A 137,232-nucleotide genomic window follows, 5' to 3' on the forward strand; every position below is an offset into this window, starting at 1 on the left:
AATTAATGTAATTAATGAGGGGGGATTAATGGGGGTTAATTAATGTAATTAATGAGGGGGGATTAATGGGGGTTAATTAATGTAATTAATGAGGGGGATTAATGGGGGTTAATTAATGTAATTAATGAGGGGGATTAATGGGGGTTAATTAATGTAATTAATGAGGGGGAATTAATGGGGGTTAATTAATGTAATTAATGAGGGGGAATTAATTAATTAATGTAATTAATGAGGGGGAATTAATGGGGGAATTAATGGGGATTAATGAGGGGGCAATTAATGAAGGGGATTTATTAATGCAATTAATGAGGGGGGAATTAATGAGGGGGGAATTAATGAGGGGGTTAATTAACGGGATTAATGAGGGGGAATTAATGGGGGTTAATTAATGAGAGGGTTAATGAGGGAGTAATTAATGAGGGGGTGAATGAGGGGTTTAATTAATGGGGGATTAATGAGGGGTAATTAATGAGGGGGAATTAATGAGGGGGATTAATTAATGTAATTAATGAGGGGGAATTAATGAGGGGGTTAATTAATGGGGGTAATTAATGAGGGGTTAATGGGGGATTCAGGAGGGGGTTAATGGGGGTTAATTAATGAGGGGGATTAATTAATGGGGGATTAATAATGGGTAATTAATAGGGGGTTAATTAATAGGGGGTTAATTAATGAAGTATATTAATGAGGGGATTAATTAATGAAGTATATTAATTAATGAGGGGGATTAATTAATGAGGGAGGTTAATTAATGAGGGGGGTTAAGGAGGGGGTTAAGGAGGGAATTAATGAGGGGGTTAATTAATGGGGGTTAATTAATGGGGTTAATTAATGGGGTAATTAATGGGGGTTAATTAATGGGGGATTCGGGGGGGTTAATGAATGAGGGAGATTAATGGGGGATTAATGATGGCTAATTAATAGGGGGTTAATTAATAGGGGTTAATTAATGAAGGACATTAATTAATGAGGGGGAACTAATGAGGGGGAATTAATGAGGGGGAATTAATGAGGGGGATTAATGGGGGATTAACGAGGGGTAATTAATAGGGGTTAATTAATGAGGGGGTTAATTAATGAGGGGGATTAATGAGGGGGTTAATGGGGATTAATAGGGGATTAATAAGGGGGTAATTAATAGGGGGTTAATTAATGAGGACGTTAATTAACGAGCACAATTTTTTCAGGGAAACGGCAAATTTGGGGGGAAATTGTGAAGTTCAGGGGTAAACGAAAAATTGGGGGGAATTGAAAACTTTGGGGGAAATTGAAAATTTTGGGGGAAATTGAAAATTTTGGGGGAAAATTTCGGGGGAAACCTGCAAATTTGGGGGGAATTTCGGGGTTTGGGGAGAAAATCGCAAATTTGGGGGGGGGGAAATTGTAAAGTTCAGGGGTAAATGAAAAATTTGGGGGGAAATTGTAAATTTGGGGGAAATTGCAAATTTGGGGGGAAATTGCAAATTTGGGGGGAATCACAAATTTTGGGGGGAAACTGCAAATTCGGGGGGGAGGGACCCACAAATTTGGAAGGGAAATTCCAAATTTTGGGGTGAAATCACAGAGTTTGGGATGAAACTGCAAATTTTTTGTGGGGGGGAATCTCAGGTTTTGGGGGGGAAGTCGCAAATTTTGGGGGGCAGGTCGCAAAATTTGGGTGGGCAATCGCAAATTTTGGGGTGGAAATTGCAAATTTGGGGGGAAATAGCAAATTTTGGGAGGAAATTGCAAAATTTGGGTGGGAAATGGCAAATTTTGGGGGGAAATTGCAAAATTTGGGGGAAATTGCAAAATTTGGGTGGGAAATCTCAAATGTTGGCTGGGAAGTGGGATATGTTGGGTGGGAAATGGCAAATGTTGGGTGGGAAATGGCAAATTTGGGGGCAAATCACTAAATTTGGGTGGGAAATGTCAGATTTGGGGGGAAATTGCAAATTTTGGGTGGGAAATTGCAAAATTTGGGTGGGAAATCACAAATTTGGGTGGGAAATCGCAAATTTGGGGGGCAAATCTCAAATTTTGGCTGGGAAATGGTAAATTTGGGGTGGGAAATGGCAAATTTGGGGGGAAATTGCAAAATTTGGGTGGGAAATCGCAAATTTGGGGGGCAAATCTCAAATTTCGGCTGGGAGATGGCAAATTTGGGGGAGGAAATTGCAAAATTTGGGGGCGAATCGCAAATTTGGGGGGCGAATCGCAAGTCGGCAATTCAAGGGGATGAAGGGGAATTCATTACCGCCCCTCCCCCCCACCCCCCTCCCCCCTTCCACAAAAAACCCAAAATTCCTCTCCATTTCGCCACCTTTTATTAAAAAAAAAAACCCCGCGCCCCTCCCCCCCGCCCCCGCCCCTCCCCCCGCGCCCCTCCCCCCTCCCCCTCCCCCCGCGCCCCTCCCCCACCCCTTTTTTTGTTTTTTTTTAACTTTTTTTGCCTTTTTTATGACACAAGACATTTTACATATTTATATAAATATCGGGGGGGGAGGGGTGAAGGGGGGAGGGGCGCCCCTCCCCCCCCATCAGTCGGAGTCGGAGGTGGGGGGCAGCATGGGGTCGGCCAGGAGGGGGAAGGGCGCCCCTTCCTCTTCCTCCTCCTCTTCCTCTTCCTCTTCCGGGAGGGGGAGGGGAGGGCGGAAGGGAGGCGGGGGGAGGGGAGGGGGGGAGGGAAAGGCGGCGCCCCTCCCCCGCCCCCCATCAGGGCCACCATCTTGGAGAGGTCCAGGCCGGCGGGGGGGGAGGGGGGAGGGGAGGAAGGGCTGGGGGGGGGAGGGGAAGGGGGGGAAAGAAAGAAGAGGGGGAGGGGTGAGGGGGGTGCACCCCCACCCCTCCCCTCCCCCCACCCAAAACCCTCGGGGGGGGGGGGGGGGGGGCGGGGCAAGCTCCCAAATTGCGGGGGGGAGGGGCCCAAAAGTTGAAGGGTGGGGGGTGAATTGGGGGGAGGGGCCCAAAATGAGGGGGAAGGGGCCCTAATGGGGGGGGGAAGGGCCCTAATGGGGGGGAGGGGAGCCCAAAAGCTGGGGGGGGGGTAGGGGGAAATGGGGGGGAGGGGCCTGAATGAAGGGGGGAGGGGCCCAAATGAGGGGGTGAAGGGGGAGGGGCCCAAATGAGGGGGGGGAGGGGCCCAATTTAAGGGGGGAGGGGCCCAAATGAGGGGGAGGGACCCAAATGAGGGGGAGGGACCCAAATGAGGGGGGAGGGGCCCGAATGGGGGGGAGGGGCCCGAGGGGGGGAGGGGCCCCAAAACCCAGGGGAGGGCCCCCAAAAAACCGGGTGGGGGAGGGGCCCCAGGGAAAACCCCCACCCCCCACCCCCCAAAACCAGCGAAAATGCCCCAAAATTCTGAGGCGGGGGAGGGGTCAGGGCACCCCGAAACCCGCGGGGGGGAGGGGCGGGGGGGGCCCCAAGTGGGGGGTGGGGGTGCCCCTCCCCCCCCCCGTTACCTTCTTGCGGTGCCACTTGTGCTGCTCCCGGCGCGGCTCCACAAACTGGGGGGGGGGGGGGGGAGGGGAGGAATTTTGGGGTGAAAAAGGGGGGTTTTGGGGTGGGGGGGGGGTGGGGTGCGGGGGGGGGGGTTTTGGGGTGAAAAGAGGGGATTTTGGGGGCTCACCGGCAAGAAGCGGGGGTCGACGGCGAAGTCGGGGCGCAGCTGGGGCTCCCCGCTCTGGCGGCCGGCGGCGGCGGGGGAGGGGAGGCGAGATTCGGGGTCCCCCCCCGGGTCCCGGAGCCCCTCCAGGCAGCGCAGCTCCAGCTGGGGAGGGCGGAGCCCCGAATCCGGGGGCGGAGACAAAATGGGGGGGATTGCAAATTTAGGGGGGAAATTGGAAATTTGGCGGGAAAATTGGAAATTTGGGGGGAAATCGGAAATTCTGGGGGAAATGGGAAATTTTCGGGGAAATTGCAAATTTGGGGGAATTGGAAATTTGGAAGGAAAATTGGAAATTTTTGGGGGGAAACTGGAAATTTTGGGGGGAAATTGGAAATTTTTGGGGGGAATTGGAAATTTGGGGGGAATTGGAAATTTCTGGGGGGAAATTAGAGATTTTTTGGGGGAAATTGCAAATTTGGGGGGAATCACAAAGTTGGGGGGGAACTGCAAATTTGGGGGGAGACAAAATTTGGGGGGATAATCGCAAATTTAGGGGGAAATTGCAAATTTAGGGGGAAACTGCAAAGTTGGGGGGAAACTGCAAAGTTGGGGGAAACACAAATTTGGGGGAATTGCAAATTTGGGGGGGCAATCACAAAGTTTGGAGAGAAATCGTAAATTTTGAAGGAAAACTTTCAAATTTTGGGGAGGAAATTGCAAATTTTTAAGGGAAATTGCCAATTTTGGGGAGGGGAATTGCAGATTTTTAAGGGAAATTGCCCATTTTGGGGAGGAAATTGCAAATTTTTAAGGGAAGTCCCCAATTTTGGGGAGGAAATTGCAAATTTTTCAGGGAAATCGCCAATTTTGGGGAGGAAATTGCCAATTTTGAAGGGAAGTCCCCAATTTTGGGGAGGAAATTGCCAATTTTTTGGGGAAATCGCCAATTTTGGGGAGGAAATTGCCAATTTTTCAGGGAAATCGCCAATTTTGGGGAGGAAATTGCCAATTTTGAAGGGAAGTCCCCAATTTTGGGGAGGAAATTGCCAATTTTTCGGGGAAATCGCCAATTTTGGGGAGGAAATTGCCAATTTTTCGGGGAAATCGCCCATTTTGGGGAGGAAATTGCAAATTTTTGAGGGAAGTCCCCAATTTTGGGGGGGAATTGCAAATTTTTAAGGGAAGTCCCTAATTTTGGGGGGGGGATTGCAAATTTTTAAGGGAAATTGCGCATTTTGGGGAGGAAATTGCCAATTTTTCAGGGAAATTGCGCATTTTGGGGAGGAAATTGCCAATTTTTGAGGGAAATTGCCCATTTTGGGGAGGAAATTGCCAATTTTTCGGGGAAATCGCCAATTTTGGGGAGGAAATTGCCAATTTTGAAGGGAAGTCCCCAATTTTGGGGAGGAAATTGCCAATTTTTCGGGGAAATCGCCCATTTTGGGGAGGAAATTGCCAATTTTTCGGGGAAATCGCCCATTTTGGGGAGGAAATTGCCAATTTTTCGGGGAAATCGCCAAATCTGGGGGGTAGGATGCTTTAAATCCCTTGGGGGGGGGGGGGGGGGGGGGGGGGGTGGATCCCAGGACCCCCAAATCTTTTTCTGGGGGTCCCGCCCCCCCCCCCCCCCCCCAAATTCATAAAAAAAAGGGGGCTACCATTTTTTTCACCCCGTTGCCCCCCCCCCCGAAACAACTCACCTCCACCAACTTCTTACTGTTCTTCTTATGGGGGGGCTCCCGAATCGCCCCGTTGGGCACCAACCGATGTTTTTGGAAAGTCAACTTCAGCCCTTCCTCCTGCGGGGGGGGGGGGGGGGGGAAGGACGGGACCCCCCAAAAAAATCAGTAGCCCCCTCCCCAAATCCGTTAGCCCCCCCCCCCTCAAATTTAAAGGGGGGGGACACCCCAAAAATCCCCGCCGGGGACTCACGTCTTTGATCTGGACGGTGAACTCCTTCTCCTCGTGGCGCAGGCGGGGGTAGGGGGGGGGGTCGGCGGCGGCGGGGGGCGGCGGGGGGGCGGGGGAGGGGTCGGGGTACCCCCCCGCGGGGCCACCAAAATCGTCGGTGGGCCACTTGCCCGACAGCACCGCTTGGCACACCAGGTCCAGCCGGCGGATCAGGGCTCGGTCCTTCCGTTTGGGGGGGGGGAGGGGACAGAGAAAAATTAGGGGGGGGGGGGGGGAAATTGGGGGGAGGGGCGGGGGGTTTTGGGGGTCGCCCCCGAAATTTGGGGGGTCCCAAAGGTGCCCCCTCCCCCCCCCCCCCAGGTTTGGGCTCACCTTGGGCCACTCGTGGAGGTGTCGGGGGGCCGGGGGGCCCCGGGGGGGGGGCCCTGGGGACCCCCCTCACCGGAGGGGGGGCGACTCCTCTTCCTCCTCCTCCTCCTCTTCCTCCTCCTCCTCCTCCTCCTCTTCCTCTTCCTCCTCCTCCTCGCAGGGGGGCTCCGCACCTGGGGTGGGGGGAGGGGGTTTTGGGGACCCCCCCGGGGAGGAGGGAGACGGGGGGGGGGGGGGGCAAAGGAGGGGGGCAAAAAGGGGGGTGGGGTGGTCCCCAAAAAGGGGGCGGCCCCAAAAGGGAGGGGGAGGGGCAAAAAGGGAGGGGGGAGGGGCAAAGGAGGAGGAATTTTGGGGTCCCACCAGGATTTTGGGGTCCCACCAGGATTTGGGGGGGTTCCTACATGGATTTTGGGGTCCCACCAGGATTTGGGGGGGTTCCTACATGGATTTTGGGGTCCCTCCAGGATTTTGGGGGGGTTCCTACATGGATTTTGGGGTCCCACCAGGATTTTGGGGTCCCACCAGGATTTTGGGGGGGTTCCTACATGGATTTTGGGGTCCCACCAGGATTTTGGGGTCCCTCCAGGATTTTGGGGGGGTTCCTACATGGATTTTGGGGTCCCACCAGGATTTTGGGGGGGTTCCTACATGGATTTTGGGGTCCCACCAGGATTTTGGGGTCCCACCAGGATTTGGGGGGGTTCCTACATGGATTTTGGGGTCCCACCAGGATTTTGGGGTCCCACCAGGATTTGGGTGGGGTTCCTACATGGATTTTGGGGTCCCACCAGGATTTGGGGGGGTTCCTACATGGATTTTGGGGTCCCACCAGGATTTGGGTGGGGTTCCTACATGGATTTTGGGGTCCCACCAGGATTTTGGGGTCCCACCAGGATTTGGGGGGGTTCCTACATGGATTTTGGGGTCCCACCAGGATTTGGGGGGGTTCCTACATGGATTTTGGGGTCCCACCAGGATTTTGGGGTCCCACCAGGATTTGGGGGGGTTCCTACATGGATTTTGGGGTCCCACCAGGATTTTGGGGTCCCACCAGGATTTTGGGGGGGTTCCTACATGGATTTTGGGGTCCCACCAGGATTTGGGTGGGGTTCCTACATGGATTTTGGGGTCCCACCAGGATTTGGGGGTCCCACCAGGATTGGGGTTCCTACATGGATTTTGGGGTCCCACCAGGATTTGGGGGGGTTCCTACATGGATTTTGGGGTCCCACCAGGATTTGGGGGGTTCCTACATGGATTTTGGGGTCCCACCAGGATTTTGGGGTCCCTCCAGGATTTTGGGGGGGTTCCTACATGGATTTTGGGGTCCCACCAGGATTTGGGGGGGTTCCTACATGGATTTTGGGGTCCCACCAGGATTTGGGGGGGTTCCTACATGGATTTTGGGGTCCCACCAGGATTTGGGGGTCCCACCAGGATTTGGGGGGGTTCCTACATGGATTTTGGGGTCCCTCCAGGATTTTGGGGGGGTTCCTACATGGATTTTGGGGTCCCACCAGGATTTTGGGGTCCCTCCAGGATTTTGGGGGGGTTCCTACATGGATTTTGGGGTCCCACCAGGATTTGGGTGGGGTTCCTACATGGATTTTGGGGTCCCACCAGGATTTGGGGGTCCCACCAGGATCTGGGGGAGGTTCCTACATGGATTTTGGGGTCCCTCCAGGATTTTGGGGGGGTTCCTACATGGATTTTGGGTCCCACCAGGATTTTGGGGTCCCACCAGGATTTGGGGGGGTCCTCTCCTCACCCCTGTCCTCGTCGCTGTCCTCCTCGCAAGACGACGACTCGGAAGCGGACGCCGACAACTTCTCCAGCTCCGAGTCCTCCTCCTCCACCACCGGTGGTGGCGGTGGGGTGGGACGGCCCAGGAGGTTCTGGGGCGGCGGCGGCGTCCCCCCCGCCTCGGCGCGAGCGCGGAGGTAACGACAGCGCGCCGTCGCGAAGGAAAACTCGGGGTCCCCCAAAATGGCGGTTTCGGGGTGAGCCAACCCGTGACGGGCGGCGCCCCGGAGAAGTTCTCCATCGTGGTGGCCCCGTTCCCACCACGGGGGGAGGTCGGGGCCCGGGGGGGGACACAGGGCCAAGCGGGCGGGGAGGAGGGGGTGACGCAGGACCTGCTCGCGGAGAAGACGGAGGAGGGACAAGCGGCGAAGACCTCGAGAAGCTCGGACGGCCGAGATGGGCGAGACGGGGATGGAAGGGTCGGGAGGTTCTGGAGAAGGTGGGGGAGAAGAAGGTTGGGGTGATGGACACCACCCTTGGGTTGGTCACCACCACCGCTGAGGTGATGGACACCCTTGGGTTGGTCACCACCACCCTTGGGTTGGTCACCACCACCCTTGGGTTGATGGTCACCACCACCGTTGGGGTGATGGACACCCTTGGGTTGATGGTCACCACCACCGTTGAGGTGATGGACACCACCCTTGGGTTGGTCACCACCACCCTTGGAGTGGTCACCACCACCGTTGGGGTGATGGACACCACCGTTGGGCTGGTCAACACCACCGCTGAGGTGATGGACACCTTTGGGGTGATGGTCACCACCCTTGGGTTGATGGTCACCACCACCGTTGGGGTGATGGACACCCTTGGGTTGGTCACCACCACCGTTGGGGTGATGGACACCACCCTTGGGTTGGTCACCACCACCAATGTTGACCCCATTGAGCTCCCCATAGGGAGCTTCAAACCCCATGGAGATGTCCTCAACCCCAAAAGGAGCTCCGTATCTCCATGGAGATGTCCCCAAACCCCATGGAGATGTCCCCAAACCCCATGGAGACGTCCCCAAACCCCACGGAGATGCCCTCAACCCCATAGGGAGCTCCATGTCTCCATGGAGATGTCCCCAAACCCCATGGAGACGTCCCCAAACCCCACAGAGATGCCCTCACCCCCATAGGGAGCTCCATATCTCCACAGAGATGTCCCCAAACCCCATGGAGACGTCCCCAAACCCCATGGAGACGTCCCCAAACCCCACAGAGATGCCCTCACCCCCATAGGGAGCTCCATATCTCCATAGAGATGTCTCCAAACCCCACGGAGATGTCCCCAAACCCCATGGAGACGTCCCCAAACCCCACAGAGATGCCCTCAACCCCACAGGAATCTCCTTATCTCCATGGAGATGTCTCCAAACCCCACGAAGATGTCCCCAAACCCCATGGAGATGTCCCCAAACCCCATGGTGACGTCCCCAAACCCCATAGGGAGCTCCATATCTCCATGGAGATGTCTCCAAACCCCATAGAGATGCCCTCACCCCCATAGTGAGCTCCATATCTCCATAGAGATGTCTCCAAACCCCACGGAGATGCCTCCAAACCCCACGAGGAGCTCCTCAACTCCATTGGGAGCCCCCCACCCGATAGCGGGGTGTCCCCTGCCCCCCCTCCCCCAATATCGGGGTCCCCCCACCCTACCGTCTCCGGGAGCGGGCGGCAGGCGGCAAACCTGCCGGCACATGGCGACGAAACCGTGGAAGAACTTGGTGAGGTTCTCGTCCGTCTTCTTCTCCAACCTGGCCAAAGCGCGGAAACGACCCCACCGGAACCGACCTCCCTCGGGATCGAACTCCACCCCGAAGGTGGAGGCCACCCGATAAAAATCCGCCTGTTCCCGCCGGGTCCACCTGCACCCCCCAAAAAAAAAAAAAAAAGAGAGGTCTCCCTTGGGGGTGCCGCACCCCAAAAATGCATGGGGGACATCTCAGCACCCCAAAAGTCCATGGGTGAGGAAGAGGAAGCCATGAGATCTTGGGCGTGGGGTTCCTGGAGGCCAAAAAGCTCGAGATGGGGGTTCCTGCACCCCAAAAATACGAATTACGGGGTCCCTGCACCCCAAAAATACGAGTTATGGGGTCTACGCACCCAAAAAAAACAAGTTATGGGGTCCTGGCACCCCAAAAATCCATGGGTGAGGGCTCTGCACCCCAAAAATCCAGGGGAGAGGGCCCTGAAGCCATGAGATCTTGGGCGTGGGGTTCCTGGAGGCCAAAAAGCTCGAGATGGGGGTTCCTGCACCCCAAAAATACGAATTACGGGGTCCCTGCACCCCAAAAATACGAGTTATGGGGTCTACGCACCCAAAAAAAACAAGTTATGGGGTCCTGGCACCCCAAAAATCCATGGGTGAGGGCTCTGCACCCCAAAAATCCAGGGGAGAGGGCCCTGAAGCCATGAGATCTTGGGCGTGGGGTTCCTGGAGGCCAAAAAGCCCGAGATGGGGGTTCCTGCACCCCAAAAATACGAATTACGGGGTCCCTGCACCCCAAAAATACGAGTTATGGGGTCGTGGCACCCCAAAAACCCAGGGGGGAGGGCTTTGCACCCCAAAATCACTGAGAACAGGGTCCCTGCACCCCAAAACCTCCCTGCATGAGCTCCCAGCACCCCAAAACTCACCTGCCCAGGCACCCAGCCCCCCAAAACAGACTCGTTGCCCCCCAAACCCCCCCTGCACAGGCTCCCAGCACCCCAAAACTCACCTGCCCAGGCTCCTGGCCCCCCAAAACCCCCCTGCAGAGGCTCCCAGCACCCCAACACCCCCCTACAGAGGCGCCCAGCACCCCAAAATCCCCTTGCAGAGGCTCCCAGCCCCCCAAAACAGGATCCTGATCCCCCAACCCCCCTGCCCAAGCTCCCGGCACCCCAAATCTCCTTGCAGAGGCTCCTGGGCCCCCAAAATCCCCCTGCCCAGGCACCCAGCCCCCCAAAACAGGCTCCTGACCCCCCAACCCCCCCCTGCCCAGGCTCCTGGCACCCCAATATCCCCTTGCATGAGGTCCCAGCACCCCATAACCCCCCTGTACAAGCTCCCAGCACCCCCAAACCCCCCTGCCCAGGCTCCCAGCACCCCAAAATCCCCCTGCAGAGGCTCCCAGCACCCCAAAAACCCCCTACACGGGCTTTTGGTACCCCAAAACCCCCCTGCCCAGGCTCCCAGCACCCCAAAATCCCCTTGCACAAGCTACCAGCACCCCAAAATCCCCCTGCAGAGGCTCCCAGCACCCCAAAATCCCCCCTATAGAGGCTCCCAGCACCCCAAAAACCCCCTACACGGGCTTTTGGTACCCCAAAACCCCCCTGCCCAGGCTCCCAGCACCCCAAAATCCCCCGTACAGACTCCCAGCACCCCAAACCCCCCCTGCCCAGGCACCCAGCCCCCCAAAACAGGCTCCTGACCCCCCAACCCCCCTGCCCAGGCTCCTGGCACCCCAATATCCCCTTGCATGAGGTCCCAGCACCCCATAACCCCCCTGTACAAGCTACCAGCACCCCAAAATCCCCCTGCAGAGGCTCCCAGCACCCCAAAATCCCCCCTATAGAGGCTCCCAGCACCCCAAAAACCCCCTACATGGGCTTTTGGTACCCCAAAACCCCCCTGCCCAGGCTCCCAGCACCCCAAAATCCCCTTGCAGAGGCTCCCAGCCCCCCAAAACCCCCCGTACAGACTCCCAGCACCCCAAACCCCCCTGCATGAGGTCTCAGCACCCCAAACCCCCCTGCCCAGGCACCCAGCCCCCCAAAACAGGCTCCTGATCCCCCAACCCCCCCTGCCCAGGCTCCCGGCCCCCCCCAACCCCCCCTTACCTCTGCTGCTTCTCCCTCCTGGCCATCTCCTTCAGCTTGCAGGCGGCTTCGCAGCGCCGCCGCCGCCGGTCCCCCCGCTCGGCCGCCTCCACCCGCAGCTGCTCCCGCTGGTAGGAACGCTGGCAGGCGGTGATCAGCCGGCGCAACCGGGCCGTCAGCACCGAACCCGGCGGCCAGGGGGGCTGGCCCGGCTGGGGGGGCTGCCCTGGGGGGGGAGAGAGGGTCAGGAGGCGCCATAGGGATCTCCCCGGGGCCCTATGGATCCCCTCGGGGCCCTATGGATCTCACTGGGGTCCTATGGATCTCCCTGGGGCCCTATGGATCTCCCCGATGCCCTATGGATCTCTTGGGGCCCTAAGGATCCCCTCAGGGCCCTATGGATCCGCTCAGGGCCCTATGGATCTTCTCAGGGCCTTATGGATCTCCCTGGGGTCCTATGGATCTCCCCGATGCCCTATGGATCTCTTCGGGGCCCTATGGATCCCCTCAGGGCCCTATGGATCTTCTCAGGGCCTTATGGATCTCCCTGGAGTCCTATGGATCTCCCCGATGCCCTATGGATCTCTTCGGGGCCCTATGGATCCCCTCAGGGCCCTATGGATCTTCTCAGGGCCTTATGGATCTCCCTGGAGTCCTATGGATCTCCCCGATGCCCTATGGATCTCTTCGGGGCCCTATGGATCTTCTCAGGGCCTTATGGATCTCCCTGGGGTCCTATGGATCTCCCCGATGCCCTATGGATCTCTTCGGGGCCCTAAGGATCCCCTCAGGGCCCTATGGATCCGCTCAGGGCCCTATGGACCTCACTGGGGCCCTATGGATCTCCCCGATGCCCTATGGATCTCTTCGGGGCCCTATGTATCCCCTCGGGGCCCTATGGATCCCCTCAGGGCCCTATGGATCTTCTCAGGGCCTTATGGACCTCACTGGGGCCCTATGGATCTCCCCGATGCCCTATGGATCTCTTCGGGGCCCTATGGATCTCACTGGGGCCCTATGGATCCCCTCAGGGCCTTATGGACCTCACTGGGGCCCTATGGATCTCCCCAATGCCCTATGGATCTCTTCGGGGCCCTATGTATCCCCTCGGGGCCCTATGGATCCGCTCAGGGCCCTACGGATCTCCCTGGGGTCCTATGGATCCCCTCGGGGCCCTATGGATCTCCCTGGGGTCCTATGGATCTCCCCGATGCCCTATGGATCTCCCTGGGGCCCTAAGGATCCCCTCCGGGCCCTATGGATCCGCTCGGGGCCCTATGGACCTTCTCAGGGCCTTATGGATCTGCTCGGGGCTCTATGGATCTCCCTGGAGTCCTATGGATCCTATGGATCCCGTCGGGGATCTCAGCAGACAGGGATATAGGAAGCGCTATAGGGATATAGGAGCTCCTATAGGGAATCCTATAGAGCTGGGGGAGCCCCAATAGAGCTGGGAGGGGAGCCCTATAGAGCTGGGGGGGGCCCTATAGGTCTGGGGGGGCTATAGAACTGGGGGGGCCCTATAGAGCTGGGGGGGCCTATAGAGCTGGGGGGGCTATAGAAGTGGGGGGCCCCCTATAGAGCTGGGGGGCCCTATAGAGCTGGGGGGGCCTATAGAGCTGGGGGGGCCTATAGAGCTGGGGGGGCCTATAGAGCTGGGGGGGGGGCTATAGAAGTGGGGGGCCCCCTATAGAGCTGGGGGGGCCCTATAGAGCTGGGGGGGCCCTATAGAGCTGGGGGGGCCTATAGAACTGGGGAGGGGCCTATAGAAGTGGGGGGCCCCCTATAGAGCTGGGGGGGGCCCTATAGAATTGGGGAGGGGCCTATAAAGCTGGAGGGGGCCCTACAGAGCTGGAGGGGGCCCTATAGAAGTGGGGGCCCCCTATAGAGCTGGGGGGGCCTATAGAGCTGGGGGGCTTATAGAGCTGGAGGGGGACCTATAGAGCTGGGGGGGCCTATAGAAGTAGGGGGCCCCCTATAGAGCTGGGGGGGCCCTATAGAACTGGGGGGGCCCTATAGAGCTGGGGGGGCTATAGAAGTAGGGGGCCCCCTATAGAGCTGGGGGGGCCCTATAGAACTGGGGGGGCCCTATAGAGCTGGGGGGGCCCTATAGAACTGGGGGGCCCTATAGAAGTAGGGGGGCCCTATAGAGCTGGGGGGGCCCTATAGAACTGGGGGGGCCCTATAGAGCTGGGGGGGCCTATAGAAGTAGGGGGCCCCCTATAGAGCTGGGGGGGCCCTATAGAAGTAGGGGGGCCCTATAGAGCTGGGGGGCCTATAGAAGTAGGGGGCCCCCTATAGAGCTGGGGGGGCCCTATAGAACTGGGGGGCCCTATAGAACTGGGGGGGGCCTATAGAAGTAGGAGGCCTCCTATAGAGCTGGGGGGGGCCCTATAGAGCTGGAGGGTCCCTATAGAGCTGGGGGGGCCTATAGAAGTGGGGGGCCCCCTATAGAGCGCCCCCCCTTACCTTCGTCCCCGTCCACCACCGAGATCTCCTCGTCCAGCAGCATCAGGGGGTCGGTCTGGGGGGGGGGGGGGGGGGCATTAGGGTCCCCCCCATCCCCCCCCCAAATGTTTGGGGGGGTAAATTGGGGGGGGAGGGGGAAAGGAGGGGGGAGGGGTAGATTTGGGGGGGGGGGGGAGGGAGGGGGTGGCCCCCCCCCGTTTTTGTCACCTCGTCGTCCACCTCCTTGGCCGCCCCCGGGAGGGGTTTGTACTCGGGGTCCTCGCAGTCCTTCTCGAAATCCACGCTGCGAGGGGGGAACCCCAAAAATGAACACCCCCAAAAACCCAACCCCCCCAAACCCCCCGCAACCCCCAAAACCCCTCCCCCACCCCCGGAAAACCCCGCCGACACCCCAAAAATCGATGCCCCCCCCCCCCAGGGTGCCCCAGTTTGTAGGGGTTGAACTCAGCCCGGCCTGCAGCCGGTCGGTATTAGCATGGCGTGGTCATCATCGGCACCCCCAAAAACGGGGGGGGGGTCCCCCCAAAATGGGGGGGTCCCCGAAAGCGCAGGGGGTCCCCGAAAAGAAAGGCGGGGGGTGGGGGGGTCCCCTGAAAACGAGGGGGCCCCGAAAGTGGAAGGGGTAAAATGGGGTTGGGGGATGGGGGTAGAGCCCAAAATGGGGCTGGGGGACCCCAAAAGGAGGCGGGGGGACCCTGAAACCCCCCATCGTGGGGTCAGGGCACCCCAAAATGGGGCTGGGGGGGGGGTTGGGGTACCCCAAAAGGGGCTGGGGGACCCCAAAATGAGGCTGAAACACCCCAAAATGGGGCTGGGGGGGGTTGGGGTACCCCAAAAGGGGCTGGGGGACCCCAAAATGAGGCTGAAACACCCCAAAATGGGGCTGGGGCACCCCAAAACCCCTCAGAAAGGAGTTGAGGGACCCTAAAAAGGGGCTGGAGCCCCCCAAAATGGGGCTGGGGCACCCTAAAACACCCCAGAAAGGGGCTGGGGCACCCTAAAATGGGGCTGGGGCACCCTGAAGCCCCCAAGAGTGGGGTCAGGGCACCCCAAAATGGGGCTGGGGGACCCCAAAATGAGGCTGGAGAACCCCAAAACCCCCCGGAAAGGGGCTGGGGGACCCCAAAAAGGGGCTGGGGCACCCCAAAACCCCTCAGAAAGGAGCTGGGGGACCCCAAAATGGGGCTGGGGGACCCCAAAATGGGGCTGGGGCACCCTGAAGCCCCCAATAGTGGGGTCAGGACACCCCAAAAAAGGGCTGGAGCCCCCCAAAATGGGGCTGGGGGACCCCAAAATGAGGCTGGAGAACCCCAAAACCCCCCGGAAAGGGGCTGGGGGACCCCAAAAAGGGGCTGGGGGACCCCAAAACCCCTCAGAAAGGAGCTGGGGGACCCCAAAATGGGGCTGGGGCACCCTGAAGCCCCCAATAGTGGGGTCAGGACACCCCAAAAAAGGGCTGGAGCCCCCCAAAATGGGGCTGGGGGACCCCAAAATGGGGCTGGGGGACCCCAAAACCCCCCTGAAAGGGGCTGGGGGACCCCAAAAAGGGGCTGGGGGACCCCAAAACCCCTCAGAAAGGAGCTGGGGGACCCCAAAATGGGGCTGGGGGACCCCAAAACCCCTCAGAAAGGAGCTGGGGGACCCCAAAATGGGGCTGGGGGACCCCAAAATGGGGCTGGGGGACCCCAAAACCCCCCCGAAAGGGGCTGGGGGACCCCAAAATGGGGCTGGAGCCCCCCAAAATGGGGCTGGGGCACCCCAAAACCCCTCAGAAAGGGGCTGGGGGACCCCAAAATGGGGCTGGGGGACCGCAAAACCCCTCAGAAAAGAGCTGGGGACCCCAAAATGGGGCTGAAACACCCCAAAATGGGGCTGGGGCACCCCAAAGCCTCCCCAGAAAGCGACCGGAGCACCCCAGACCCCCCCAAATTAGGCCTAAAACATCCCCAAAAAGCTCCAAAACGCCCCAAATTTATTTTTTTTTTTTGGGGGGGGGGGGGGGGTGTCTGTCCCCCCCAAACTCACCCTTCCCCGACGTCCAAGCGCTGCTCGGCAGCGATAGCCTTCTCGTCGGGGCGGCCGGCTTTCTCCAAGAAGCAGAGCGCGGGGTCGGCGCGCATGGTGTTGTATTTCTCGTAGCCTGCTCCCCGAAAAAAAGGGGGGGGACGCCCTGTCACGACCCCCAATTCTGCCGCTTTTCACCCCAAAACTGCCCCCCCCCCCCACGTCAACGTACCGTGTTTGAAGACCCCGATGAGGAGGGATTTGTCGGCTTCGGCGTCCCACCAAGCGGTCGGGACCTCCAGCTGCTCCACCAGCGGGAACCAGATGTCGATCTCGCTGTTAGGGGGGGAAATGGGGGGATTGGCGGGTGGGGGGGAGGGCAGGGTACCTCAAAAAGGGGCTGGGGCACCCCAAAATAGGTCTGGAGCTCCTCAAACCACCCCAGAAAGGGTCTGGAGCACCCCAAAACACCCCAAAGTTGGGCTGGAGCACCCCAAGATGTGGTGGAGCACCTCAAAGAGGTTCTGGAGGACCTCAAACCACCCCAGAAAGGGTGAGGAAGACACCAAGACACCCCAAAGTTGGGCTGGAGCACCTCAAACACGTTCTGGAGGACATCAAACCACCTCACAGTGGGGTTGGAGCACCCCAAAGAGACCCTGGAGCACCTCGAGGAGGGTCTGGAGGACCTCAAACCACCCCAGAAAGGGTCTGGAACACCCCAAAGAGACCCTGGAGCACCTCAAGGAGGGTCTGGAGGACCTCAAACCACCCCAGAAAGGGTCTGGAGCACCCCAAAACACCCCAAAGTTGGGCTGGAGCACCTCAAAGAGGGTCTGGAGGACCTCAAAACACCTCACAGTGGGGTTGGAGCACCCCAAGACACCCCAAAGTTGGGCTGGAGCACCCCAAGATGGGCTGGAGCACCCCAAAGAGGGTCTGGAGAACCTGAAACCACCTCACAGTGGGGTTGGAGCACCCCAAAGAGACCCTGGAGCACCTCAAGGAGGGTCTGGAGGACCTCAAACCACCCCAGAAAGGGTCTGGAGCACCCCAAAGAGACCCTGGAGCACCTCAAGGAGGGTCTGGAGGACATCAAACCACCCCAGAAAGGGTCTGGAGCACCCCAAATTGACCCTGGAGCACCTCAAGGAGGGTCCGGAGGACCTCAAACCACCCCAGAAAGGGTCTGGAGCACCCCAAAACACCCCAAAGTTGGGCTGGAGCACCCCAAAGAGGGTCTGGAGGACCTCAAAACACCTCACAGTGGGGTTGGAGCACCCCAAGACACCCCAAAGTTGGGCTGGAGCACCCCAAAGAGGGTCTGGAGGACCTCAAAACACCTCACAGTGGGGTTGGAGCACCCCAAGACACCCCAAAGTTGGGCTGGAGCACCCCAAGATGGGCTGGAGCACCCCAAAGAGACCCTGGAGCATCTCAAGGAGGGTCCGGAGGACCTCAAACCACCCCAGAAAGGGTCTGGAACACCCCAAAGAGACCCTGGAGCACCTCAAGGAGGGTCTGGAGGACCTCAAACCACCCCAGAAAGGGTCTGGAGCACCCCAAAGAGACCCTGGAGCACCTCAAGGAGGGTCCAGAGGACCTCAAAACACCCCAGAAAGGGTCTGGAGCACCCCAAAGAGACCCTGGAGCACCTCAAGGAGGGTCCAGAGGACCTCAAAACACCCCAGAAAGGGTCTGGAGCACCCCAAAGAGACCCTGGAGCACCTCAAGGAGGGTCTGGAGGACCTCAAACCACCCCAGAAAGGGTCTGGAGCACCCCAAAACACCCCAAAGTTGGGCTGGAGCACCTCAAAGAGGGTCTGGAGGACCTCAAAACACCTCACAGTGGGGTTGGAGCACCCCAAGACACCCCAAAGTTGGGCTGGAGCACCCCAAGATGGGCTGGAGCACCCCAAAGAGGGTCTGGAGAACCTGAAACCACCTCACAGTGGGGTTGGAGCACCCCAAAGAGACCCTGGAGCATCTCAAGGAGGGTCCGGAGGACCTCAAACCACCCCAGAAAGGGTCTGGAACACCCCAAAGAGACCCTGGAGCACCTCAAGGAGGGTCCGGAGGACCTCAAACCACCCCAGAAAGGGTCTGGAGCACCCCAAAGAGACCCTGGAGCACCTCAAGGAGGGTCTGGAGGACCTCAAACCACCCCAGAAAGGGTCTGGAACACCCCAAAAGACCCCAAAGTTGGGCTGGAGCACCTCAAAGAGGGTCTGGAGGACCTCAAAACACCTCACAGTGGGGTTGGAGCACCCCAAGACACCCCAAAGTTGGGCTGGAGCACCCCAAGATGGGCTGGAGCACCCCAAAGAGACCCTGGAGCATCTCAAGGAGGGTCCGGAGGACCTCAAACCACCTCACAGTGGGGTTGGAGCACCCCAAAGAGACCCTGGAGCACCTCAAGGAGGGTCTGGAGGACCTCAAACCACCCCAGAAAGGGTCTGGAACACCCCAAATTGACCCTGGAGCACCTCAAGGAGGGTCCGGAGGACCTCAAACCACCCCAGAAAGGGTCTGGAACACCCCAAAGAGACCCTGGAGCACCTCAAGGAGGGTCTGGAGGACCTCAAACCACCCCAGAAAGGGTCTGGAGCACCCCAAAACACCCCAAAGTTGGGCTGGAGCACCCCAAAGAGGGTCTGGAGGACCTCAAAACACCTCACAGTGGGGTTGGAGCACCCCAAGACACCCCAAAGTTGGGCTGGAGCACCCCAAAGAGGGTCTGGAGGACCTCAAACCACCTCACAGTGGGGTTGGAGCACCCCAAAGAGACCCTGGAGCACCTCAAGGAGGGTCTGGAGGACCTCAAACCACCCCAGAAAGGGTCTGGAGCACCCCAAGGAAGGTCTCGTGGACTCACCTGGCCACCGCCCCCGCCAACACCTTCTCCGCCTGGTCCCCGATCACCTCCTGTCGCAGGTAGTAGAGCATCCGTACCCTCAGCAGAACCCTGGGAAGCGGTGGGATGGGACGGTCAACCAAAAAGAAAGCAGGGTGGGGGACGTTTGGGGAGAAGAAGACCTCCAAGAAGACCTCAACCCACTTGTTGCATTGATGCTTGAGGTGCTTCTTGTAGCTCTCGTCTTGGAAGAGGGTGTCGGGGTTGTACTTGCGGATCCACTCGGCTTTGTGGACATCAAAGGTGCTTTGGGATTTGACCTTCTTCCCCTTCCGACCTCGAGGAACCGGGATGGAAAGACCTGGAGAAAACCAACGGAAGAAGGAGAAGAAAAAAAAAGGTCAAGGTGGGACCTCGAGAGGTCCTCGGTTGTCCCTCAAGTCCTGTAGACCCTCACCCGAGTGGTTTTGGAGCTCCTTGGCCTTGCCGTTCTCGGTGGGGCTGATGAGGTCCCAGATGAAGCCTTTGATGTTCTCGTCACCGCGATAGTGGAGAAGACAGTAGACCAAGATGGCCCGGCAGATGGTCTCCACGTCTCGTTCCGAAAGACGTCGCTTGAAGCGTCCGTGGGAGAGGATCTCCCGCCATCGGCCCCAGCTGGCGGTGGAGAAGGCGGTCAGCGGCCGGGGAGGTCCCTGGCTGGCGTTTCCCCACCTCCCAGCATCCATCTCCACCGAGGATCTCCTTGGGGTTGCCACCAGAGAAGTGGTGGACTTGGTCTTGGTCTAATCTCTCCCCCAACCATCTGCTGGTGGTTGCCACCACAGCAGAGGTGGACCTGGACCTGTTCTGCTCTCCCACCCAACTATCTGCTCATGGTTGCCACCAGAGAAGACCTGCTCTCCTCTCTCCCCCAACCATCTGCTCATGGTTGCCACCAGAGCAGAGCTGGACCTTCTCTGCTCTCCTCATGCTTGCCACCACGAGAGAGTTCACCTTGGACTTGAGCTGCTCTCTCCACCAAGTATCTGCTCATGGTTGCCACCAGAGCAGAGCTGGAGCTTCTCCGTTCTCCTCCAAGCATCTCCTCCTGGTTGCCACCAGACCACGCCTGGACCTCAGCTGCTCCCTCCACCAAGAACCTCCTCCTGGTTGCCACCACAGCACGCCTGGACCTCAGCTGCTCCCTCCACCAAGAACCTCCTCCTGGTTGCCACCACAGCACACCTGGACCTCAGCTGCTCCCACCAAGAACCTCCTCTGGTTGCCACCAGACCACACCTGGACCTCAGCTGCTCCCTCCACCAAGAACCTCCTCCTGGTTGCCACCAGAGCACGCCTGGACCTCAGCTGCTCCCACCAAGAACCTCCTCCTGGTTGCCACCAGACCACACCTGGACCTCAGCTGCTCCCTCCACCAAGAACCTCCTCCTGGTTGCCACCAGACCACACCTGGACCTCAGCTGCTCCCTCCACCAAGAACCTCCTCCTGGTTGCCACCAGACCACACCTGGACCTCAGCTGCTCCCTCCACCAAGAACCTCTTCCTGGTTGCCACCAGAGCACGCCTGGACCTCAGCTGCTCCCACCAAGAACCTCCTCCTGGTTGCCACCAGACCACACCTGGACCTCAGCTGCTCCCTCCACCAAGAACCTCCTCCTGGTTGCCACCACAGCACACCTGGACCTCAGCTGCTCCCTCCACCAAGAACCTCCTCCTGGTTGCCACCAGACCACACCTGGACCTCAGCTGCTCCCACCAAGAACCTCCTCCTGGTTGCCACCAGACCACACCTGGACCTCAGCTGCTCCCTCCACCAAGAACCTCCTCCTGGTTGCCACCAGACCACACCTGGACCTCAGCTGCTCCCTCCACCAAGAACCTCTTCCTGGTTGCCACCAGAGCACGCCTGGACCTCAGCTGCTCCCACCAAGAACCTCCTCCTGGTTGCCACCAGACCACACCTGGACCTCAGCTGCTCCCTCCACCAAGAACCTCCTCCTGGTTGCCACCAGAGCACGCCTGGACCTCAGCTGCTCCCTCCACCAAGAACCTCCTCCTGGTTGCCACCAGACCACACCTGGACCCAAGCCCGTCCTCACCCATAGACCAGGAGGTGCTTCTCCACGCGGAAGCAGTCGGTGCGACCGTAGGCGTGGTGCAAGGCGTGGTGGTGCCGGTCGTGACGACGGGACCGAGGTCTCTCCTCATCTTCGCTCTCCAGGTCCGAGAACTCCACCAGGTCATCGTCCCGAAGCGTGCTGAAGTGTCGCGTCTGCTTCCGCACCCGCGGCGTGTCGATCACCAGGTTGTTCTGGAAACCGGGATGGAAGCAAACCAATCAGGCGCCGCCCCGCCTCCGTCCTACCACCGCCCCACCACCGCGGTTGTCTTCTCCGACCTTGCTGTTCAGCAGGTCCAGGTCAAGGTCGGCTTTCTTGGCCCACTTCTGCCAGAAGTTGGGGTCATCCAAAGCGATGTCGGTGCGGTTTTCGGAAGCCACGAAGCTCGCCTGGGGTGGGATGAAGAATTGGAGATGTTCACGGACACTTCCGAGGTGGGACATGTCCCCCTCGACGGTGGGAAGAGGACTCGGAGGTACCTTGGCGAAGGTGGAACCCTTCCCCTCGCTCTCGATGGTGATGGTGGTGGTGCGACGCAGCAGGATCTGGTCTATGTCCTCCTCGCAGAACTTGGAACCTTCGTCGTCCTCTTCCATGATGGCGGCGTAGGCCCCCTTGCGCAACAGGTCCTCGATCTCCTTTTTGGAGAACTGCTGGATCTGCCGGGAGGGTGGAGAAGAGGATTGAGGGCGGGGCGATCCCGCAGGGCTCCAGGCCCCACCCCAAACCACCCCCAAGCCCCACGTCCCTCGAGATTAAGGTCTTCACAACCTGTTGCCCTTGGAGGACCTCAGCCTTGAGGCCTTCAGACCACGTTTCTCTTGGAGGACACCATCCCCGTGGTCTTCACACCCCGTTTCCCTTGGAGAACCCCTTCCTTAAGGTCTTCACACCCCGTTTCCCTTGGAAGACCTCATCCCCAAGATCTCCACGCCCCGTTTCCCTTGGAGAACCCCATCCCCGTGGTCTTCACACCCCATTCCCCTTGGAAGATCCCCATCTCCATGGTCTTCACACCCTGTTTCTCTTGGTGAACCCCTTCCTCAAGATCTCCACGCCCCGTTTCCCTTGGAGAACCCCATCCCCACGGTCTTCACACCCCGTTTCCCTTGGAAGATCCCATCTCCAAGATCTCCACGCCCAATTTCCCTTGGAGAACCCCATCCCCGCGGTCTTCACACCCCGTTTCCCTTGGAAGATCCCCATCTCCATGGTCTTCACACCCCGTTTCCCTTGGAAGACCTCATCCCCAAGATCTCCACGCCCCGTTTCCCTTGGAGAACCCCATCCCCGCGGTCTTCACACCCCGTTTCCCTTGGAAGATCCCATCTCCATGGTCTTCACACCCCGTTTCCCTTGGAAGACCTCATCCCCAAGATCTCCACGCCCCGTTTCCCTTGGAGAACCCCATCCCCGCGGTCTTCACACCCCATTTCCCTTGGAAGATCCCCATCTCCATGGTCTTCACACCCTGTTTCTCTTGGTGAACCCCTTCCTCAAGATCTCCACGCCCCGTTTCCCTTGGAGAACCCCATCCCCACGGTCTTCACACCCCGTTTCCCTTGGAAGATCCCATCTCCATGGTCTTCACACCCCGTTTCCCTTGGAAGACCTCATCCCCAAGATCTCCACGCCCCGTTTCCCTTGGAGAACCCCATCCCCGCGGTCTTCACACCCCGTTTCCCTTGGAAGATCCCCATCTCCATGGTCTTCACACCCCGTTTCCCTTGGAAGATCCCCATCTCCATGGTCTTCACACCCCGTTTCCCTTGGAAGACCTCATCCCCAAGATCTCCACACCCCGTTTCCCTTGGAAGACCCAATCCCCGTGGTCTTCACGCCCCGTTTCCCTTGGAGAACCCCATCCCCAAGATCTCCACACCCCGTTTCCCTCCGAAGTCCCCTTTTTACCCCGGCGATGTTGCCCTCCCGTCCGCTCATGGACTGCAGCACCGCTTTGTCGAGCCCCAACTTGAGGCTGGCCTTATCGAACATCTCCCGCTCGTAGGAATTCCGCGTGATGAGGCGATAGACCTTCACCGCCTTGCTCTGCCCGATCCGGTGACACCGCGCTTGAGCCTGGAGGAAGACGTTGATAGGTCAAGCCCGGTTGAAGACAACGCGACGCCGAAGCGGCGGGGTGGACCTGGTGGTCACCTGGAGGTCGTTTTGGGGGTTCCAATCGGAATCGAAGATGATGCAGGTGTCGGCGGCGGTGAGGTTGATGCCCAACCCCCCCGCCCGCGTGCAGAGGAGGAAGACGAAACGATCCGAGTCGGGTTTGCTGAAGCGATCGATGGCGGCTTGGCGGAGGTTACCCCGTACCCGTCCATCGATCCGCTCGTAGAGGTACCTACGGAGAGGGGTCACCAGAACCGCGGGTCCAGGAGGCCACCGAGGTCCTCCCCCGGCCCCACCCGTCGTCCCTTTCGTCCCACCTCTCACCTCTTCTGGATGAGGTAGTCCTCCAAAATGTCGAGGCAGCGCACCATCTGGGAGAAGATGAGCACCTTGTGGCCGCCGGCCTTCAGCTTGGGCAGCAGCTTGTCGATGAGCACCAGCTTGCCGGCCGAGCGGACCATGGCCTGGAGATGGAAGTCGTGGGGGACGTGGTGGTGGCAAGATTCCCGAAATTCGGCCAAGATCTTCTCCTCCGCGCCTGTCGGGTGAAGACGGGACCATCAGTGGGGTGGGGAGACCTTCTCGGGAGACACCCCACCTAAAGCAAGACTTGAGGAGCGTCAAAGCCCAACTAGATGAGCTTGGAGGACCTCCTCCACCATGACACCGAGCCCAACAGACGGCTCTACGGAGGCCAGGAGAAGCAGGGACAGGACGGCGTTGACCCCTGAGGTTGTCCACCGGTGGTGGGAGGACGAGGGACACCCCGCCACGCCCTTGCCCACCCCCGGGCTCCTCACCGTTGATGAGGTAGGGGTGGTTGCAACACTTGCGCAGTTCCATCATGGTGTTGAGGAGGTTGGGCATGTTGGTGTGACCGGCGCCTTTGGAGAGGAAGGAGAAGTTCTTCTCCAGGATGGCCCGGTAGTATTTCTTCTGAATATTGGTCAACTCCACCTCAATGATGGTCTCCTGTTTGGGCGCCAAGTTCTTCTCCACGTCCTCCTTCAACCGACGGAGCATCATGGGCTTGAGAATGGCCTGGAGCTTCTGCACCTATGGGTGGGACCGGTGTGGAGAAGTCACCGCAGGCCGGGCAGGACCCAGGTGGCCCAGGGAAGGGTTTGGGGTCCTCGCGATGTCCTCACCTGCTCCTCTGTCTTGAGGTCCCCAAAATCCTTGAGGAATTCTGCTTCAGAAGGGAACTGGGAAGGCTCCAGGAAGTGGAGGAGGCTGAAGAGTTCTTCCACCGTGTTTTGGAGCGGGGTGCCCGTCAAGAGGACTTTGTGTTCCTGAGGACCAGGGGGTGCAGAACGTTAGGGTTTGGGGTGGGACGGGCCCAAACATCTCCAGATGCAACCAAGACCCCACACGCACCTTCAGGACCATCCCATAGGGAGTGGGATGAGCCCAAACATCTCCAGATGCAACCAAGACCCCACACGCACCTTCAGGACCATCCCATGGGGCGTGGGATGAGCCCAAACATCTCCAGATGCAACCAAGACCCCACACGCACCTTCAGGACCAACCCTCGGGGGGTGGAACGGGCCCAAACATCTCCAGATGCAACCAAGACCCCACACGCACCTTCAGGACCAACCCTTGGGGGGTGGAACAGGCCCAAACATCTCCAGATGCAACCAAGACCCCACACGCACCTTCAGGACCATCCCATAGGGAGTGGGATGAGCCCAAACATCTCCAGATGCAACCAAGACCCCACACGCACCTTCAGGACCATCCCATGGGGCGTGGGATGAGCCCAAACATCTCCAGATGCAACCAAGACCCCACACGCACCTTCAGGACCATCCCATAGGGAGTGGGATGAGCCCAAACATCTCCAGATGCAACCAAGACCCCACACGCACCTTCAGGACCAACCCTTGGGGGGTGGGACAGGCCGAAACATCTCCAGATGCAACCAAGACCCCACACGCACCTTCAGGACCAACCCTTGGGGGGTGGAACAGGCCCAAACATCTCCAGATGCAACCAAGACCCCACACGCACCTTCAGGACCATCCCATAGGGAGTGGGATGAGCCCAAACATCTCCAGATGCAACCAAGACCCCACACGCACCTTCAGGACCATCCCATAGGGAGTGGGATGAGCCCAAACATCTCCAGATGCAACCAAGACCCCACACGCACCTTCAGGACCAACCCTTGGGGGTGGGACAGGCCGAAACATCTCCAGATGCAACCAAGACCCCACACGCACCTTCAGGACCAACCCTTGGGGGGTGGAACAGGCCCAAACATCTCCAGATGCAACCAAGACCCCACACGCACCTTCAGGGAACCCCGCTCTGCCCCACGGAGAGGAGTTGGGGTCTCCCCCATCCCCTTCTCCACCCCCACCCCATCTCTCACCAGGTCCATGTGCTTGAGGCTGTCGAGCAGCTTGCAGTTGCGGTTCTTCAGGCGATGGGCCTCGTCGATGATGACGCAACGCCACTCGATCTCCCGTAACTCGGGACAGTCGGAGAGAATCATCTCGAAAGTGGTGATGAGGGCGTCAAACTTGTAGGCTCCGGGGATGAGACGACCCTGGGGTGGGGAGGAAGGTAAGGAGATGGCTTCAAACTGGTTCTCAAAGCTTGGGAAAGGGGTTCATGGGAAGGTCCTGAGGTCAAGAAGAGCCAAAGCCACCCCTACCCGCGAGTCCTTGCAGTACATCTCGTACTGTTGGATCATCTGCCTGGAGGCCAAACTGCCGTGGTAGACGATGCTGTTCATCTCCGTCCAGGTGTTGAACTCCCGTTCCCAGTTGGTGATGGTGGAGAGGGGAGCGATGACCAAGAAAGGACCGCGGATGCCGACGTTGTAGACCTCTTGCAAGAAGGCGATGGATTGGATGGTCTTACCCAAGCCCATCTCGTCGGCCAAGATGCAGTTCTGCCTGCGGGGAGGCGAAGGAGGCGGCCGGTTGGGGGTTGGGAGGCGGTGGCGACGTCCTCCGGTTGTCCCCTCCCACCCTCTTCCACCACTCGCCTGTTGTACCAGTTGAAGAGCAACCAGTTGACCCCTTCCAGTTGGTATTCGCGAAGCTGGTTGTGGTTCTTGTACTCGTGGGAGAGCTCCAGTTTCTTCCAAGAACCGGCTTGGGGACGGGGCTGGGAGAAGAAAGGAGAAGACGTGGAGAGGACATGGGGCCCTGCCGGAATTTGGGACGCGGGGAAGAGGGGGGAGGTGACGCTCACCAAGCGCTTGAGTTCCGGATGCCGGGCTTGGATACGCTTAAATTCTCCGATTTTTCCTTCGTCTACGTCCTCCTTGAGCTCCCAAGTGCTGTCCTCGTAGGGTAGGGAGCACCACTTCACCAAGTAGTAGACCACCGGCTGCAACCAGAAGGGGGTGGGACACAAAAAAGGGGGCGGGACATAAAAAAAGGGGCGTCGGTGATGGGGAACCCCGTTTTTGGGGACGGGGGTGCACCGCCATCCCGTCCTCACCTCCCCGTTGTCCTTATCGACGCTGTGGGACTCGTCCAAGATGCGGTCTACCTCTACGTAGTCGGGGTTGAAGGGTTCTTCGTCCTTTGGAGGAGGTGACGGGGGGCGCGGTGAGTGGTCTCCCCCCAAGCCCCGCCCTCCCCAAACCCCGCCCCCCCCCCCCAAACCCCCCAGCACCTCGTGGAAGAAGTGTCGCATCTGCGTCATCTTCGTCTTGAACCTCTTCAGCTTCTGGTGGATCCTCTTGTCCTTCTCCAACTGGTCGATGGTGGCCCACTCGCAGTGGAGGTAGGAGCTGGGGGCGGGGACAAAACCGGCACGCCCGCGTGACAAAGCCACCCGCCCCGCCCCCGCCGAAGCTTTTTGGGGTCGGCGCAACGGCGGCGCGCAAAAAAATCCCTTCTCGGAGGTCCACCCCGTTGGAGTTGGCCCACCCGCGCCTCCCTCCGTTGGGTTTGTAGAGCTCGACCCAACGTCGTGGTCCAACCAGGAGGCCACCGATGGGCGGTGGGGGCCCGGTGACCTCAGAGGACAACCCCCACCTTGATCCCACCTCATCCGGCCACCTACTAGTTCTTGTATTTGACGAAAAACTCCTCCGATTCAGTGAACTGCCCCGACGGAAGCTGAGGAGAACCAGGTGAGGACGTCAGCGTGGGCAAAACGCCGGCAAAACGCCGGCGAAAGACCTCCCGCCGCCAGCGCCGCGGAGGTTCCTCACCTCTTTTTTCACCACCCTCATGGAGAGGACCTTGTCCACGATGGCCGCGTCCTCCTCGCTGGGGTTTTCCTGGAGGAAAGAGGAAGGTGATGATGGGAAGGGATTGGAGAAAGGAGAGGAAGACCGCGGTGAACGGCACGAAGAGCATCCGAAAACCAAAAGCCTCACCACAAAAAATTGCATGGAGGGCAACGTCTCGCCCTCCGGCTCCGGTTCCGGCGCGGGGGGTTGCGGCACCGGGAGCTGCTCGGTTCGAACCGGTCCCGTCACATCCAACTCTTCGTCCTCCTCATCATCGGTGATCTTGATGTCCAAATCTTCGGTGTATTTCTTCCGCTTGACTTGCCGATTCGACCGTCGCTTCTGGAAGGGGAAAAAAAAAGAGGAACGGGATGCGGCCTTCCCCGTGCCGAAACGGCGCGGACCCCCGCCGACCTCCGCCGGCCAACGGCTCCGTACCTGCACGCTGGTTTCTTCTTCCTCCCGCGGCGACTGCGCCGGCATCACCTCGGCATCCGAGTTGTCGGAGGAGGCATTGCGCTTCCGTTTCTTCCCCACCACCGGCGTGATGGTGCTAAGGGGGCGAGGGGGGGGGTGTCAGGAGGCCCGCGGTCGGGGGGCAACCGAGGATCGCGGTTGGGGGGCAACCACGACCCGTGGTCGGGCGGCAACCAAGAACCATGGTTAAGGGGCAACCACGACTGCGGTTGGGCGGCAACCAAGAACCATGGTTGGGCGGCAACCACAACCCATGGTCAGGGGGCAACCAAGAACCATGGTTAGGAGGCAACCAAGGCCCATGGTTAGGGGGCAACCAATGCTGCGGATGGGGGGCAACCAAGACCCACAGTTGGGGGGCAACCAATACCATGGTTGGGGGGCAACCAAGACCCACGGTTGGGGGGCAACCAAGACCCACGGTTGGGGGGCAACCAAGGCCCGCGGTCAGAAGGCAACCAAGGCCCATGGTCGGGCGGCAACCAAGGCCCATAGTTAGGGGGCAACCAATGCCGCAGATGGGGGGCAACCAAGACCCACAGTTGGGGGGCAACCAATACCATGGTTGGGGGGCAACCAAGACCCACGGTTGGGGGGCAACCATGAGCCACGGTCGGGCGGCAACCAAGAACCATGGTTAGGGGGCAACCAATGCCACAGATGGGGGGCAACCAAGACCCACGGTTGGGGGGCAACCAAGACCCATGGTTGGGGGGCAACCAAGACCCACGGTTGGGCGGCAACCAAGACCCACGGTTGGGGGGCAACCAATGCCGCAGATGGAGGGCAACCAAGACCCACGGTTGGGGGGCAACCAAGACCCACGGTTGGGGGGCAACCATGAGCCACGGTCGGGCGGCAACCAAGAACCATGGTTAGGGGGCAACCAATGCCGCAGATGGGGGGCAACCAAGACCCATGGTTGGGGGGCAACCAAGGCCCACAGTCGGGCGGCAACCAAGGTCCATGGTTGGGCGGCAACCAATGCCGCAGATGGAGGGCAACCAATGCCGCAGATGGAGGGCAACCAAGACCCACGGTTGGGGGGCAACCAAGACCCATGGTTGGGGGGCAACCACGAGCCACGGTCGGGTGGCAACCAAGAACCATGATTAGGGGGCAACCAATGCCGCAGATGGAGGGCAACCAAGACCCACGGTTGGGGGGCAACCAAGGCCGCGGTTCGGGGGCAACCAAGGCCCACGTGGTTTTGGATCTCACCTGGGTTTGCTGCGCCCCTTGCTCTTGCCGGAGCCCCCTTGACCCTTGCCCTTACGCGGCCTCTCCTCCTTGGCTCCCCCGCGTTCGCCGGCGCCTTTGCGCCGCCGTTTGCGTTCGCCCTCCTCCTCGGGCCGGACGCTGGGGAGCTCGTCCTCGTTGAGGACGCGGGGGATGTTCTGCTCGCCCCGGGCGCGGGCGCGGGCGATGGCTTCGGCCACGATGCGGTTGGCTTTCTCTTGTTTCTTTTGGTGTTCCAATTTGCGGCTTTCTTCTGAGGCGCCCCGCGGGCCGGGGCTGGCCAAAGCGGCCACCTCGCTGCTGCTCAGCACCTTCACCACCGATAGGCCAGGAGAACCGCCCTGAGATGAGCCGGCCTGCGGGGAGAGACGGAAAGCGGGGTGGCACCGCGGTTGGGCGCAACGGAGACCGAGGGTGGGTGCAGGACCAAGGGTGGGTGCAGGACCAAGGATGGGGTGCAGGACCAAGGGTTGGGGGCAACGGGACCAAGGGTTGGGTGCAGGACCAAGGGTGGGGTGCAACAGGACCAAGGGTTGGGGGCAATGGGACCAAGAGTTGGGTGCAGGACCAAGGGTGGGGTGCAACAGGACCAAGGGTTGGGGGCAATGGGACCAAGGGTGGGTGCAGGACCAAGGGTTGGGTGCAACGGGACCAAGAGTTGGGTGCAGGACCAAGGGTGGGGTGCAGGACCAAGGGTTGGGTGCAACGGGACCAAGGGTTGGGTGCAACGGGACCAAGGGTTGGGGTTGACGGGACCAAGGTTGGGTGCAGGACCAAGAGTTGGGTGCAACGGGACCAAGGGTTGGGTGCAGGACCAAGGGTTGGGTGCTACGGAGACCAAGGGTGGGTGCAGGACCAAGGGTTGGGTGCAACAGGACCAAGGGTTGGGTGCAACAGGACCAAGGGTGGGTGCAGGACCAAGGGTGGGGTGCAACGGGACCAAGAGTTGGGTGCAGGACCAAGGGTTGGGTGCAACGGGACCAAGGGTTGGGGTTGACGGGACCAAGGTTGGGTGCAGGACCAAGAGTTGGGTGCAACAGGACCAAGGGTGGGTGCAGGACCAAGGGTTGGGTGCAACGGGACCAAGGGTTGGGTGTAGGATCAAGGGTTGGGTGCAGGACCAAGGCTGGGTGCTACGGAGACCAAGGGTGGGTGCAGGACCAAGGGTTGGGTGCAACGGGACCAAGGGTTGGGTGCAGGACCAAGGTTGGGTGCTACGGAGACCAAGGGTGGGTGCAGGACCAAGAGTTGGGTGCAACGGGACCAAGGGTGGGTGCAGGACCAAGGGTTGGGTGCAACGGGACCAAGGGTTGGGTGCAACGGGACCAAGGGTTGGGTGCAAGACCAAGGGTTGGGTGCAATGGGACCAAGGGTTGGGTGCAGGACCAAGGGTTGGGTGCTACGGAGACCAAGGGTGGGTGCAGGACCAAGGGTTGGGTGCAATGGGACCAAGGGTGGGTGCAGGACCAAGGGTGGGGTGCAACGGGACCAAGAGTTGGGTGCAGGACCAAGGGTTGGGTGCAACGGGACCAAGGGTTGGGGTTGACGGGACCAAGGTTGGGTGCAGGACCAAGAGTTGGGTGCAACAGGACCAAGGGTGGGTGCAGGACCAAGGGTTGGGTGCAACGGGACCAAGGGTTGGGTGTAGGATCAAGGGTTGGGTGCAGGACCAAGGCTGGGTGCTACGGAGACCAAGGGTGGGTGCAGGACCAAGGGTTGGGTGCAATGGGACCAAGGGTTGGGTGCAGGACCAAGGTTGGGTGCTACGGAGACCAAGGGTTGGGTGCAGGACCAAGGTTGGGTGCTACGGAGACCAAGGGTGGGTGCAGGACCAAGGGTTGGGTGCAGGACCAAGGGTTGGGTGCAACGGGACCAAGGGTTGGGTGCAGGACCAAGGTTGGGTGCTACGGAGACCAAGGGTGGGTGCAGGACCAAGAGTTGGGTGCAACGGGACCAAGGGTGGGTGCAGGACCAAGGGTTGGGTGCAACGGGACCAAGGGTTGGGTGCAAGACCAAGGGTTGGGTGCAATGGGACCAAGGGTTGGGTGCAGGACCAAGGGTTGGGTGCTACGGAGACCAAGGGTGGGTGCAGGACCAAGGGTTGGGTGCAATGGGACCAAGGGTTGGGTGCAGGACCAAGGTTGGGTGCTACGGAGACCAAGGGTGGGTGCAGGACCAAGGGTTGGGTGCAGGACCAAGGGTTGGGTGCAATGGGACCAAGGGTTGGGTGCAGGACCAAGGTTGGGTGCTACGGAGACCAAGGGTTGGGTGCAGGACCAAGGTTGGGTGCTACGGAGACCAAGGGTGGGTGCAGGACCAAGGGTTGGGTGCAGGACCAAGGGCTGGGTGCTACAGAGACCAAGGGTGGGTGCAGGACCAAGGGTTGGGTGCTACAGAGACCAAGGGTGGGTGCAGGACCAAGGGTTGGGTGCAACAGGACCAAGGGTTGGGTGCAGGACCAAGGGTTGGGTGCAATGGGACCAAGGTTGGGTGCTACGGAGACCAAGGGTTGGGTGCTACGGAGACCAAGGGTTGGGTGCAGGACCAAGGTTGGGTGCTACGGAGACCAAGGGTGGGTGCAGGACCAAGGGTTGGGTGCAACAGGACCAAGGGTTGGGTGCAGGACCAAGGGTGGGGGCAGCACCAAGACCATGGGTTGGGTGCAACAGGGGGGTCAAATTTGGGTGAAAGGGACCCGAAGTTGGGTGAAAGGGACCCAAAACCGGGCGCAACGCCCGGACGAAGCCTCGGGCCCACCCAAACCCAAGCGTTGGGCGCGAGGGTGCCCCGCGCTCGACCGCCGCGCCGGGAGCACCCTCCCCTCCCCCCCCGCCCCCGACGTTCACCTGAGGTTGGAGGACCACCTTCAACGGCACCGTCAACCTCTGCCCGGCTCCGCCCACCACCTGCGGCACGGAGGAGACGGTCACCGGCGCCGTTTGGCCGCCGGCGGGTTGTTGAAGAAGTTGGATCTTCTGAGGAGCGCCCGTTTGACCGGCGGGTGGTTGTTGAACTTGAAGTTGGATGGTGACCACCTTGGCGGGTTGACCCGTTGTCCCTTTGGCTTGTCCGAGAGCGGCCAATTGGTTGCCTTGAAGGACGATTTTGCCCGGCAAACTACCCAATACCACGTGGCGTTGGCCGGGAGGAGCGCCACCGCCCGGCGGTTGTTGTAACACCAAGGTGATGCGTTTCGATTCGCCCTGGGGGGAGAAAAGGGGCGGGGTCAAGGTCGGGAGGAGGAGGTTTGAGGAAGCCAAGAGGTGACCTTGACCCCCAGGAGCTTGGGGACCCCGCTACGGGTTGGTGACCTCAACGCAAAGGATCTCAAGGGCTTTGGGGACCTCGGTGTTGGGAGGTGAACTTGACCCTGAGGACCTCAGGGACCTTGGGGACCCCGGTATTGGGGAGATGACCTTGACCTTTAGAACCTCAACCCCATGGACCCCAACCCCAAGAGATGATCTTGACCTTGGAGACCCCCACCCTCCATCCTGAAGACCCCAACCCCATGGATCCCAACCTCAAGAGATGACCTTGACCTTGGAGACCCCCACCCTCCATCCTGAAGACCCCAACCCCATGGATCCCAACCTCAAGAGATGACCTTGACCTTGGAGACCCCCACCCTCCATCCTGAAGACCCCAACCCCATGGATCCCAACCTCAAGAGATGACCTTGACCTTGGAGACCCCCACCCTCCATCCTGAAGACCCCAACCCCATGGATCCCAACCTCAAGAGATGACCTTGACCTTGGAGACCACCCCCCCCCCCCGAAGACCCCAACCCCATGGACCTTCTGACCCCAGATGACCTTGACCTCGGAGACCCCAACCTCAAGAGATGACCTTGACCTTGGAGGCCACCACCACCCCCTCCTGAAGACCCCAACCCCATGGACCTCCTGACCCCAGATGACCTTGACCTCAGAGACCCCACCCCCGATGACCTTGACCTTGAAGACCCCTCCCCCCCTGAGCCCCTCCCACCCCCGAGATGCCCTTGAAGACCCCTCAACCCCAAAGACCCCAACCTTGACGACCCCGCCCCCCACCGACCCCGCCCCCTTGACCCCTCCCACCAATGGAGCGGCTCCCCACCCCTTTAGCCCCGCCCCCTCCCAAGACACGCCCTTCGTCACCTGCGCCGGCGTCAGGGTGACAGCGGGTTTGAGGGGAGCCCCGCCCCCTCCGGCCTTGACGGGTTGCAGCACCAATTGCTTGACGGGTCTACCGGGTTGAACCAATCGGTGAACGGCGGCGGCGGAGGGGGCGGGGCCTGTCGCCGCGCCAGTGGCGGCGGGCGCCATTTTCCCGGTTAAAACGGCGGCGGCGGCGTTGCCGGTAACGATGGAAACGCCGGGGCGGAGTTGAGGGGAACCGGTGAAAACTTTGGCGAAGGTCAACTTGCCGCCGTTGGGCGTGGCCCCGCTGGCCGAAGGCGGGGCGGCGGGGGATTGGGTGGAAGCGCCAGGCCCCGCCCCTGGGGGCGGGGCTTTGAGGATGACGATTTTGGGGGGTTGAGGACCCCCCGGCGCCGCCGGCGGGGTGGGGGGAAGGGAAGCGGAGACGCCCATGAAGGGATTTCCTTGACTGAGAATTTCCGGTTCGGCAGAAATTTGGGATTGGGAAGAAGAATCGGAATTTGGGGCGGGGGGAGGGGCGGGGCCGGGGGGGTTGGGGGCGGGGTCTAAGGGGGTGGTTAAACCTAAAGCTTCTTCGATTGGGTGGTGAGAGGGCGGGGCGAAGGCGTCGTCCGTCAAAGGGTCGAGGGCGAAGAGGTTGGGGTCGTCGAAGAGATCCATGATGGGGTCGGCCATTTTGTGAGCCGGGGGGGGGGTTGTCCGTCTGTCCGTCCGTCCCCCCCGCCCCCGGCACAAAATGGAGGGCGGCCCCCTCAGATGGCGGGGGAGGGGGTGCTGTGGGGGGAAGAAGAGAAAGGGGATGATGGGAAGGGCGAGGGCGGAGCCTAAGCGCTACGCCCCCCTCCCCCCCCCCGCCCTGCCCCAAAATGGCGGCCGCCCCCCACCCACCCACAAAATGGAGGGCAAAGATCCACCCCCCCCCCCAGAATGGGGGGATGAGAGGGGTACTGGGGGAACTGGGAGCCCCAGTAAGAGGGGAATGAGCTTACTGGAACGCCCAGTAAAGGAGGCAACTGGGGGGTACTGGGACGCCCAGTAACAGGGGGGACGGGGGGAACTGGGACGCCCAGTAAGACGGGAATGGGGGGTACTGGGACACCCAGTAGGATGCGGACTGGGATGCCCAGTAAGGAGGCGACTGGGGGGTACTGGGATGCCCAGTACTAGGGGCATGGGGTTACTGGGATGCCCAGTAAGAGGGGGACTGGGGGGTACTAGGGGGGCCAGTAAGGAAGAAACTGGGGGGTACTGGATGCCCAGTAAGAAGGAGACTGGGGGGCCCATTAAGAGGGGGATGGGGGGGTACTGGGATGCCCAGTTAGAGGGACACTGGGGCAACTGGGAGCCCCAGTAAGAGGGGGACAGGGGCCCAGTAAGAGGGGAACTGGGGAGTAATGGGGGGCCCAGTAAGGAGGCGACTGAGAGGTACTGGGATGCCCAGTAAGAGGGGGACTGGGGGGCCCATTAAGAGGGGGACGGGGGGGGGGGTACTGGCATGCCCAGTTAGACGGACACTGGGGGAACTGGGAGCCCCAGTAAGAGGGGAATGGGGGGTACTGGGACACCCAGTAGGATGTGGACTGGGACGCCCAGTAAGGAGGCAACTGGGGGGCACTGGGACGCCCAGTAAGAGGGGGACTGGGGGAACTGGGACCCCCAGTAATAGGGGAATGGGGGGTACTGGGACGCCCAGTTAGAGGGAAACTGGGGGCACAGTAAGAGAGGGACGGGGGGAACTGGGAGCCCCAGTAATAGGGGAATGGGGTTACTGGGATGGCCAGTAAGAGGGGGACTGGGGGGTACTAGGGGGGCCAGTAAGGAGGCAACTGGGGGGTACTGGATGCCCAGTAAGAAGGGGACTGGGGGGCCCAGTAAGAGGGGGATGGGGGGTACTGGGATGCCCAGTTAGAGGGACACTGGGGCAACTGGGAGCCCCAGTAAGAGGGGGACAGGGGCCCAGTAAGAGGGGAACTGGGGAGTACTGGGGGGCCCAGTAAGGAGGCGACTGAGAGGTACTGGGGTGCCCAGTAAGAGGGGGACTGGGGGGCCCATTAAGAGGGGGACGGGGGGGCGGTACTGGCATGCCCAGTTAGACGGACACTGGGGGAACTGGGAGCCCCAGTAAGAGGGGAATGGGGGTACTGGGACACCCAGTAGGATGTGGACTGGGACGCCCAGTAAGGAGGCAACTGGGGGGCACTGGGACGCCCAGTAAGAGGGGGACTGGGGGAACTGGGACCCCCAGTAATAGGGGAATGGGGGGTACTGGGACGCCCAGTTAGAGGGAAACTGGGGGCACAGTAAGAGAGGGACGGGGGGAACTGGGAGCCCCAGTAATAGGGGAATGGGGTTACTGGGATGGCCAGTAAGAGGGGGACTGGGGGGTACTAGGGGGGCCAGTAAGGAGGCAACTGGGGGGTACTGGATGCCCAGTAAGAAGGGGACTGGGGGGCCCAGTAAGAGGGGGATGGGGGGGTACTGGGATGCCCAGTTAGAGGGACACTGGGGCAACTGGGAGCCCCAGTAAGAGGGGGACAGGGGCCCAGTAAGAGGGGAACTGGGGAGTACTGGGGGGCCCAGTAAGGAGGCGACTGAGAGGTACTGGGATGCCCAGTAAGAGGGGGACTGGGGGGCCCATTAAGAGGGGGACGGGGGGGCGGTACTAGCATGCCCAGTTAGACGGACACTGGGGGAACTGGGAGCCCCAGTAAGAGGGGAATGGGGGTACTGGGACACCCAGTAGGATGTGGACTGGGACGCCCAGTAAGGAGGCAACTGGGGGGCACTGGGACGCCCAGTAAGAGGGGGACTGGGGGAACTGGGACCCCCAGTAATAGGGGAATGGGGGGTACTGGGACGCCCAGTTAGAGGGAAACTGGGGGCACAGTAAGAGAGGGACGGGGGAACTGGGAGCCCCAGTAATAGGGGAATGGGGTTACTGGGATGGCCAGTAAGAGGGGGACTGGGGGGTACTAGGGGGGCCAGTAAGGAGGCAACTGGGGGGTACTGGATGCCCAGTAAGAAGGGGACTGGGGGCCCAGTAAGAGGGGGACTGGGGGGTACTGATGGGCCCAGTAAGGAGGCGACTGGGGGGTACTGGGATACCCAGTTAGAGGGGACTGGGGGGTACTGGAGGGCCCAATAAGAAGGGGACTGGGGGGCCCAGTAAGGAGGCGACTGGGGGGTACTGTGGGGCCCAGTTAGAGGGGGATGGGGGGGTACTGGGGGGCCCAGTTAGAGGGGAACTGGGACTCCAGGTAAGGAGGGGACTGGGGGTACTGGGAGCCGCAGTAAGAGGGGGACGGGGGGAACTGGGAGCCCCAGTAAGAGGGGAATGGGGGGTACCGGGACACCCAGTAAGGAGGCGACTGGGAGGTACTGGGATGCCCAGTAAGAGGGGGACTGGGACGCCCATTAAGAGGGGGACTGGGGGGTACTGGGATGCCCAGTTAGAGGGGGACTGGGATGCCCAGTTAGAGAGGGACTGGGACGCCCAGTAAGGAGGGGACTGGGGGAACTGGGACCCCGAGTAAGAGGGGGACGGGGGGAACTGGGAGTCCCAGTAAGAGGGGAACAGGGGGTACTGGGATGCCCAGTAGCATGGGGACTAGGACGCCCAGTAAGAGGGGGACTGGAGAATACTGGGACGCCCAGTAACAACGGGACTATGGGAACTCCTCCAGTAAGAGGAGGACTGGGGGGTACTGGGGGGCCGAGTAAGGAGACGACTGGGCGGTACTGGGATGCCCACTTAGAGGGGAACTGGGACTCCCAGTAAGGAGGGGACTGGGGGGAATTGGGAGCCCCAGTAAGAGGGGAATGGGGGCCCAGTAAGGAGGGGACTAGGGGGTACTGGGGGGCCCAGTAAGGAAGCAACTGGGGGGGTACTGGGACCCCCAGTAAGAGGGGAATGGGGGGTACTGGGATGCCCAGTAGGATGGAGACTGGGACACCCAGTAAGAGGGGAACTGGGACCCCCAGTAAGAGGGGGACGGGCGGTACTGGGAGCCCCAGTAAGAGGGGGACGGGGGGCCCAGTACAGATGAGACTGGGGGAACTGGGGTGCTACGTTACAGGGGTACTGGGACCCCCAGTAAGAGGGGAACTGGGGTGCTAAGTTAGAGACGAACTGGATCTCCCAGTAAGAGGGGAACTGGACAAACTGGGCCTCCCAGTAAAAGGGAACTGGGGGTACTGGGACCCCCAGAAAGGGTGGAATGGGGGGCACTGGGTTGCTAAGTTAGAACGACCTGGGACACCCAGTAAGAGGGAAACTGGGGGGAACTGGGGGACCCAATTACAGAGGAATTGGCAGAACTAGGGGAAACTGGGATGCCCAGTAAGAGGGGAACTGGGACCCCCAGTAAAAGGGAAACTGGGGGATACTGGGGGCCCAGTTACAGCCAACTGGGCCTCCCAGTATTGTACTGGGGGGGGGGGCCTGGGCCTCCCAGTAAGGGGGGAACTGGGCAAACTGGGCCTCCCAGTATCGTACTGGGGGGGGCTGTCCCTGGGCCTCCCAGTAAGGGGGGAACTGGGCAAACTGGGCCTCCCAGTATCGGCTGGCGGAGGGGGAATGACTGGGCCTCCCAGTAAGAGGGGAACTGGGCAAACTGGGCCTCCCAGTGTCGTACTGGGGGGGGGGCTGTCCCTGGGCCTCCCAGTAAGGGGGGAACTGGGCAAACTGGGCCTCCCAGTATTGTACTGGGGGGGGGGGGGTCCCTCTGGGCCTCCCAGGAAGAGGGGAACTGGGCAAACTGGGCCTCCCAGTATCGGCCGGCGGGGGGGGAATCACTGGGTGTCCCAGGAAGAGGGGAACTGGGCAAACTGGGCCTCCCAGTATCGTACTGGGGGGGGGGGTGTCCCTCTGGGCCTCCCAGTAAGGGGGGAACTGGGCAAACTGGGTCTCCCAGTAAGAGACCCACAGGGGGGTCACTGCACCTCCCAGTACCGTAGTGGGGGGGGTCCCTGGGCCTCCCAGTAAGGGGGGAACTGGGCAAACTGGGCCTCCCAGTAAGAGAGCCATGGTGGGGGTCCCTGGGCCTCCCAGTAAGAGAGGAACTGGACAAACTGGGCCTCCCACTACTGGGGGGGGTGTGTGGGGGGTGTGTCCCTGGGCCTCCCAGTAAGGGGGGAACTGGGCAAACTGGGCCTCCCAGTATCGTACTGGGGGGGGCTGGCCCTGGGCCTCCCAGGAAGGGGGGAACTGGGCAAGCTGGGGCTCCCGGTATCGTACTGGGGGGGGTCCCTCTGGGCCTCCCAGTAAGGGGGAACTGGGCAAACTGGGCCTCCCAGTATCGTACTTGGGGGGGGGGGGGTCCCTCTGGGCCTCCCAGTAAGGGGGGAACTGGGCAAACTGGGCCTCCCAGTATCGTACTGGGGGGGGGGGCTGTCCCTGGGCCTCCCAGGAAGAGGGGAACTGGGCAAACTGGGCCTCCCAGTAAGAGAGCCATGGTGGGGGTCCCTGGGCCTCCCAGTAAGAGAGGAACTGGACAAACTGGGCCTCCCACTACTGGGGGGGGGTGTGTGGGGGGTGTGTCCCTGGGCCTCCCAGTAAGGGGGGGAACTGGGCAAACTGGGCCTCCCAGTATCGTACTTGGGGGGGGGGGGGTCCCTCTGGGCCTCCCAGTAAGGGGGGAACTGGGCAAACTGGGCCTCCCAGTATCGGCTGGCGGAGGGGGAATGACTGGGCCTCCCAGTAAGAGGGGAACTGGGCAAACTGGGCCTCCCAGTGTCGTACTGGGGGGGGGGGGGGTGCCTCTGGGCCTCCCAGTAAGGGGGGAACTGGGCAAACTGGGCCTCCCAGTATCGGCCAGCGGGGGGAATGACTGGGCCTCCCAGTAAGAGGGGACCTGGACAAACTGGGCCTCCCTCCCAGTATCGTACTGGTTGGGGTGGGGGTAACTGGGCCTCCCAGCATCGGCCGGGGGGGGGTGATCACTGGGCCTCCCAGGACGGGACTGGGGGGGGGGGGCCTCCCAGTAACCCCCCTCCCCCCGCCCGGGGGGCGGGGCCAAACCACCCGTGAGGGGATTGCGGGGGGGGGGGAGGCGGCCAGGCCCAACCCCCCCACCCCTTTTATAAAATATATATATATAAATAAAATAAAAGACACCCGGCCGGGCCTTACCTGGTGCTGATGGGGGGAGGGGGAGGGGCGGGAAGGGGGGAGGGGCGGGGCGGTTTCGTCTCCGTCTCCCCCCCCGCGGTTTTTATGGCGGTGGCTTCACCCCCGCGGGCGCCAGAACAAGGCGGGCGCCGCGCAGCGCAACGCAACCGGTTGCCGGAGCCCCCTCCCGAGGGTGGTTGTTTCCCCCTCCCCCTCCCAAACCCCGCCCACTCCCCCCCCTTTCCCCTCACGCTATTGGTCGCCGCGTCGGAAAAGAAGGCGGGGATTGGCTAGCGGGGTTGGTTGAGCCGTGCCTACCCGGAAGTCCCCCCCCCCCCAACCACCACCACACACCATTGGGGTGAGGTGGCCGCGGCGCCGCCTGACGCCTCCAATCAGGCAGCGCCGCGGTCACCCCCGCCGCCATCTTGTGCCGCCGCGGGGGGGGGGGGGGGGGGTCCTCACCCCCCCCTTTTTCCCCGCCATGGCCGCCCCTCAGGGCGCCGCGCCAAGCGCCCGCTTCCCCCAACCCCCCCCAAAATCCCTAAAAAACACCCCAAATCGCTGTATTTCAACCCAAAGCCCGCCTAGAGGCGGTCGCCTCCCCCCGCCCTGTCAGAAAAGGCGGATTGAGGCACAAAATCGCCCTCGCCCGCCCCGAAATTCGCATTGAGAGCCATGAAATAGGCATTAAAACCGTGAAATTGGCATTAAACCCCCCCCCCCAAACTGGCATTCTAGCCCCCAAAATTCACATTAAAGCACCCCAAATTCGCGTGAAGGCCACAAAATTGGCATTAAAGCCCCCCAAATTGGCATTAAAGCCATAAAATTGGGATTAAAACCCTAAAATTGGGATTAAACCCCCCTAAAATTGGCATTAAAGCCCCCTAAAATTCACATTAAAGCCATAAAATTGGGATCAAAACCCTAAAATTGGGATTAAAGCACCCAAAATTCGCATTAAAACCCTAAAATTGGCATTAAAGCCCCCAGAATTGGCATTAAAGCCATAAAATTGGCATTAAAACCCTAAAATTGGGATTAAACCCCCCTAAAATTGGCATTAAAGCCCCCAAAATTGGCATTAAAGCCATAAAATTGGCATTAAAGCCATAAAATTGGCATTAAAGCCCTAAAATTGGGATTAAAACCCTAAAATTGGGATTAAACCCCTAAAATTGGGATTAAACCCCCCTAAAATTGGGATTAAACCCCCCTAAAATTGGGATTAAAGCCCCCAAAATTTGCATTAAAGCCCCCAAAATTCGCATTAAAGCCCCCAAAATTCGCATTAAAGCCCCCAAAATTCGCATTAAAGCCCCCAAAATTCGCATTAAAGCCCCCAAAATTGGAATTAAAACCCCCGAAAATTCTCATTATAGCCCCCCAAATTGGCATTAAAGCCATAAAATTGGGATAAAAACCCTAAAATTGGGATTAAACCCCCCTAAAATTGGCATTAAAACACCCAAAATTCACATTAAAGCCATAAAATTGGGATTAAAACCCTAAAATTGGGATTAAACCCCCCTAAAATTCGCATTAAAGCCATAAAATTGGCATTAAAGCCACAAAATTGGAATTAAAACCCCCCAAAATTCTCATTAAAGCCCCCCAAATTGGCATTAAAGCCATAAAATTGGGATTAAAACCCTAAAATTGGGATTAAAGCACCCAAAATTCACATTAAAGCCATAAAATTGGGATTAAAACCCTAAAATTGGGATTAAAGCACCCAAAATTCGCATTAAAGCCATAAAATTGGCATTAAAGCCACAAAATTGGAATTAAAACCCCCCAAAATTCTCATTAAAGCCCCCTAAAATTGGCATTAAAGCCATAAAATTGGGATTAAAACCCTAAAATTGGGATTAAGCCCCCCCAAATTGGCATTAAAGCACCCAAAATTTGCATTAAAGCCATAAAATTGGCATTAAGCCCCCCAAAATTCGCATTAAAGCCCCCCAAATGGCACGGAATTGCGATTAAAACCACAAAATAGGTGAAAATAGCAACACCCCCCCAAAAAATTGGCTTTTATTTTTGCTAAACGAAAGGGGAAAACGGGCAATTTGCCACCGCTGAGGGAATTGGGGGTGAAATTGTGGCCGAACCCCCTCAAAAAATCAGTTTTAAACCCTAAAATAGCTCAAAACGGCACCAAATCCCCCAAATTCACTTTTTTTTTCCTTCATGAAAAGCATAAAAATTCATAATTAACCGGTTTTGAGGAAATTGGCGTCAAAATTGTGGCAAAACCCTTCAAAAAAACCACTTTTTGCCCTAAAACTCACGCAAAATGATACCCAAATCCCCCCCAAATTGGCTCTTTTCATCAATAAAAAGCAGAAAATTTTAAAATTAACCCCCGAAAAGGAAACGCAGATCCAAATTATTCCCGAAACCTTTAAAAACAAATCACTTTTCAACCCCAAAAATAGCTCAAAGCAGCCCCGCGACCCCCCAAAATTGACTTTTTTGTTACCTAAAGGCCAAAAAATTCACAATTCACCACCCAAAAAGGAAATTCGGGGTCAAAATTGTGGCCGAAAGCCCCAAAGAATCAGATTTAATTCCTCAAATTCCTCAAAATGGGACCAAAAATCCCCCAAATTCCCTTTTTTTAATTAACGCGAGGTGGGGGAAAAAAAAACGTAATTAACCATTCCTGAAGAAATTCGGGTCAAAACCGCGGCCAACCCCAAAAACCACTCAAATCCCCCCCAAAAATTCGCCCAAATTAATGAAAAAACCCCAAATGGGAGATTTTCGGTGAAATTATCATTATTTTTTTCAGCAAAATGATCAAAAAAACCCTTTTTACCTCTTTTTTTACAGCGAACCGAGCGCCGAACCGTACCGTTCTCCCCGTCCTCTTCCAAAAAAACGTACAAAAAACGGGGTGAAAACCCCTTTTCCCCCATTTTTTAAGCTCCAAACTCCCCCAAATCCAAATTATCAATAAATACCGCTTCAAAAACCCCAATTTTAGCGATTTTTAACAAATTTAAAGCTCAAAAACGTCGACTTTGTCAAAGTGAGAAGAACCAAGTGGCGTCTTTTGCCCCAAAATCCTCTTTTTTGGCCTCAAAATCCTTTTTTTTTTCCCCTAAAATCCTCATTTTTGGCCCCAAAAATCCTCTTTTTGGCCTCAAAATCCTCCTTTTTGGCCCCAAAAATCCTCCTTTTTGGCTAAAATCCTCCTTTTTGGCCCTAAAATCCTCTTTTTTCCCCAAAAATCCTCCTTTTTGGCCCAAAAAAACCTCTTTTTTTTGCCCCAAATCCTCCTTTTTTTGTCCCCCCAAAATCCTCTTTTTTGGCCCCAAATCCTCTTTTTCTTGGCCCAAAAATCCTCCCTTTTTCGCCCCCAAATCCTCTTTTTGCCAAAAAAATTCTCTTTTTCCCCCCAAATCCTCTTTTTTTGCCCCCAAATCCCTTTTTCCAAAAAAAAAAAAATTTTTTTTGCCCCGAAATCCTTTTTTTGCCCAAAATCCTCTTTTTTTGCCCCAAAATCGTCACTTTTTGCCCCAAAATATTTTTTCCCCAAAATATTTTCTCCCCCAAATCCTCTTTTGTGCCCCCAAAATCCTCTTTTTTGGGGATAATAAGATTTTTTTCCCCAAAATCCTCTTTTCTGACCAAAAATCTTCTCTTTTTTTGCCAAAAATCCTTTTTTGCCCCCAAAATCCTCTTTTTTTGCTAAAAATCCTCTTTTTTTGCCAAAAATACTCTTTTTGCCCCCCAAATCCTCTTTTTGCCAAAAATCCTCTCTTTCCCCCAAAAATCCCCCCTTTCCCCCCAAAAAAACCCTTTTTTGCCAAAATTCTTCCCTTTTTTTGCCAAAAATCCCCTTTTTTTGCCCCCAAAATCCTCTCTTTTGGGCAAAAGGGGGTGGAAAAAGTAGCAAAAACCTTAAGTTTGGGGGCAAAAAGCCCCCCCAAAACGTGGACGTTTGGATGGGCGGGGCTTGGGGGCGCGGCGCTGCCACCATCTTGGCTCTTGGCCAGGTAACCAACCCCCCACCGGCACCGGCAACGTGGCCGACACCAACGGCTTGGCCAACGCCTTGGGCCCCGGCTTGGCCAACACGTTGGCCAACGTCAACGGCTTGGCCAATGCCAACGTCAACGGCTTGGCCAATGCCAACGTCTTGGGTCAACGTCAACGTCTTTGGCCAACGTCAACGTCTTTGGCCAACGTCAACGTTTTTGGCCAACGTCAACGTCTTTGGCCAACGTCTTTGGCCAACGCCAACGTCTTTGGCCAACGTCTTTGGCCAACGCCAACGTCTTTGGCCAACATCTTGGCCAACGCCAACGTCTTGGGTCAACGTCTTTGGCCAACGTCAACGTCTTTGGCCAACGCCAACGTCTTTGGCCAACGCCAACGTCTTTGGCCAACGCCAACGTCTTGGGTCAACATCTTGGCCAACGCCAACGTCTTGAGTCAACGTCTTTGGCCAACGTCAACGTCTTTGGCCAACGACAACGTCTTTGGCCAACATCTTGGCCAACGCCAACGTCTTGAGTCAACGTCTTTGGCCCACGCCAACGTCTTTGGCCAACGTCTTTGGCCCACGCCAACGAAGAGCGCCCCACCCTCCCCTCCCATCACCGGCGCCCCGAGCCGCCGCCAAATCACAGGGGGAGGAGCAGAGCTGGGGTTTGGGTGGGCTCTTGGCCCCGCCCCCCTCCTTGACCCCCCCCTTGACCCCGCCCCTGCCATCACCTCTCCTTGACGATGACCTCACTGGAGCGGAGGGGGGCGTCTTCCAATGGGGAGGTCTCGTTCCTGCGGGGGGGGGGAGGGGCAATTAGGGGGTGGAGGAGGGGCAAATCGGGGGGGGTTGCCCCAAAAGCTGCCCCGCCCCTTATGTCTCCCTATAGATCCCCCCCATCCCCCTATAGCATCCTCCTGCCTCCTATAGCCCCCCCCCCCCCGGCCCCTATAGACCCCCTATAGCCCCCCACAGACCCCATAGCCCCCCCCCCGGCCCCTATAGACCCCTATAGCCCCCCCCCCGGACCCTATAGACCCCATAGCCCCCCAAAGACCCCCCTATAGCCCCCCCGGCCCCTATAGCCCCCCACAGACCCCATAGCCCCCCCAGCCCCTATAGACCCCTATAGCCCCTCCCCCCGATCCTATAGACCCCATAGCCCCCATATAGCCCCCCCGGCCCCTATAGACCCCTATAGCCCCCCCAGCCCCTATAGACCCCATAGCCCCCCAAAGACCCCCTATAGCCCCCCCGGCCCCTATAGACCCCTATAGCCCCTCCCCCGATCCTATAGACCCCATAGCCCCCATATAGCCCCCCCCCGGCCCCTATAGACCCCTATAGCCCCCCCCCCCCGGCCCCTATAGACCCCATAGCCCCCCAAAGACCCCCTATAGCCCCCCCGGCCCCTATAGACCCCTATAGCCCCTCCCCCCGATCCTATAGACCCCATAGCCCCCATATAGCCCCCCCCAGCCCCTATAGACCCCTATAGCCCCCCCCGGACCCTATAGACCCCATAGCCCCCCATAGACCCCCCTATAGCCCCCCCCGGCCCCTATAGCCCCCCACAGACCCCATAGCCCCCCCGGCCCCTATAGACCCCTATAGCCCCTCCCCCCGATCCTATAGACCCCATAGCCCCCATATAGCCCCCCCCGGCCCCTATAGACCCCTATAGCCCCCCCAGCCCCTATAGACCCCATAGCCCCCCAAAGACCCCCCTATAGCCCCCCCGGCCCCTATAGACCCCTATAGCCCCTCCCCCGATCCTATAGACCCCATAGCCCCCATATAGCCCCCCCCGGCCCCTATAGACCCCTATAGCCCCCCCCGGCCCCTATAGACCCCATAGCCCCCCAAAGACCCCCCTATAGCCCCCCCGGCCCCTATAGACCCCTATAGCCCCTCCCCCCGATCCTATAGACCCCATAGCCCCCATATAGCCCCCCCCAGCCCCTATAGACCCCTATAGCCCCCCCCGGACCCTATAGACCCCATAGCCCCCCATAGACCCCCCTATAGCCCCCCCGGCCCTATAGACCCCATAGAACCCTATAGCCCCCCATATCCCTGCCCAGGCCCCTATAGCCCCCTCCCCGGCCCCTATAGACCCCATATCCCCCCTATAGCCCCCCCGCCCCTATAGCCCCCATACCCCTGCCCAGACCCCTATAGCCTCCTGTAGCCCCCCCCCCCCCAGGCCCCTATAGACCCCCATATCCCCCCCAGGCTCCTATAGCCCCCCCACATCCTCCCTATAGGCCCCTATACCCGCCGTATCCCACCTCTAGGCCCCTATATCCCCCCCATAGGTCCCTCCTGCCCCCATTCCCCCCCCATATCCTCTCTATAGGCTCCTATGACTCCTTACGTCCTGCCCATAGCTCCCTATATGCCCCCTATATCTCCCCATATTGCCCTGCCCCCTATAGGTCTCCATATCCTTCCTATAAGGCTCTGTTCCTCCCCAAATCTCCCCTATATCCCCCCAAAAGCCCTCCAAAGGCCCCTATATCCCCTGTATAGGCTCCTCTACCCCCCCATATTCCTCCTATAGATTCCTATATGCCCTCCAGAGGCCCCTATATCCCTCCACAAGCACCCCTATAGGCCCCCATCCCCTCTATAGGCCCCTACACCTGCCTTAGCCCCCCCATAGCCCCCTATAGGCCCCTATACCCCCCATGTTCCTCCTATAAGCCCCTATATCCCCTCTATAGGCCCCTACACCTGCCTTAGCCCCCCCATAGCCCCCTATAGGCCCCTATACCCCCCATGTTCCTCCTATATGCCCCTAGATCCCCTCTATAGGCCCCACACTCCCCCATAGGCTGCTATATCCCCCCATATTCCTACTACAGGCCTCTATATTCCCCCTATACCCCCCCATATTTCTCCTATAGGCCCCTATATCCACTCTACAGACCCCTAGATCCCCCCTATAGGCCCCTATACCCCCCCATATTCCTCCTACAGGCCCCTAGATCCCCTCTATAGGCTCCTATACCCCGCCTAGGCCCCTATATGACCTCTATAGGCCCCTATACCCCCCCATAGGTCCCTATATCCCCCCCATAGGCCCCTATACCCCCTCTATAGGGCCCTATACCCCCCTATATTCCTCCTATAGGGGCCTATACCCCCTCCATAGGCCCCTATACCCCCCCTATATTCCTCCTATAGGCGCCTATACCCCCTCCATAGGCCCCTATACCCCCTCCATAGGCCCCTATACCCGCCCATATTCCTCCTATAGGCCCCTATATATCCCCCGCATAGGCCCCTATACCGTCTCTATATGCTCCTATACCCCCGCTATAGGCCCCTATATCCCCCCATATCCCCCCATAGGCCCCTATATCCCCCCCACAGGCCCCTATACCCCCTCTATAGGCCCCTATATCCCCCCATAGGCCCCTATACTCCCCCATATCCCCCCCATAGGCCCCTATATCCCCCCCATAGGCCCCTATACAGGCCCCTATACTCCCCCCATATCCCCCCCATAGGCCCCTATACCCCCTCTATAGGCCCCGATGCCCCCTTATATTCCTTCTATAGACCCCTATATTCCTCCTATAGGTCCCTATACTCCCCCATAGGCCCCTATACCCCGCCATAGGCCCCTATATCCCCCCCATAGGCCCCTATACCCCCTCTATACGCCCCGATACCCCCCTTAGGCCCCTATACCCCCTCTATAGGCTCCTATACCCCCTCTATAGGCTCCTATACCCCCCCATAGGCCCCTATAGCCCCTCCATAGGCCCCTATATCCCCCCCATAGGCCCCTATACCCCCCCATAGGCCCCTATAGCCCCTCCATAGGCCCCTATACCCCCTCTATAGGCCCCTATACCCCCCATAGGCCCCTATACCCCCTCTATAGGCCCCTATACCCCCCCATAGGCCCCTATACCCCCTCTATAGGCCCCTATACCCCCCCATAGGCCCCTATACCCCCTCTATAGGCCCCTATACCCCCCATAGGCCCCATACCCCCTCTATAGGCCCCTATACCCCCCCATAGGCCCCGATGCCCCGCTATACCCCCCCATATCCCTTCTATAGGCGCCTATAGGCCCCTCCACCCCCCCAGCACCCCCTATAGGCCCCTCTCTCCCCCCCCCCCCCCCGCGTGTCCCCCCCCCTCCACGCCCCCCCCCCCCCCGCCCCGGGCGTCGCCGCCGATGACGTACCGGACGCGTCCCGCGCGCGGCATGACGCCGTCACCCGCCCAAGGGCCGCTCTGCCCGCCGGCGGACGCCGCCTCTACTCCTCCCGCTTCCGGCGGCGGCCACTCCCCCTCCACTTCCGGCGACGCTCCGCCCCGCCGCCTCTCTGTTGCTCCCCCCCCGCCCCGCTTCCGCCTACGCTCTAGCCCAGACCTCCAACGCCTCTCTCCGCTCCTCCCGCACCCCCCCCGCCGCCGTCCCCCCCCCCAATTTCTCGGGGGGGGGGAAGCCCCCACAACGGAGCCCCCCCCCACCCGTTCCCCTCCCCCCTCCGCTTCCCCCCCCTCCCCCAGTGGCGCCGACCCGCCACTCCGTCTCTATGGTCGCCGGCCGGAAGTGCCCGACCGAAAGGCGGGACTTCCGCTTCCGGGGTCCGGCGGCCCTCTCGCTTCGGCGGCGGAGCCATGGAGGTGAGGGGGAGCGGGGCGATGGGGGGGGGTGGTGGTCGCGGGGGGGCACCCACGGGGGGGGGGGAGGGCGGCACCCACGGGGGGATTTGGGGCTGGGGGGGGGTTGGGGCACCCACGGGGGGGTTGTGCGATGGGGGAGGCACCCACGGGGGGTGGTGGTCACGGCGGGGCACCCACGGGGGGGGGGTTGGGCGATGGGGGAGGCACCCACGGGGGATTTGGGGCTGGGGAGGGGCACCCACGGGGGGTTGGACTGTGGGGGGCACCCGGGGGGGGGGGGTTGGGGCGATGGGAGGGGCACCCACGGGGGGGATTTGAGTCATGGGGGGGTTGGGGCTGGGGGGGGCACCCACGGGGGATTTTGGGTCCCCCAGCCCCCCCCCCCAAATCCCCTCCCCCCCCCCAGTTCCCCGGAGGGAGCGACAACTACCTGGCCATCACCGGCACTGCGCACCCCTTCCTCACCGGCGCCGAGGTAAGAACGCGAGTGGGGGGAGGGGGAACCCCCAAAATCTGGGGGGGGTCGCACCCCCTCGAGGGGTTCAAATCCCCCCCCCGGGGGTGAAAATTTAAAAAAAAAAAAACAAACGGGGAAATTCGGTAAAACGCCGAGCTGGAAATGGGGCGGGGTGGGGGGAAAAGGGGAAAAATGCGATTTTTTTCCCTCCCCCCCGCGGGGAGATTGGGGTAAAATGGTGGGAAAGCGGCGGTTTGAGGCGTAAAGTGGGTTAAAATGGCGGCGGAATTCTCCAAAATAGGTCAAAATAGCGGCGGAATTCCCCAAAATAGGTCAAAATAGCGGCGGAATTCCCCAAAATAGGTCAAAATAGCGGCGGAATTCTCCAAAATAGGTCAAAATAGCGGCGGAATTCTCCAAAATAGGTCAAAATAGCGGCGGAATTCTCCAAAATAGGTCAAAATAGCGGCGGAATTCTCCAAAATAGGTCAAAATGGCGGCGGAATTCTCCAAAATAGGTCAAAATGGCGGCGGAATTCTCCAAAATAGGTCAAAATGGCGGCGGAATTCTCCAAAATCGGTCAAAATGGCGGCGGAATTCTCCAAAATCGGTCAAAATGGCGGCTAAATTCTCCAAAATAGGTCAAAATAGCAGCGAAATACCCCAAAAATAGCACGAAATACTAGCAAAACTTCTCAAATTGGGAGCAAAATTCTCTAAAATTTTCCAAAATGGCAGGAAAATTCCCCAAAATAGCTCAAAACGGCAGCAAACCCCCCCAAAATAGCTAAAAACAGTACGCAAATCCTCTAAAATAGATAAAAACGGCGTCAAAGTTCCCCAAAACAGGTAAAAATGGCACCGAAAATCCCCAAAATACGTAAAAATGGCATCAAAATTGACCAAAATAGGAAAAAAGGCCATCAAAATTCCCAAAAATGGCTCAAAATGGCAGCAAAATCCCCCCAACTAATTCAAAGTGGCACTAAAACCCGCGAAAATAGCTCAAAATGGCAACAAAATTCCCTAAAATTTGCTTTTTTGGGGAATGAAAAGCCAAAAAATCCCGTGATGAGCCACACGAATTGGAAATGGGGCTCAAAATTCTGCCCAAACCCCCAGAAAAATCCGTTTTCAACCCCAAAAATGGCGCAAAAGGGCCCCAAATCCCCCCCAAATTGGCTTTTTTTTTTAACTAAAAAAAGGAAAATTCAATATTTAACCCCCCAGAGGGGAAATTGCGGTCAAAATTGTTCCCAAATCCCTTTAAAAAATCAGTTTTTAAGCCTAAAATCAGCTTAAAAGGGCCCCCACCCCCCCCAAACTGGCTTTTTTTTTAATAAAAAAAGGAAAATTCAATATTTAACCACCCCAAAGGGGAATTTGGGTCAAAATTGTTCCCAAATCCCTTTAAAATTCTATTTTAAACCCCACAATAATTGTAAAACGGCCCACAAATCTCCAAAATGGACTCTTTTTATTAACAACGTGTGGAAATTTTAGTATTTAAGCCCTAGAAGAGAAAACTGGAGGCAAAGTTATTTCAAAATTCCTTAAAAAAAATCCCATTTTTAAGCCCAGAGATATTTGAAAATTGCTCCGAAACGCCCTAAAATTAGCGGAAGGGGAAATTTGACATTTATCATTTATTAAAAGTGTATTAAAAGTTTGTAAAAGTTTGTAAGAGTTTGTAAAAATTATAGAAATATGCAAAATTTAAAAAACATAATTTATAAGTAATTTTAAAATAGGAGAAATTTGAAATTTGTAATTTATAGAAGTTTTATAAAAGCTTTGTAGAACCTTTTTTATATAGAAGTTTTATGAAAGAAATTTATAAAGATTTTATGAAGATACATAGAGATCCATAAAAATTAGTAAACATTTATAAAAAAACTGTAAAAACCTACAGAAATTATTAAAAAATATAAAAAATATTTATAGGTAATTTAATTTGTAAGTAATTTAAAATTAGCAGGAGGAATTTGAAATTTATAAGTTGTAAAATTTTATAAAGGTTTATAAAATCTAGGATTTTATAAATTCTGTAAATATTTATAAAATCATAAAAATTTAAAGATTTTATGAAGATTCCATAAAGAAAAAAGGTTTTATGAAGAAAAAATTTTATGAAGGTTTTAGAAAGGAAAAAATTTATGAAGGTTTTGGAAAGGAAAAAATTTATGAAGGTTTTGGAAAGGAAAAAATTTATGAAGGTTTTGGAAAGGAAAAAATTTATGAAGGTTTTGGAAAGGAAAAAATTTATGAAGGTTTTGGAAAGGAAAAAATTTATGAAGGTTTTGGAAAGGAAAAAATTTATGAAGACTTTATAAAGAAAGGTTTTATAAAGAAAATTTTATAAGGATTTTATGAAGGAAGATTTTGTGAACAAAAGTTTTCTAAAGATTAATATTCTTAAAAATTTGAAAAAATTCATAAAAAACTTTTGAAAATTTATAAAAATCATAGAAAATTGGTGAAAATCATAATTTAGAAATAACTTGAAATTAGGGGGAGGGAAAACATGACGTTTATAATTCGTAAAGCCTCATAAAAAAATCCTAGAAGTCTGTAAAAGTTGATAGAACCGATAAACCGAAAAATTTATACTGTGTGAAAACCGAAGGGAAAACTCTTAAAATTTATAAAAATTCACGAAAACCGTAAGAATTCCTAAAAATTACAGCTCCACGCGAACGGAACGGGAGATTTCAGACCAAAGCGGCCCCCGCCCCCCCCCAAACTCCCCGCAAAACCAGTTTTACCTGCCGACACCGGCCGCGGGGCCCCCCCCCAAACTGGGATTTTGGGGGGGGGGGGGGACGGACACGACACATGACACACACAGAGGGGGCGCCGGCGCTGACCCCTCCCCCTCCCCCCCCCCCCCCCCCCCCCAGACCTTCCACACCCCCAGCCTGGGGGACGAGGAGTTCGAGATCCCCCCCATCGCCCTGGACGCCGACCCCTCGCTGGCCGTCGCCGACGTGGTGGGGCACTTTGAGGATTTGGGGGAGGCGGGGGGGGCCCCCGACCCCCCCTTCCCGCCCCCCCCCTACGTCGGGGTGCAGGGCCTGGAGATGCCGGTGGGGATCGGGCCCGGATTGATGGAGCAGGGCGGAGGGCTGCTGGCGGGGGGGCTGGCCATGGTAAGGGGGGGGGCGACACCCCCCAAATTTGGGGGGGGGGGGGGAGAGGGGGGTTTGAGGGGGGAAATGGGGGGTTTGGGGGGGGGAATGGGGGGAATGGGGGGTTGGGGGGGGAATGGGGGGGAATGGGGGTTTGGGGGGGGGAATGGGGGGAAATGGGGGTTTGGGGGGGAATGGGGGGGTTGGGGGGGAAAATGGGGGGGGGAATGGGGGGGTTGGGGGGGAAAATGGGGGGGGGAATGGGGGGGTTGGGGGGGAAAATGGGGGGGAATGGGGGGTTGGGGGGAAAATGGGGGGAATGGGGGGTTGGGGGGGAAAATGGGGGGTTTGGGGGGAATGGGGGGGAAAAGGGAAAAATGGGGGGGGTGGGGGGAAATGGAGAGGGAATGGGGGAAAGGGGGGGGAATGGGGGGTTTGAGGGGGGAAATGGGGGGAAAATGGGGGGGTTGGGGGGGAAAATGGGGGAATGGGGGGGGAATGGGGGGAAAGGGGGGAAAAATGGGGGGGTGGGGGGAAATGGAGAGGGAATGGGGGAAAAGGGGGGGAATGGGGGGTTTGGGGGGAAATGGGGGGAAAATGGGGGAATGGGGGAAAATGGGGGGGTTGGGGGGGAAAAGGGGGAGAAATGGGGGGGTTGGGGGGAAATGGAGAGGGAATGGGGGGGTTTGGGGGGAAATGGGGGGTTTGGGGGGAAATGGAGGGTTTGAGGGGGGAAATGGGGGGTTTGGGGGGGAAAGAGGGAAAAATGGGGGGTTGGGGGGAAAGGGGGGAAATGGAGAGGGAATGGGGGGGTTTGGGGGGAAATGGGGGAAAATGGGGGTTTTGGGGGGAAAAGGGGGGAAGGGGGGAAATGGGGGGGTTTGGGGGTGAAAACGGGGGTTTGGGGGGGAAATGGGAGTTTGGGAGGAGAACGGGGGGCAAAATGGGGGGTTTGGGGGGGAAATGGGGGGATTTGGGGGGAAGGGGGGTTTGGGGGGAAATGGGTTGGGAGGGGAAATGGGGGTTTGGGGGAAAGAGGATTAAAGGGGTTTTGGGGGGGCGTTAAAGGGGTTTTGGGGGGCGGGGGGTGGCGGTGAAGGTTTTTGGGGGCGCGAGCTGATTTCGGGGTCCCCCTGGTTAGGAGCTGGATCACACGATGGGGGCTCAATACAGCGCCCCTCCCCCCGTCACCATCGACGTCCCCATGGCCGCTCTCAGCCCGGGGACGTTGTTGGGTCCCGGTCAACTCACCACCATCGACCAGTCCGAACTCAGTTCCCAACTGGGATTGAGCCTGGGAGGAGGAGGAGGAGGAGGAGGAGGAGGAAACGGGAACGGAACGGGGAACGGTCAAGGGGGGACCCCAAATTTGAGCGGGGCCCCCCCCTCGGCTCCCTCCCCCGAGGAGCGGCTTTCCCCCACCCCCTCTCCCACCGGATCGCTGCAGGAGGAGGAGGCCGACGATTTTCGGAGGGTGAGGAACCCCCTTTTTTTATTACTAAAGTGACCCCCAACCCCCGCCCCGGAGCACCCAAAATACCCCTAAAACCCAAAACCACCAAAAAATTCCCCCAAAACCACTTTTTTCTGTATCAAAAACCCCGAATTGGTGCTTTTTGGGGTGGTTTGACCCCCCCAAAATCCTATTTAAACCCCAAAAATGGGGTGTTGACCCCCCCAAAGCACACAAAAAAACCTAAAAAATTTAAAAAAAACTCCAAAAGGTGATTTTTTTTCCTGTTTAAAACCCCAAAATTGTCCTCTTTTCCTGTTCAAAACCCCCAAATTGTGGTTTTTTCATGTTTGAAACCCCAAAATTGGCGCTGCTTTGGGTGGTTTAACCCTCCGAAAATCCTATTTAAACCCCAAAAATGGGGTGTTGACCCCCCAAAGCACACAAAAAAACCTCAAAAATTTAAAAAAAACAACAAAAGGTGATTTTTTTTCCTGTTTAAAACTCCCAAATTGTGGTTTTTTCATGTTTAAAATCCCAAAATTGGCGCTGCTTTGGGTGGTTTAATGCCCAAAAAATCCTATTTAAACCCCAAAAATGGGGTGTTGACCCCCCAAAGCACACAAAAAACCTTGAAAATGTAAAAAAAAAAAAGGGGGGGGATTTTTTTTTCCTCTTTAAAACCCCCAAAATGTGTTTTTTTGGTGTTTAAAATCCTAAAATGGCTTTTTTAGGTGTTAAAACCCCCAAAAAAGGGGTTTTTGGAGTGGATTTTTGGTGGTTTAAGCCCCAAAATATCCTATTTAATCCCCAAAAATGGGGTCTTAACCCCCTAAACCACACAAAGAACCTCAAAAATCCAAAAAAAACCCCCAAAGGATTATTTTTTTGGGTGTTTAAAACCCCAAAATTGGCTTTTTTAGGTGTTCAAACCCCAAAATGGTTTTTTTTTGAGTGCTTTAACCCCCCCAAAGTCCTTTTTTAACCCCAAAAAAGGGATTTTAATCCCCCCAAACCATTCGAAGAACATTTTAAATCAAAAAACAGATCAAAAACCCACGAAAAATGGTTTTTAAAAAATGTTTAAATCCAAAAAACGGGGTTTTTTTTGGTGTTTAAACCCAAAAATGGTGAGTTTTGGGTACTTTAACCCCCCAAAATGTCCAATTTTGACCCAAAAAAGGGGGTTTAATCCCCCCCAAACCAGCAAAAAAACTCTCTGAAATTAAAAAACCACCAAAAAAACCCCACAAAAAGGCAATTTGGGGCATCTCAACCCCCAAATTCGGGGGGTTTGGTGCTTTTAAAATTATCTTTTTTTTTTTCCCCACGCGCCCCCCCCCCAAATTTCAATTTTTTGTTTAAACCCCCCAAAAGTGACTTTTTTTGTTCAGCCCCCCCCCCCCCAAATTTCTTTTTCTTGGTCAGCTCCCCCAAAAGCCGTGGGTTTGTTGCCCAACCCCCCCCCCCCCCCAAAAAAAAAATGTTTTTTTTGTTAAAACCCCCAAACCCCTCAGATTTTTTCGTTATTTTTATATTGCGTTATTTAATTTCATTTTATTTTTTTTTATCTTTGTTTCTCCCATTTTTAGTTAATTTTATTATTTAACGTTATTTTCATTGTTTTACATTGTGTTATCTTGTGTATATTATTATTTTCGATTTTATTTTTTTATTTCATGTTTTGTTATGATTTTTTTATTATTTTATTACTTTATCTTTTATTTTGGTTTATTTTACATCGTTTTTATTCTGTTTCATGTATTTTATGTTATTTCACATAGTTTTTTTTTGTTTTAATTTAATTGGCTATTTAATTTTAAACTTACTTTAATTTTTTTTAATTTTTTAATTCCATTTTTATTTCATGTTTAAATTCCATTGAATTTTATTTTTCATTTCTGATTTATTTGTTTTTATTAATTTCTAATTCATTACTTTTATTTTCATTCATGTTCTGTTTCTAAATTTATTAGTATTCCTTTAATTAAATTTCAAATTTTATTTTAAAATGTCTTTAAGTTTTTTGGTTTTTTCCTTATTTATATAGTTTCTTTTAATATTTATTTTCCTTTCAATTCTGTTCTAAGTTTTATTTCTAAATTCCTTTCAATTTTATTTTTTTCAGTTAATATTGTTTAAAGTTCTTTATTAATTCAATTCCAAATTTTATTTTTAAATTGCTTTGAATTTTTTTCATTTTAGCTTTTTAAAATTTATTTTCTTCCCAATTCTAAATTTTATTTCTAAATTTTCAATTTTCTTTTTCCATTCCTTGCTCCTTTTCAAATTTCTTATTTCATTTTCTACCCCTTCCCTTCCCCCTTGCGATTTTTTTTCCCCTTCGCTCCCAAATTGAGCTTCCCCCCCCCCCCAAAAAAATCTCCCAATTCTCACTTCTTCCCCCCTCCCAATTCTCACTTCTTCCCCCCCCCTCCCCCCCAGGCCGCCCCCCCCAAACCCTCCCCGCCCTCCCTGCCGGCCCCGCCCACCCCGGCCCCGCCCCCGGGGGAGGGGCCTCGCCGGGGGAAGCCCCCCAAGAAGCCCAAGAAGAAGAAGGACCCCAACGAGCCCCAGAAGCCTGTCTCCGCCTACGCCCTCTTCTTCCGCGACACCCAGGCGGCCATCAAGGGCCAGAACCCCAATGCCACCTTCGGGGAGGTCTCCAAAATCGTCGCCTCCATGTGGGACAGCCTGGGGGAGGAGCAGAAGCAGGTGAGCCACGGGGACCCCAAAAATTGGAGGGGGCTCCAAAATTGGTGGGGGGACCTCGCAATTTGGGCGGGATTCAGAGGTGGAGGAGGAGGAACGTGGGGGTTGAAGGATCAAGTAGATCATGGAGAACCTTCTGTGGAGAAAAGGGGACAAAAGAGCACCACAACTTGGAGATATGGAGTCGGGGGACCTTAATTTTCGTGGGGGGACCCCAAAAAATGGGTGGGGACTCCAAAATTGGTGGGGGGACCTCGCAATTTGGGCGGGTTCCAGAGATAGACGAGGAGAAACATCAGGGTTGAAGGATCAGGCAGATCATGGAGAACCTTCTGTGGAGAAAAGGGGACGAAAAAGCACCGGAACTTGGAGATACGGACTAAGGGACTTTAATTTTGGTGGGGGGACCCCAAAAATTGATTGGGACTCCAAAAGTGAAGGGGAAGACCCCAAAATTGGTGGGGGATCCCCAAAATTTTGGCAGGATTCAGAGGCAGAGGAGGAGGAACATGGGGGTTGAAGGATTGAGTAGAGAAGAGCGTGGAGACCCCAATTTAGGGAGGAGGACAGCAGAAACCGCCAAGATTTGGAGTTATGGAGTTGGGGGACCCCAAAATTGGTGGGGGGACCCCAAAATTGGTGGGGGGGAGACCCCAAAATTGGTGGGGGAACCCCCAAATTTTGGCGGGATTCTGAGGTGGAGGAGGAGGAACATCGGGGTCGAAGGACCCAGAAGAGCGTGGAGCCCCCATTTTGGGGTGGGTCCCCCCCTGATTTTCCCCTCCGCCTTCAGGGGGTCCCCCCCAAAAAAAAGGGGGTTCACCCCCCCAAATTTAACCGTTTCCCGCCTTTTTTCTTTCAGGTCTACAAGCGCAAGACGGAGGCGGCCAAGAAGGAGTACCTCAAGGCGTTGGCCGCCTATCGCGCCATCCAGGTAGCCCTCACCTCGCGGCGGCGGGTCCCCAAAATTTGAGGGAGGGGGGGGGGGCGCCAAAATTTGGGGGGGGGCCCCCAAAATTTGAGGGGGACCCCCTAAACCCTCCCTCCTCCTCCTCTTCCCCCCCCCCCCCCCCCCCACTTCGTGGTTTTTAACCATTCTGTGGTGATTTTGTGTAGACGTCGACGGAAACGCCGGAGCCGGAACCCAGCCCCACGCCGCCCCCCGCCGCCGCCGCGCCCCCTTCTTCATCCTCGCCCGCTCCCCCTTCCTCATCCTCCCCCGACCCCCCCGACCCCCCCAACATCACCAAAATCATCATCCCCAAACAAATGCTGCCGCCATCTTTGGCCGTCTCCTCCCAAGGCGGGGTGGTGACCGTCATCCCCGCCGCCATGGTGGCGGCGACGCGGGGGAACGGCGGGGCGACGCCCTTACACCTCGCCCCCGGTACCCCCACCCAAATCGTCACCCGTTCCGTCCTACAGGCGGCCGCCGCGCAACTCCCCCGCCTACAACCCCCTCCCCTCCAACAGATGCCCCCGCCGCCCACCGCCGCGCCGCAGGTCACCGTCCTCCAACCCCCGCCGCCATTACAGCCCATGCAGCAGCCCCCCCCCACCAAAAAATCCGCCTCAACCTCCCCCACCAACCCCCCCCTCCAAATCAAAATCCTGCCCCCTCCCCCCCTCCAGCTCCAGCCCCTCCCCCCGCCCCCCGCCGACGACGCGGCGCCGACGACGACGACGACGGCGGCGCCCCAAAATTCGGCGCCCCAGCGCAATTCCCCCCGCGGCGCCGGGGCGGCTTCGCCGGAGGGGGTGGAGGTGATCGGCGGCGACGTGGTGCCGGAGGTGGGCGAAGGGGGGGGGGATTTTAGGGATTTTGGGGGGATTTTGGGTTTTTTTTTTTCCCTTTTTTGGGGGGTTTTGGGTTTTTTTTATTATTTTTTTAAATTTTTTAACATTTTTTAGGGTTTTTGGGGGGTTTTTGAGGGGTTTGGGGTTTTTTTGTTGGGTTTTTGGGGGTTTTTTTTTTAGTTTTTGGGGGGTTTGGGGGGGTTGGGATTTTTGAGGGGGGAGGGGTTTGGGGTATTTTGGGGGGTTGGGGTTTTGGGGGGTTTTTGCCTTTTTTTAGGGGAGGGGTTCGGGGGGTTGTTTATTATTTTTTCTAATTTTTTTGATTTTTGGGGGGGGGTTGGGGGCTGGGGGTTTTGGGGGGCTTTCGGGGTGGTTTTGGGGGTTACTTGGGGTTTTTGGGGGAGTTTGGGGCATTTTTGGAGGGGTTTGGGGTTTTTTTTTGTTGTTTTTTCTTGGGTTTTTCATTTTTGGGGGGTTGTGGGGGGTTTTGCCTTTTTTGGGGGGGGGGGGGGTTGTGGGGTTTTTCAATTATTTTTTTCTAATTTTTTTTATTTTTTAGGGGTTTTTTTGGGGGGTGGGGTGGTTTTGGGGGAGTTTGGGGGGGTTTTGGGCGTTATTTGGGGGTTTTTTGGTGGATTTTTGGCGGTTTTGGGGGGTGGGTGGTTTTTGGAGGGCTTTTGGGTTTTTTTTTTTTGTTGTTTTGGGGGTTTTTTTTGTTGTTTTTGGGGGGTTTGGGGGGTTGGGTATTTTGGGGGGTGGCGTTTTGGGTATTTTGGGGGGGTTGGGTTTTTTGGGGGTTTTGGGGTTTGTTGGGTTTTTTGGGGGGTGGGGTTTTTTTTTGAGGGGTTTTCAGTTTTTTTGTTGTTTTTTTGGGGGGGGTTGGGTTTTTTGGGGGGGGTGTTGGGTTTTTTGGGGGGGTTTAATGGTTTTGGGGGGTTTGGGGTTTTTTTGGGGGGGTTGGTTGGGTTTTTTGGTTTTTGGGGGTTTTGGGAGTTTTTTTTGGGGGTTGGGTGGGGTTTTTTTTATTTTTGTTTTTATTTTCAATTTTTTGGGGGGGTTTGGGCTTTTGGGATTTTTTTTTTGTTTGCGTTTTTGGTTTTTTGTTGTTAATTTTTGAGTTTTTGGGCAGTTTTGGTTTTGGGGGGGGGGGGGAGTTGGGGCTTTTGGGGGTTTATTTTTGGGCTTTTGGGGGGGGTTGGGGGTTTTGGGGCGTTTTATGTTGATTTGGGGGGGGTGGCTGGCTTTTTTTTATTTATTTGGGGTTTTTTTTGGGGGGGGGGTGGGTTTTTTTTTTAGGGGGTAGGACTATGGTGTAAAAACGTTAAAAATTGGGGGTGCCCCCCCCCCAAAAACCCCCAAAAAACCTCTTTTTCCAGGTGGAATCCCCCACCCAAATGGCGGTGGAACTGGTTGCCGAATCTCCGGTAGCCGAAGAATCTCCTCGCCCCCGTTGCGTCCGGGCCGGTTGCGACAACCCGCCGGTAGCCAGCGGCGACTGGGACGAAGAATATTGCAGCAGCGAATGCGTCGTCAAACACTGCCGGTGAGTAAATTGAGGGGTACACCCCTTTTTTGGGGTTCCCCCCCCCCAAAAAAAACCTCCATTTCACCTCAAAAATCCACTCAAAACCCATTCACCCCCTTTTTTTTCCGCCCTCAGGGACGTTTTCCTCGCCTGGCTCGCCGCCCGCAACGCCGGCAACAACGTGGTCTTCGTCAAATAACCCCTTTTTTCCCTATTTTGGGGTCCCCCCTTGCTTGCACCCCCAAAATTTTGGGGTTTCCCCCTTTTTCCCTCACCATTTTCCTTATTAAAGGGGGTGGCGGAGCCTTCGCCTCCTTTAGGACGCGGTTTTGGGGGCGAAACGCTGCGTGTGTCCCCCAACCCTTGATTTTTAGCGTCTCCGCGCCCCAAAAAAATCGGTTTCGCACCCCAAAAAATCGGTTTCGCGCCCCAAAAAGATCAGTTTTGTGCCCCAAAAAATCGGTTTCGCGCCCCAAATACCCCCCCCCCCCCGCCCCCTCAAAAATTCCCCTTCCCGCCATTTTGTGGCTCCTGATGCTGAGCCCTCGCCTCTTTTTTCCCCCCTCAAAATAAGGTTTTGGGGTCCCCCCAAGCGCCGAAACAGGGTGCTGGGTCTCCCCGACAATTTTATTACCCGGAACCCCCCAAAATCTCCCCCCGTACCCCAAAAAAAAGCCCCTTCCCTACATATTTTTGGGCTTGGAGATGATTCCGTCGGGATAATGCTGCTTGAACTGAGCCACCACGTCGGGGTCCAGGAGGTGGATGCCGTCCAGCTGGTTCCCTAAGGTGATCCTGGGGGACCCCGAAATGACGTGAGGGGACCCCAAAATCCTTCAGGGGACCCCAAAAATTAAGGGGGGGAGGGGGGAGCTTTACCAGTTGGGTTGGACGTTGTGGGGGCGGCCGAAGAGCTCGATTTTGCGGGTGCCGGGGGAAAGGCGCTCGATCATCCCGTAGATCTCGTCCGGTTTGTGGCTGGTGGAGCGGACCTGAGGGGGGTGTGGGTGTGTTTTGGGGTCCCCTTTGGGGTTTTGGGGGTGTCCCCCCTTTTTTTGGGGGGGGGTCCCCCTAAATAAAAATAACGGGGGGGGGGGGGGGGGGGGGGCCGCAGCTCACCTCGGCCACGATCACGTCGCAGTCCAAGCCCCGGTTGAAGCCCTGGGGGTTTCCCTTCACCCCCACCTGCGGGAGAAAGGGGGATTTGGGGGTGCCGGCACCCCGAAAAAAACAGCCTGCACCCCAAAATCCTCTCTATGGGGTCCCTGCACCCCAAAACCCCACTCCAGGACCCCGCCTGCACCCCAAAATTGACTCTAGGGGGTCCCTGCACCCCTAAACCCCAGCCCAGGACCCCCCCTGCACCCCAAAAATCCCCATCCTGGGGGCTTCATCCCCCTCTGTGGGGTGCTGGCACCCCAAAACCCCTCCCCTGCACCCCAAAACCCCCCTGCAAGGGGTCCCTGCACCCCAAAACCCCTCCCCTGCACCCCAAAATCCTCTGTATGGGGTCCCTGCACCACAAAACCCCACTCCAGGACCCCCCCTGCACCCCAAAACTGACTCTAGGGGGTCCCTGCACCCCTAAACCTCAGCCCAGGGTCCCCCCTGCACCCCAAAATCCCCATCTTGGGGGCTTCATCCCCCTCTGTGGGGTCCCTGCACCCCAAAACCCCTCCCCTGCACCCCAAAATCCTCTGTATGGGGTCCCTGCACCCCAAAACCCCTCCCCTGCACCCCAAAATCCTCTGTATGGGGTCCCTGCACCACAAAACCCCTCCCCTGCACCCCAAAATCCTCTGTATGGGGTCCCTGCACCACAAAACCCCACTCCAGGACCCCCCCCCCGCACCCCAAAATTGACTCTAGGGGGTCCCTGCACCCCTAAACCCCAGCGCAGGGTCCCCCCTGCACCCCAAAATCCCCATCCTGGGGGCTTCATCCCCCTCTGTGGGGTGCTGGCACCCCAAAACCCCTCCACTGCACCCCAAAATCCTCTGTATGGGGTCCCTGCACCACAAAACCCCTCCCCTGCACCCCAAAACCCCCCTGCAAGGGGTCCCTGCACCCCAAAACCCCTCCCCTGCACCCCAAAATCCTCTGTATGGGGTCCCTGCACCCCAAAACCCCACTCCAGGACCCAGCCTGCACCCCAAAATTGACTCTAGGGGGTCCCTGCACCCCTAAATCTCAGCCCAGGACCCCCCCTGCACCCCAAAAATCCCCATCCTGGGGGCTTCATCCCCCTCAGTGGGGTCCCTGCACCCCAAAACCCCACCCCTGCACCCCAAAACACCCCTGCAAGGGGTCTCTGCACCCCAAAACCCCTCCCCTGCACCACAAAACCCCCCTGCAAGGGGTCCTGGCACCCCAAAACTCCACCCCAGGACTGCCCCTGCACCCCAAAAATCCCCATCCTGGGGGCTTCATCCCCCTCTGTGGGGTGCTGGCACCCCAAAACCCCTCCCCTGCACCCCAAAATCCTCTCTATGGGGTCCCTGCACCCCAAAACCCCAGCCCAGGACCCCCCCTGCACCCCAAAATTGACTCTAGGGGGTCCCTGCACCCCAAAACCCCACTCCAGGACCCCCCCTGCACCCCCAAAATCCCCATCCTGGGGGCTTCATCCCCCTCTGTGGAGTCCCTGCACCCCAAAACCCCTCCCCTGCACCCCAAAATCCTCTGTATGGGGTCCCTGCACCCTAAAACCCCACCCCAGGATCCCTCTTGCACCCCAAAATGCTCTCTACGGGGTCCCAGCACCCCAAAACCCCCCCCAGGCCCCCCCCTGCACCCCAAAACCCCCCCACCCCACATCCCCCTCATCCCGGGGGACGGGCGATGGTTTTTTGGGGTGGATGTAGAGGGGTTTGGGGGGGGGGGTGGGGTGTCCGTGGGGTCTTTGCGGGGGCTGTAAGGGGTCTGTGAGGAGTTTTGGGGGGCCGTGGGGGGTTTTGGGGGGCCCCCAGCACCCCCCCCATACCAGGCAGTGCTCCTTGCCGTGGTTGAGCCAGTGCCCGGTGCGTCCCGTCCGGATAATTCGTTGTAGCTGGTTCGTTTTCACCCAAATTATCTCATCGACCCGCTCGTACCTGGTTTCGGGGGGGTGATTTAGGGGTCCCCGAAGGGGGAACAGGGATTTGGAGGGGGGCGGGGGGGAGCACCCCTAAACTCACCCCCAAACTCACCCCCAGAGGTTGAGGCACTCGCGTCCCAGTTCCATGGCCCTGCGGAGAAGGGGGAAAAGGGGGGTTAAGGGGGTTTGGGGGGCACTCAGGGAGTTTAGGCGGGGTTTAGGGGGCCACTAAGGGGGTTTTTGGGGTCACTCAAGGGGTTTAGGGGCCACTAAGGGGATTTAGGCGGGGCTTATGGGGCCCCTAAGGGGGTTTCGGGGTCACTCAGGGGGTTTAGGCAGGGATTAGGGGACCACTAAGGGGGTTTTGGGGGGCACTCGGGGGATTTAGGGGCCACTAAGGGGGTTTAGGCAGGGCTTATGGGCCCCTAAGGGGGTTTTCGGGGTCACTAACGGGGTTTAGGGGCCGCTAAGGGGATTTAGGCGGGGCTTAGGCGACACTAAGGGGGTTCAGGGGGCGTCTTAGAGGGCACTAAGAGCGTTCGGGGGGGTCATTAAAGGCGGTTAGGGGGCACTAAGTGGGTTTAGGCAGGGCTTGGGGGGCACTAAGGGGGTTTAGGTGGGGATTAGGGGCCACTAAGGGGGTTTAGGTGGGGTTTGGGGGGGTTTAGGGGCCACTCAGGGGGTTTAGGTGGGGCTTAGGGGGCCACTAAGGGGGTTTTGGGGGGCACTCAGGGGGTTTAGGGGCCACTAAGGGGGTTTAGGTGGGCTTTGGGGGGCACTGAGGGGGTTTGGGGGGATTTAGGGGCCACTCAGGGGGTTTAGGCGGGGCTTATGGGCCCCTAAGAGGGTTTTCGGGGTCACTAAGGGGGTTTACGGGCCGCTAAGGGGATTTAGGCGGGGCTTAGGTGGCACTAAGGGGGTTCAGGGGGTCTTACAGGGCCCTAAGGGCGGTCGGGGGGTCATTAAAAGCGGTTAGGGGGCACTAAGGGGGTTTAGGTGGGGTTTAGGGGGCACTAAGGGGGTTTAGGTGGGGTTTGGGGGGTTTAGGGGCCACTAAGGGGCTTTAGGCAGGGCTTAGGGGGACACTAAGGGGGTTTTGGGGGGCATTCGGGATTTAGGGGCCACTAAGGGGGATTAGGCAGGGCTTATGGGGCACTAAGCGGGCTTTGGGGGGCACTCGGGGTTTAGGGGCCACTAAGGGGGTTTAGGTGGGGTTTGGGGGGCACTAAGGGGGTTTAGGGTGGGTTTAGGGGACACTCAGGGAGTTTAGGCAGGGCTTATGGGGCACTAAACGGGCTTTGGGGGGCACTCAGGGGGTTTAGGGGCCACTAAGGGGATTTAGGCGGGGCTTTTGGGCCCCTAAGGGGGTTTTCGGGGTCACTCAGTGGGTTTAGGGGCCGCTAAGGGGATTTAGGCCGGGCTTAGGCGGCACTAAGGGGGTTCGGGGGTCTTAGAGGGCACTAAGGGTGTTCGGGGGGGTCATTAAAAGGGGGTTAGGGGGCACTAAGGGGGTTTAGGCGGGGTTTGGGGGGCACTCAGAGGGTTTTAGAGAGCACTAAGGGGGTCGAGACAGGTTTTAGGGGGCACTAAGGGGGTTTAGGCAGGGCTTAGGCAGCACTCAGGGGGCTTGGGGGGCACTAAGGGGGTTCAGGGGGGCAGTAAGGGCGTTTAGGCAGGGCTTAGAGGACACTAAGGGGGTTTAGGAAGCACTTGGGGGGTTTAGGTGGGGCTTAGGCAGCACTCAGGGGGTTTAGGGGGCACTAAGGGGGTCGAGGCGGGGCTTATTCGGCACTAAGGGGGTTTAGGCCGGGCTTAGGTGGCACTCGGGGTTTAGGGGGCACTAAAGGGGTTTAGGCGGGGCTTGGGGGGCACTCAGGGGGTTTGGGGGTTACTCGGGGTTTAGGCGGGGCTTAGGGAGCACTAAGGGGGTTTAGGGGGCACTCAGGGGGTTTGGGGGGTACTCGGGGTTTAGGCGGGACTTAGGTGGCACTAAGGGGGTTTAGGGGGCACTAAAAGGGTTTAGGCGGGGCTTGGGGGGCACTCAGGGGGTTTGGGGGGCACTAAAGGGGTTTAGGCGGGGCTTGGGGGGCACTCAGGGGGTTTGGGGGTTACTCGGGGTTTAGGCGGGGCTTAGGGAGCACTAAGGGGGTTTAGGGGGCACTAAAGGGGTTTAGGCGGGGCTTGGGGGGCACTCAGGGGGTTTGGGGGGCACTCAGGGGGTTTGGGGGGGTACTCGGGGTTTAGGCGGGACTTAGGTGGCACTAAGGGGGTTTAGGGGGCACTAAAAGGGTTTAGGCGGGGCTTGGGGGGCACTCAGGGGGTTTGGGGGGCACTAAAGGGGTTTAGGCGGGACTTGGGGGGCACTCAGGGGGTTTAGGGGGTACTCGGGGTTTAGGCGGGACTTAGGTGGCACTCAGGGGGTTTAGGGGGCACTAAAGGGGTTTAGGCGGGGCTTGGGGGGCACTCAGGGGGTTTGGGGGGCACTCAGGGGCTTTAGGCTGGGCTTAGGGGGCAGTAAAGGGGTTTAGGCGGGGCTTGGGTGGCACTAAAGGTGTTTGGGGGGCACTAAGCGGGTTTAGGCGGGGTTTAGGGGGCACTCAGGGGCTTTGGGGGCACTCAGGGGCTTTGGGGGGCACTCAGGGGGTTTAGGCGGGGCTTAGGCGGGACTCAGGGCGTTTAGGACCCCCGCCCCCCCCCCCCAAACCTCACCTGCCGGTCACCCAGAGGAAGAGGAAGCCCTCGTCCTGCAGGACGGGGATGTTGAGGCGCCGCATCTCGTCGTCGGTCAGCGTGCCGTAGGGCAGCTCCATGTGGATGTCCCAGGGGGGGTCGGCCATCACCACCGCGAACTTCCCCAAAATGCTGACGTCCAGGTAGCGGATGTCGCAGCAGATCCACTTTTTTTTTTTTTGGGGGGGGGGGGGCAGAGTAAAATTTGGGGGCAAAGAGTTAAAATTTGGGGCGGTGTGATAAAATTTGGGGGCGATGTGTTGAAATTTGGGGAAGATACGTTGAAATTTGGGGGCGTTGTGATAAAATTTGGGGCGATGTGTTGAAATTTGGGGGTGGTGTGAGAAAATTTGGGGGCGATGTGTTGAAATTTGGGGGTGGTGTAGTAAAATTTGGGGCGATGTGTTGAAATTTGGGGAAGATACGTTGAAATTTGGCGGTGGTGTAGTAAAATTTGGGGCGATGTGTTGAAATTTGGGGGCAGTGTGATAAAATTTGGGGGCAGTGTGATAAAATTTGGGGGCAGTGTAAAAATTTGGGGCGATGTGGTGAAATTTGGGGGCAGTGTTTTAAAATTTGGGGGCGGTGTGATAAAATTTGGGGGTGGTGTGAGAAAATTTGGGGGCGGTGTGATAAAATTTGGGGGCGGTGTGATAAAATTTGGGGGTGGTGTGATAAAATTTGGGGCGATGTGTTGAAATTTGGAGAAGATACATTGAAATTTGGAGGCGATGTAATAAAATTTGGGGCGATATGTTGAAATTTGGGGGCGGTGTGTCAAAATTTGGGGGCGGTGTGATAAAATTTTGGAACGGTGTTGAAATTTGGGGGCGGTGTAATAAAATTTGGGGGAGTTGTGATAAAATTTGGGGCGATGTGTTGAAATTTGGGGGCAGTGTGATAAAATTTGGGGGCGGTGTAAAAATTTGGGGCGATGTGTTGAAATTTGGGGGCAGTGTTTTAAAATTTGGGGGCGGTGTAATAAAATTTGGGGGCGGTGTGATAAAATTTGGGGAAGATACGTTGAAATTTGGGTGCGGTGTGATAAAATTTGGGGGTGGTGTGATAAAATTTGGGGTGATGTGTTGAAATTTGGAGAAGATATGTTGAAATTTGGGGGCGATGTAATAAAATTAGGGGCGATATGTTGAAATTTGGGGGCGGTGTGTCAAAATTTGGGGGCGGTGTGATAAAATTTTGGAACGGTGTTGAAATTTGGGAGCGGTGTGATAAAATTTGGGGCAATGTGTTGAAATTTGAGGAAGATACATTGAAATTTGGAGGCGGTGTGATAAAATTTGGGAGCAAGATGTTAAAATTTGGGGTGGTGTAATAAAATTTGGGGGTGAGATGTTAAAATTTGGGTAAGAGTGTTAAAATTTGGGGCGGTGTGTTGAAATTTGGGGCGATGTGTTGAAATTTGGGGGCAGTGTAATAAAATTTGGGGGTGGTGTAATAAAATTTGGGGGCGGTGTGTTGAAATTTCGGTGTGAGGTGTTAAAATTTGGGGCGGTGTAATAAAATTTGGGGGCAGTATGTTAAAATTTGGGGGCGATGTGTTGAAATTTGGGGGCAGTGTGGAAATTTGGGGGCGAAGTGTTAAAATTTGGGGGCGGTGTGTCAAAATTTGGGGTGTGTGTTGAAATTTGGGGAAGATATGTTGAAATTTGGGAATGGTGTGTTAAAATTTGGGGGAGACGTGTTAAAATTTTGGACTGAGGTCTTAAAATTTGGAGGCCGTGTGTTAAAATTTCAGGAAAGGTGTTAAAATTTGGGGGCAAGGTGTTAAAATTTCAGGAGACGCGTTAAAATTTGGGGGAGACGTTAAAATTTTGGAGCGAAGTCTTAAAATTTGGGGGCGAGGTGTTAAAATTTGGGGGCGAGGTGTTAAAATTTCAGAAGACGTGTTGAAATTTGGGGGAGACGTGTGAAAATTCAGGGGAGACGCGTGAAATTTTGGAGCGAGGTCTTAAAATTTGGAGGCCGTGTGTTAAAATTTCAGGAAAGGTGTTAAAATTTGGGGGCGAGGTGTTAAAATTTGGGGGAGACGTGTTAAAATTTTGGAGTGAGATCTTAAAATTTGGGGGAGACGCGTGAAATTTTGGAGCGAGGTCATAAAATTTGGAGGCGGTGCGTTCAAATTTCAGGAAAAGTGTTCAAATTGGGGGGAATTTTGATAAAATTCTAAATTTGGGGCGAAACCGCTGAAGTCGGCCGCGCAGCTTACCTGGGGGGGGAAGAGGCGGTCGGCGCCGGCGGCGGGGGGCGGGGGGCGGGTGAGGTCTTGCGGGGGGCTGCGGTCGCGGGGGTGGGGGCGGGGCGGGGTGCGGGGCGGGGTCTCGGGACAGGCGTCGATCTCGTAGTGGACGTATTTGCAGGTGTCCATGTGGAAGCAGGTGTTGAGGAAGGAACAGTCGCCCAGGGATTCGTCCGTGTGCTTGTTGATGATGCGGCTGCGCGGGGGTGGGGGTGGGGGAGAAACGGGGATTTTGGGGGGAATCGGGGGGATTTGGGGGGACAATTGGGGATTTGGGGGGAAATTGGGGATTTGGGGGGAAATTGGGGGGAAACTGTGGGGATTTGGGGGGAAATTGGGGGGATGGAGGGGGATTTTGGGGGAAATTGGGGGATTTTGGGGGAAATTGGGGGATTTGGGGGGAAATTGGGGTGGTAGAGGGGGATTTGGGGTGAAATTGGGGATTTGGGGGGAAATTGGGGGGAAACTGTGGGGATTTGGGGGGAAATTGGGGGGATGGAGGGGGATTTGGGGGGAAATTGGTGGATTTTGGGGGAAATTGGGGGATTTGGGGTGAAATTGGGGATTTGGGGGGAAATTGGGGGGAAACTGTGGGGATTTGGGGGGAAATTGGGGGATTTGGGGGGAAATGGGGGTGATAGAGGGGAATTTGGGGGATTTTGGGGGAAAATTGGGGATTTGGGGGGAAATTGGGGGGAAACTGTGGGGATTTGGGGGGAAGTTGGGGGATGGAGGGGGATTTGAGGGGAAATTGGGGGATTTGAGGGGAAATTGGGGTGATAGAGGGGAATTTGGGGGATTTGGGGGAAAATTGGGGATTTGGGGGGAAGTTGGGGGGATGGAGGGGGATTTGGGGGGAAATTGCAGGATTTGGGGGGAAATGGGGGTGATAGAGGGGAAACTGGGGGGAAACTGGGGGAATGGAGGGGGATTTGGGGGGAAAATTGGGGGATTTGGAGGGAAATTGGGGTGATAGAAGGGGTTTGGGGGGAAATTGGGGGGATACAGGAGGTTTTGGGGGCCAAATTGGGGGATTTGGGGGCAAAATCGGGGGATTTGGGGGGGATTTGGGCCGAAATTGGGGGATTTGGCGCCAAATTGGGGAATTTGGGGGTGAAATTGTGGAATTTGGGGGTGAAATTGGGGTGATGGAGGAAGACCACGGGGAATGGGATGGAGAACATGGGAGATGGACGGAGGAGAACGTGGGGAGAGGGAGGGAGGAAGCCCATGAGGTGATGGAGGAAGACCACGGGGAGATGGAGGAAGGTCCGTCAACTGACCGGAAATGGAGCTTTCGGCAAGGCCGTTCGGCGCCGGTGGCCTTCACGCACTCCTCCTTGGTGCCGTGGTCGCAGAACTCCTGCACCTGGGCCCGACCCCGCGACCGAAACTTCTCGACGATGGACTGCTCCTTGGCCGTGGTGGTGTTGAGGAGCTCCAGGATCTCCTGGCTGACCTGGGGGGGAGGAGGACAGCTCAGCTGGGGGTGGCCCCCAAACCCCCACCCACCTGGGGACACCTGGGTGCCGTGGGTGGGGGGAAACCACCTCCTCCTCCGTGGTGGGACCCCAAAAACTCAACCCTTTGAGGAACACCCAAGTGTCCTCCAGCATTTTTGAGGTGAAAACACCACCTTCTCGTTGGTGGGACCCCAAAAACTCAACCTTTTAGGGAGACCCAAGCGTCCCCCACCATTTTTGAGGTGAAAACACCACCTTCTCCTTGGTGGGACCCCAAAAACTCAACCCTTGAGGGACGCCCAAGCGTCGCCCACCATTTCTGAGGTGAAAACACCTTCTTCTTCTTGGTGGGACCCCAAAAACTCAACCCTTGAGGGACGTCCAAGCGTCCCTCACCATTTCTGAGGTGAAAACACCACCTTCTCCTTGGTGGGACCCCAAAAACTCAACCCTTGAGGGACGCCCAAGCGTCCCCCACCATTTTTGGGGGTGCACCCACCTTTTTGCTCTGCTGCTCCTTGGTGGATTGCTGACTCAGCAAACTCTCGATCTCCAAATCCACGTCGGACGCCTGCTTCCGCGATTTCTTCAGCGTCGCCTCCTTCCCCGCTTCCCCTCCTCCCGCCGCCGCCGTCGCCGCCGCCCCGCTCCCGTCTTGCTCCGCTCGCCGTTTTCTTCCCGCCGGATCCTTGATCGGATTGCTTCCGTTTTCGATGCCGGCGCCCGTCATGGCGGAAAGTTTGGAGTGATCGGCGTAGGTGACGACGGTGGGTTGCGCCGGGTCGTCTTCCAGCAACCCCCTCCTCACCTCGATCAACTCTTGCGCCGCGAATTTTTGCAGCAAGCTCTCCACCCCGCGGTGGGTGACGGGGGCTTCGGGCTGCGGGGAACAAAACGGAAGGGTTGGGGGAGGGGGTGTCCCCCCGAAAAGAAGGGGGTGGGGGAGGGGGAGGGGCTTACGGTGGCGATGGCGCGGCAAATGGAGAGGGCGTCGGTGGGGAGGGGGAGGGCGAGGTCGGCGAGGTGGAGGAGGAGGCGGCGTTCCAAGGCGGGATCGGCGATGAGGTCGCCGCCGCCGCCGCCGCCGCCGGGGGGGCTGACGTCGCCCCCCGCCGTCGTTGCCGCCGCCGCCGCCGTTCGTGCGGGGGTGGGGGTGCCCAAGCCCCCGCCCCCTCCGTGGGCGCTGCCCCCCCCTCCCCCCGCCGGGGTGGGGGCGGGGGGGGCGGGGCTGGAGGTGCGGGGGGGGTCGGCGTGGCGGGGGTCTGCGGGGGGGAGGGGGTTAAGGGGGAGGGGCGGCCCCCAAAATGGGAGGGGGAGGCCCCACCCCCACCCCAAAATCCCTGAATAACCCTGACCTCTGACCCCCCATTGACCTCTGACCCCCATTGACCTTTGACCCCAAGCCCATTAACCTTTGACCACCAACACCCCTGACCCCTCATTAACCCCCGGCCCCAACCCTTGTTAACCCCTCACCCCCCCGTAACCTTTGACCCCCCCATCGCCCCAACCCCTTCATTAACCCCTGGCCCCTCATTAACCCTTGACCCCCATTAACCCCCTCATTAACCCCTCCCCCCTCATTAACCCCCTCCCCCCTCATTAACCCCCTCCCCCATCATCAACCCCTCATTAACCCCCCTCATTAAGCCCCGCCCCCCTCATTAACCTCCCTCATTAACTCCTCCCCCCATTAACTCCTCCCCCATTAACCCCCTCATTAACCCCCTCCCCCCTCATTAACCCCCCTCATGAACCCCTCCCTGTCATTAACCCCTAATTAACCCCCCTCATTAAGCCCCGCCCCCCTCATTAACCCCCCTCATTAACCCCTCCCCCCTCATTAACCTCCCTCATTAACCCCCTCCCTCCTCATCAACCCCCTCATGAACCCCTCCCTGTCATTAACCCCTAATTAACCCCCCTCATTAAGCCCCGCCCCCCTCATTAACCTCCCTCATTAACTCCTCCCCCCATTAACTCCTCCCCCATTAACCCCCCTCATTAACCCCTCCCCCCTCATTAACCTCCCTCATTAACCCCCTCATTAACCCCCTCATTAAGCCCCGCCCCCCTCATTAACCTCCCTCATTAACTCCTCCCCCCATTAACTCCTCCCCCATTAACCCCCCTCATTAACCCCTCCCCCTCATTAACCTCCCTCATTAACCCCTCCCCCTCATTAACCCCCTCATTAACCCCCCTCATTAAGCCCCGCCCCCTCATTAACCTCCCTCATTAACTCCTCCCCCCATTAACTCCTCCCCCATTAACCCCCCTCATTAACCCCTCCCCCCTCATTAACCTCCCTCATCAACCCCCTCATGAACCCCTCCCTGTCATTAACCCCTAATTAACCCCCCTCCCCCCTCATTAAGCCCCTCATTAAGCCCCGCCCCCTCATTAAACCTCCCTCATTAACCCCTCCCCCATTAACCCCCTCATTAACCCCCTCCCCCCTCATCACCCCCCCTCATTACGCCCCGCCCCCCTCGCTAAGCCCCGCCCCCGCCGTCACCCAGCGGGTCCTGCTTCCGCCGCCGCTGCAGCCGCTCCCGCAGCGAATCCAGCTGCTTCTTGTGGGCCTGGATCGAGCTCCAGGTGTCCGACATCGCCCCCGCCGCCGCCGTTACCGGACCCCGCCGCCGCCGCCGCCGCTACCGGACCCCGCCGCCGCCGCCGCCACCGCCTCCCCGCACCCGGAACCGGAAGGCGCCGGGAACGGCGTGAAGGAGCCGCCGCCATCTTGAGTGAGGGCGGAAGGCCGGGCGGGCGCCATGGCAACCGCCGCCATTTTCGGCACCGGCACCGCCTCCCCCCCCCCCCCCCGCCCCCCCCCCGCGTCGTTTCCGTGGCAACCGCCGCCATTTTGACGGCTCTCTCCGCCCCTGGGGTGGTTTCTATAGCAACCGCCGCCATCTTCAGCGCTGGCAACGCCCCCCGGGGTGGTTTCTATAGCAACCGCCGCCATTTCCAGCGCTGGCACCGCCCCTCGGGGTGGTTTCTATAGCAACCGCCGCCATCTTGGGGGCTGGCTCCGCCTTCGGGCTAGTTTCCACGGCAACCGCCGCCATTTCCAGCACTGGCACCGCCCCCCGGGGTGGTTTCTATAGTAACCGCCGCCATTTCCAGCGCTGGCACCGCCCCTCGGGGTGGTTTCTATAGCAACCGCCGCCATCTTGGGGGCTGGCTCCGCCTTCGGGGTAGTTTCCACGGCAACCGCCGCCATTTTGAGCGCTGGCAACGCCCCCTGTTGGTGGTTTCCGTGGCAACCGCCGCCATCTTGAGGGCTGGTCCCGCCCCCAGGGTAGTTTCCATGGCAACTGGCGCCATCTTGAGGACTGGCTTCGCCCCCGGGGCAGTTTCCATGGCAACCGCCGCCATTTTGACGGCTGTCTCTGCCCCCGGGGTGGCTTCTCTAGCAACCGCCGCCATCTTTGTTGAGGGCTGGCACCGCCCTCAGGGCGGGCGCCACGGCAACGGCCGCCATCTTTGTTGAGGGCACCCGCCGCCATCTTGTGGGGGGGACACCCCATTTTTGGGGGGATTTCGCCCTTTTTTTTGTTTTTGGGGGGGGGGGATCCCCCCCAAAATCCCCCCCCCCCCCCCCCCCCCAAATCAGGACTCGGAACGGGGAGGGGGGAGGGGTCAGCAAACGGCTTTAATAGGCCTATACTAGGGGCGGGGGTGTCAATTTTGGGGTGAAAAGTGGGGATTTGGGGGCGCGGGGGGGGGATTTTAGGGTGCGGGGGGGGGGGGTCCCCCCAAAACCACCTCCCCCCCCCCCTCGTTAATTAAACTAATTCCCCCCCCTCCCCCCGGCTTTCGGGGTCCCCCTCGGCGCCATGTGGGGGCGCGGGGGGCGTGGGAGGGGGAGGGGGGGTTTTGGGGGTCCCCCTTGAGGTTTTGGGGTCCCCCCCGGGGAATGAAGGGGGGGGGCAGCGGTTCCAGGGGTTTTGGGGGGCGGCGGGGGGCGGCGAGGGGCGGCGGCGGGGGGTGGGGGTCCGGATTGGGGGGACCTGTGGGGAGAAAAGAGAGAAAATGGGGGGGGGGGCACCCCCAAAATCGTCGTTAATTGGGGGGGGGGGGACACACAGCCCAAAATCCCCGGGGGCGACCCCAAAATCCCATGGGGGGACCCCAAAATCCCATGGGGACCCCAAAATCCCTTGGGGGGACCCCAAAATCCCCTGTGGGGCCCCTAAAAACCCCTTGGGGACCCCAAAATCCCATGGGGGGACCCCAAAACCCCTTGGAGGACCCCAAAAACCCCTGTGGGGCCCCTAAAAACCCCTTGGGGACCCCAAAATCCCTTGGGGGTCCCCCAAAACCCCTGGGGGGACCCCAAAATCCCCTAGGGGACCCCAAAATCCTTTGGAGGACCCCAGAAACCCCTTGAGGGACCCCAAAATCCCTGGGGGAGAACTCAAAATCCCCTTAGGGGTTTCCAAAATCCCATGGGGGGACCCCAAAAATACTTGGGGGACCCTAAAACCCTGTGAGGGATCCCAAAATCCCACGGGGGGACCCCAAAATCCCCCGTTGGTACCTTAAAACTCCCTTGAGGGAACCCAAAACCCCTCGGGGGACCCCAAAACCTACATTAAATGGGGAGGGGGCACCCCGAAAACCCTTGTGGGGACCCTAAAAACCCCTTGGGGACCCCAAAATCCCTTAGGGGGGGCCCAAAAAACCCCTGGGGGGACCCTAAAACCCTGTGAGGGACCCCAAAATCCCATGGGGGAACCCTAAAAACCCCTTGGGGACCCCAAAATCCCTCGGGGGGACCCCGAAATCCCCTTGTGGGGACCCCAAAATCACCTTTGGGGACCCTAAAAACCCCTTGGGGGAGCCCAAAATCCCCTGGGGGGACCCCAAAACCCCCTTGAGGCACCCCAAAACCCTTGGGGGGGACCCCAAAACCCACCCCCTTAATTTGGGGGGGCCCCCCCCCCCACTCCCCAGGGTACCCCCTCACCTGCTTCCTCGCCCCCTCGTCCGAGTCCTTGCCTTCCTCCCCTCCTCCTCCTCCTCCTCCTTCCTCCGTTTTGGGATCCCCCGTCGTTTCGGGGGGCTCGCCGCCCCCCGTTTTCTCCCCTCCTTCTTCTTCTTCCTCTTCCTCGGTGGGGGGGTCGGGCTTGGGGCTGCTGCCGGCGGCCGACTCTTCCTCCTCCGAGCCTTCCTCTTCCTCCTCCTCCTCCTCTTCCTCCTCCTCTTCAGACAGCTCCTCCTCCTCCTCCTCCTCTCGGGGCGCCCCCCCGATTTGGGGGTTCCCCCCTTGTTGAGGGTTCCCCATGATCGGGGGGACCCCCGCTCCGATTTGGGGGGTTCCCCCTCCGTTCGGCAGCTGGCCCCCCAAATGAAGGCGGACGTGTTGTTGGAGGTTGAGGGCGTTGGTGAACTTCTTCTGACAGAGGGGGCAAGAATTGGGGGGGCCCCCCCGGTGGCCCCCGAAATGCGCCCGTAAATTCCCCCGGGTGGAGAAGCAACGGCCGCAAATTTTGCACCGAAACGGGCGTTCGGCCCCGCCGAAAATCGTCCCCGCCCCGTGTTGCCCAAAATGTAACCGTAAAGCTCGAGGGCAACTCAACACCCGGCGGCAAACCGGGCATTGGTGGCGAGGCGGATCCGGTGAGGATGACGATGACGACGAGGAAGGATTCGGGGGGTCGATCTTCTCCACCAATTGTTGAAGTTTGGAGGTTTCCGAGGGGGTGGTTTCCAAAAAAAGGGGGGATCCCTTCAAACGCCCGGTCAAGAGCGCCCAAGCCGGGGGTTTGCCGGGAGGGGTGTTTTCGTCGCCCGCCTTGGATCTTCCCTCGGTGGCTTTCAGGAGGAGGAGCTTGTGGAAGGCGGTGAGGTGCTGGGCGGGCGCGGCGAGGTGATGGGCGGCGGCGGTGAGGTGTTGGGCGGCGGCGGCGAGAGGTTGGGTGGCCCCCGCGAGGTGTTGGGTGGCCGCGTTGAGTTGGGCGGCCCCCGCGAGGTGTTGGGTGGCCGCGTTGAGAGGTTGGGCGGCCCCGGTGAGGTGTTGGGTGGTTGCGGTGAGATGTTGGGCGGCCGCGTTGACGGGTTGGGCGGCGGCGTTGACGGGCTGAGCGGCGGCGTTGAGTTGGGTGGTCCCGGTGAGATGTTGGGCGGTCCCGGCGAGATGCTGGGTGGCGGCGGTGACGGGTTGGGCGGCCGCGTTGAGTTGGTTGGCGGCGGCGAGATGTTGGGTGGCCCCGGCGAGCGGCTGGGTGGGCGCGGCAAGATGTTGGGCGGCCCCGGCGAGACGTTGGGAGGCCCCGGCGAGCGGTTGAGCGGCCCCGGCGAGCGGTTGGGTGGCCGCGGCGAGAGGCTGGGCGGTGCCGGTGAGCTGTTGAGCGGCCGCGTTGAGATGTTGGGTGGCCACGTTGAGTTGGGTGGGCGCAGAAGGATGTTGGGCGGCCCCGGTGAGATGCTGGGCGGCCCCGGTGAGATGTTGGGCGGCCCCGGTGAGATGTTGGGTGGCCGCCGGCGCCGGGAGGAGATAATCGAGGTGTTGGGGGACGGGGTGGGGGTTCATCTGAACGTGGGGGTACTTCTCGCGGTGCCGGTGGAAATGGACCTTCAAATTGCCGCGGGTGGTGAAGCGATTGCCGCAGACGTTGCATTTGTAGGGTCTTTCGCCGGTGTGGGAGCGGAGATGGATTTGCCGGGCGCTATCGCTTCCGAAAGCTTTCCCGCAAAAACCGCATTCGTGTCGGGGGGTCCCCGAATCCCCCCCGATATTTTTGGGGCGCAGAAGACCCGGCGAAGAGCCTCCGACCAACGTCGGGAGGAAGGCGGCGACGCCGCCGGCGCCACCGGAGTGGGGTTCGGTTTTAAGCCCTCGCGTCCCGGCGGGGAAAGGAGGGAAAAGATGGAAGAAATGGGGTTTGGGGGGGTCGTTTTTGGGGGTGAAGGGTGGTAGGGGGGTTTTGGGGTGCTCTAGGGTCCCCAAAAGTAAAACTTGCCGGCAGATCTCCTCCGTCATCTGCATCTGGTGGAGTTGGCGTTGCTGAAGCACCCGCAGCTCCTCCAGGATCAAGGGGAGGTTTAGGGGGGCCCCCCCAGATTGTGGGGGACCCCCGCTCGCTGGTGGAGGCGGGGGGTCCGGTTCGGCGTCCATGTCTGGCGAGGAAGAGGAGGAGGAGGAGGAGGAGGAGGAGGAAGAAGAGGGGGCGACGGGACCCTCCCGAGGGGCCGGGGAGGCGGCGGCACCGGGGAAGCCTGTGGAGGAGAGAGGAAACCCCCCAAAATCAGTTGTTGCACCCCAAAATCCTTACCCATAACCCCAAGGACTCCCCATCAATTTCTTCCCCCCCCCCCCCCCCAGCCCCCCCCAAATCACCGTTATCCCCCCCAAAATCACCCTTACGCCCCTCCACAATCACCGTTGCCCCCCCAAAACATCATCCTCCCCCCGCAGCCCCCCGAAACCATCGTTATCCCCCTAAAATCCCCGTTCTCCCCCCAAAGCCTCCCTCAGGCCCCTCCTCTCCCCTGCAGCCCCCCAAACTCCCCGCTACCCCCCCCGAAATCCCCATTATCCCCCCCAAAACGGCAGCCCCCCCAAAATCACCGTCACCCCCCAAATCATTATTCCCCCCAAATCACCATTATCTCCCCCAAATCACCATTATCCCCCCTAAATCACAATTATCCCCCCCAAAACGGCATCCCCCCCTGCCAGCAGCCCCCCAAAACCCCCGTTATCCCCCCAAAACCTCCCCCAGGCCCCCCTCTCCCCTGCAGCCCCCCAAAATCCCCGTTAGCCCCCCCAAAATCCCCTTTATCCACCTTAAAATGGCATCCCCCCAGCAGCACCCCAAAATCACCATTATCCCCCCCAAAATCATTATCCCCTTCCAAAAATCACCATTATCCCCCCTCCAATCACCATTATCTCCCCAAAATCCCCGTTATCCCCCCCAAAACGTCTTCCCCCCCCCCAAAAAATCCCCGTTATCCCCCCCAAAAACATTCTATCCCCCCCAAATCACTGTTATCCCCCCCAAAATCACCATTATCGCCCCCAAAATATCACACACACACACCCCCCAGCCCCTAAAATCCCTCTTATTCCCCCCAAAACCTCCCCCCATTGTGAAAGATGGGGACGGACGGACGGACGGACGGACGGAGGGATAGATGGAGGCCGCCGGACAGACGGCCGGCCGGGAAGGGGGGAGGGGTGGGGGTGGATGGATGGATGGACGGACGGATGGCTGGACGATGGATGGATGGATGGATGGAGGGATGGATGGATGGACATACGGACGGACGGACGCGGGAAGGAGCCAGCTAGGCCGCGGGCCCGTCCGTCCGTCCGTCCGTCACCCACCTCCCGGCTCAGCCATGGTTATGGGGTGTCGTGTCCCCCCCCCCCCAAAAAATCTGGCTCTGGGAGGAAGAGGAGGGGACGAAGGCGGATGTGGGGGAGGGCCCCCCCCCCCCCAAATCGTGACGTCATGGGGGGGGGTCGCTGGGTTGTGATGTAAAAAGGAGGGGGGGGGGGCGGTGTCAGGCCAGGAGTGATGTCACTGGAGGGGGGGGAGGGGGGTCTTTGGGGGAGGGGGTCGGGATTTGGGGGGGTCCCTGGGGGCTCAGGGGTTGGGGGGGGGGGGGGGTCGCTTTGGGGACCCCCTAACCGAGCCCGGCCGGCCGAGGTTACCTAGCAACCGTACAAAGAAAACGGGGCGAAAAAGGGGGAATTTGGGGACTGGGCGCCCCAAAAATTCCCCCCCCCCACTGCAGGGTTTGGGGGGGTCCTGGGGGGGTTCGGGGGGACCCCGAGGGGCTTTTAGGGGGGTTTGAGGGGGTTTGGGGGGGGCTTGAGGGGGTTTTGGGGACCCTCAGGGGGTTTTAGGGGACCCCGAGGGGGGTTTGGGAGGGCTTGAGGGGGTTTGGGGGGACCCCGAGGGGGTTTTGGGGACCCCGAGGGGGTTTTAGGGGGGCTTGAGGGGGTTTTGGGGACCCTGAGGGGGTTTTGGGGGGCTTGAGAGGGTTTGGGGCGACCCCGAAGGGGTTTTGGGGGGCTTGAGGGTGTTTGGGGGGACCCTAAGGGGGTTTTGGGGACCCCGAGGGGGTTTTGGGGGGCTTGAGGGGGTTTTGGGGACCCTCAGGGGGTTTTAGAGGACCCCGAGGGGGGTTTGGGAGGGCTTGAGGGGGTTTGGGGGGACCCCGAGGGGGTTTTAGGGGGGCTTGAGGGGGTTTTGGGGACCCCGAGGGGGTTTTGGGGGGGCTTGAGAGGGTTTGGGGCGACCCCGAAGGGGTTTTGGGGGGCTTGAGGGTGTTTGGGGGGACCCTAAGGGGGTTTTGGGGACCCCGAGGGGGTTTTGGGGGGCTTGAGGGGGTTTTGGGGACCCTCAGGGGGTTTTAGGGGACCCCGAGGGGGTTTTGGGGGCCTTGAGGGGGTCTGGGGGGACTCTAAGGGGGTTTTGGGGACCCCGAGGGGTTTTTGGGGGGGCTTGAGAGGGTTTGGGGGGACTCTAAGGGGGTTTTGGGGACCCCGAGGGGGTTTTGGGGGGCTTGAGGGGGTTTTGGGGACCCTCAGGGGGTTTTAGGGGACCCCGAGGGGGTTTTGGGGGGCCTTGAGGGGGTCTGGGGGGACTCTAAGGGGGTTTTGGGGACCCCGAGGGGGTTTTGGGGGGCTTGAGAGGGTTTGGGGCGACCCTGAGGGGGTTTTGGGGGGCTTGAGGGGGTTTTGGGGACCCCGAGGGGGTTTTGGGGGGGACTTGAGAAGGTTTGGGGCGACCCCAAAGGGGTTTTGGGGGGCTTGAGCGTGTTTGGGGGGACCCTAAGGGGGTTTTGGGGACCCCGAGGGGGTTTTGGGGGGCTTGAGGGGGTTGTAGGGGGTCTTGAGGGGGTTTTGGGGGGCTTGAGGGGGTTTGGGGGGGACTCTAAGGGGGTTTTGGGGACCCCGAGGGGGTTTTGGGGGGCTTGAGAGGGTTTGGGGGGACCCCGAGGGGGTTTTGGGGACCCCGAGGGGGTTTTAGGGGGGCTTAAGGGTGTTTTAGGGGGGCTTGAGGGGGTTTGGGGCGACCCTGAGGGGGTTTTGGGGACCCCGAGGGGCTTTTAGGGGGCTTAAGGGTGTTTTAGGGGGGCTTGAGGGGGTTTTGGGGTGACCCCGAGGGGGGCTTTGGGGTGACCCCGAGGGGGTTTTGGGGGGCTTGAGGGGGTTGTAGGGGGTCTTGAGGGGTTTTGGGGGGACCCCGAGGGGGTTTTGGGGTTACTGAGGGGGTTTTGGGGGGTCTAAGTGGGTTTGGGGGGACCCTGAGGGGGTTTTGGGGACCCCGAGGGGCTTTTAGGGGGGTTGTAGGGGGTCTTGAGGGGGTTTTGGGGGGACCCTAAGGGGGTTTGGGGGACCCTGAGGGGGTTTTGGGGACCCTCAGGGGGTTTTGGGGACCCCGAGGGGCTTTTGGGGGACCCTGAGGGGGTTGTAGGGGGGCTTGAAGGGGTTTTGGGGGACCCCAAGAAGGTTTGGGGGGGACCCTGAGGGGGTTTTGGGGACCCTGGGGGGGCTTGAGGGGGGTTTGAGGGGACCCTCAGGGGGTTTGGGGGACACTGAGGGGGTCTGGGGGGGCTCTGAGGGGGTTGGGGAGACCCTGAGGGGGTTTTGGGGTCCCCCATGAATTTTTGGGGACCCCTATGTATTTTGGGGGAGACCCCAGCAGGATTTGGGGGGGGGATCCCCGATGAAGTTTTTGAGCCCCCCCCCCCCCTTTCTGAGGCAACCTGAGGGGGATTTGGGGGGGGGGGGACGGACCCCGATGAATTTGGAGGAGGGGGGGGCGAACCCCAAGTTTTGGGGGGACCCCTCCTGAAATTTGGGGGTGCCCGAAGAGGATTTGGGGGGGGGGGTCCCGAGGGGATTTGGGGGGGTCCTGAGGGACTTTTGAGCCCCCCGACGACTTTCCGGATACCCCGGCAAAGTTGGGGGGGGGACGGGACGGACACACACACACACACACACACCCCCGCTGACATTTTGGGGGGCTCCTCTTTAATTTGGGGGACCCCTCTTTAATCGGGGGGCCCCCCTCTTTAATTAGGGGGGGGGGATCCACTTCCCCAAATCCCCCCCCCCCCCCTTTTTCAAACTTCCCAGGGCCGATTCCTCCGCATCCCCCTTCCCCCAAACCTCATTTTTTTTTGGGGGGGGGGGGTGTCCCCCTAAAAAACACCCCACCCCCCTCCTACCCCCCTCCCCAAATTTTGGGGACCCCCCAAAAACTCCCTTAACCCCCCCCCCCCAAAAAAAAATACCGTGGTCGGAGCCCAGGAGCTGCTGCGGCTGCTGCTGCTTGCGACGAGGCATCCCCCAAATTTTGGGGGGATTTCGAGCAAAAAAAGAAGCGGGGGGGGGGGGGGGGTCACAGTGAGCAAAAAAAGGGGGGGCACAGGGATAAAAAAAGGGGGGGGGACCCCCCAAAATCCTCCCTCTCCCCCTCCCCGAGCCCCCCAAAGCGGGGCCCCACCAGGGAAACGCCTCCCCCCCCCCCCCCCTTTCTTTTCAAAAAAAACCCTTTTTTTTCCCAAAACCGCCTTTATTTCCCCCATTTTCCGCCCCTTAACCCCTTCCCTTCCCCCCCCCAGCTCCTTTTTTGGGGGGGGTTGGGCTCATTTTGGGGGTGTATCTTTATTTTTGGGGGGGTGTCTGCTTAATTTTGGGGGGGCACACTGATTTTGGGGGGTTAAATACTCATTTTGGGGAGTTATATCCTTATTTTTTTGAGTTATATCCTTGTTTTGGGGGTTTATAAAGTTATTTTTGGGGGGGGTGGGCTCATTTTGGGGGTGTATCTTTATTTTTGGGGGGTGTCTGCTTAATTTTGGGGGGGCACACTGGTTTTGGGGGGCTAAATACTTCTTTTGGGGGGGCTAAATACTCATTTTGGGGAGTTATATCCGTATTTTTTTGAGTTATATCCTTGTTTTGGGGGGTTATAAAGTTATTTTGGGGGGGTTGGGCTCATTTTGGGGGTGTATCTTTATTTTTTGGGGGTGTCTGCTTAATTTTGGGGGGCACACTGGTTTTGGGGGCTAAATACTTCTTTTGGGGGGGCTAAATACTCATTTTGGGGAGTTATATCCTTATTTTTTGAGTTATATCCTTGTTTTGGGGGTTTATAAAGTTATTTTTTGGGGGGTGGGCTCATTTTGGGGGTGTATCTTTATTTTTGGGGGGTGTCTGCTTAATTTTGGGGGGCACACTGATTTTGGGGGATTAAATACTCATGTTGGGGGGGCTAAATTCTCATTTTGGGGAGTTATATCCTTATTTTTTTGAATTATATCCTTGTTTTGGGGGGTTATAAAGTTATTTTGGGGGGGTTGGGCTCATTTTGGGGGTGTATCTTTATTTTTTGGGGGTGTCTGCTTAATTTGGGGGGGCACACTGATTTTGGGGGGTTAAATACTTCTTTTGGGGGGGCTAAATACTCATTTTGGGGAGTTATATCCGTATTTTTTTGAGTTATATCCTTGGTTTGGGGGGTTATAAAGTTATTTTTTGGGGGGGTGGGCTCATTTTGGGGGTGTATCTTTATTTTTGGGGGGTGTCTGCTTAATTTTGGGGGGGCACACTGGTTTTGGGGGTTAAATACTTCTTTTGGGGGGGCTAAATACTCATTTTGGGGAGTTATATCCTTATTTTTTTGAGTTATATCCTTGTTTTGGGGGTTTATAAAGTTATTTTTTGGGGGGTGGGCTCATTTTGGGGGTGTATCTTTATTTTTGGGGGGTGTCTGCTTAATTTTGGGGGGGCACACTGATTTTGGGGGGTTAAATACTTCTTTTGGGGGGGCTAAATACTCATTTTGGGGAGTTATATCCGTATTTTTTTGAGTTATATCCTTGTTTTGGGGGGTTATAAAGTTATTTGGGGGGGGGGTTGGGCTCATTTTGGGGGTGTATCTTTATTTTTTGGGGGTGTCTGCTTAATTTTGGGGGGCACACTGATTTTGGGGGTTAAATACTTCTTTTGGGGGGGCTAAATACTCATTTTGGGGAGTTATATCCGTATTTTTTTGAGTTATATCCTTGTTTTGGGGGGTTATAAAGTTATTTTTTGGGGGGTGGGCTCATTTTGGGGGTGTATCTTTATTTTTGGGGGGTGTCTGCTTAATTTTGGGGGGCACACTGGTTTTGGGGGTTAAATACTTCTTTTGGGGGGGCTAAATACTCATTTTGGGGAGTTATATCCGTATTTTTTTGAGTTATATCCTTGTTTTGGGGGTTTATAAAGTTATTTTTTGGGGGGTGGGCTCATTTTGGGGGTGTATCTTTATTTTTGGGGGGTGTCTGCTTAATTTGGGGGGGGCACACTGATTTTGGGGGGTTAAATACTTCTTTTGGGGGGGCTAAATACTCATTTTGGGGAGTTATATCCGTATTTTTTTGAGTTATATCCTTGTTTTGGGGGGTTATAAAGTTATTTGGGGGGGGGTTGGGCTCATTTTGGGGGTGTATCTTTATTTTTTGGGGGTGTCTGCTTAATTTTGGGGGGGCACACTGATTTTGGGGGTTAAATACTCATTTTGGGGAGTTATATCCTTATTTTTTTGAGTTATATCCTTATTTTGGGGGGTTATATCCTTCATTTTGGGGGGTTCTAAACTTATTTTGGGGGGTTCTAAACTTATTTTTTGGGGGGTGGGCTCCTTTTTGGGGGTGCATATTTATTTTTGGGGGTGTATATTTATTTTGGGGGGTTATATCCTTATTTTGGGGGGTTATATCCTTATTTTTGGGGGGTTCTAAACTTTTTTTTGGGGGGTGGGCTCATTTTGGGGGGTATATATTTATTTTTAGGGGTGTATATTTAATTTTGGGGGGTTATATCCTTCATTTTGGGGGTTAAATCCTTATTTTGGGGGGTTAAATCCTTAATTTGGGGAGTTATAAACTTATTTTGGGGGGCTTCTACTCGTTTTTTAGGGCGTATATTTATTTTTGGGGGGTGCCTACTTAATTTTTGGGGGTGTGCACTTATTTTTTGGGGGGTGTCTACTCATTTTTGGGGGTGATATACTCATTTTTGGGGGTTCTATACTTATTTGGGGGGGTTATACTCATTTTGGGGGGTTATACTTATTTTTGGAGGTTATATACTCATTTTTGAGAGGTTTATACACATTTTTTGAGAGGTTTATACTCATTTTGGGGCATTCATACTTATTTGGGGGGGTTTATACTTATTTTGGGGGGTTATATACTCATTTTGGGGGGCTATATACTCATTTTTGAGAGTTTTATACCAATTTTGGGGGTGTTTATACTTATTTGGGGGGTTTATACTTATTTTTGGGGTTATATACTCATTTGGGGGGCTGTATACTCATTTTTGAGAGTTTTATACCAATTTTGGGGGTGTTTATACTTATTTTTTGGGGGTTATACTTTTTTTGGGGGTGTTTATACTTATTTGGGGGGGTTTATACTTATTTTTGGGGTTATATACTCATTTTGGGGGGCTATATACTCATTTTTGAGAGTTTTATACCAATTTTGGGGGTGTTTATACTTATTTTGGGGGGTTTATACTTCTTTCTGGGGGTGTTTATACTTATTTTGGGGGGTTATACTTATTTTTGGGGGTTATATACTCATTTTGGGGGGCTATATACTCATTTTTGAGAGTTTTATACCAATTTTGGGGGTGTTTATACTTATTTGGGGGGTTTACACTTATTTTGGGGGGTCCAAGCGAGGCGGGGTGAGCTGACGATGGGAGGGGGGGAATATTAACAAAGGACCAGGCACAAAGGGGCTCATTTTTGGGGTGTCGTCGTCCCCCCCCCCCATTTTGGGGGGTTTATCCTTACCTGAGACGGGGGGAGGTGTGGATTTGGGGGTGCGTCGCCCGGAGCCGTCCTGGAAGGGGGGGGGGGGAGAAAAAAGAGATGGGGTGAAGGGGGTGACCCCCCCATGTTGTTTCCCCCCCCCCCAAAAAAAAAAGGTGGGGACCCCTCTTTTGGTGTTGGGGACCCCCCAAGGCCTGGTGTGTCCCCCCCCCCCCCCCCGGGGCCTACCTGGGCCTAGTCCCCCCTGAGGCCTAGTCCCCCCTCCGAAGCCTGTCCCCTCCCCCCGCCCCAGAAAAAGCCCCCGACACCCCCGTAACCCTTCGAACCCACCCCGCACCCGTTGCTAAGGAAAACAGCTCCGTTACTAAGGAAAAAAAACCGGCGGTTGCTAAGGAATACCCCGCGGTTGCTAAGGGAAACGGCGCGGTTGCTAAGGGGAGGGACGCGCTTCCGGGTTGTCGTCGTCGTCGTCCCGTCCCCCCCCCGCCGGCATCTGCGCAAGCGCGGCGTCTCCTCACGAAGCCACGCCCCTCCCGGCGGCGCGGGGCCAATCAGCGCGCGTTGCTAGGCAGATTTAGCCGGCTCATGGGCGTACCGCCCTCCCCGCCTATTCGCCTGAGGGGGCGGGGCTTTGAGTCATCGCTTCCCGAGGCCCCGCCCACTCGGTGATGGGCGGGGGAGCGGCGGGGGGGGCTATAGGGGGGGTCTATAGGGGGCGGGGCGGGGTTTGGGGGGCCTATAGGGGGGTTAAGGGGGGTGGGGCCCAGTATGGCCCAGTCCGGCCCAGTCCGGCCCAGTCCGGGGGCCGTTTTGCACGGGGGGGGGGGGGCGGGGGGGGGGCGCGTTGGTTTTGGGGCGCCGTTTGCAAATTGATGCATTTCGGGGGGGATTTGGGGGTGCAAATTTGCAAACCGAGGCATTTTGGGGTGCAAATTTGGGGTGCAATTTGGGGGTGTAATTTTGCAAACCGATGCATTTGGGCGTGCAATTTTGGGGCTGCGATTTTGCAAATCGGTGCAAATTTGGCGTGCGATTTGGGGGCGCGATTCTGCAAATTGACGCATTTGGGCGTGCAATTTTGGGGTGCAATTTTGCAAATCGGTGCAAATTTGGCGTGCAATTTGGGGGCGTAATTCTGCAAATTGACGCATTTTGGCGTGCAATTTTGGGGTGCAATTTTGCAAATCGGTGCAAATTTGGGGTGCAATTCTGCAAATCCGCGCATTTAGGCGTGCGATTTTGGGGGTGCAATTCTGTAAACTGATGCATTTTGGTGTGCAATTTTGGGGCTGTGATTTTGCAAATCGGTGCAAATTTGGGGTGCAATTCTGCAAATTGATGCATTTGGGCATGCGATTTTGGGGGTGCAATTCTGCCAATCGGTGCAAATTTGGCGTGCAATTTGGGGGCGCGATTCTGCAAACTGATGCATTTTGGCGAGCAATTTTGGGGTGCAATTCTGCAAATTGACGCATTTGGGCGTGCAATTTTGGGGTGCAATTTTGCAAATCGGTGCAAATTCGGCATGCAATTTGGGGGCGTAATTCTGCAAATTGACGCATTTTGGCGTGCAATTTTGGGGTGCAATTCTGCAAATCGGTGCAAATTTGGGGTGCAATTCTGCAAATCCGCGCATTTAGGCGTGCGATTTTGGGGGTGCAATTCTGTAAACTGATGCATTTTGGTGTGCAATTTTGGGGCTGTGATTTTGCAAATCGGTGCAAATTTGGGGTGCAATTCTGCAAATTGATGCATTTGGGCATGCGATTTTGGGGGTGCAATTCTGCAAATCCGCGCATTTAGGCGTGCAATTTGGGGGCGCGATTCTGCAAACTGATGCATTTTGGCGAGCAATTTTGGGGTGCAATTCTGCAAATTGATGCATTTGGGCGTGCAATTTTGGGGCTGCAATTTTGCAAATCGGTGCAAATTCGGCGTGCAATTTGGGGGCGCGATTCTGCAAATTGACGCATTTGGGCGTGCAATTTTGGGGTGCAATTCTGCAAATCGGTGCAAATTTGGGGTGCAATTCTGCAAATTGACGCTTTTGGGGGTGCAATTCCTGAATTTCCTGAATTTCCTGAATTTCTTGAATTTCCTGAATTTCCTGAATTTCTCGAATTTCGTGAATTTCGTGAATTTCCTGAATTTCCTGAATTTCTTGAATTTCCTGAATTTCCTGAATTTCTCGAATTTCGTGAATTTCCTGAATTTCCTGAATTTCTTGAATTTCCTGAATTTCCTGAATTTCGTGAATTTCGTGAATTTCCTGAATTTCTTGAATTTCGTGAATTTCCTGAATTTCCTGAATGTCTTGAATTTCCTTAATTTCTTGAATTTCCTGAATTTCCCGAATTTCCCGAATTTCCCGAATTTCTTTCCTTTAATCCCCGCCGGTTCCTTTTCGGCCTTTTTTCATTTCCTCCCGCGCCTTTCATGTCCTCGAGGTACCCCAGGAGGTTTTCAGTTCCAGTTCTTTCCCTCCCTTTCTTCTCTTTCGTTTGCTTTTCTGCCTTTTCTTCCATTTAATTTCTTTTTATTCAATTTCATTTCTTTCCATTCCATTTATTTTCTTTTAATTCCATTTATTCTCTTTTCATTCCATTTATTTTATTTTCATTCCATTTATTTTCTTTTAATTAAATTTAATTTCTTTTTATTCCATTTATTTCTTTTATTAAATTTATTTTCTTTTTATTAAATTTAATTTCTTTTTGTTCGGTTTGTTTTCTTTTAATTCCATTTAATTTCTTTTTATTCCATTTATTTCTTTTATTAAATTTTTTTCTCTTTATTCCGTTTAATTTCTTTTTATTCCGTTTATTTCTTTTATTAAATTTATTTTCTTTTTATTAAATTTAATTTCTTTTATTCAATTTATTTTCTTTTAATTCCATTTAATTTATTTTCCTTCCATTTATTCTCTTTTTATTCCATTTATTTTCTTTTTATTCCATTTATTTCCTTTATTAAATTTAATTTCTTTTATTCCATTTATTTTCTTTTTATTAAATTTATTTTCTTTTCATTCCATTTATTTTCTTTTAAAAAATATTTATTTAAAAATAAAAATAAAATAAAAATAAAATAAAAATAAAAATAATAATTAAAAATAAAAATAGAAATAAAAATTAAAAAGAAAAAATAGAAATAAAAAATAAAAATAGAAATAAAAATAAAAATTAAAAATGAAAAATAGAAATAAAAATTAAAAATTAAAAATAAAAAATAAAATTAAAAATTAAAAATACAAATAGAAATAAAAATAAAAAATAGAAATAAAAATGAGAATAAAAATAAAACTATAAAAATTAAATATTAAAAATAAATAAAAATGAAAATAAAAATAAAATAAACATGAAAATAAAAATTAAAAAATAAAATAAAATAAAAATAAAAATATCAAAATAAAAATGAAAATAAAAATAAAATAAAGATGAAAAATAAAAATAAAATAAAATAAAAATTTAAAAATAAATAAAAATAAAAATAAAAATAAAAATAAAAATAAAAATAAAAATAAAAATAAAAATAAAAATAAAATAAACATGAAAATAAAAATAAAAATATCAAAATAAAAATAAAAATAAAAATAAAATAAAGATAAAAATAAAAATGAAAATAAAAATAAAAATAAAAATAAAAATAAAAATAAAAATAAAAATAAAAATAAAAATAAAAAAATTAAAATAAAATAAACATGAAAATAAAAATAAAATAACAAATAAAAAATAGAAAATAAGACCGAAAATAAGGCAGAGACAAAACTAAGCGTACACCCGAAGGGAAGCGCACCCAGCGGTGAAAGGGCGAAGGGAAAGGGAGGGAGCGCGCCTTCCCGGCCGCCCCAGCGGCGGGCGCAGGCGGGGCGGGGCGGGGCGGGGCGGGGCGGGGCGGGGCGGGGCGGGGCGGGGCCTGATCCAGCGCCGGCGCGCGGCCCTGGTCCTGCGCCACAGCAACTGAAGCCCCAGCGGCAGCAGCAGCAGCAGCGGGAGGGGGAGGGGCAGGGGCAGGGGGAGGGGGGAGGGGGAGGGGGAGGGGGAGATCAATAACAACACCAATAACAACGTCAGTAACAACATCAGTAACAACATTAATAATAACGTTAATAACAATAACAATAATATTAAAGTATTTTAATAAGCATAATAATAATAATAATTGCTATCAATATTATTAAAGTATTTTTAATAATAACAATCACAATAATAAAAATAATAATAATATAAAAATATTACTAACAATAATATTAAAGCGTTTTTAATAATCATATTCATCATAACAATAATAAAAATTACTAACAATAATATTAAAGTATTATTATTACTAATAATAAATAAAATATTACTAACAATAATATTAAAGTATTTTTAATAATAACAATTGTAATAATAAAAATAACAATAATACAAAATATTACCAACAATAATACTAAAGTATTTTTAATAATAATAATAATCATCATAATAATAAAAATTACATAACATTAAAGTATTATTAATAATAATAATAACAAATAAAATATTGCTAACGATAATATTAAAGTATTTTTAATAATAATATAATAATAAAAATAATAATAATATAAAAATATGACTAACAATAATATTAATATAATAATAATAATAATAATAATAATAATAATAATAATAATAATAATAATAATAATAATAATAATAATAATAATAAAGTAAAAGTATTCCTGCTAATAAAAATAGTAATAAAAAATAAGGTAGAAAGTATTTGTGCTAATAATAATAAAAATTAGGTAGCATGTATTATTGCTGATAATAATAATAAAAAGGAGCAGTATTTCTAATAATAATAAATAAAGTAGCGCATATCTCTGCAAGAATGGTAATAATAAGAATAAAATAGCAGGTTTTATTGAGAACAATAATAATAATAATAATAATAATAATAATAATAATAATAATAATAATAATAATAATAAAAAAGCAGAAGTATTTCTGCTAATGAAAATAACAATATTAATAAATAAAGCAGTGCCTATTTCCGCGAAGGTAGTAATAATAAGTATGAAACCCCTATTATTATTATTATTATTATTATTATTATTATTATTATTTTTATTTTTATTTTTATTTTTATTTTTATTTTTATTTTTATTTTTATTTTTATTTTTTATTTTATTATTTTATTTTATTTTATTTTATTTTATTTTATTTTATTTTATTTTATTTTATTTTTATTTTTATTATTATTATTGACAATAATAGCGCTAAACCCGAAAGTATTTGTGCAAAATAATAATAGGAAATTAAAAGTCGCCCGTATTTCTGCTAATAAAAAGTTTAATAGAAAATAAAGTCGAGGTTTTTAGTGCTAAGAGTGGTAACGAAGGAAAATAAAGGAGGAGGTATTAGTGATAATAATAATAATAATAATAATAATAATAATAATAATAATAATAATAATAATAATAATAATAATAATAGGAGAAGAATATATAAGAAGAAGAAGAATAGAAAATTAAGTAGCATGTAATAATGATGATAATAATAAGAAAAAAATAATAAAAATAGTAATAAAATAATAATAATAATAATAATAATAGATGAAGAAGAGAAAATAGTGTGTAATAATGATGATAATAAAAATAATAGAAATAAAAATAGTTATAATAAAAATAGTAATAAAATAATAATATATAATAAGATGAAGAGAAAATATAGTGTGCAATAATGATGATGATAATAAAAATAGTAATAATAGTTATAATAAAAATAGTAATAATAATATATAATAATAATAATAAGATGAAGAAGAGAAAATAGTGTGTAATAATGATGTTAATAAAATAATAATAATAGTTATAATAAAAATAGTAATAAAATAATAATAAAGTAAAATTATAAGAGGAAGAAGAAGAGAAAATAGTTTGTAATAATGATGATAAAAACAGTAATAATCAAAATAATAAAATAATAAAATAAAAGACGATAATAATAATAAAAATAGTTATAATCAAAATAGTAATAAAATAATAATAATGTATAATAATAATAAGATGAGGAAGAATAGAAAACCAGTGTGTAATACTGATGATGATAATAAAAATGGTAATAATACAAATAATAGTAAAATAATAATAATAGAAATAATAAAATAATAAAATGGAAGATAATAATAATATTAGAGTTATAATAAAAATAGTAATATAATAATAATATATAATAATAATAAGATGAAGAGGAGAAAATAGTGTGTAATAATGATGACGATAATAAAAATGGTAATAATAAAAATAGTAAAATAATAACAATAGACATAATAGCATAATAAAATAGAATGCAATAATAATAAAAATAGTTATAATAAAATAGTAATATAATAATAATCATCATATATAATAATAATAAGATGAAAAAGAAGAGAAAATAGTGTGTAATAATGATGATGATAATAAAAATAGTGACAATAAAAATAGTAATAATAAAAATAGTGAAATAATAATAGTAATAGAAATAAAATAATAAAATATAACAATAATGATAATATAGTTATAATAAAATAGTAATATAATAATAATAATCATATATAATAATAATAAGGTGAAGAAGAAGAGAAAATAGTGTGTAATAATGATGATGATAAAAATAGTAATAATAAAAATAGTAAAATAATAATAATAAAATAATAAAACAATAAAATAATAAAATAATAAAACAATAAAACAATAAAATAGTAAAACAATAAAATAATAAAATAATAAAATAATAAAATAATAAAATAATAAAATAATAAAATAATAAAATAAATAAAATAAAATTAATAAAATAAAAAGAATATAAACAATAAAAACAATAAAAATAAAAATAATAAAAATCATAATGATAAAAATAATAAAATTAAAAATAAAAAAGAATAAAAACAATAAAAATAAAAATAGTAAAAATCACAATGATAAAAATAATAAAACTAAAAATAATAAAAATAATAAAAACAATAAAAATAAAAATAATAAAAATCACAATGATAAAAATAATAAAACTAAAAACAATAAAAAGAATAAAAACAATAAAAATAAAAATAATAAAAATCATAATGTTAAAAATAATAAAAATAAAAATAAAAAAAGAATAAAAACAATAAAAATAAAAATAATAAAAGTCATAATGATAAAAATAATACAACTAAAAATAATAAAAATAATAGAAACAATAAAACTAAAAATAATAAAAGTCATAATGATAAAAATAATAAAACTAAAAATAATAAAAATAATAGAAACAATAAAACTAAAAATAATAAAAGTAATAATGATAAAAATAATAAAACTAAAAATAATAAAAATAATAGAAACAATAAAAATAAAAATAATAAAAATCATAATGACAAAAATAATAATACTAAAAATAATAAAAATAATAAAAACAGTAAAACTAAAAAAAAAAAAATCATAATGATAAAAATAATAAAACTAAAAATAATAAAAATAATAATGATAATAATAATAGTAATAATGATGATAACGATAATAATAATGATAATAATAATAATAATGATGACGTATTTCCACTAAGGCAGTAACCATAACCATAACCATCAAATAGCAAGCGTTTCCCATAAAATAAGGACGAAATAGCGACCGAAATAACAAAAATAATGCTAATAAAGACTGCCATTTGATACATGAGTAGAATTAATAGAGCTAATACCGAACTAATGAAAGCCGCCGCCGTCGCCGCGCTCTCGCCGCGCTCTGGGGGCGGCCCCCCTTTTTTTTTTTTTCCCGCTAAACCTCCCCGCTTTGGGACTTCCCCGCGCAGCCGCCGCCGCCAAAAATAGCCATTAATAGGCCCGAAACCCCCAAAAGGGCCTTTTCCCCCCCCAAATTTCCTCCCTCGTCTCGTTTTCGGGCTTCGAAGCACAGCTGTCGCTCTCGGCACCTGGATTTCGGGTATAATTAAATTTATCCTCCGGGTCCCCTCGATTGAGGACTGAAAATGAAGTCGATTGGGGCTAATAATTCAGCAGATTAGGGCTAATAATTAAGCAGACGACGCCTTGTAATGAAATTTATTTCCCATCCCCGCTAAATTAGGGCTGATAATTACGTCCGTTAGGGCTTATAATTAAATTTATCCCCCGGCCACCCTAGACTAGGGATAAGAATTACGTCTATTAGGGCTTATAATTACATTTATCCCCCACCCCTCCTCAATTAGGGCTAATAATTACGTTTATTCGGGCTTATAGTTAAATTTATCCCCCGCCTCCGTGAGTTAGGGCTAATAATTAACTCTATTAGGCCCTATAATTAAATTTATTCCCCAGCCCCCCCTAAATCAAGGCCAGTAATTAAGTCTGTTAGGGCTTATAACTAAATTTATCCCCCATCCCTCCTAAATTAGGGCTAATAATTAAGTCTGTTAGGGCTTATAATGGCATTTATTCCCCCGCCCACCTATATTAGGGCTATTAATTAAGTCTATTAGGGCTTATAGTTAAGTCTATTCCCCCGCCCCACCAAATTAGGGCTAATAATTAAGACTATTAGGGCTAATAACTGACTCTATTAGTGCTTGTAATTAAATTTATTCCCTAGTCTGCCTAAATTAGGGCCAATAATTAAGTCCTTTAGGCCTTACAATTAAATTTATCCCCCATCCCTTCTAAATTCCGGCTAATAATTAGGTCATTAGGGCTACTCATTGAGTCTATTAGGGCTAATAATGAAATTCACCCCCCAGCCCCTCTTAATTAAGGCTAATAATTAAGTGTATTAGGGCCAGGGCCTGGGTAGCCAGCAGCGATCCAAACTGGGGGAGTCGGGAAAATGCTGGGATCGGGTGAGATTTGGGGCAAATGCTCGAGATTTGGGGCAAAACGGTCGAGATTTGGGGCAAACAGTCAAGATTTGGGGCAAAACGGTCAAGATTTTGGGCAAAACGGTCGAGATTTGGGGCACACGGTCGAGGTTCTGGGGCAAATTGTCAAGATTTGGGGCAAAATAGTCGAGATTTGGGGCAAAATAGTCGAGATTTGGGGCACACGGTTGAGATTTGGGGCACACGGTCGAGGTTTTGGGGCAAATTGTCAAGATCTGGGGCAAAATGGTCGAGAGTTGGGGCAAAATAGTCGAGATTTGGGGCAAAATAGTTGAGATTTGGGGCACACGGTCGAGGTTTTGGGGCACACAGTCGAGGTTCTGGGGCAAATTGTCAAGATTTGGGGCAAAATAGTCGAGATTTGGGGCAAAATAGTCGAGAGTTGGGGCACACGGTTGAGATTTGGGGCACACGGTTGAGGTTTTGGGGCACACGGTCGAGGTTCTGGGGCAAATTGTCAAGATTTGGGGCAAAATGGTCAAGGTTTGGGGCAAAATAGTCGAGATTTGGGGCACACGGTTGAGATTTGGGGCACACGGTTGAGGTTTTGGGGCACACAGTCGAGGTTCTGGGGCAAATTGTCAAGATTTGGGGCAAAATAGTCGAGATTTGGGGCAAACGGTTGAGATTTGGGGCACACGGTCGAGGTTTTGGGGCACACGGTCGAGGTTCTGGGGCAAATTGTCAAGATCTGGGGCAAAATGGTCGAGGTTTGGGGCAAAATAGTCGAGATTTGGGGCAAAATAGTTGAGATTGGGGGCAAACGGTCGAGGTTTGGGGCAAACAGTCAAGATTTGGCGCAAAACGGCCGAGGTTTGAGGCAAAACAGTCGAGATTTGGGGCAAAACAGTCGAGATTTGGGGCAAAAACAGTTGAGATTTGGGGCAAACAGTCAAGACTTGGGGCAAACGGTCAAGGTTTTGGGGCAAACTGGTTGAGATTTGGGGGAATACAGTCGAGATTTGAGGCAAATGGTCGAGATTTGGGGAAAAATGGTCAAGGTTTTGGGGCAAAATGGTCGAGATTTGGGGCAAAATAGTCGAGATTTGGGGAAAACGGTCAAGGTTTTCGGGCAAACAGTCGAGGTTTGGGGCAAAACAGTCAAGGTTTTGGGCAAAACGGTTGAGATTTGGGCAAAACAGTTGAGATTTGGGGCACACGGTTGAGGTTTTGGGGCAAACGGTCGAGATTTGGGGCAAAACGGTCGAGGTTTGGGGCAAACAGTCAAGATTTGGGGCAAAACGGCTGAGGTGTGAGGTAAAATGGTCGAGATTTGGGGCAACTGATCAAGATCTGGGGATAAACAGTCGAGGTTTGAGGCAAAACAGTTCAGGTTTGGGGCAAAGGGTCGAGATTTAGGGCAAAAATGATTGAGGTTTGGGGGAAAATGGTTGAGATTTGAGGGAAATGGTTGAGATTTGAGGGAAACGGTTGAGATTTGAGGGAAACGGTCGAGATTTGGGGCAAACTGGTCAAGGTTTGGGGCAAACTGGTCAAGGTTTGGGGCAAAATGGTTAAGGGTTGGGGCAAAAATGGTCGAGGTTTCGGGGAAACGGTCGAGGTTTTGGGAAAAATGGTTGAGATATGGGGCAAATGGTCGAGGATTGGGGCAAACGGTTGTGGTTTCGGGCAAAACTGGTGGAGGTTCGCGGCCAAGAGTTGAGGTTCGCGGCCAAGAGTTGAGGTTCGCGGCCAACAGTTGAGGTTCGTGGCAAAAATGGTGGACGTTTGGGGCAAAAATGGTGGAGGTTTGGGCCAATGATCTGGGATGGCTGTGGGGGCTGGGCTGCGGGAAGGGGTTTGGGGCAGATTTGGTGACCCGGTGCAGGGCTGTTGGGGCACGGTGCCGGGGTTGGGGCCACCATCAGCACTTTTGGTGCAGTAGTAGGTGGCCGTGTCTTCGACCTTCAGGCTGTTCATCTGCAGCGTGAGCGTGCTCCGGGAGTTGTCCCGGGAGATGGTGAAGCGCCCTTGCACCGCCGGGGCGTAGTTTGTGTAACTACCATCGCTGTTAATAAGCGCGACGTACTCGAGCCCCTTCCCGGGCGCCTGTCGCACCCACAGCATGGTGTTGCTGCTGAAGGTGAAGCCGGAGGCCTTGCAGAGGAGGGTCAGGGACCCCCCGGGTGTCTGGGTGCCCCCTCCGGTCCCCACCAGCTGGGTAGGACCCAGCCCCGCTGACCCCCTCCCCGGGCGCGGATTTGGGGGGCGATGGCGGGAGCGGGCGACTCAATTCTGTCCTTCCTCCCTCCCCAGGGCTGCGGGCGGCCGTGCAGCTGGTGGAGAGCGGAGGGGGCCTCCAGACACCCGGGGGTCCCTGACCCTCCTCTGCAAGGCCTCCGGCTTCACCTTCAGCAGCTACAACATGAATTGGGTGCGACAGGCGCCCGGGAAGGGGCTCGAGTGGGTCGCGGGTATTGACAGCTATGGTAGCACAGGCTCGAGTGGGTTGTGGGTATTACCAGCAGTGGTAGTTGGACAGGCTACGCGCCGGCGGTGCAAGGGCGCTTCACCATCTCCCGGGACGACTCCCGGAGCACGCTCACGCTGCAGATGAACAGCCTGAAGGTCGAAGACACGGCCACCTACTACTGCGCCAGAGAAGATTATGATGGTGCGGGGCTGGGAAAAACCCCACGTCAACTGGTTCTGCCAGGGGAGGCAGCGGTGCCGGGCTTTCCCCTGCTCCCGTGTCCCCTGCCCCACTGCACCCAGAGCCCTGCCCCGAGCCCCCGGCTTCTGCACCCGCGCCCCGTCCCTGCACCGCGCCTGCTCCATCCCAGGGACCCCTAAGCCCTGCCCATCCACCGCCGGCTCGTGTCTTACAGGACCATCAGTCCAAATAGCCGCGACGAACTCGAGCCCCTTCCCGGGCGCCTGTCGCATCCATCCCATGCCGGTGCTGCTGAAGGTGAAGCCCGAGGCCTTGCGGGACACAGCTCGGGACAGGGATTAGGGCTCAGGGCAGGGTTTGGGCTGGGTTTAAACATTTAGGCTCAGAAAAAGGGTTTCTCTGAGCAGACGCTTGGCGCAAGTAGTCCTGGCTCCGTGCAAGGGGTCTGAGGGAGGTGCTGGGTTGCGGGGACCCAGTGCAGGGACGCTGGGGCAGGGTGCAAGTGTAAGTGCCAGCACCAGCAGCGGTTTTCGCGCAGTAGTAGGTGGCCGTGTCTTCGACCTTCAGGCTGTTCATCTGCAGCGTGAGCGTGCTCCGGGAGTTGTCCTTGGAGATGGTGAAGCGCCCTTGCACCGCTGACGTGTACCATGGGCTACTACCATCGTTGCTAATACCCGCAACCCCCTCGAGCCCCTTCCCGGGCGCCTGTCGCACCCAGAACATGTTGTAGCTGCTGAAGGTGACGCCGGAGCCCTTGCAGAGGGGGGTCAGGGACCCCCCGGGTGCCCTGGCTCAGTGCGAGGGTCCAGAGCTTGGAGCAAAGGCCTGGGCTCCGGGCTGGGGGCCGGGATGGCGCAGGGGAGCTGAAGCCCCCTTGCACCGGCCCCGCTGACCCCCTCCCCGGGCGCGGATTTGGGGGGCGATGGCGGGAGCGGGCGACTCAATTCTGTCCTTCCTCCCTCCCCAGGGCTGCGGGCGGCCGTGCAGCTGGTGGAGAGCGGAGGGGGCCTCCAGACACCCGGGGGGTCCCTGACCCTCCTCTGCAAGGGCTCCGGCTACGACTTCGGCAGCTACCAAATGGACTGGGTGCGACAGGCGCCCAGGAGGGTGTTTGAGTACGTTGCAGATATTAACCCTGCTGGTAGTGGCACATGGTACGCGCCGGCGGTGCGAGGGCGCTTCACCGTCTCCAAGGACAACTCCCGGAGCACGCTCACGCTGCAGATGAACAGCCTGAAGGGCGAAGACACGGCCACCTACTACTGCACGAAAAGTGCTGATGCTGGTGCATGCACTGACGCCGGCACCGTGCCCCAACAGCCCCGCGCTGGGTCCCCAAATCCCAGCATCTTCCTGAAGCCCCTGCACCCAGCCTGGAGCCCTGCAGAAGCGTGACCGTGCTCCGGGAGTCGTCCCTGGAGATGGTGAAGCGCCCTTTGACCGCCGATGCGTAGGATGTGCTGCTACCACCGCTGCTAATATACGCGACGAACTCAAGCCCCTTCCCGGGCGCCTGTCGCACCCAGTCCATTTGGTAGCTGCCGAAGTCGTAGCCGGAGGCCTTGCAGAGGAGGGTCAGGGACCCCCCGGGTGTCTGGAGGCCCCCTCCGCTCTCCACCAGCTGCACGGCCGCCCGCAGCCCTGGGGAGGGAGGAAGGACAGAATTGAGTCGCCCGCTCCCGCCATCGCCCCCCAAATCCGCGCCCGGGGAGGGGGTCAGCGGGGCTGGGTCCTACCCAGCTGGTGGGGACCGGAGGGGGCACCCAGACACCCAGGGGGTCCCTGACCCTCCTCTGCAAGGCCTCCGGCTTCACCTTCAGCAGCAACGCCATGCTGTGGGTGCGACAGGCGCCCGGGAAGGGGCTCGAGTGGGCCGCAAGTATTCAGAGCGATGGTAGCCCATGGTACGCGTCGGCGGTCAAAGGGCGCTTCACCCTCTCCCGGGACGACTCCCGGAGCACGGTCACGCTGCAGATGAACAGCCTGAAGGTCGAAGACACGGCCACCTACTACTGCGCGAAAGAAGCTGGTGCTGGCACCATCCCTTGCACCCAGCCCAAACATCCCTGCACTCTTCCCACAATTCCCAGCAGCCTCCTGACCCCTTCGCTCCGAGACCAGACCCCGGCTCAGTGCCCAGTGTCCGAGAGCCCGGACCATTTACACCGACTCCAAAGCCTCGCCCTGAGCCCGGACCCTGGCCCTCTGCTCACACGTCCCATTCCAGCATCCCGGCATCTGCCCAAACCCTTTCCCTCCAACCTGAGGATCCCCGCCCTGCATCCCGACATCCCAGCACATTCCCGAAACCCCTGCACCCGGCGCAGACCCGCGCACCAAACCCAGGTCTTTGCCCTCAGCCTGCGCCATTTGCACCCAGCCCAGGGTTATTGCACCGAACCCCGATGATTTGCGATGAACCTCGTCCCCCGAATGGGGCCCAGATCCTCGAGTCTTGACCCAAACCCCCGCCCCGCGACTCCTCTGCAAGGGCTCCGGCGTCCCCTTCAGCTGGTCCAGCATGGTCTGGGTGCGACAGGCGCCCGGGAAGGGGCTCGAGGGGGTCGCGAGTATTCACAGCGATGGTAGTGGCACAGCCTACGCGCCGGCGGTGCAAGGGCGCTTCACCATCTCCAGGGATGACTCCCGGAGCACGGTCACGCTTCTGCAGGGCTCCAGGCTGGGTGCAGGGGCTTCAGGAAGATGCTGGGATTTGGGGACCCGGCGCAGGGCTGTTGGGGCACGGTGCCGGGGTCGGTGCCACCACCAGCATCAGCACTTTTCGCGCAGTAGTAGGTGGCCGTGTCTTCGCCCTTCAGGCTGTTCATCTGCAGCGTGAGCGTGCTCCGGGAGTTGTCCTTGGAGACGGTGAAGCGCCCTTGCACCGCCGAGTTGTACCATGTGCTACCAGTGCTGTTAATACTCCCGACGTACTCGGGCCCCTTCCCAGGCGCCTGTCGCACCCAGTCCATGCCGGTGCTGCTGAAGGTGACGCCGGAGCCCTTGCAGAGGAGGCGCAGGAGGGGTTTGGGGGCAAGACCCAGGGACTGTGCACCCTGCAGGTGTCTGAGCTGGGGGCAGAGGGTCTGGGCTCAGGCCAAAGGGTCCAGGCTTGATGCCAGGGGTCCGGGCTGAGGGCATGGGTCTGGACACCGGGCTGGGGGCCGGGAAGGCGCAGGGAAGCTGAAGCCCCCTTGCCCCCTCCTTTGGTTTCCCCATCACCCTGACCAACTCCAGCCCCCCTGGGCACAGAGGACCCCCCCAGCAGGACACATCCCGCATCAGCCCCCCTCCACCTTCCTCCTCCTCCTCGCAGCCCTGCCAGGTAGGACCCAGCCCCGCTGACCCCCTCCCCGGGCGCGGATTTGGGGGGCGATGGCGGGAGCGGGCGACTCAATTCTGTCCTTCCTCCCTCCCCAGGGCTGCGGGCGGCCGTGCAGCTGGTGGAGAGCGGAGGGGGCCTCCAGACACCCGGGGGGTCCCTGACCCTCCTCTGCAAGGCCTCCGGCTTCGACTTCAGCAGCTACGGCATGTACTGGGTGCGACAGGCGCCTGGGAAGGGGCTCGAGTACGTCGGGAGTATTAGCAGCAGTGGTAGTTACACACACTACGCGCCGGCGGTCAAAGGGCGCTTCACCATCTCCCGGGACAACTCCCGGAGCACGGTCACGCTGCAGATGAACAGCCTGAAGGTCGAAGACACGGCCACCTACTACTGCGCCAAAGATGCTGGTGCTGGTGCCGGCACCGAGGCCGTGCCTGGGCAGGAAAACCGCAGGCGAGCGGCGTCCCCGGGGGAGGCAGCGATGCCTGGCAGCCCCCAGCCCTCTCTGCAGCGCTGGTGCTGCAGCCCATGCATCTGCCTGCCCCGAGCCTGCACCCCGGCACCGTGCCCCAACAGCCCTGCGCTGCCTCCCACCATCTCGCCATCTTCCCAAATCTCTGCACCAAGCCCAAACCCCTTTTTGAGCCCGGACCCCCCAGGACCCCAGCTTTGCCCTGGAGGCGGTGAAGCGCCCTTGCAACGCCGACGCGTAGGCTGTGCGGCTCCACCATGTTTAATAAGTGAGAAGTACTCAAGTCCCTTCCCAGGCGCCTGTCGCACCCATCCCATGCCAACGCTGCTGAAGTCGAAGCCGGAGGCCTTGCAGAGGAGGGTCAGGGACCCCCCGGGTGTCTGGGTGCCCCCTCCGGTCCCCACCAGCTGGGTAGGACCCAGCCCCGCTGACCCCCTCCCCGGGCGCGGATTTGGGGGGCGATGGCGGGAGCGGGCGACTCAATTCTGTCCTTCCTCCCTCCCCAGGGCTGCGGGCGGCCGTGCAGCTGGTGGAGAGCGGAGGGGGCCTCCAGACACCCGGGGGGTCCCTGACCCTCCTCTGCAAGGCCTCCGGCTTCGACTTCAGCAGCAGCAACTGGATGGTTGGGGCACAACAGGCACCTGAGAACGGAATCAATTACGTCGCGAGTATTTACAGCGATGGTAGTACCACAAGATATGCGCCGGCGGTGCAAGGGCGCTTCACCATCTCCAAGGACAACTCCCGGAGCACGCTCACGCTGCAGATGAACAGCCTGAAGGGCGAAGACACGGCCACCTACTACTGTGCCAAAGATGCTGCTGCTGCTGGTGGCACCAACCCTGGCACCGTGCCCCAACAGCCCTGCGCTGGGTCCCCAAATCCCAGCATCTTCCTGAAGCCCCTGCACCCAGCCTGGTCCCCGGCAGCAGCGTGACCGTGCTCCGGGAGTCGTCCCTGGAGATGGTGAAGCGCCCTTGCACCGCCGACGCGTAGTATGTGGTACCACCGCTGTAAATAGTCGCGACCCACTCAAGCCCCTTCCCGGGCGCCTGTCGCACCCAGTACATGTTGTAGCTGCTGAAGGTGAAGCCGGAGGCCTTGCAGAGGAGGGTCAGGGACCCCCCGGGTGTCTGGGTGCCCCCTCCGCTCTCCACCAGCTGCACGGCCGCCCGCAGCCCTGGGGAGGGAGGAAGGACAGAATTGAGTCGCCCGCTCCCGCCATCGCCCCCCAAATCTGCGCCGGGGGAGGGGGTCAGCGGGGCCGCTGCAGGGGGCTTGAGATTCCCAGCACCTTCCCGGCCCCCAGCCCTGTTTCCAGACCCCTGCCCTCAGCCCGGACCCCTTGCACCAACCCTGGAGTCTTTGCACCGAGCCCGGACCCTCTGCCCCCAGCTCAGACGCCTGCAGGGTGCACAGTCCCTGGGTCTTGCCCCCAAACCGCTCCTGCGCCTCCTCTGCAAGGGCTCCGGCGTCACCTTCAGCAGCACCGGCATGGACTGGGTGCGACAGGCGCCTGGGAAGGGGCTCGAGTACGTCGGGAGTATTAGCGGCAGTGGTAGTGGCACAGACTACGGGTCGGCGGTGCAAGGGCGCTTCACCATCTCCCGGGACAACTCCCGGAGCACGGTCACGCTGCAGATGAACAGCCTGAAGGGCGAAGACACGGCCACCTACTACTGCGCGAAATGTGCTGGTGGTTGTGGCACCGACGGCGGCACCGTGCCCCAACAGCCCTGCGCTGCCTCCCACCATCTCGCCATCTTCCCAAATCCCTGCCCAGACCCTGGATCCTTGCACCCAGCCCGGAGCCCTGCCTGTGCCCAGACCCCCCCAGGACCCAGCGTTGCTCCCCCGGGGCTGCTGCCAGCCTGGAGCTGGTTCCAGGAGCTCTGGGGGGGGTCTCCCCTTCTGCCCCTGCCCAGGGCATCGCTGCCTCTGCCTCTTGCAGGAAAAGCAGGGGGTGGGGGGTTTCTCCCAGCCACGCACGGCGTCGGAGCTACCACAATCGCCAGCACGTTTCGCGCAGTAGTAGGTGGCCGTGTCTTCGACCTTCAGGCTGTTCATCTGCAGCGTGACCGTGCTCCGGGAGTTGTCCTTGGAGACGGTGAAGCGTCCTTGCACCCCCGGCACGTAGGATGTTCCAAGACCTTCATGGTGAATACCCACGACCCCCTTGAGCCTCTTCCCGGGCGCCTGTCGCACCCAGTTGATGTAGGCGCTGCTGAAGGTGAAGCTGGAGCCTTGCAGAGCCAGGGCACCCGGGGGGTAGCTGACCCTCGTCTGAAATGGCTCCAGCTTCGACTTCAGCAGCACCGGCATGGTCTGGGTGTGACAGGCGCCCGGGAAGGGGCTCGAGTACGTCGCGAGTATTAGCAGCAGTGGTAGCACAGACTACGCGTCGGCGGTGCAAGGGCGCTTCACCATCTCCAAGGACAACTCCCGGAGCACGCTCACGCTGCAGATGAACAGCCTGAAGGGCGAAGACACGGCCACCTACTACTGCGCCAAAAGTGCTGATGCTGGTGCATGCACTGACCACGGCACCGTGCCCCAACAGCCCCGCGCTGGGTCCCCAAATCCCAGCATCTTCCTGAAGCCCCTGCACCCAGCCTGGGCCCCTACCCCACCCCCAGACCCCTGCCCTCAGCCCCCCCCCTTCACACCCAGCCCAGAGTTATTGCCCCCAACCCCCACCCTCTGCAGCCAGCCCAAATCCCCGCCCGCTGCCCCCGCCCTCCCCTCTGGAACCGGCTGGGTGCTTGCAGGGGAGGCGCCGGGCAGGGTTCGGGGGCCAGAGCCGGAGCTTGGGGCACCCTTCAGGGGACGAGGTTCACTGCGAAGGGTCCAGGCTGGATGCAAGAAGCCTGGGCTGGGTTCAAAGGGCTGAGGCGGAGGGCGAGGGTCTGGGTTTGGGGTGAGTGCAGGGCTTGGGACCAAGCTGGGGCTGGAGGGAAGAGCGCAGGGATGTTGTGACTTGGCGCAAGTAGTCCTGGCTCCGTGCAAGGGGTCTGAGGAAGGTGCTGGGTTGCGGGGACCCAGTGCAGGGACGCTGGGGCAGGGTGCAAGTGTAAGTGCCAGCACCAGCAGCGGTTTTCGTGCAGTAGTAGGTGGCCGTGTCTTCGCCCTTCAGGCTGTTCATCTGCAGCGTGAGCGTGCTCCGGGAGTTGTCCTTGGAGATGGTGAAGCGCCTTTGCACCGCCGGCGCGTAGGCTGTGCCACTACCATCGCTGTGAATACTCGCGACCCCCTCGAGCCCCTTCCCGGGCGCCTGTCGCACCCAGTCCATGCCGTAGCTGCTGAAGGTGACGCCCTTGCAGAGGAGGGTCAGGGACCCCCCGGGTGTCTGGAGGCCCCCTCCGCTCTCCACCAGCTGCACGGCCGCCCGCAGCCCTGGGGAGGGAGGAAGGACAGAATTGAGTCGCCCGCTCCCGCCATCGCCCCCCAAATCCGCGCCCGGGGAGGGGGTCAGCGGGGCCGGTGCAAGGGGGCTTGAGCTCCCCTGCGCCATCCCGGCCCCCAGCCCGGAGCCCAGGCCTTTGCTCCAAGCTCTGGACCCTCGCACTGAGCCAGGGCACCCGGGGGGTCCCTGACCCCCCTCTGCAAGGCCTCCAGCATCACCTTCAGCAGCTACAACATGTTCTGGGTGCGACAGGCGCCCGGGAAGGGGCTCGAGGGGGTTGCGGGTATTAGCAACGATGGTAGTAGCCCGTGGTACGCGTCAGCGGTCAAAGGGCGCTTCACCATCTCCCGGGACAACTCCCGGAGCACGGTCACGCTGCAGATGAACAGCCTGAAGGTCGAAGACTCGGCCACCTACTACTGCGCCAAAGCTGCTGGTGGTTGTGGCACCGACCCTGGCACCGTGCCCCAACAGCCCTGCACCGGGACCCAGCATCTCTGCATCTTCTTGATGCCCCTGCACCAAGCCAAGAGCCCTACCCCAGCCCCAGACCCTTCATCTGCAGCGTGACCGTGCACCGGGAGTTGTCCTTGGAGACGGTGAAGCGCCCTTTGACCACCGACACGCAGCCTGTCCAACTACCATCGTTGTTAATAGCCACAATGTCCTCGAGCCCCTTCCCGGGCACCTGTCGCACCCAGTCCGTGCCAGTGCTGCTGAAGGTGACGCCGGAGCCCTTGCAGAGGAGGCGCAGGAGCGGTTTGGGGGCAAGACCCAGGGACTGTGCACCTTGCAGGCGTCTGAGCTGGGGGCAGAGTGGAGGCTCGGGGCGAGGATCGGGGTTGGGTGCAGGGGTCTGGGCTGGGGGGAAGGGTCTGGGCTGGGTGCAGGGGTTTCAGGAAGAGTCTGGGAATTGGGGGAAGAGAGCAGGCGCGTTCTGGCTTGAGGGAAAGAGTCCTGGCTTGGTGCAAAGGGTTTCAGAAAGATTCAGGGATGAGGAGACCCAGGGCAGGGCTGTTGGGGCACGGTGCCGGTGTCGGTGTCAGTGTCACAATCACCAGCATCTCTGGCGCAGTAGTAGGTGTCCGTGTCTTCGACCTTCAGGCTGTTCATCTGCAGCGTGACCGTGCTCCGGGAGTTGTCCCGGGAGATGGTGAAGCGCCCTTTGACCGCCGGCGCGTACTCTGTGTAACCACCACTGCTGGTAATACCCGCAACGAACTCGAGCCCCTTCCCGGGCGCCTGTCGCACCCACTCCATGCCGGTGCTGCTGAAGGTGAAGCCCTTGCAGAGGGGGGTCAGGGACCCCCCGGGTGCCCTGGCTCAGTGCGAGGGCCCAGAGCTTGGAGCAGAGGCTCTGGGCATGGGGCAGGGCTCCAGGCTGCATTCGGGGCCCAGATTTGCTGCAGGGCTTTTGGGAAGATGCTGCCATGGGGGGAGAGCGCAGGGATGTTTGGGCTGGGTGGAAAGGGTGCGGGCGTGGTGCAAAGAGTCCAGGATTTGTGCCTGGGGTCCTGGCTGAGGGCAGGGGTCTGGAAACAGGGCTGGGGGCTGGGAAGGCGCAGGGAAGCTGAAGCCCCCTTGCACCGGCCCCGCTGACCCCCTCCCCGGGCGCGGATTTGGGGGGCGATGGCGGGAGCGGGCGACTCAATTCTGTCCTTCCTCCCTCCCCAGGGCTGCGGGCGGCCGTGCAGCTGGTGGAGAGCGGAGGGGGCCTCCAGACACCCGGGGGGTCCCTGACCCTCCTCTGCAAGGCCTCCGGCTTCACCTTCAGCAGCGCCTACATGGAGGAGGTGCGACAGGCGCCCGGGAAGGGGCTCGAGTTCGTTGCGGTTATTAGGAGCGATGCTAGTGGCACAGCTCTCTGTGTAACTACCATCGCTGTTAATTTCTGCGACGTACTCGAGCCCCTTCCCGGGCGCCTGTCGTGCCCAGTACATGCCTTTGCTGCTGAAGTCGAAGCCGGAGGCCTTGCAGAGGAGGGTCAGGGACCCCCCGGGTGTCTGGAGGCCCCCTCCGCTCTCCACCAGCTGCACGGCCGCCCGCAGCCCTGGGGAGGGAGGAAGGACAGAATTGAGTCGCCCGCTCCCGCCATCGCCCCCCAAATCCGCGCCCGGGGAGGGGGTCAGCGGGCCTGGGTCCTACCTGGCAGGGCTGCGAGGAGGAGGAGGAAGGTGGAGGGGGGCTGATGCGGGATGTGTCCTGCTGGGGGGGTCCTCTGTGCCCAGGGGGGCTGGAGTTGGTCAGGGTGATGGGGAAACCAAAGGAGGGGGCAAGGGGGCTTCAGCTTCCCTGCGCCTTCCCGGCCCCCAGCTGCCCAGGATCGGGCTCGAGCAAGTCGCAAGTATTGGCAACACTGGTGGTAGCACAGCCTACACGCCGGCGGTGGAAGGGCGCTTCACCATCTCCAAGGACAACTCCCGGAGCACGCTCACGCTGCAGATGAACAGCCTGAAGGTCGAAGACACGGCCACCTACTACTGCGCGAAAACCGCTGCTGGTGCTGGCACTTACACTTGCACCCTGCCCCAGCGTCCCTGCACTGGGTCCCCGCAACCCAGCACCTTCCTCAGACCCCTTGCACGGAGCCAGGACTACTTGCGCCAAGTCACAACATCCCTGCGCTCTTCCCTCCAGCCCCAGCTTGGTCCCAAGCCCTGCACTCACCCCAAACCCAGACCCTCGCCCTCCGCCTCAGCCCTTTGAACCCAGCCCAGGCTTCTTGCATCCAGCCTGGACCCTTCGCAGTGAACCTCGTCCCCTGAAGGGTGCCCCAAGCTCCGGCTCTGGCCCCCGAACCCTGCCCGGCGCCTCCCCTGCAAGCACCCAGCCGGTTCCAGAGGGGAGGGCAGGGGCAGCGGGCGGGGATTTGGGCTGGCTGCAGAGGGTGGGGGTTGGGGGCAATAACTCTGGGCTGGGTGTGAAGGGGGGGGGCTGAGGGCAGGGGTCTGGGGGTGGGGTAGGGGCCCAGGCTGGGTGCAGGGGTCTCAGGAAGATGCGGAGATGCTGGGACCCAGCGCAGGGCTGTTGGGGCACGGTGCCGGGGTCGGTGCCAGCACCAGCAGCACTTTTGGCGCAGTAGTAGGTGGCCGTGTCTTCGCCCTTCAGGCTGTTCATCTGCAGCGTGAGCGTGCTCCGGGAGTTGTCCTTGGAGATGGTGAAGCGCCCTTGCACCGCCGACGCGTAGTCTGTGCTACCACTGCTGCTAATACTCGCGACGTACTCGAGCCCCTTCCCGGGCGCCTGTCGCACCCATCCCATGCCAACGCTGCTGAAGGTGAAGCCGGAGGGCTTGCAGAGGAGGGTCAGGGACCCCCCGGGTGTCTGGAGGCCCCCTCCGCTCTCCACCAGCTGCACGGCCGCCCGCAGCCCTGGGGAGGGAGGAAGGACAGAATTGAGTCGCCCGCTCCCGCCATCGCCCCCCAAATCCGCGCCCGGGGAGGGGGTCAGCGGGGCCGGTGCAAGGGGGCTTGAGCTCCCCTGCGCCATCCCGGCCCCCAGCCCGGAGCCCAGGCCTTTGCTCCAAGCTCTGGACCCTCGCACTGAGCCAGGGCACCCGGGGGGTCCCTGACCCCCCTCTGCAAGGCCTCCAGCATCACCTTCAGCAGCTACAACATGTTCTGGGTGCGACAGGCGCCCGGGAAGGGGCTCGAGTTTGTCGCGAGTATTGACAACACTGGTGGTTACACAAGCTACGCGTCGGCGGTGCAAGGGCGCTTCACCATCTCCAAGGACAACTCCCGGAGCACGCTCACGCTGCAGATGAACAGCCTGAAGGGCGAAGACACGGCCACCTACTACTGCGCCAAAGCTGATGGTGCTGGTGGTGGCACCGACCCCGGCACCGTGCCCCAACAGCCCTGCGCTGGGTCCCAGCATCTCCGCATCTTCCTGAGACCCCTGCACCCAGCCTGGGCCCCTACCCCACCCCCAGACCCCTGCCCTCATATCCCACCCTTCACACCCAGACCAGAGTTATTGCCCCCAACCCCCACCCTCTGCAGCCAGCCCAAATCCCCACCCGCTGGCCCCGTCCTCCCCTCTGGAACCAGCTGGGTGCCGCCGCCGCCACCACCAGCGCTGGGAATTTCTGCCGCCCACCCCAGCCCCTTCCCAGGTGCCTGTCGCACCCCGAGCGGGCCGGAGCAGTGGAGCGAAGCCGGAGCCCTTGCAGGGCACAGCATGGAGACGTATTATGGCCCAGGGCAGGGCTTTGGGCTCAGAGCTGGGGGTTTTGGCTCCGTGCAGGGCTTAGGGGTCCCTGGGATGGAGCAGGCACGGTGCAGGGACGGGGCGCGGGTGCAGAAGCCGGGGGCTCGGGGCAGGGCTCTGGGTGCAGTGGGGCAGGGGACACGGGAGCAGGGGAAAGCCCGGCACCGCTGCCTCCCCTGGCAGAACCAGTTGACGTGGGGTTTTTCCCAGCCCCGCATCATCATAATCTTCTCTGGCGCAGTAGTAGGTGGCCGTGTCTTCGACCTTCAGGCTGTTCATCTGCAGCGTGAGCGTGCTCCGGGAGTTGTCCCGGGAGATGGTGAAGCGCCCTTGCACCGCCGGTGCGTAGTATGCGCTACCAAAGATTTTCGGACACACTACCATCGCTGTAAATACCCGCGACCCACTCGAGCCCCTTCCCGGGCGCCTGTCGCACCCACTGCATGTCGTAGCTGCTGAAGGTGAAGCCGGAGGCCTTGCAGAGGAGGGTCAGGGACCCCCCGGGTGTCTGGAGGCCCCCTCCGCTCTCCACCAGCTGCACGGCCGCCCGCAGCCCTGGGGAGGGAGGAAGGACAGAATTGAGTCGCCCGCTCCCGCCATCGCCCCCCAAATCCGCGCCTGGGGAGGGGGTCAGCGGGGCTGGGTCCTACCCAGCTGGTGGGGACCGGAGGGGGCACCCAGACACCCGGGGGGTCCCTGACCCTCCTCTGCAAGGCCTCCGGCTTCACCTTCAGCAGCAACACCATGATGTGGGTGCGACAGGCGCCCGGGAAGGGGCTCGAGTACGTCGCGGGTATTGACAGCTTTGGTTACACAGAGTACGCGCCGGCGGTGCAAGGGCACTTCACCCTCTCCCGGGACGACTCCCGGAGCACGCTCACGCTGCAGATGAACAGCCTGGAGGGCTGTTTTTTTGGTTTTTTGTTTTTGGTTTTTTGTGCTGTTTTTCATGCACGAAAAGTGCTGGTGCCGGCACCGAGGCCGTGCCTGGGCAGGAAAACCGCAGGCGAGCGGCGTCCCCGGGGGAGGCAGCGATGCCTGGCAGCCCCCAGCCCTCTCTGCAGCGCTGGTGCTGCAGCCCATGCATCTGCCTGCCCCGAGCCCGCACCCCGCCACCGTGCCCCAACAGCCCTGCGCTGCCTCCCACCATCTCGCCATCTTCCCAAATCCCTGCCCAGACCCTGGATCCTTGCACCCAGCCCGGAGCCCTGCCTGTGCCCAGACCCCCCCAGGACCCAGCTTTGCTCCCCCGGGGCTGCTGCCAGCCTGGAGCTGGTTCCAGGAGCTCTGGGGGGGGTCTCCCCTTCTGCCCCTGCCCAGGGCTGCAGGCGGCCGTGCAGCTGGTGGAGAGCGGAGGGGGCACCCAGACACCCGGGGGGTCCCTGACCCTCCTCTGCAAGGCCTCCGGCTTCGACTTCAGCAGCTACGAAATGTCCTGGGTGCGACAGGCGCCCGAGTACATCGCAGAAATTGGAAGCGGTGATGGTAGCACATCCTACGCCCCGGCGGTGGAAGGGCGCTTCACCCTCTCCCGGGACAACTCCCGGAGCACGGTCACGCTGCAGATGAACAGCCTGAAGGTCGAAGACACGGCCACCTACTACTGCGCCAAAGGTGCTGGTGCTGGCCCCGACCCCGCCACTGTGTCCCCAAATCTCAGCGTTTTCATGTAATCCGTGCCCAAAGATCTGGGTTTTGTAGCAAGTCTGGACCCTTGCACCAAGCACAAAACCCTTTTTAGTGAGCCCAAATCCTCAGCTTTTGGCCCAAATCCCTGCCCTGCATCTCCTCTGCAAGGGCTCTGGCTTCACCTCCGGCACGTTCTCGGTGCCACAGGCAGCCAGAACCTTCGCAAAATCCTTGCGCCGAGCCCAGACCCCTGCCCTGAGCCCAGAAATCCCCACCCTTCATCCCAAAATCCCAGCATCTTCCCAAGATCCTTGCTCTGAGCCCAGGCACCCCTGTCCTGCATCCCAAAATCCCAGCATCTTGCCCAAATCCTTGCTCTGAGTCCAGATCTCTGCCCTGAGCAGAGAAATCCCCACTCAGCATCCCAAAATCCCATTATCCTCCCAAAATCCTTGCCCTGAGCCCAGAAATCCCCACCCTGAATTCCAGAATCGTAGCATCTCCCCAAAAATCCAATCAACTCCCCAAAAATCCAATCAACTCCCCAAAAATCCAATCAACTCCCCAAAAATCCAATCAACTCCCCAAAAATCCTTGCTCCAAGCCCAGAAACCCCCACCCAGAATCCTAAAATCCCATTATCCTCCCAAAATCCTTGCCCTGAGCCCACCAATCCCCACCCTGAATCCCAGAATCGCAGCATCTCCCCCCAAATCCAATTATCTCCCCCCAAATCCAATTATCTCCCCCCAAATCCAATTATCTCCCCCCAAATCCAATTATCTCCCCCCAAATCCTTGCTCGGAGCCCAGAAACCCCCACCCAGAATCCTAAAATCCCATTATCCTCCCCAAATCCTTGCCCTGAGCCCAGAAACCCCCACCTTAAATCCCCAAATCCCAGCATCTTTCCAAAATCCTTACTCGAAGTCCAAGCCACTGCCCTGAGCCCAGAAATCCCCACCCTGAATCCCAAAAATCCAATTATCTCCCCCCAAATCCAATTATCTCCCCCCAAATCCAATTATCTCCCCCCAAATCCTTGCTCCGAGCCCAGACACCCCTACCCTGTATCCCAAAATCCCAGCATCTTCCCCAAATCCTTGCCCTGAGCCCAGAAATCACCACCCTGAATCCCCCAAAATCTCATTATCCCCCCCAAAATCTCATTATCCCCCCAAAATCTCATTATCCCCCCCAAAATCTCATTATCCCCCCCCCAAAATCCTTGCTCCGAGCCCAGAAATCCCTCCCCTACACCCCCAAATCCCAGTATTTTCCCCAAAATCCCAACATCTTCCCCAAAATCCTTGCGCCAGGGAGCAACCACAAAAAAGCAAAAGCTCATTTCTGAGCTTCCTACCCCAAAACAACACCGATGACGTCAGCAACGAGGGCACTGCAGAGATCGCAATTAAATAATCCAACCCAGATTAAGCAGGGAGGGCAATTAAATAATTAAGGCCGACGAATTAATGAGGGCCGGGAAGAGATTGCAATTAATTAATTCAGTAGCAACAAATGATAAGGGCTCTGCAGAGATTGCAATTAATTAATTCAGTGGAAATAAATGATAAGGGCTCTGCAGAGATTGCAATTAATTAATTCAGTGGAAATAAAGGATAAGGGCTCTGCAGAGATTGCAATTAATTAATTCAGTGGCAACAAATAATAAGGGCTCTGCAGAGATTGCAATTAATTAATTCAGTGACAACAAATGATAAGGGTTTTGCAGAGCTTGCAATTAAATAATTCAGTGGAAATAAATAACAAGGGTTTTGCAGAGATTGCAATTAATTAATTCAGGGAAATAAATGATAAGGGCTCTGCAGAGATTGCAATTTAAAAAAATCATAAACGAGATCTAAGGGTGCACTGCAGAGTTTGCAATTAATTAATTCAGGGTAAATAAGACATAAAAGTGCACTGCAGAGCTTGGAATTAAATTAATCGGGGTAATAAAGATATGAGGGTGCACTGCAGAGCTTGCAATTAATTAATTCAACGTACAAAAATGTGAGGGCTCACTGCAGAGCTTGCAATTAAATAATTCAGTATAAAAAAGATGTAAGGGGGCACTGCAGAGCTTGTAATTAAATAATTCAATATAAAAAAGATATAAGGGGGCACTGCAGAGCTTGCAATTAAATTAATCGGGGTAAATAAGTGATAAGGCCCCCCCACAGAGATTGCAATTAAAGAATTCAATATTGAAAAATTATAAGGGCTCACTGCAAAGCTTGCAATTAAATAATTCAGTATAAAAAAGATATGAGGGCGCGCTGCAGAGCTTGCAATTAAATAATTCAGTGTAAATAAAACATAAGGGTGCGCTGCAGAGCTTGCAATTAAATAATTTGATATAAAAAAGATATGAGGGCACGCTGCAGAGCTTGCAATTAAATAATTCAGGGTAAATAAAACATAAGGGTGCGCTGCAGAGCTTGCAATTAAATAATTCAGTATAAAAAAGATATGAGGGCGCGCTGCAGAGCTTGCAATTAAATAATTCAGTGTAAATAAAACATAAGGGTGCGCTGCAGAGCTTGCAATTAAATAATTTGATATAAAAAAGATATGAGGGCACGCTGCAGAGCTTGCAATTAAATAATTCAGGGTAAATAAAACATAAGGGCTCACTGCAGAGCTTGCAATTAAATAATTTGATATAAAAAAGGTATGAGGGCGCGCTGCAGAGCATGCAATTAAATAATTCGGTGTAAATAAAGCATAAGGGTGCGCTGCGGAGATTGCAATGAGATAATTTAATGTACATCTGCGATAAGGGTACGGCCGAGCTTGCAATTAAACGATAAGCTGCAGAGAAGTGATAAGGGCTCACTGCAGAGCTTGCAATGAAAAAAAATTGAGTGTGATTCCGTGATTAATTCCCCAGAGACCTTGCAATTAAATAATTTGGCGCACACCTGCGATGAATTCCCCAGAGACCTCGCAATTAAACAATTTGGCGCACACCTGCGATGAATTCCCTGGAGATATTGCAATTAAATAATTCGGCGCACACCTGCGATGAATTCCCTAGAGATATTGCAATTAAAGAATTCGGCGTAAACAAGTGATCCGGGTGCCCAGCAGAGCTTGCAATTAAAGAATTCAAATCCCCACCACTAACGAGCAGCTGGCAGAGATTTGCAATTAAAACACCGGGTAGGGCTGAGGGGTGGGGGCGGACCCCTCCCATGCAAATCCCCGGCACCCAGCGCCTTTAAAACCCCCCGATCCCACCATGGTGGCACATCCCCAGTCTCCCCTACCCTCCTCTTCACCATGGGCATCCACTTGGCCTCTACCTTCCTCCTCCTCCTCGCAGCCCTGCCAGGTAGGTCCCAGCCCCGCTGACCCCCTCCCCGGGCGCGGATTTGGGGGGCGATGGCGGGAGCGGGCGACTCAATTCTGTCCTTCCTCTCTCCCCAGGGCTGCGGGCGGCCGTGCAGCTGGTGGGGAGCGGAGGGGGCCTCCAGACACCCGGGGGGTCCCTGACCCTCCTCTGCAAGGCCTCCGGCTTCACCTTCAGCAGCTATAGCATGGAGTGGGTGCGACAGGCGCCCGGGAAGGGGCTCGAGTACGTCGCGGGTATTAGCAGCGGTGGTAGCACATACTACGCGTCGGCGGTCAAAGGGCGCTTCACCATCTCCCGGGACAACTCCCGGAGCACGCTCACGCTGCAGATGAACAGCCTGAAGGTCGAAGACACGGCCACCTACTACTGCGCGAAAGCTGCTCACGGTGGCACCGACCTCATGCGCAGCTGGCGAAAAACCCAGTGTTGGCTGGTTGTCCCGTGGGAGACGGAGGGCGGCGATGCGTGGCGACTCTTTGCCGTGCTTGAGCGGCCGCAGCTGCTGCGTCAGGGTTTTGCTGCAAGCCCAGATCCTTTGTGTGGTGTCCAAGAGCTACTGCATGGAGCACAGACCCTTGTGAAGCACCCAAGAGCCTTTGCATGGCACCCAAGCCCCCTTGCACAGAGCCTGGACCCTTTGCATAGCACCCAAGCCCCCTTGCACGGAGGATGAGACCCTTTGCACAGCACCCAGACCCTTGCATGGTGCACAAGAGCCTTGCAAGGAACCCAGACCCTTTGCAGGGCACCCAAGCCCCCTTGCACGGAGCCCAGATCCTTGTGGTCCATTCAAGTGCCCCCTTGCACAGAGCCCAGACCCCTTGCAGGGCACCCAAGTGCCCTTTGCACAGAGTCCAGATGTTTTACACGTTGCCCAAGAACCAAGATTAGATCCAGATATGGAGATGATTTTGCCATTTCTGGCAAGTTTTGCCAAAATCTGGGGATGCTTTGTCCTTTAGGGCCACTTTTGGCCCCAAAATGGGCCTGCTTTGGCTCTTTGGACCAGTTTCACACAAAATCTGGGCAGGCCTTGTCTCTTTGGATCAGTTTTGCCCCAAATCTGGGAAGGCTTTGCCTTTTATGGCCAATTTCACCAAAAATCTAGGCCTGCTTTGGCTCTTTGGGCCCTTCTTGACCCAAATCGGGGCATGCTTTGGTACTTCAGGCCACTTTCAACCTCAATTTGGGCAGGTTTTGCCCTTAAGGGCCTTTCTCGACCCAAATGTGAGCCTGATGTAGATCTCTGGGCTATTCTTGACCCAAATCTGGGCATGCTTTGGTTCTTTGGGCCAGTTTTGACCCAAATCTTGGCCTGCTTTGCCCTTAAGGGCCTTTCTCGACCCAAACGTGGGCCCGCCGTGGCTCTGTGGGCCTTTCTCGACCCGAATGTGAGCCTGATGTAGATCTCTGGGCTATTCTCGACCCAAATCTGGGCATGCTTTGGTTCTTTGGGCCAGTTTCGGCCCAAATCTTGGCCTGCTTTGCCCTTTAGGGCCTTTCTCAAACCCAAACGCGGGCCCGTGGCGGCTCTGTGGGCCGTCTTCGACCCAAACGCAGGCCCAAGGCGGCTCTGTGGGCCAGTTTTGACCCAAATCTTGGCCTGCTTTGCCTTTTAGGGCTACTTTTCACTGAAATCTGGGCATGCTTTGCCCATTAGAGTCAGTTTTGGCCCAAATCTGGGCCCGCTGTGGCTCTGTGGGCCTTTCTCCACCCAAATCAGAGACCACTGCAGATCTTTGAGCTATTCTCAACTCAAATCTGGGCATGCTTTGCCCTTTTTGACCAGTTTTGACTGAAATCTAGGCATGCTTTGACTGTTTGGGCCAATTTTGATCCAAATCTGGGCATGCTTTGACACTTCAGGCCAGTTTGGCCCCAAAATCTGGGTGTGTTTTGGTTCTTGGGGCTGTTTTCGACCCAAATGTGGGGCCGCTGTGGCTCTTTGGTCCTTTCTCGACCCAAATCTGGGCACGCTGTGGTTCTTTGGGCCAATTTGGACCCAAATCTTGGCCTCCTTTGCCCTTTAGGGCCACTTTCAATCCAAATCTGGGCATGCTTTGCCCTTTAGGGCCAGTTTTGGCCCAAATCTGGGGCCGTCATGGCTCTGTGGGCCACTGTTGACTCAAATCTGGGGCCGCTGTTGCTCTTCGGCCATTCCTGAGCCAAATCTGGGCCTGCTTTGGCTCTTCAGGCCACTTTCCACCCAAATCTGGGCACGCTTTGACTCTTCAGGCCAGTCTGGCCCCAAATCTGGGTGTGTTTTGGCTCTTTGGGTCATTCTTGACCCCAATCTGGCCACGCTTCTCCTTTTATGACCCGTTTTGCCCCAAATATGGGGATATTTTTCCCCTTTTGCCCATTTTAGCCACAAATCTGGGCATGCTTTTCGTTTTACAACTATTTATACTTTCAGTTTGGGAATGTTTTGGCCCTTATGGCTCATTTGGCCCCAAACCTGGGGGCCCTTTGCCCTTTCTGGCCAGTTTTCACTTAAACATTGGCGTTTCTCAGCCTTTTTAGATCCCCCATTGGGATGCTTTTGCCATTCAGGACTGGGTTTCGGTGCAGGAGGGAGGAGCGGAGCCTGTGGCCGCTCGGGCGTGCGGCCCCGCAGAGGAGGGGGCTGCGCCAGGGGGATTTTGTGTGACCCTGAGGCACCGTGGGTGCTGATGATTGTTGTGTTGATTACCACGGTGGTGCAGGCAATGACAAAAACGGTGGTGGGATCTCAGCTCGGCTCCCGGCAGCGGCTGCGCCCGGGGGGGCCTTTCCCGGGGGACCAGCCCCCGCTTGGGCCCTCTTCCCCTTCCTGCCCCCTTCTGCACCAAACCTGGGCAGCTTTTGCCCTTTAGGGCCCATTTTGCAGCAAACCTGGGGATGTTTTGCCTCTTAAATACCTGTTTTCCCCCCGCTGCGGGTGTCTTCTGCCCTTTATGGCCACATTTGTTCCAAATCTGAGAAGACTCTTGCCCTTTAATATCATTTTTTGCTTGAAGGGGTGATGCCTTTCCTTTTTGGGACCATTTTTGCCCTAAATCTGGGCCTATTTTACCCATTATTGTCAATTTTTCCAGCAACTTGGGATGTTTTTCCCTATTTTGGCAATTTCACCCCAAATCTCATGATGCTTTCCCTCTTTGCACCATTCTGAACCCAAATCTGGGCACGCCTTGCCTCCTCGGTACGATTCTGCCGAAAATATGGGAAGGCCTTTCCTTTTATGGCCGTTTTTGCCCCACATCAGGGCGTCTTTTTCTCTTTATGGCCAGTTTTACCTGAAAACTGTGTTTGTTTTCCCTACCTGCCTGCTTTTACAGCAAATCTGGGGTTTTCTTGCTATCTGTGGCCATTTTCCCTATGTATGAGGATGGTTTTGCTTCTCCATCCCTGTGTTGCCAGAAATATGGGAACGTTTTGCCCTCTAAAGCTATTTTTTCAACCAATGTGAGGATGGCATTTCTTTTCTGACCTTTTTTTCCTCCTAAAAATGGGAGGCTTTTGTCCGTTATGGACATTTTAGCAAATGTGGGGATGCTTTGCCCTTTATGGCCATTTCTGCGCCAAATCGGGGGATTCTTTTCCTTTTTGAGCTATTTTTGCCCTAAACCTGGGCACCTTTTGCCCTTTATTGCCCTTTTTCCCCCCAAATCGGAGATGCTGCTCGCTTTTAGCTCCATTCCTGCAGCCAGTGGGGGATGTTGTGCCTCTGAATGACGCTTTGGCCCCAGGACGGGCGTTCCTTGGCCCTTTACGGCCGTATTTGCTCTTTCTCCCCAGTTCTGCCCAACCCGAGGGATGCTTTTTCCCTTCTAGGGTGTTTTTTGCAGAAAATGTGGGGAGGTGTTGTGCTTTATTGCCAGCTTTTAATTAAATCTGGGGTTACTTTTCCCTTGGAAGGGTATTTTTGGGTGCGGGAGGGAGGAGCGGAGCCTGTGGCCGCTCGGGCGTGCGGCCCCGCAGAGGAGGGGGCTGCGCCGGGGGATTTTGTGCGACCCTGTGGCACCGTGGGTGCTGGTGGTAGTTGGTATGCTGCTGATTTATCACGGTGGTGCAGGCAATGACAAAAACGTTGGTGGGATCTCAGCTCGGCTCCCGGCAGCGGCTGCGCCCGGGGGGGCCTTTCCCAGGGGACCAGCCCCCGCTTGGGCCCTCTTCCCCTTCCTGCCCCCTTCTGCACCAAACCTGGGCAGCTTTTGCCCTTTTAATGCCAAGTTTTGCAGCAAACCTGGGGATGTTTTGCCTCTTAAATACCTGTTTTCCCCCCGCTGCGGGTGTCTTCTGCCCTTCACGGCCACATTTGTTCCAAATCTGAGAACACTTTTGCCCTTTAATATCATTTTTTGCTTGAAGGGGTGATGCCTTTCCTTTTGGGACCATTTTTGCCCTAAATCTGGGCATGTTTTACTCATTATTGTCAATTTTTCAGCAACTCTGGGGATATTTTTCCCTTTTTTTGTCAATTTTGCCCCAACTCTGGGCCTGCTTTACCCTTTTTGGCCAGTTTTGGCCCAAATACAGGCACGCTATTGGCTCTTTAGGCCAATTTTGCTCCAAATCTGGGCAAGCTTTGCCCTTTTTGGCCTGTTCTGGCCCAAATACAGGCACGCTGTTGGCTCTTTTGCTCTAAATTGGCTAATTTGCTCTAAATTGGCTAATTGCTCTGCCCTTTTTCAGCAGTTGTGACTGAAATCTGGGCGTGCTTTGACTCTTTGGGCCAGATTTGCTCCAAATCTGGGTAAGCTGTGACTCTTTGGGCCTCTTTTCAGCCAAAACCTGGCATGCTTTGCCCTTTTTGAGCAGTTTGAGTGAAATCTGTGCGTGCTGTTACACCTTGGGCTAATTTTGCTCCAAATCTGGGCAAGCTTTGCCTTTTTTGACCAGGTTGGCCCCAAATCTGGGTTTGTTTTGCATCTTTGGGCCAATTTTGACCCAAATCTGAGCGTGCTTTGCCCTTTTTGACCACTTTTGACTGAAATCTGTGCATGCTTTGACTCTTCGGGCCAATTTTGCTCATAATCTGGGCGTGCTTTTCCCTTTAGAGCTATTTCTACCCTCAGCTTGGGAATGTTTTTGCCCTTTCTGGCTCGTTTGGCCCCAAATCTCGCAGCTCTTTGCCCTTTCTGGCCAGGTTTCCCCTAAACATTGGCATTTCTCAGCTTTTTGTGGCCATTTTTGCCCCAGCTCTGGGGAACCCTTGCCCTTTCTGGCTCACTTTGCCCTGAAGACGGGCGTTTCTCTGCCTGTTCTGGGCGTTTTGGCCCCGTCATGGGGTTGTAGTTGCCCTTGGTCGCTTCTTTAGCAGCAGCTGAGGGGAAGGTTTTGCTCTTCCTGGCCGTGTTGCCCCCCATTGGGACGCTTTTGCCATTCAGGACTGGGTTTGGGTGCGGGAGGGAGGAGCGGAGCCTGTGGCCGCTCGGGCGTGCGGCCCCGCAGAGGAGGGGGCTGCGCCGGGGGATTTTGTGCGACCCTGTGGCACCGTGGGTGCTGGTGGTGGTTGTTGTGGTGCTTGTCACGGTGGTGCAGGCAATGACAAAAACGGTGGTGGGATCTCAGCTCGGCTCCCGGCAGCGGCTGCGCCCGGGGGGGCCTTTCCCGGGGGACCAGCCCCCGCTTGGGCCCTCTTCCCCTTCCTGCCCCCTTCTGCACCAAACCTGGGCAGCTTTTGCCCTTTTAACGCCAAGTTTTGCAGCAAACCTGGGGGTGTTTTGCCTCTTAAATACCTGTTTTCCCCCCGCTGCGGGTGTCTTCTGCCCTTTATGGCCACATTTGTTCCAAATCTGAGAAGACTCTTGCCCTTTAATATCATTTTTTGCTTGAAGGGGTGATGCCTTTCCTTTTGGGACCATTTTTGCCCTAAATCTGGGCATGTTTTACCCATTATTGTCAGTTTTTCAGCAAGTCAGGGGATGTTTTTGCATATTTTGGGCCGATTCTGCCCCAACTCTGGGCCTGCTTTGCCCTTTTTGGCCAGTTTTGGCCCAAATAGAGGCACGCTATTGGCTCTTTGGGCAACTTTCGATCTAAATCTGGGCATGCTTTGCCCTTTTTGACCAATTTTGACTGAAATCTGGGTGTGCTTTGACTGTTTGGGCCAATTTTGCTCGAAACCTGGGCACACTTTGAACCTTTGGGCTGCTCTCAACCCAAATCTGGGCCTGCCGTGGCTCTTCGGGCCCTTCTCGACCCAAATCTGGACACGCTTTGCCCTTTAGGGCCACTTTCGACCCAAATCTGGGCACACTTTGCCCTTTAGGGTCTGTTTTGACCAAAATGTGGACCCACCCTGGCGCTTTGGGCCACCTCCAAGCCCAATCTGGGCTGGCTTTGCCTTTTATGGTTAATTTTGCCCCAAATCTGGGCCTGCTTCGGCTCTTCAGGCCACTTTCAACGCAAATCTGGGCACGCTTTGCCTTCATAAGGCCAATTTCGCACAAAATTTGGGCCCGCTCTGTCTCTTTGCCCTTTTTGACCAGTTTTGACCAAAATCCGGGCATGCTTTACAAGTTTTGGCTAGTTTCAATGCAAATCTGTGTATGCTTTGGCTCTTTGGGCCACTTTTGACCCAAATCTGGGCATGCTTTGCCTCTTGGGGCCAGTTTGGCCCAAATCTGGGTGTCTTTTGGCTCTTTGGGCTATTCTCAACCCAAATCTGGCCACGCTGCTACTTTTATGACTGTTTTTGCCTGAAATATGGGGATATATTTCCCTTTTCCACTTTTTTGGCCACAAATCTGGGCGTGCTTTTCTTTTTACAACTATTTCTACCCTCAGCTTGGGAATGTTTTTGCCCTTTCTGGCTCGTGTGGCCCCAAATCTCGCAGCTCTTTGCCCTTTCTGGCCAGGTTTCCCCTAAACATTGGCATTTCTCAGCCTTTTGTGGCCATTTTTGCCCCAGCTCTGGGGAACCCTTGCCCTTTCTGGCTCACTTTGCCCTGAAGACGGGCGTTTCTCTGCCTGTTCTGGGCGTTTTGGCCCCGTCATGGGGTTGTAGTTGCCCTTGGTCGCTTCTTTAGCAGCAGCTGAGGGGAAGGTTTTGCTCTTCCTGGCCGTGTTGCCCCCCATTGGGACGCTTTTGCCATTCAGGACTGGGTTTGGGTGCGGGAGGGAGGAGCGGAGCCTGTGGCCGCTCGGGCGTGCGGCCCCGCAGAGGAGGGGGCTGCGCCGGGGGATTTTGTGCGACCCTGTGGCACCGTGGATAGTGCTGGTGGTTATGGTGGTTGGAGTGTTGATTTATCACGGTGGTGCAGGCAATGACAAAAACGGTGGTGGGATCTCAGCTTGGCTCCCGGCAGCGGCTGCGCCCGGGGGGGCCTTTCCCGGGGGACCAGCCCCCGCTTGGGCCCTCTTCCCCTTCCTGCCCCCTTCTGCACCAAACCTGGGCAGCTTTTGCCCTTTTAATGCCAAGTTTTGCAGCAAACCTGGGGGTGTTTTGCCTCTTAAATACCTGTTTTCCCCCCGCTGCGGGTGTCTTCTGCCCTTTATGGCCACATTTGTTCCAAATCTGAGAAGACTCTTGCCCTTTAATATCATTTTTTGCTTGAAGGGGTGATGCCTTTCCTTTTGGGACCACTTTTGCCCTAAATCTGGGCATGTTTTACCCATTATTGTCAGTTTTTCAGCAAGTCAGGGGATGTTTTTGCATATTTTGGGCCGATTCTGCCCCAACTCCGGGCATGCTTTGCCCTTTTTGGCCAGTTTTGGCCCAAATAGAGGCAAGCTATTGGCTCTTTGGGCAACTTTCGATCTAAATCTGGGCGTGCTTTGCCCTTTTTGACCGATTTTGACTGAAATCTGTGTAGGCTTTACAATTTTTGGATAGTTTCAATGCAAATCTGTGTATGGTTTGGCTCTTTGTGCCGTTTTCGACCCGAATCTGGCCGTGCTTTGCCTTTTGTCACCAGTTTTGACTGAAATCTGGGCATGCTTTGACTCTTTAGGGTAATTTTGCTCCAAATTTGGGCAAGCTTTGCCTTTTTTGACCAGGTTGACCCCAAATCTGGATGCGTTTTGCCTCTTTGGGCCAGTTTTGACCCAAATCCGGCTGTGTTTTGGCTCTTTGGGCCCCCTTTGACACAAATCTAGACATGCTTTGCCCTTTTTGACCAATCTTGACCCAAATTTGTGTGTGCTTTGGCTCTTTGGGCTAAATTTGCCCCAAATCTGGGCACCCTTTGGCTCTTTGGGCACTTCTCGACCCAAATCTGGGCACGCTTCTCCTTTTAGGACCGTTTATGCGCCAAATATGGGGATGTTTTTCCCTTTTGGCCCCAAATCTGGGCATATTTTGCTTTTAGGACCTTTTTCGTCCGAAGGATGAGGATGCTATTGCTGTTTATGACCATTTCTGTGCCAGGTGTTGGTATCTTTTGCACTTTATGTTCCTTTTGCTGCAAATATTGGCACGGTTTTGGCTTTTCTGCCCCGTTGTGCTGCGAATATGGGGATGTTTTGCCACTTCTGTCCAGTTTTGCCCCAAATCCGAGGTTGCTTTGCAGTTTATGCCCGCTTTTACCCCAGATGTGCGCATCCTATCTTCTTCTACGACCATTTTTGCCCCAAATATGAGGATGCTTTTGGCTTGTAGGGCCAGTCTGCAGCCAATTTGAGGACGTTTGCTCTCTTCATGCCATTTTTCTCCCCATATGAGGATCCTTTTGCCCTTTACCCCCACTTCTGCCCAACTCTAGGGATGCTTTTTCCTTCTGTGCCAAGTTTTGCAGCAAATCCGGGGATGTTTTGCCCTTTCCGTGCAGTTTGGCCCCAAATCTGGGGATGCTTTTCCCCTCAAGGCCCTTTTTGCCCCTGAGGATGGGGACGCTTTTGCCTTCCAGGTGGTTTTGCCCCCAGTATCGAGATGCTTTTTCCTTTAGAGACAGCTTGGCCCGAACTCTGGGCATGTTTTAGACCTTTTTTTGGCCTTTTTTAGGCCTAATATGAAGACGCTTTGCCCTCTATTGCCAGTTTTGCAGAAAGATGGGGCTGTTTTACCTTTTCGGGCCACGTTTGCCCCACACGTGGGGTAGACTTTGCTCTCGATGGACAGTTTTGCCCATAATATTGGCATTTCTTTGCCTTTTATGGCCATTTTTGCCCCAAACCTGTGGATGTTTTGCCGTTTGTGGCAAATTTTGCCCTGAACGGGAGCACGGCTCTTCCTCTTACGGACATTTTTGCCCCATTTTTGTGGGGCTGTATTTGCCCTTTACAGCTCTTCTAGGAAAAATATCAGGATGCTTTTCCGTTTTATGCCCATTTCTATGGGAGATATGAGGACGCTTTTGCACCTCATGCCCATCTTCCCAGTGAATCTGGGGTTATTTCTCCCTTGGAAGGGTATTTTTGGGTGCGGGAGGGAGGAGCGGAGCCTGTGGCCGCTCGGGCGTGCGGCCCCGCAGAGGAGGGGGCTGCGCCGGGGGGTTTTGTGTGACCCTGTGGCACCGTGGGTGCTGGTGGTTGTGGTTGGAGTGGTTGTGCTTTGTACCACGGTGGTGCAGGCAATGACAAAAACGGTGGTGGGATCTCAGCTCGGCTCCCGGCAGCGGCTGCGCCCGGGGGGGCCTTTCCCGGGGGACCAGCCCCCGCTTGGGCCCTCTTCCCCTTCCTGCCCCCTTCTGCACCAAACCTGGGCAGCTTTTGCCCTTTTAACGCCAAGTTTTGCAGCAAACCTGGGGGTGTTTTGCCTCTTAAATACCTGTTTTCCCCCCGCTGCGGGTGTCTTCTGCCCTTCACGGCCACATTTGTTCCAAATCTGAGAACACTTTTGCCTTTTAATATCATTTTTTGCTTGAAGTGGTGATGCCTTTCCTTTTAGGACCACTTTTGCCCTAAATCTGGGCATGTTTTACTCATTATTGTCAGTTTTTCAGCAACTCTGGGGATGTTTTTCCCTTTTTTTGTCAATTTTGCCCCAACTCTGGGCATGCTTTGCCCTTTTTGGCCAGTTTTGGCCCCAATACAGGCACGCTATTGGCTCTTTAGGCCAATTTTGCTCCAAATCTGGGCAAGCTTTGCCCTTTTTGGCCTGTTCTGGCCCAAATACAGGCACGCTGTTGGCTCTTTTGCTCTAAATTGGCTAATTTGCTCTAAATTGGCTAATTGCTCTGCCCTTTTTCAGCAGTTGTGACTGAAATCTGGGCGTGCTTTGACTCTTTGGGCCAGATTTGCTCCAAATCTGGGTAAGCTGTGACTCTTTGGGCCTCTTTTCAGCCAAAACCTGGCATGCTTTGCCCTTTTTGAGCAGTTTGAGTGAAATCTGTGCGTGCTGTTACACCTTGGGCTAATTTTGCTCCAAATCTGGGCAAGCTTTGCCTTTTTTGACCAGGTTGGCCCCAAATCTGGGTTTGTTTTGCATCTTTGGGCCAATTTTGACCCAAATCTGAGCGTGCTTTGCCCTTTTTGACCACTTTTGACTGAAATCTGTGCATGCTTTGACTCTTCGGGCCAATTTTGCTCATAATCTGGGCGTGCTTTTCCCTTTAGAGCTATTTCTACCCTCAGCTTGGGAATGTTTTTGCCCTTTCTGGCTCGTGTGGCCCCAAATCTCGCAGCTCTTTGCCCTTTCTGGCCAGGTTTCCCCTAAACATTGGCATTTCTCAGCCTTTTGTGGCCATTTTTGCCCCAGCTCTGGGGAACCCTTGCCCTTTCTGGCTCATTTTGCCCTGAAGACAAGCGTTTCTCTGCCTGTTCTGGGCGTTTTGGCCCCGTCATGGGGTTGTAGTTGCCCTTGGTCGCTTCTTTAGCAGCAGCTGAGGGGAAGGTTTTGCTCTTCCTGGCCGTGTTGCCCCCCATTGGGACGCTTTTGCCATTCAGGACTGGGTTTGGGTGCGGGAGGGAGGAGCGGAGCCTGTGGCCGCTCGGGCGTGCGGCCCCGCAGAGGAGGGGGCTGCGCCGGGGGATTTTGTGCGACCCTGTGGCACCGTGGGTGCTGGTAGTGATTACGGTGATCCTGATTACCACGGTGGTGCAGGCAATGACAAAAACGGTGGTGGGATCTCAGCTCGGCTCCCGGCAGCGGCTGCGCCCGGGGGGCCTTTCCCGGGGGACCAGCCCCCGCTTGGGCCCTCTTCCCCTTCCTGCCCCCTTCTGCAGTGGAAATAGGGATGTTTTGTCCTTTAGGGCCATTTTTGCAGCAAACCTGGGCATATTTTCCTTTTACAACCATTTTTTCCCTACATCTGGGCACGTTTGGCCCTTCATTGCCTGGTTTTTAGCAAATCTCTGCATGTTTTCCCTCGTTTCTCAATTTTACCTCAAATCTGGCACCTTTTACCTCTGACGGCCCCTTTTCCCCGACATATGGAGATGTTTTTTCCCTTAATGGCTATTTTTGCCCCAAATCGGCGCCTCTTGCGGGGGGTTGTGCCCTTTTTCCCTTTCCTGGCCACTTCTGCAGCAAATCCCGGCACGTTTTGCTCTTCATGGACATTTCTTGCACCATATATTTGGGTGATTTTTCCCTTTATGGCCCTTTCTGTGCCAAATCGGGGGATCCTTTTCCTTTTCGAGCTATTTTTGCCCTAAACCTGGGCACCTTTTGCCCTTTATTGCCCCTTTTCCCCCCAAATCGGAGGTGCTGCTCGCTTTTAGCTCCATTCCTGCAGCCAGTGGGGGATGTTGTGCCTCTGAATGACGCTTTGGCCCCAAGACGGGCGTTCCTTGGCCCTTTACGGCCGTAGTTGCGGCAAATATGGGGATATTTTGCCTTCGGTGGCCATTTTAGCCCCAAAGCTGAGGTGCTTTTGCCTTTCTGCACTTCTCTGCAGCAAATGGGGGGGTTTTTGCACTTCATGCACGCTTTTGCCCCAAATATCGGGGTGTTTTGCCTCTTAGGGGCAGTTTTGCCCCGATATGGGGATGTTTTTCCCCCTACGGCTGGTTTTGCTTCCAATCTCGGGGTGTTTTGCCTTTTACGTCTAGTTTTGCCCCAACCCTGGCCATGTTTTCCCTTTTGTGGACCGTTTTACCCCAGATATGCCCAGGCTTTTTTGGCTTTGCAGCCATTTTGGCCCAAAGCGAAGGAAGCTTTTGTTTTTAGAGCCAGTTCTGAGGCAGATTAAGGGACATTTTGTCTTGTAATGCTAGTTTTGCCCCCAATACGCGGATGCTTTTGCCCGTTATCCCCAGTTCTGCCCAACCCGAGGGATGCATTTTCCTTCTAGGGGGATGTTTGCGGCAAACGTGGGGAGGTGGTGTGCTTCATTCCCAGTTTTTACCACTGAATGTGGGGTTGTTTTTCCGTTTTTCTGGGCAGTTTGGGTGCGGGAGGGAGGAGCGGAGCCTGTGGCCGCTCGGGCGTGCGGCCCCGCAGAGGAGGGGGCTGCGCCGGGGGATTTTGTGCGACCCTGTGGCACCGTGGGTGCTGGTGGTGGTGGTGATGCTGCTGGTTGGGTTACCACGGTGGTGCAGGCAATGACAAAAACGGTGGTGGGATCTCAGCTCGGCTCCCGGCAGCGGCTGCGCCCGGGGGGGCCTTTCCCGGGGGACCAGCCCCCGCTTGGGCCCTCTTCCCCTTCCTGCCCCCTTCTGCACCAAACCTGGGCAGCTTTTGCCCTTTTAATGCCAAGTTTTGCAGCAAACCTGGGGGTGTTTTGCCTCTTAAATCCCCGCTTTCCCCCGCCTCCGGGTGTCTTCTGCCCTTTATGGCCACATTTGTTCCAAATCTGAGAACACTTTTGCCTTTTAATATCATTTTTTGCTTGAAGTGGTGATGCCTTTCCTTTTAGGACCACTTTTGCCCTAAATCTGGGCATGTTTTACTCATTATTGTCAGTTTTTCAGCAACTCTGGGGATGTTTTTCCCTTTTTTTGTCAATTTTGCCCCAACTCTGGGCATGCTTTGCCCTTTTTGGCCAGTTTTGGCCCCAATACAGGCACGCTATTGGCTCTTTAGGCCAATTTTGCTCCAAATCTGGGCAAGCTTTGCCCTTTTTGGCCTGTTCTGGCCCAAATACAGGCACGCTGTTGGCTCTTTTGCTCTAAATTGGCTAATTTGCTCTAAATTGGCTAATTGCTCTGCCCTTTTTCAGCAGTTTTGACTGAAATCTGGGCGTGCTTTGACTCTTTGGGCCAGATTTGCTCCAAATCTGGGTAAGCTGTGACTCTTTGGGCCTCTTTTCAGCCAAAACCTGGCATGCTTTGCCCTTTTTGAGCAGTTTGAGTGAAATCTGTGCGTGCTGTTACACCTTGGGCTAATTTTGCTCCAAATCTGGGCAAGCTTTGCCTTTTTTGACCAGGTTGGCCCCAAATCTGGGTTTGTTTTGCATCTTTGGGCCAGTTTTGACCCAAATCTGAGCGTGCTTTGCCCTTTTTGACCACTTTTGACTGAAATCTGTGCATGCTTTGACTCTTCGGGCCAATTTTGCTCATAATCTGGGCGTGCTTTTCCCTTTAGAGCTATTTCTACCCTCAGCTTGGGAATGTTTTTGCCCTTTCTGGCTCGTGTGGCCCCAAATCTCGCAGCTCTTTGCCCTTTCTGGCCAGGTTTCCCCTAAACATTGGCATTTCTCAGCCTTTTGTGGCCATTTTTGCCCCAGCTCTGGGGAACCCTTGCCCTTTCTGGCTCACTTTGCCCTGAAGACGGGCGTTTCTCTGCCTGTTCTGGGCGTTTTGGCCCCGTCATGGGGTTGTAGTTGCCCTTGGTCGCTTCTTTAGCAGCAGCTGAGGGGAAGGTTTTGCTCTTCCTGGCCGTGTTGCCCCCCATTGGGACGCTTTTGCCATTCAGGACTGGGTTTGGGTGCGGGAGGGAGGAGCGGAGCCTGTGGCCGCTCGGGCGTGCGGCCCCGCAGAGGAGGGGGCTGCGCCGGGGGATTTTGTGCGACCCTGAGGCACTGTGGATAGTGGTGGTGGTTGTTGCAGTTATGGCTACCACGGTGGTGCAGGCAATGACAAAAACGGTGGTGGGATCTCAGCTCGGCTCCCAGCAGCGGCTGCGCCCGGGGGGGCCTTTCCCGGGGGACCAGCCCCCGCTTGGGCCCTCTTCCCCTTCCTGCCCCCTTCTGCAGTGGAAATAGGGATGTTTTGTCCTTTAGGGCCATTTTTGCAGCAAACCTGGGCATATTTTCCTTTTACAACCATTTTTTCCCTACATCTGGGCACGTTTGGCCCTTCATTGCCTGGTTTTTAGCAAATCTCTGCATGTTTTCCCTCGTTTCTCAATTTTACCTCAAATCTGGCACCTTTTACCTCTGACGGCCCCTTTTCCCCGACATATGGAGATGTTTTTTCCCTTAATGGCTATTTTTGCCCCAAATCGGCGCCTCTTGCGGGGGGGTTGTGCCCTTTTTCCCTTTCCTGGCCACTTCTGCAGCAAATCCCGGCACGTTTTGCTCTTCATGGACATTTCTTGCACCATATATTTGGGTGATTTTTCCCTTTATGGCCCTTTCTGTGCCAAATCGGGGGATCCTTTTCCTTTTCGAGCTATTTTTGCCCTAAACCTGGGCACCTTTTGCCCTTTATTGCCCCTTTTCCCCCCAAATCGGAGGTGCTGCTCGCTTTTAGCTCCATTCCTGCAGCCAGTGGGGGATGTTGTGCCTCTGAATGACGCTTTGGCCCCAAGACGGGCGTTCCTTGGCCCTTTACGGCCGTAGTTGCGGCAAATATGGGGATATTTTGCCTTCGGTGGCCATTTTAGCCCCAAAGCTGAGGTGCTTTTGCCTTTCTGCACTTCTCTGCAGCAAATGGGGGGGGTTTTTTGCACTTCATGCACGCTTTTGCCCCAAATATCGGGGTGTTTTGCCTCTTAGGGGCAGTTTTGCCCCGATATGGGGATGTTTTTTCCCCCCTACGGCTGGTTTTGCTTCCAATCTCGGGGTGTTTTGCCTTTTACGTCTAGTTTTGCCCCAACCCTGGCCATGTTTTCCCTTTTGTGGACCGTTTTACCCCAGATATGCCCAGGCTTTTTTGGCTTTGCAGCCATTTTGGCCCAAAGCGAAGGAAGCTTTTGTTTTTAGAGCCAGTTCTGAGGCAGATTAAGGGACATTTTGTCTTGTAATGCTAGTTTTGCCCCCAATACGCGGATGCTTTTGCCCGTTATCCCCAGTTCTGCCCAACCCGAGGGATGCATTTTCCTTCTAGGGGGATGTTTGCGGCAAACGTGGGGAGGTGGTGTGCTTCATTCCCAGTTTTTACCACTGAATGTGGGGTTGTTTTTCCGTTTTTCTGGGCAGTTTGGGTGCGGGAGGGAGGAGCGGAGCCTGTGGCCGCTCGGGCGTGCGGCCCCGCAGAGGAGGGGGCTGCGCCGGGGGATTTTGTGCGACCCTGTGGCACCGTGGGTGCTGGTGGTGGTGGTGATGCTGCTGGTTGGGTTACCACGGTGGTGCAGGCAATGACAAAAACGGTGGTGGGATCTCAGCTCGGCTCCCGGCAGCGGCTGCGCCCGGGGGGGCCTTTCCCGGGGGACCAGCCCCCGCTTGGGCCCTCTTCCCCTTCCTGCCCCCTTCTGCACCAAACCTGGGCAGCTTTTGCCCTTTTAATGCCAAGTTTTGCAGCAAACCTGGGGGTGTTTTGCCTCTTAAATACCTGTTTTCCCCCCGCTGCGGGTGTCTTCTGCCCTTTATGGCCACATTTGTTCCAAATCTGAGAACACTTTTGCCTTTTAATATCATTTTTTGCTTGAAGTGGTGATGCCTTTCCTTTTAGGACCACTTTTGCCCTAAATCTGGGCATGTTTTACTCATTATTGTCAGTTTTTCAGCAACTCTGGGGATGTTTTTCCCTTTTTTTGTCAATTTTGCCCCAACTCTGGGCATGCTTTGCCCTTTTTGGCCAGTTTTGGCCCAAATACAGGCACGCTATTGGCTCTTTAGGCCAATTTTGCTCCAAATCTGGGCAAGCTTTGCCCTTTTTGGCCTGTTCTGGCCCAAATACAGGCACGCTGTTGGCTCTTTTGCTCTAAATTGGCTAATTTGCTCTAAATTGGCTAATTGCTCTGCCCTTTTTCAGCAGTTTTGACTGAAATCTGGGCGTGCTTTGACTCTTTGGGCCAGATTTGCTCCAAATCTGGGTAAGCTGTGACTCTTTGGGCCTCTTTTCAGCCAAAACCTGGCATGCTTTGCCCTTTTTGAGCAGTTTGAGTGAAATCTGTGCGTGCTGTTACACCTTGGGCTAATTTTGCTCCAAATCTGGGCAAGCTTTGCCTTTTTGACCAGGTTGGCCCCAAATCTGGGTTTGTTTTGCATCTTTGGGCCAGTTTTGACCCAAATCTGAGCGTGCTTTGCCCTTTTTGACCACTTTTGACTGAAATCTGTGCATGCTTTGACTCTTCGGGCCAATTTTGCTCATAATCTGGGCGTGCTTTTCCCTTTAGAGCTATTTCTACCCTCAGCTTGGGAATGTTTTTGCCCTTTCTGGCTCGTGTGGCCCCAAATCTCGCAGCTCTTTGCCCTTTCTGGCCAGGTTTCCCCTAAACATTGGCATTTCTCAGCCTTTTGTGGCCATTTTTGCCCCAGCTCTGGGGAACCCTTGCCCTTTCTGGCTCACTTTGCCCTGAAGACGGGCGTTTCTCTGCCTGTTCTGGGCGTTTTGGCCCCGTCATGGGGTTGTAGTTGCCCTTGGTCGCTTCTTTAGCAGCAGCTGAGGGGAAGGTTTTGCTCTTCCTGGCCGTGTTGCCCCCCATTGGGACGCTTTTGCCATTCAGGACTGGGTTTGGGTGCGGGAGGGAGGAGCGGAGCCTGTGGCCGCTCGGGCGTGCGGCCCCGCAGAGGAGGGGGCTGCGCCGGGGGATTTTGTGCGACCCTGTGGCACCGTGGGTGCTGGTAGTGATTACGGTGATCCTGATTACCACGGTGGTGCAGGCAATGACAAAAACGGTGGTGGGATCTCAGCTCGGCTCCCGGCAGCGGCTGCGCCCGGGGGGGCCTTTCCCGGGGGACCAGCCCCCGCTTGGGCCCTCTTCCCCTTCCTGCCCCCTTCTGCAGTGGAAATAGGGATGTTTTGTCCTTTAGGGCCATTTTTGCAGCAAACCTGGGCATATTTTCCTTTTACAACCATTTTTTCCCTACATCTGGGCACGTTTGGCCCTTCATTGCCTGGTTTTTAGCAAATCTCTGCATGTTTTCCCTCGTTTCTCAATTTTACCTCAAATCTGGCACCTTTTACCTCTGACGGCCCCTTTTCCCCGACATATGGAGATGTTTTTTCCCTTAATGGCTATTTTTGCCCCAAATCGGCGCCTCTTGGGGGGGGCGTGTGCCCTTTTTCCCTTTCCTGGCCACTTCTGCAGCAAATCCCGGCACGTTTTGCTCTTCATGGACATTTCTTGCACCACATATTTGGGTGATTTTTCCCTTTATGGCCCTTTCTGTGCCAAATCGGGGGATCCTTTTCCTTTTCGAGCTATTTTTGCCCTAAACCTGGGCACCTTTTGCCCTTTATTGCCCCTTTTCCCCCCAAATCGGAGATGCTGCTCGCTTTTAGCTCCATTCCTGCAGCCAGTGGGGGATGTTGTGCCTCTGAATGACGCTTTGGCCCCAGGACGGGCGTTCCTTGGCCCTTTACGGCCGTAATTGCGGCAAATATGGGGATATTTTGCCTTCGGTGGCCATTTTAGCCCCAAAGCTGAGGTGCTTTTGCCTTTCTGCACTTCTCTGCAGCAAATGGGGGGGGTTTTTTGCACTTCATGCACGCTTTTGCCCCAAATATCGGGGTGTTTTGCCTCTTAGGGGCAGTTTTGCCCCGATATGGGGATGTTTTTTCCCTCTACGGCTGGTTTTGCTTCCAATCTCGGGGTGTTTTGCCTTTTACGTCTAGTTTTGCCCCAACCCTGGCCATGTTTTCCTTTTTGTGGACCGTTTTACCCCAGATATGCCCAGGCTTTTTTGGCTTTGCAGCCATTTTGGCCCAAAGCGGAGGATGTTTTTGTTTTAGGAGCCAGTTCTGAGGCAGATTAAGGGACGTTTTGTCTTGTAATGCCAGTTTTGCCCCCAATACGCGGATGCTTTTGCCCGTTATCCCCAGTTCTGCCCAACCCGAGGGATGCTTTTTCCTTCTAGGGGGATGTTTGCGGCAAACGTGGGGAGGTGGTGTGCTTCATTCCCAGTTTTTACCACTGAATCTCGGGTTATTTCTGCCTTGGAAGGGTATTTTTGGGTGCGGGAGGGAGGAGCGGAGCCTGTGGCCGCTCGGGCGTGCGGCCCCGCAGAGGAGGGGGCTGCGCCGGGGGATTTTGTGCGACCCTGTGGCACCGTGGATAGTGCTGGTTGTGCTGGTTGTGGTGCTTGTCACGGTGGTGCAGGCAATGACAAAAACGGTGGTGGGATCTCAGCTCGGCTCCCGGCAGCGGCTGCGCCCGGGGGGGCCTTTCCCGGGGGACCAGCCCCCGCTTGGGCCCTCTTCCCCTTCCTGCCCCCTTCTGCACCAAACCTGGGCAGCTTTTGCCCTTTTAACGCCAAGTTTTGCAGCAAACCTGGGGGTGTTTTGCCTCTTAAATGCCTGTTTTCCCCCCGCTGCGGGTGTCTTCTGCCCTTCACGGCCACATTTGTTCCAAATCTGAGAAGACTCTTGCCCTTTAATATCATTTTTTGCTTGAAGGGGTGATGCCTTTCCTTTTGGGACCATTTTTGCCCTAAATCTGGGCATGTTTTACCCATTATTGTCAATTTTTCAGCAAGTCAGGGGATGTTTTTGCATATTTTGGGCCGATTCTGCCCCAAATCTGGGCATGCTTTGCCCTTTTTGGGCATTTTTGGCCCTAAAACAGGCATGCGTTGGCTCTTTGAGCCACTTCCGACCCAAATCTGGGCAGGCTTTGCCCTTTTTGATCAGGTTTGACTGAAATCTGGGCGTACTTTGACTCTTTGGGCCAGATTTGCTCCAAATCTGGGCACACTTTGAACCTTTGGGCTGCTCTCAACCCAAATCTGGGCCTGCCGTGGCTCTTCGGGCCCTTCTCGACCCAAATCTGGACACGCTTTGCCCTTTAGGGCCACTTTCGACCCAAATCTGGGCACACTTTGCCCTTTAGGGTCTGTTTTGACCAAAATGTGGACCCACCCTGGCGCTTTGGGCCACCTCCAAGCCCAATCTGGGCTGGCTTTGCCTTTTATGGTTAATTTTGCCCCAAATCTGGGCCTGCTTCGGCTCTTCAGGCCACTTTCAACGCAAATCTGGGCACGCTTTGCCTTCATAAGGCCAATTTCGCACAAAATTTGGGCCCGCTGTGTCTCTTTGCCCTTTTTGACCAGTTTTGACCAAAATCCGGGCATGCTTTACAAGTTTTGGCTAGTTTCAATGCAAATCTGTGTATGCTTTGGCTCTTTGGGCCACTTTTGACCCAAATCTGGGCATGCTTTGCCTCTTGGGGCCAGTTTGGCCCAAATCTGGGTGTCTTTTGGCTCTTTGGGCTATTCTCAACCCAAATCTGGCCACGCTGCTACTTTTATGACTGTTTTTGCCTGAAATATGGGGATATATTTCCCTTTTCCACTTTTTTGGCCACAAATCTGGGCGTGCTTTTCTTTTTACAACTATTTCTACCCTCAGCTTGGGAATGTTTTTGCCCTTTCTGGCTCGTGTGGCCCCAAATCTCGCAGCTCTTTGCCCTTTCTGGCCAGGTTTCCCCTAAACATTGGCATTTCTCAGCCTTTTGTGGCCATTTTTGCCCCAGCTCTGGGGAACCCTTGCCCTTTCTGGCTCACTTTGCCCTGAAGACGAGCGTTTCTCTGCCTGTTCTGGGCGTTTTGGCCCCGTCATGGGGTTGTAGTTGCCCTTGGTCGCTTCTTTAGCAGCAGCTGAGGGGAAGGTTTTGCTCTTCCTGGCCGTGTTGCCCCCCATTGGGACGCTTTTGCCATTCAGGACTGGGTTTGGGTGCGGGAGGGAGGAGCGGAGCCTGTGGCCGCTCGGGCGTGCGGCCCCGCAGAGGAGGGGGCTGCGCCGGGGGATTTTGTGCGACCCTGTGGCACCGTGGGTGCTGGTGGTGGTTGTTGTGGTGCTTGTCACGGTGGTGCAGGCAATGACAAAAACGGTGGTGGGATCTCAGCTCGGCTCCCGGCAGCGGCGGCGCCCGGGGCCTTTCCCGGGGGACCAGCCCCCGCTTGGGCCCTCTTCCCCTTCCTGCCCCCTTCTGCAGTGGAAATAGGGATGTTTTGTCCTTTAGGGCCATTTTTGCAGCAAACCTGGGCATATTTTCCTTTTACAACCATTTTTTCCCTACATCTGGGCACGTTTGGCCCTTCATTGCCTGGTTTTTAGCAAATCTCTGCATGTTTTCCCTCGTTTCTCAATTTTACCTCAAATCTGGCACCTTTTACCTCTGACGGCCCCTTTTCCCCGACATATGGAGATGTTTTTTCCCCTTAATGGCTATTTTTGCCCCAAATCGGCGCCTCTTGCGGGGGGGTTGTGCCCTTTTTCCCTTTCCTGGCCACTTCTGCAGCAAATCCCGGCACGTTTTGCTCTTCATGGACATTTCTTGCACCATATATTTGGGTGATTTTTCCCTTTATGGCCCTTTCTGTGCCAAATCGGGGGATCCTTTTCCTTTTCGAGCTATTTTTCCCCTAAACCTGGGCACCTTTTGCCCTTTATTGCCCCTTTTCCCCCCAAATCGGAGATGCTGCTCGCTTTTAGCTCCATTCCTGCAGCCAGTGGGGGATGTTGTGCCTCTGAATGACGCTTTGGCCCCAAGACGGGCGTTCCTTGGCCCTTTACGGCCGTAATTGCGGCAAATATGAGGATATTTTGCCTTCGGTGGCCATTTTAGCCCCAAAGCTGAGGTGCTTTTGCCTTTCTGCACTTCTCTGCAGCAAATGGGGGGGGTTTTTTGCACTTCATGCACGCTTTTGCCCCAAATATCGGGGTGTTTTGCCTCTTAGGGGCAGTTTTGCCCCGATATGGGGATGTTTTTTCCCTCTACGGCTGGTTTTGCTTCCAATCTCGGGGTGTTTTGCCTTTTACGTCTAGTTTTGCCCCAACCCTGGCCATGTTTTCCCTTTTGTGGACCGTTTTACCCCAGATATGCCCAGGCTTTTTTGGCTTTGCAGCCATTTTGGCCCAAAGCGGAGGATGTTTTTGTTTTAGGAGCCAGTTCTGAGGCAGATTTAGGGACGTTTTGTCTTGTAATGCCAGTTTTGCCCCCAATACGCGGATGCTTTTGCCCGTTATCCCCAGTTCTGCCCAACCCGAGGGATGCTTTTTCCTTCTAGGGGGATGTTTGCGGCAAACGTGGGGAGGTGGTGTGCTTCATTCCCAGTTTTTACCACTGAATCTCGGGTTATTTCTCCCTTGGAAGGGTATTTTTGGGTGCGGGAGGGAGGAGCGGAGCCTGTGGCCGCTCGGGCGTGCGGCCCCGCAGAGGAGGGGGCTGCGCCGGGGGATTTTGTGCGACCCTGTGGCACCGTGGATAGTGCTGGTTGTGCTGGTTGTGGTGCTTGTCACGGTGGTGCAGGCAATGACAAAAACGGTGGTGGGATCTCAGCTCGGCTCCCGGCAGCGGCTGCGCCCGGGGGGGCCTTTCCCGGGGGACCAGCCCCCGCTTGGGCCCTCTTCCCCTTCCTGCCCCCTTCTGCACCAAACCTGGGCAGCTTTTGCCCTTTTAACGCCAAGTTTTGCAGCAAACCTGGGGGTGTTTTGCCTCTTAAATACCTGTTTTCCCCCCGCTGCGGGTGTCTTCTGCCCTTCACGGCCACATTTGTTCCAAATCTGAGAACACTTTTGCCTTTTAATATCATTTTTTGCTTGAAGTGGTGATGCCTTTCCTTTTGGGACCACTTTTGCCCTAAATCTGGGCATATTTTACCCATTATTGTCAATTTTTCAGCAACTCTGGGGATATTTTTCCCTTTTTTTGTCAATTTTGCCCCAACTCTGGGCCTGCTTTGCCCTTTTTGGCCAGTTTTGGCCCAAATACAGGCACGCTATTGGCTCTTTAGGCCAATTTTGCTCCAAATCTGGGCAAGCTTTGCCCTTTTTGGCCTGTTCTGGCCCAAATACAGGCACGCTGTTGGCTCTTTTGCTCTAAATTGGCTAATTTGCTCTAAATTGGCTAATTGCTCTGCCCTTTTTCAGCAGTTGTGACTGAAATCTGGGCGTGCTTTGACTCTTTGGGCCAGATTTGCTCCAAATCTGGGTAAGCTGTGACTCTTTGGGCCTCTTTCCAGCCAAATCTGGGCAGGCTTTGCCCTTTTTGAGCAGTTTTGACTGAAATCTGGGCGTGCTTTGACTCTTTGGGCCAGATTTGCTCCAAATCTGGCTAAGCTGTGACTCTTTGGGCCTCTTTTCAGCCAAAACCTGGCATGCTTTGCCCTTTTTGAGCAGTTTGACTGAAATCTGTGCGTGCTGTTACACCTTGGGCTAATTTTGCTCCAAATCTGGGCAAGCTTTGCCTTTTTTGACCAGGTTGGCCCCAAATCTGGGTTTGTTTTGCATCTTTGGGCCAATTTTGACCCAAATCTGAGCGTGCTTTGCCCTTTTTGACCACTTTTGACTGAAATCTGTGCATGCTTTGACTCTTCGGGCCAATTTTGCTCATAATCTGGGCGTGCTTTTCCCTTTAGAGCTATTTCTACCCTCAGCTTGGGAATGTTTTTGCCCTTTCTGGCTCGTTTGGCCCCAAATCTCGCAGCTCTTTGCCCTTTCTGGCCAGGTTTCCCCTAAACATTGGCATTTCTCAGCCTTTTGTGGCCATTTTTGCCCCAGCTCTGGGGAACCCTTGCCCTTTCTGGCTCACTTTGCCCTGAAGACGGGCGTTTCTCTGCCTGTTCTGGGCGTTTTGGCCCCGTCATGGGGTTGTAGTTGCCCTTGGTCGCTTCTTTAGCAGCAGCTGAGGGGAAGGTTTTGCTCTTCCTGGCCGTGTTGCCCCCCATTGGGACGCTTTTGCCATTCAGGACTGGGTTTGGGTGCGGGAGGGAGGAGCGGAGCCTGTGGCCGCTCGGGCGTGCGGCCCCGCAGAGGAGGGGGCTGCGCCGGGGGATTTTGTGCGACCCTGTGGCACCGTGGGTGCTGGTAGTGATTACGGTGATCCTGATTACCACGGTGGTGCAGGCAATGACAAAAACGGTGGTGGGATCTCAGCTCGGCTCCCGGCAGCGGCTGCGCCCGGGGGGGCCTTTCCCGGGGGACCAGCCCCCGCTTGGGCCCTCTTCCCCTTCCTGCCCCCTTCTGCAGTGGAAATAGGGATGTTTTGTCCTTTAGGGCCATTTTTGCAGCAAACCTGGGCATATTTTCCTTTTACAACCATTTTTTCCCTACATCTGGGCACGTTTGGCCCTTCATTGCCTGGTTTTTAGCAAATCTCTGCATGTTTTCCCTCGTTTCTCAATTTTACCTCAAATCTGGCACCTTTTACCTCTGACGGCCCCTTTTCCCCGACATATGGAGATGTTTTTTCCCTTAATGGCTATTTTTGCCCCAAATCGGCGCCTCTTGCGGGGGGGTTGTGCCCTTTTTCCCTTTCCTGGCCACTTCTGCAGCAAATCCCGGCACGTTTTGCTCTTCATGGACATTTCTTGCACCATATATTTGAGTGATTTTTCCCTTTATGGCCCTTTCTGTGCCAAATCGGGGGATCCTTTTCCTTTTCGAGCTATTTTTGCCCTAAACCTGGGCACCTTTTGCCCTTTATTGCCCCTTTTCCCCCCAAATCGGAGGTGCTGCTCGCTTTTAGCTCCATTCCTGCAGCCAGTGGGGGATGTTGTGCCTCTGAATGACGCTTTGGCCCCAAGACGGGCGTTCCTTGGCCCTTTACGGCCGTAATTGCGGCAAATATGGGGATATTTTGCCTTCGGTGGCCATTTTAGCCCCAAAGCTGAGGTGCTTTTGCCTTTCTGCACTTCTCTGCAGCAAATGGGGGGGGTTTTTTGCACTTCATGCACGCTTTTGCCCCAAATATCGGGGTGTTTTGCCTCTTAGGGGCAGTTTTGCCCCGATATGGGGATGTTTTTTCCCCCCTACGGCTGGTTTTGCTTCCAATCTCGGGGTGTTTTGCCTTTTACGTCTAGTTTTGCCCCAACCCTGGCCATGTTTTCCCTTTTGTGGACCGTTTTACCCCAGATATGCCCAGGCTTTTTTGGCTTTGCAGCCATTTTGGCCCAAAGCGGAGGAAGCTTTTGTTTTTAGAGCCAGTTCTGAGGCAGATTTAGGGACGTTTTGTCTTGTAATGCCAGTTTTGCCCCCAATACGCGGATGCTTTTGCCCGTTATCCCCAGTTCTGCCCAACCCGAGGGATGCTTTTTCCTTCTAGGGGGATGTTTGCGGCAAACGTGGGGAGGTGGTGTGCTTCATGCCCAGTTTTTACCACTGAATCTCGGGTTATTTCTGCCTTGGAAGGGTATTTTTGGGTGCGGGAGGGAGGAGCGGAGCCTGTGGCCGCTCGGGCGTGCGGCCCCGCAGAGGAGGGGGCTGCGCCGGGGGATTTTGTGCGACCCTGTGGCACCGTGGGTGCTGGTGGTGGTGATGCTGCTGGTTGGGTTACCACGGTGGTGCAGGCAATGACAAAAACGGTGGTGGGATCTCAGCTCGGCTCCCGGCAGCGGCTGCGCCCGGGGGGGCCTTTCCCGGGGGACCAGCCCCCGCTTGGGCCCTCTTCCCCTTCCTGCCCCCTTCTGCACCAAACCTGGGCAGCTTTTGCCCTTTTAACGCCAAGTTTTGCAGCAAACCTGGGGGTGTTTTGCCTCTTAAATACCTGTTTTCCCCCCGCTGCGGGTGTCTTCTGCCCTTCACGGCCACATTTGTTCCAAATCTGAGAACACTTTTGCCTTTTAATATCATTTTTTGCTTGAAGGGGTGATGCCTTTCCTTTTGGGACCACTTTTGCCCTAAATCTGGGCATGTTTTACCCATTATTGTCAGTTTTTCAGCAACTCTGGGGATGTTTTTCCCTTTTTTTGTCAATTTTGCCCCAACTCTGGGCATGCTTTGCCCTTTTTGGCCAGTTTTGGCCCAAATACAGGCACGCTGTTGGCTCTTTTGCTCTAAATTGGCTAATTTGCTCTAAATTGGCTAATTGCTCTGCCCTTTTTCAGCAGTTTTGACTGAAATCTGGGCGTGCTTTGACTCTTTGGGCCAGATTTGCTCCAAATCTGGGTAAGCTGTGACTCTTTGGGCCTCTTTCCAGCCAAATCTGGGCAGGCTTTGCCCTTTTTGAGCAGTTTTGACTGAAATCTGGGCGTGCTTTGACTCTTTGGGCCAATTTTGCTCCAAATCTGGAGGCACGCTATGAACCTTGGGCCGTTCTCGACCCAAATCTGGGTCTCTTTGGGCCAGTTTTGACCCAATTCTTGGCCTGCTTTGCCCTTTAGGGTCAGTTTTGGCCCAAATCTGGGCCCGCTGTGGCTCTTTGGGCCATTCTCGACCCAAATCTGGAGATGCTTTTCCTCTTAGAACTATTTATACCCTACATTTGGGAATGTTTTTGCCCTTTCGGGCTCGGTTGCCAGAAGAAGGGGCTGCGCCGGGGGGATTTTGTGCGCCCCTGTGTCACCGTGGATGGTGCTGGTACTGGTTGTGCTTTATGTGGTACTGGATGGTGACATTTAGGACCACTGCTGTCCTGAGTATGAGGCTGCTTTTGGCTTTTGGGGTTAATTCAGCAGGAAATCTGAGGGTGTTTTGCGTTTATGACCATTTTTGCCCCCCGGATGGGGGTCATTTTGCCCGTTATCCCCAGTTCTGCCCAACCCGAGGGATGCTTTTTCCTTCTAGGGTGATTTTTGCAGCAAACGTGGGGAGGTGGTGTGCTTCATTCCCAGTTTTTACCACTGAATGTGGGGTTGTTTTTCCCTTTTTCTGGGCATTTTGGGTGCGGGAGGGAGGAGCGGAGCCTGTGGCCGCTCGGGCGTGCGGCCCCGCAGAGGAGGGGGCTGCGCCGGGGGGATTTTGTGCGACCCTGTGGCACCGTGGGTGCTGGTGGTGGTGATGCTGCTGGTTGGGTTACCACGGTGGTGCAGGCAATGACAAAAACGGTGGTGGGATCTCAGCTCGGCTCCCGGCAGCGGCTGCGCCCGGGGGGGCCTTTCCCGGGGGACCAGCCCCCGCTTGGGCCCTCTTCCCCTTCCTGCCCCCTTCTGCACCAAACCTGGGCAGCTTTTGCCCTTTTAACGCCAAGTTTTGCAGCAAACCTGGGGATGTTTTGCCTCTTAAATACCTGTTTTCCCCCCG

General features: G+C 55.4%; 6 protein-coding genes and 2 gene segments (V, D, J or C); 4 read left to right on the plus strand and 4 right to left on the minus strand.

Annotated features, from left to right (window-relative positions):
- Window positions 1-2,501: 2,501 nt before the first annotated feature.
- Window positions 2,502-5,914, minus strand: LOC148051900 (ATP-dependent chromatin remodeler CHD8-like; the record flags this gene model as incomplete). The annotated part of the gene is made up of 6 exons (XM_087734990.1): window positions 2,502-2,756; window positions 3,441-3,485; window positions 3,608-3,748; window positions 5,287-5,385; window positions 5,519-5,719; window positions 5,870-5,914. Coding segments are annotated over 6 exons (768 nt in total), but the record flags the coding sequence as incomplete, so codon positions are not given.
- On the minus strand, window positions 5,911-47,555 carry CHD8 (chromodomain helicase DNA binding protein 8). Of its 3 annotated transcripts, none has more exons than XM_087734958.1 (34): window positions 47,417-47,555; window positions 43,943-44,005; window positions 33,100-33,876; window positions 31,802-32,158; window positions 28,938-29,311; window positions 27,678-27,792; window positions 27,387-27,581; window positions 27,219-27,287; window positions 27,068-27,123; window positions 26,675-26,792; window positions 26,498-26,581; window positions 26,246-26,383; window positions 26,037-26,158; window positions 25,701-25,944; window positions 25,416-25,592; window positions 24,184-24,327; window positions 23,836-24,091; window positions 23,360-23,573; window positions 23,072-23,267; window positions 22,826-22,993; window positions 21,394-21,573; window positions 21,193-21,303; window positions 20,894-21,105; window positions 19,278-19,447; window positions 18,995-19,151; window positions 18,812-18,901; window positions 16,169-16,272; window positions 15,958-16,072; window positions 14,140-14,215; window positions 13,933-13,987; window positions 11,485-11,689; window positions 9,316-9,524; window positions 7,635-8,099; window positions 5,911-6,039 (listed from the first exon to the last, which is right to left on the minus strand). In XM_087734958.1, the coding sequence occupies exons 3-34, from the start codon at window positions 33,775-33,777 to the stop codon at window positions 5,936-5,938; spliced, it is 5,958 nt and encodes a 1,985-aa protein (XP_087591084.1). In that variant the 5' UTR covers window positions 33,778-33,876; window positions 43,943-44,005; window positions 47,417-47,555; the 3' UTR covers window positions 5,911-5,935. The 3 variants fall into 3 exon arrangements, with proteins under 3 accessions (XP_087591084.1, XP_087591082.1, XP_087591083.1); XM_087734956.1 differs by having other exon boundaries at window positions 19,248-19,447; XM_087734957.1 differs by lacking the exons at window positions 43,943-44,005; window positions 47,417-47,555 and adding an exon at window positions 39,233-39,421 and having other exon boundaries at window positions 19,248-19,447.
- Window positions 16,288-18,411, plus strand: LOC148051901 (uncharacterized). The gene is made up of 3 exons (XM_087734998.1): window positions 16,288-16,303; window positions 16,507-18,318; window positions 18,386-18,411. The coding sequence occupies exons 1-3, from the start codon at window positions 16,288-16,290 to the stop codon at window positions 18,409-18,411; spliced, it is 1,854 nt and encodes a 617-aa protein (XP_087591124.1).
- A 151-nt stretch (window positions 47,556-47,706) lies between the features above and the next one.
- On the plus strand, window positions 47,707-59,262 carry TOX4 (TOX high mobility group box family member 4). The gene is made up of 9 exons (XM_087734968.1): window positions 47,707-47,862; window positions 48,269-48,337; window positions 51,221-51,469; window positions 52,590-52,922; window positions 55,347-55,616; window positions 56,476-56,547; window positions 56,730-57,404; window positions 58,787-58,953; window positions 59,071-59,262. The coding sequence occupies exons 1-9, from the start codon at window positions 47,857-47,859 to the stop codon at window positions 59,132-59,134; spliced, it is 1,905 nt and encodes a 634-aa protein (XP_087591094.1). The 5' UTR covers window positions 47,707-47,856; the 3' UTR covers window positions 59,135-59,262.
- METTL3 (methyltransferase 3, N6-adenosine-methyltransferase complex catalytic subunit) lies at window positions 58,814-71,250 on the minus strand. Of its 2 annotated transcripts, XM_087734970.1 has the most exons (12): window positions 70,980-71,250; window positions 69,422-69,723; window positions 68,961-69,341; window positions 68,282-68,457; window positions 66,969-67,194; window positions 64,721-64,908; window positions 62,124-62,162; window positions 61,919-62,027; window positions 60,055-60,120; window positions 59,815-59,927; window positions 59,623-59,730; window positions 58,814-58,947 (listed from the first exon to the last, which is right to left on the minus strand). In XM_087734970.1, the coding sequence occupies exons 1-12, from the start codon at window positions 71,071-71,073 to the stop codon at window positions 58,941-58,943; spliced, it is 1,809 nt and encodes a 602-aa protein (XP_087591096.1). In that variant the 5' UTR covers window positions 71,074-71,250; the 3' UTR covers window positions 58,814-58,940. The 2 variants fall into 2 exon arrangements, with proteins under 2 accessions (XP_087591096.1, XP_087591097.1); XM_087734971.1 differs by lacking the exon at window positions 58,814-58,947 and having other exon boundaries at window positions 59,619-59,730.
- Window positions 71,251-71,387: 137 nt separating this feature from the next.
- SALL2 (spalt like transcription factor 2) lies at window positions 71,388-79,823 on the minus strand. Of its 3 annotated transcripts, none has more exons than XM_087734962.1 (3): window positions 79,730-79,823; window positions 73,440-75,691; window positions 71,388-72,480 (listed from the first exon to the last, which is right to left on the minus strand). In XM_087734962.1, the coding sequence occupies exons 1-3, from the start codon at window positions 79,779-79,781 to the stop codon at window positions 72,256-72,258; spliced, it is 2,529 nt and encodes an 842-aa protein (XP_087591088.1). In that variant the 5' UTR covers window positions 79,782-79,823; the 3' UTR covers window positions 71,388-72,255. The 3 variants fall into 3 exon arrangements, with proteins under 3 accessions (XP_087591088.1, XP_087591089.1, XP_087591090.1); XM_087734963.1 differs by lacking the exon at window positions 79,730-79,823 and adding an exon at window positions 76,806-76,900; XM_087734964.1 differs by lacking the exon at window positions 79,730-79,823 and adding an exon at window positions 76,739-76,846.
- Window positions 79,824-97,707: 17,884 nt separating this feature from the next.
- On the plus strand, window positions 97,708-98,775 carry LOC148051905 (immunoglobulin heavy variable 3-23-like). The segment is given in 4 exon segments: window positions 97,708-97,725; window positions 97,990-98,062; window positions 98,158-98,492; window positions 98,722-98,775. Coding segments are annotated over 4 exon segments (480 nt in total).
- Window positions 98,776-111,037: 12,262 nt separating this feature from the next.
- LOC104017581 (immunoglobulin heavy variable 3-23-like) lies at window positions 111,038-112,267 on the plus strand. The segment is given in 2 exon segments: window positions 111,038-111,117; window positions 111,213-112,267. Coding segments are annotated over 2 exon segments (651 nt in total).
- The last annotated feature ends 24,965 nt before the right edge of the window (window positions 112,268-137,232 follow it).

Source organism: Nipponia nippon, unplaced genomic scaffold (assembly GCF_047370975.1).
Source record: "Nipponia nippon isolate SJK-2023a ecotype South Korea unplaced genomic scaffold, ASM4737097v1 scaffold_51, whole genome shotgun sequence".
Classification (NCBI taxonomy): Eukaryota; Metazoa; Chordata; class Aves; order Pelecaniformes; family Threskiornithidae; genus Nipponia; species Nipponia nippon.

What these genes read in the sequence shown, in the direction of transcription:
- SALL2 (XM_087734962.1), bottom strand. Translation starts at nt 79,781, where the DNA reads ATGCCTCGTCGCAAGCAGCAGCAGCCGCAGCAGCTCCTGGGCTCCGAC. An exon ending in GCTCCTGGGCTCCGACCACG is followed by an intron (nt 75,692 to 79,729) that starts GTATTTTTTTTT and finishes TCTCCTCCACAG; the next exon opens with GCTTCCCCGGTGCCGCCGCC. An exon ending in ACGAGGGGGCGAGGAAGCAG is followed by an intron (nt 72,481 to 73,439) that starts GTGAGGGGGTAC and finishes TTCTCCCCACAG; the next exon opens with GTCCCCCCAATCCGGACCCC.
- LOC148051901 (XM_087734998.1), top strand. An exon ending in TCAAACCACCTCACAGTGGG is followed by an intron (nt 18,319 to 18,385) that starts GTTGGAGCACCC and finishes AAACCACCCCAG; the next exon opens with AAAGGGTCTGGAACACCCCA.
- CHD8 (XM_087734956.1), bottom strand. Translation starts at nt 33,777, where the DNA reads ATGGCCGACCCCATCATGGATCTCTTCGACGACCCCAACCTCTTCGCC. An exon ending in TGCGACACTTCTTCCACGAG is followed by an intron (nt 26,582 to 26,674) that starts GTGCTGGGGGGT and finishes CCTCCTCCAAAG; the next exon opens with GACGAAGAACCCTTCAACCC. An exon ending in GGAGCTCCAAAACCACTCGG is followed by an intron (nt 19,152 to 19,247) that starts GTGAGGGTCTAC and finishes GGTTTTCTCCAG; the next exon opens with GTCTTTCCATCCCGGTTCCT.
- TOX4 (XM_087734968.1), top strand. An exon ending in AGGCCGACGATTTTCGGAGG is followed by an intron (nt 52,923 to 55,346) that starts GTGAGGAACCCC and finishes CCTCCCCCCCAG; the next exon opens with GCCGCCCCCCCCAAACCCTC. An exon ending in TGCGTCGTCAAACACTGCCG is followed by an intron (nt 58,954 to 59,070) that starts GTGAGTAAATTG and finishes TTCCGCCCTCAG; the next exon opens with GGACGTTTTCCTCGCCTGGC.
- METTL3 (XM_087734970.1), bottom strand. Translation starts at nt 71,073, where the DNA reads ATGTCGGACACCTGGAGCTCGATCCAGGCCCACAAGAAGCAGCTGGAT. An exon ending in GCGGAAGCAGGACCCGCTGG is followed by an intron (nt 69,724 to 70,979) that starts GTGACGGCGGGG and finishes TCCCCCCCGCAG; the next exon opens with ACCCCCGCCACGCCGACCCC. An exon ending in TTTGCCGCGCCATCGCCACC is followed by an intron (nt 69,342 to 69,421) that starts GTAAGCCCCTCC and finishes TGTTCCCCGCAG; the next exon opens with CCCGAAGCCCCCGTCACCCA.